Source organism: Brassica napus, chromosome A9, assembly GCF_020379485.1.
Source record: "Brassica napus cultivar Da-Ae chromosome A9, Da-Ae, whole genome shotgun sequence".
NCBI classification, from domain to species: Eukaryota; Viridiplantae; Streptophyta; class Magnoliopsida; order Brassicales; family Brassicaceae; genus Brassica; species Brassica napus.
In genome coordinates this window covers 25288262-25427058 of record NC_063442.1, presented here as the reverse complement: position 1 = coordinate 25427058, position 138797 = coordinate 25288262, and the positions used below count along the sequence as shown (strand labels likewise).

At 31.9% G+C, this 138797-nt stretch overlaps 16 protein-coding genes and 1 pseudogene across 22 annotated transcripts; 10 read left to right on the top strand and 7 right to left on the bottom strand.

The window, feature by feature from the left end:
• Positions 1-27463: 27463 nt before the first annotated feature.
• Positions 27464-31837, bottom strand: LOC106435277 (probable transcription factor KAN2). 2 transcript variants are annotated; one of them, XM_013876154.3, is made up of 6 exons: positions 30820-31837; positions 30649-30725; positions 29248-29293; positions 28992-29103; positions 28670-28730; positions 27464-27805 (listed from the first exon to the last, which is right to left on the bottom strand). In XM_013876154.3, the coding sequence occupies exons 1-6, from the start codon at positions 31472-31474 to the stop codon at positions 27689-27691; spliced, it is 1068 nt and encodes a 355-aa protein (XP_013731608.2). In that variant the 5' UTR covers positions 31475-31837; the 3' UTR covers positions 27464-27688. The 2 variants fall into 2 exon arrangements, with proteins under 2 accessions (XP_013731608.2, XP_013731603.2); XM_013876149.3 differs by having other exon boundaries at positions 28992-29136; positions 30820-31832.
• A 24807-nt stretch (positions 31838-56644) lies between these two features.
• Positions 56645-57876, bottom strand: LOC106364583. The gene is made up of 2 exons (XM_013804124.3): positions 57655-57876; positions 56645-57287 (listed from the first exon to the last, which is right to left on the bottom strand). Exons 1-2 carry the CDS (start codon positions 57783-57785, stop codon positions 56843-56845), a joined length of 576 nt encoding a protein of 191 aa, XP_013659578.2. The 5' UTR covers positions 57786-57876; the 3' UTR covers positions 56645-56842.
• A 130-nt stretch (positions 57877-58006) lies between these two features.
• Positions 58007-59922, top strand: LOC106367136 (syntaxin-22). Of its 2 annotated transcripts, none has more exons than XM_013806845.3 (7): positions 58007-58331; positions 58439-58538; positions 58617-58756; positions 59010-59069; positions 59160-59317; positions 59392-59492; positions 59605-59922. In XM_013806845.3, exons 1-7 carry the CDS (start codon positions 58159-58161, stop codon positions 59668-59670), a joined length of 798 nt encoding a protein of 265 aa, XP_013662299.2. In that variant the 5' UTR covers positions 58007-58158; the 3' UTR covers positions 59671-59922. The 2 variants fall into 2 exon arrangements, with proteins under 2 accessions (XP_013662299.2, XP_013662300.2); XM_013806846.3 differs by having other exon boundaries at positions 58008-58331; positions 58439-58532.
• Positions 59923-60045: 123 nt separating this feature from the next.
• Positions 60046-61468, top strand: LOC106364582 (annotated as a pseudogene).
• Positions 61469-61654: 186 nt separating this feature from the next.
• LOC106363154 (heat stress transcription factor A-1d) lies at positions 61655-65083 on the bottom strand. Its single transcript, XM_048739039.1, has 3 exons — positions 64629-65083; positions 62108-63276; positions 61655-61997 (listed from the first exon to the last, which is right to left on the bottom strand). Exons 1-3 carry the CDS (start codon positions 64917-64919, stop codon positions 61985-61987), a joined length of 1473 nt encoding a protein of 490 aa, XP_048594996.1. The 5' UTR covers positions 64920-65083; the 3' UTR covers positions 61655-61984.
• Positions 65084-67859: 2776 nt separating this feature from the next.
• Positions 67860-68320, top strand: LOC125578153 (secreted RxLR effector protein 78-like). The gene is made up of 2 exons (XM_048740469.1): positions 67860-68158; positions 68212-68320. Exons 1-2 carry the CDS (start codon positions 67860-67862, stop codon positions 68318-68320), a joined length of 408 nt encoding a protein of 135 aa, XP_048596426.1.
• An 8593-nt stretch (positions 68321-76913) lies between these two features.
• LOC125577588 (putative pumilio homolog 20) lies at positions 76914-79774 on the bottom strand. Its single transcript, XM_048739038.1, has one exon. The coding sequence runs from the start codon at positions 77944-77946 to the stop codon at positions 77464-77466; it is 483 nt and encodes a 160-aa protein (XP_048594995.1). The 5' UTR covers positions 77947-79774; the 3' UTR covers positions 76914-77463.
• Positions 79775-83156: 3382 nt separating this feature from the next.
• On the top strand, positions 83157-83501 carry LOC125578152. The gene has a single exon (XM_048740468.1). The coding sequence runs from the start codon at positions 83157-83159 to the stop codon at positions 83499-83501; it is 345 nt and encodes a 114-aa protein (XP_048596425.1).
• Positions 83502-91071: 7570 nt separating this feature from the next.
• LOC106367135 (zinc finger CCCH domain-containing protein 12) lies at positions 91072-93209 on the top strand. Its single transcript, XM_013806844.3, has 2 exons — positions 91072-92277; positions 92650-93209. Exons 1-2 carry the CDS (start codon positions 91491-91493, stop codon positions 92946-92948), a joined length of 1086 nt encoding a protein of 361 aa, XP_013662298.2. The 5' UTR covers positions 91072-91490; the 3' UTR covers positions 92949-93209.
• A 242-nt stretch (positions 93210-93451) lies between these two features.
• Positions 93452-95215, top strand: LOC106363153 (RING-H2 finger protein ATL81-like). Its single transcript, XM_022690914.2, has one exon. The coding sequence runs from the start codon at positions 94175-94177 to the stop codon at positions 95006-95008; it is 834 nt and encodes a 277-aa protein (XP_022546635.2). The 5' UTR covers positions 93452-94174; the 3' UTR covers positions 95009-95215.
• Positions 95216-95291: 76 nt separating this feature from the next.
• On the top strand, positions 95292-98799 carry LOC106364581 (tobamovirus multiplication protein 2B). 3 transcript variants are annotated; one of them, XR_007316001.1, is made up of 6 exons: positions 95292-95524; positions 95794-95859; positions 95941-96005; positions 96158-96251; positions 96378-96473; positions 96759-98799. XR_007316001.1 is itself a non-coding variant. In XM_013804121.3 (5 exons), the coding sequence occupies exons 1-5, from the start codon at positions 95393-95395 to the stop codon at positions 96405-96407; spliced, it is 387 nt and encodes a 128-aa protein (XP_013659575.1). In that variant the 5' UTR covers positions 95292-95392; the 3' UTR covers positions 96408-96689. The 3 variants fall into 3 exon arrangements, 1 of the variants encoding a protein (XP_013659575.1); XR_002653860.2 differs by having other exon boundaries at positions 96709-98799; XM_013804121.3 differs by lacking the exon at positions 96759-98799 and having other exon boundaries at positions 96378-96689.
• An 891-nt stretch (positions 98800-99690) lies between these two features.
• LOC106367132 (ribose-phosphate pyrophosphokinase 2, chloroplastic-like) lies at positions 99691-102194 on the top strand. The gene is made up of 8 exons (XM_048739036.1): positions 99691-100035; positions 100375-100527; positions 100604-100852; positions 100923-101066; positions 101151-101318; positions 101385-101454; positions 101556-101637; positions 101746-102194. Exons 1-8 carry the CDS (start codon positions 99889-99891, stop codon positions 101924-101926), a joined length of 1194 nt encoding a protein of 397 aa, XP_048594993.1. The 5' UTR covers positions 99691-99888; the 3' UTR covers positions 101927-102194.
• A 1233-nt stretch (positions 102195-103427) lies between these two features.
• LOC106367133 (tobamovirus multiplication protein 2A) lies at positions 103428-105698 on the bottom strand. The gene is made up of 7 exons (XM_013806843.3): positions 105503-105698; positions 104912-105242; positions 104740-104839; positions 104556-104636; positions 104347-104451; positions 103911-104120; positions 103428-103819 (listed from the first exon to the last, which is right to left on the bottom strand). Exons 2-7 carry the CDS (start codon positions 105151-105153, stop codon positions 103712-103714), a joined length of 846 nt encoding a protein of 281 aa, XP_013662297.2. The 5' UTR covers positions 105154-105242; positions 105503-105698; the 3' UTR covers positions 103428-103711.
• Positions 105699-109886: 4188 nt separating this feature from the next.
• LOC125578151 lies at positions 109887-112331 on the bottom strand. The gene is made up of 2 exons (XM_048740467.1): positions 112262-112331; positions 109887-110380 (listed from the first exon to the last, which is right to left on the bottom strand). Exons 1-2 carry the CDS (start codon positions 112329-112331, stop codon positions 109887-109889), a joined length of 564 nt encoding a protein of 187 aa, XP_048596424.1.
• A 680-nt stretch (positions 112332-113011) lies between these two features.
• On the top strand, positions 113012-114657 carry LOC106367131 (vacuolar protein sorting-associated protein 55 homolog). 3 transcript variants are annotated; one of them, XM_013806840.3, is made up of 5 exons: positions 113012-113170; positions 113774-113923; positions 114005-114044; positions 114162-114246; positions 114423-114657. In XM_013806840.3, exons 2-5 carry the CDS (start codon positions 113825-113827, stop codon positions 114619-114621), a joined length of 423 nt encoding a protein of 140 aa, XP_013662294.2. In that variant the 5' UTR covers positions 113012-113170; positions 113774-113824; the 3' UTR covers positions 114622-114657. The 3 variants fall into 3 exon arrangements, with proteins under 3 accessions (XP_013662294.2, XP_013662296.2, XP_013662295.2); XM_013806842.3 differs by having other exon boundaries at positions 113036-113170; positions 113801-113923; XM_013806841.3 differs by having other exon boundaries at positions 113036-113170; positions 113781-113923.
• A 236-nt stretch (positions 114658-114893) lies between these two features.
• Positions 114894-117666, top strand: LOC106367129 (pentatricopeptide repeat-containing protein At1g32415, mitochondrial). The gene is made up of 2 exons (XM_013806838.3): positions 114894-117412; positions 117525-117666. The coding sequence occupies exon 1, from the start codon at positions 115136-115138 to the stop codon at positions 117407-117409; it is 2274 nt and encodes a 757-aa protein (XP_013662292.2). The 5' UTR covers positions 114894-115135; the 3' UTR covers positions 117410-117412; positions 117525-117666.
• On the bottom strand, positions 117607-122077 carry LOC106367130 (protein NRT1/ PTR FAMILY 7.3). The gene is made up of 6 exons (XM_013806839.3): positions 121893-122077; positions 121098-121212; positions 119463-119680; positions 118796-119370; positions 118220-118721; positions 117607-118142 (listed from the first exon to the last, which is right to left on the bottom strand). The coding sequence occupies exons 1-6, from the start codon at positions 121920-121922 to the stop codon at positions 117720-117722; spliced, it is 1863 nt and encodes a 620-aa protein (XP_013662293.1). The 5' UTR covers positions 121923-122077; the 3' UTR covers positions 117607-117719.
• Positions 122078-138797: the final 16720 nt, after the last annotated feature.

Genomic DNA, 138797 nt, shown 5'->3' with positions numbered 1-138797 from the left:
TAAACCATTGATCACAAAATTTTCAATGTGGAACTTTAAACATTTTTGTAATTTATAGTTTTTTTAAGAAATTCAAAATATAACATGTAAGAAAAAAATTCTTATTACATGGTTAATGTGATTTTTAATTTTTAAACATAATATAAAATTAAACAAAAATGAGAAAGGAGACAAAAATTATTATCAAATCTTTATTATTCATAATCATTAATTTTCATAAATATGTTAATCCTATTAGGTAATTCCGTAGCTTTTATTTAAGAAAAAAGTGGAGAATATTATTTTTGTACCTAACTAATCAATTTGATAGTTAGCTTAATAAAATGCATAATATATGTTTAGATGGACCAACATATTATTCTAAGAATTCTAAGAATCATCCTATTGATGACATGTGACTACAAAAAATGGTTTAATGTTTTCTAATTAATATATAAGGGATTAATCAATATAGCAGGAGTACAAAGTATTAGTCTAAAAACCCTAGTTTAGCTGCCTGCTTCTATAGTCAAGGTATGTAATAGTTAATTAATTTCTTTTAGGGTTCAGATCCCTTTTATAGGCCATTGTAGTTGAAATCTAAGTTAAATCCTTTCATATTCTGAAATGTAGAAATATTCTGGAATCTAAGTTAGTAGAAGTTGAAATCTAAGTTAAATCCTTTTATAGGCCATTGTAGTTGAAATCTAATTACTCTCGTATGATCCTTTTCAATGATATCTAAGTTAAATCCTTTCATATTCTGAAATCTAAGTTAGTAGAAGTTTTCCATTTTACCCAGAGGCACGAGGAAAATATAACCCAGAAGCCATAACTCGTTCAAGCATGAGGAGAATGTCGACGTTCTCTTATAATTAGGATGGATTGTTTCATGGATTAATTATCCCCGACAGCGTTGCTAAACAAATTTATTTTTTATCAACTAATACATAAACCAGTAAATATCTCACTTTACAAAGAAATTCAATAAAACTTCTATAATGTTACTTTGATTTTGTACATGTTGTGTTCACGTTAACAATGATAAAAAAAACTAATTAGATAAACAAATTTGTATATGAGTTAAAAATTAAAGCTATTCATCTGATGAAGGGAAATTTAGCTGAAAATACATGGAGACATTGGTAATTATATATTCATGTGGGATTCGAAAGTATTTACATAAGTGGTGAGTTGATATCAGCGAAATTATGTATCAGTCCCCGGCACCGGATGACAAAGCTATGACTTGTTTTAAATTGGATTTGATAAATTTAATTTGTCATATATATATATATATATATATATATATATATATATATATATATATATGTCAGAAGAAGATTCAATTATAATATTATGTTGATATTTGTGAAGAAGAGATGTCGATTTAAAATATTTTAACATGTAAAATGACATGGTATTGTTTGCAAAATTAACATGGACATAATGTTAATGGAAATAATTTGGAAAAGATTATATTAACCAATGTTAGAGACAATTTTTTGGATGCACTATACAATTAAATATTATACAAATTCAGTTGGCGTGTGTTCTATGTAATAATGATAATATAAAGGTTAACTATCAAAGTATCGAGAAAATGTGGTTAGTAACTGAAATGTGAAAGTGTGAAATTTTTGATCCATTCAACCAAATTAAGTGAAATCAATGTTGTTCAAAATACTCATATTTGTAGTAGCAAATTAGAATTATAACAAACACATGATACACTAAAACGGTGGTAAAACATAACACATGGAAATTTGAAGGACCAAAGTTTGTACTGGAAACAATGAGCCCAACTATAATCGGATAATACATAGATAACTAGAATGCAAACATCAATAAGCTACAAAAAATGTTTAAGATGTACGTATGATCGTAAAACGATTAACTTTGTTATTGTGTAAACATATGAAAAAACTTCAACCATAAAACTAAGACAAACCATAAATGGTAATATAAAATTACAAGAAATACTAAATATAACTTTAGAGTTATATGGTTAAGGATGACTCATTGTTCATTTTAACTTGATTAAATAGTTTATTTAAATTATATATGGTTATTTTAATGTTTATTCAGATATATGATAAACTATGAAATGAAAACTACTTATTGGTAATACTAAAATATTAATTTTAGGGTAATGTGGTTAGTTTTGATGCAATTATTAGACATTTAAAATTGGTAATCCGGTTTAACTGAATTACATACGGCTACTGAAAAGGTATCAATGATTTTATGGTGTAAACTTACAATAATAGATATGTTATGTTGTGTTAATAGATCATTTAACCGGTTACATCAATGTTTACTAGAATATATGAAAATTCATGTAATGAAAAACTACATATGGGTAATACTAAAGTATTAACCTTTAGTGCAATGTGGTTAGTGTTAAGGCAATTGTTCAGCATTCTAAATTGATTATCCGGTTTAACTGAAAGATATCCATCCGGTTACTGATAAAAATAGCAGTGATTTTATGGTGTGAACTTACAAAAAAAGATATGTTATGTTAATATATTAGTTAACCGGTTATGTAAATGTTTACCCGAATGTATGAAAGTTATGAAATGAAAAAAAATTTCTTTTGAATAATACTAAAATATTAATCTAATGTAGTGTGGTTATAACTGATGCAATTGCTCAGCATTTTTTAATTGGTGTTCCGATTTAATTGTATTATCACCGGATATTATATCATTATTCCAAATTAAATTTATAATAGGCTGCTATATCATTTTTAACTGATAAATCAAACAAGAATAATCAATATTACATCAAAATCCCAAAATGTATATTAAAACATTTTAAAAAATTCGAAAATACCGTTTATTAAGCTATCAGACCTTATATGCACAATTTTCATCATCATTAACCAAGAGTCCATTGAATCTAATTTGCAAAAGCAAAAGCTAATACTTCTATCAACGAACTCGTTCAGCTTGCCCTGTAGAATCTCGTCAATGAAATTTGTAATGCTACTGCAAAATCTAATGTAGTGTGGTTATAACTGATGCAATTGCTCAGCATTTTTTAATTGGTGTTCCGGTTTAATTGTATTATCACCGGATATTATATCACTATTCCAAATTAAATTTATAATAGGCTGCTATATCATTTTTAACTGATAAATCAAACAAGAATAATCAATATTACATCAAAATCCCAAAATGTATAGTAAAACATTTTAAAAAATTCAAAAATACCGTTTATTAAGCTATCAGACCTTGTATGCACAATTTTCATCATCATTAACCAAGAGTCCATTGAATCTAATTTGCAAAAACAAAAGCTAATACTTCTATCAACGAACTCGTTCAGCTTGCTCTGTAGAATCTCGTCAATGAAATTTGTAATGCTACTGCAAACGCTACCGAGGAGAACCACCCCACCAAAAATAAAGTTTTCCCGTTGTCACCGCCACATCAACAATTCACTATAGACAAAATGTGGTTTTCAACAGAGTACTAAGGCCCAAAAAAATTCATAATATAAATGGAAATTTTTAGCAAGCAAACATAACCAATTAAAAGAACTTATTTCATTCTCAAAATCACGATACATTAGAAAGATCAGAAACAAAAAAAACGATCAAATCATAGAGAGAGAGAGAGAGAGAGAGAGAGAGAGAGAGAGAGAGAGAGAGAGAGAGAGAGAGAGAGAGAGAGAGGGAGAGAGAGGGAGAGAGAGAGCTGGAATAGAGAGAGGGATAGAGATAGAGATAGAGAGAGAGAGAGAGAGAGAGAGAGAGAGAGAGAGAGAGAGAGAGAGAGAGAGAGAGAGAGAGAGAGCATCAACTTCTTTAGACCTTCAATTGGCACGACATGATGAAACAACTAAATCTACCAGAGAACACATGCTTTTCGTTGAGGTAGATTAATCTTTCTAGAAGTTCCATTATTGTTCAAATTCAGACATCTGCGGCGAGTGTACTAAACATGAAGAGGCTATTTGTAGAAATCTTAGAGAGAGAGCACCGACTTCTTCAGACCTTCAATTGCCACGGCGTGATAAAGCAGCCAAATCTACCAGAAAACACATGTTTTTCGTTGAGGTAGATGAATCTTTGTAGAAGTTTCACCAACTTCTTCAGACGTTCAATTGGCATGGCAAGATGAAGCTGTCAGATCTACCAGAAAACACATGCTTCTCATTGAGGTAGATGAATCTTTCTAGAAGTTTCGTTATTTCTTTAGATTCAGACATCTGCGGTGAGTGTACTAAACAGTGAGCTACTTGTAGAAATTTTAGAGATTGATGTGATTTAAAATGAGGATTAGACAAAATATAAACTAAGTTTGGATAAGAAGAAGAAAAATTGTTATTAAAGAGAGGATATATAGTGATATTTGAATCTCTTCGATGAAACCAAATCAATTTTGGAGAGAGAAAGTTCCTCTTTCAAAATGAGGTAGCTGACATATTTTTGGAGACAAAATATCTTGAGTAAATATATGTAAAGTCATAATTACATGATGTAATATCAATATGCGTATAATATCTGTATGTTGGAAGAGTAAACATTAAGAATGCATAAATTATATGTAGGACTGTAACTGGATTTAATTAAATTTAACATTAGCTATACCATATTTCTAAATAAGAACTTTTCTGTCCATACATGATGCAATTTTCTTATGAATAATCATGATTGTTACTATTTTTCTTTTAGTTTCTTTTTCTCAATTAACAAATTTTATTGTGAATTATTTTATGTAAATGATAAAATAGAAAATATAATATAATTTGAGATGTTCATTTTCACATGTCAACCCCATATTAATCCATATGTATGTAATTTATAAATACACCTAAAGACTTAAAATAAGTTTATAACAAATTTTCTTGTATAAATGTTGATAGTTTAGTAAATGCATATTATTAATTATACATATACGTATGATGTCTTTTTTAAAACACTTTTTTTATAAGAATCAGCATTTTTGAATAATCAATTTTAATAAGTAAAATATGAAAGTGTTCTTGCAATCAACAACAATAAGTTGTATTTTAAATTTAAGTTAATTTCAAAAAATCATAGTAGATATTAAAAGGAATTATAAAAATTCTAATATAAAATATTTTGACTAAATAATTAGAAAATAAAAATATTTTTGATGATATAATTGAATCTTCTTATATCATATATATATATATATATATATATATATATATATATTCTATTTTTATTTTATAAAAAAATAATATCAAATAAGTACACAAATGTAAAATTATAAATGTCATTTGATCCAATATGACATAATCAAACATTGCATTTTTAATTACTTTTACGTTCTAAATCTCTTATATAAACAAGTAGATTATAGTATAATTATTTTATAAATATGTAATCATCATATCATTGGAGAGTAATTAAATTTATAAGTGCAATATTTTGGTACTGAAGCAAGGCTCGCTCTCGCTCCTCCGGACACAGTTGGGATTCAATCCCCGCCTGCTTAATGTTCGGTCCTGAGTTTGATATGGGCCAAGCCTAGTTCCAAGCATGGGTCTGAAAGTAACATTAGCCGTTTCAAAGCCCTTAGGAATTTTATCAAATGTAATGAATTAATTGGCAATGTCACAGAATTGACAATTCTTGATTTCTTGTGTATGTTTTAGGAAATGTTATTTTTGTGAATCTTTTATATATTAATTGAGAAACATTACAACATTGTTTTGTAGTCACGTGTCAACATGAGAATAAAATTCAGAATTCTATGAGAAATATGTTGTTTCATCTTAACTTATATTATACTATTTATTAAACAAACTATTCAATTGATAAATAGAGTACAAAAGAATATTCTCGCACTTTCCTTAAATAAAAGATACGAAATTCTCTAATATGATTAACATATTTATGAAATTCAATGATTATGAAAAATAAATATTTGATAATAGTTTTTGTATCGTAGCTCTTTTTTGTTTAATTTTATATTATTAAAAGATATTAAAAAACCACATTAATCAAATAATAAAAAAATTTAAATTTCTTATATATTATATTTAAATTTTTTAAAATGACTATAAATTACTAAAAACTTTAAATGTCTCACACTAAAATCTTGTGATCAATTGTTTAACTTTTTTTGGTAATAACAAGTTACAAATGATCATAAATCGTATGAATATGAAGTCTCATTTACTAGATATTCATATTATATATTAATATAGTTTAAAATTAAACTATATAACATAGAAAAATAGTTAAATATGATAATTTCTAAATTTTTACTGAAAAAGTATTGAAACCTTATTATTTTAGTTTTAAAATTTGCATTCAAAAAATCGCACATTAGAAATTTTGGGTTTATCATATGAGTATGAATTCTCAATAATAAATATTTAAATTAAAATTTACTATATATCTATATTCATGTCATTGAAATTTAGTTATATACCATATAAAATAAATAAAATCATTTTTTGATTTATTCACCAAAAAAATATTGTAAATAAACAAGATGTATTGTTTTGATTTATGTCTTTACTCTAATTTAATTATATACATAATACGTAAATGAATACAAATAAATAATAATAGATAAAAATTAATTTTATATATAACATTCATCCCGCGTAATTGTGCGTGTCTTAAGCTAGTGAATGGTAAAAGAGAGAAAGGATGAAAGGGATAAACACTACAAGAAAACACATATATAATGACGACGGTTTTTGTGGTTATTTCGTTGTAAAATAGAGTTTATGACGAAATAACTATGAAAGCCATTTCATCGTTAAACGTTCGTCATAACGTATATTTCCTTGCTGATTCGTCGTAAAGTTACGAGGAAACGTTTTGTCGTAAAGTAGTGTCATAAATTTCATGGTAAAATCCATGTAAACTATTTTCTCGTAAAAGCGACGTAAACATTTTATTCGTAAAGTACACGTAAACTATTTACTCGTAAAGTACACGTTAAACTTTTCCTCGTAAAGTAGACATTGATTTCTACGTTCTTTACACGTAATGTTTACGACGAATCTGCGTGACTTTCGTAGTAAATTTCTCGCTAACAAATTTTCAATTTTCTCGTTAATTGGACGTAATTTAGCTACAAATTTGCTTTGATTCTTTATTTTTTACAAAATTTGTTTCAAAATTATTAAAAATGTAAATAATAAATCAATACAAAAATAATATATAAATATTTAAGTTTCAAATTTCTAATACAATAAAAAGAAAAAAAAACTAAGGGTTGTTGTTCTTCATCTCCTCGAAGTGGTCTTGACTCCTCCTCCATACTTCTTCCTCATCCTCCTATGTGCTGGATAGCTCTGGAAAAGGATTTTGCCTCCGCATCTCCGCCAACGTGGTCTCCAAATGAGGATTTCCAGCCGCCAGAAGGTCCAGAAAACCCTCGACTGAACTCATACGAGCTGTGAACGCATACCGCATCGAGTTCAACTCGGAACGCAGCTGAGTGACTTCATCAGCCCGTCTCTGACCATAAGAAGATGTCACTCTTGGGACATCATTGACGGAACAAGTTCCCAATGCACGTCCCTTTTTCTTAGGGACAACCTTAATTAAAAAAACAAATACCGTTAGGTGTAGATAATGTGACTGGTATTCCATCGGAGGACTGTTGGGTCAGCTGGGTTTGGCGGTCTTGAATCCAAGCAACCACCTCGTTGTAGATTTGCTTGGACCTAGGATTTAAAAATTGCCCAGCCTTGTTCTTGTGGGTCCTCTCATAAATATCTTTGGCCTAAAAACATTTAAAAAAGTTAGAAAATATTTTAAAAAAATTAGTTAAGTAAAATATATACCATATCCAAACGGACACCAGCGTGGGTTTTTGAACCATAGAGTGAAGCATCGGCTCGTAGCCGTGCTCATATTTCTTCTGACGAGAGGCGGAGCAACTGTTGAAGACTTTAATGGATGAGGCCATCCCACACTTCCTTGGTGAGCTCAGCGGGTTTTCCCTGCTCATAACCCTTCACGATCCAATTATCCTTCAAGTTGGATACCGTGTCCAACAATCGACCTCTCACCTTCCCGATAAACCCTTTCTTCACCCTTTCGTTCTCCCCTATAGAACAATGATATTTTTGTTGTAACAGAAAAAAATTAGATTAATAGTTAGTTTAGAAATAATAAAAATTCGTAATAATAAGAAAATAAAGTATATATAATTAATTAATAGTAACTTACAGCGAACATTTTTAACCATGTCTTTCTGACGTGGTCCGGCTTCAATTTTCAGTTCGGGTGAGCGTCGGGGAAGTAACCTTTGATCGCCTCGGTTACATTCCGAGCGACAGAACTGTCAACCACAAACCTGAAAAAACAAATTAAAAGTATTTAAATTATTTATTATTGTTATGTAATAACTGCACAATAAAAATGTAACATGCCAAAAAGTTTCGTCTGGTCGGTCGGGGTCTAAGACTGGTAAACCTTCTCTGCCTGACTGAGCGATAAGGTTCTCAACGGTGTACATGGCATAAGGAGCACTCGACAGCACCAGCAAATTGGGATAAATCTCGGCCGCCATTGGCAGAGGTGCCTCCTCTGGAACATGATCATGATGCGCCAAACCGGTGGTGCAACAAACGGAGGAACCGGTAGTGCACCAAAAGGAGGCAATTGAGAGACTCTCTGAGAAGACTGAGAGTCTAGGACAGTCTCCGGAACCGAAGAACTAGGAGCTGAAGAAGATGATGCGCATGTACGACTACCAGGCTCACCAAACATCTCTCTGTAATGCGCTGTTTTCTTGTTCTTTCTAATCATCTGAAAAACAAAATTTCATTATTAACTATCCGAAAAGAACACATATAAATTAATTTATATTTAAAAATCATCATCCTATAATAATCAACAAATTCCATAAACCTATCTACAAATTCCCTATACTAACCACCTAATCAACACTAATTACCCTAAACTAACCACCTAAGCTAAACTAGAGAGGAAGTAGAGAGGAGAACCTTGCTAGGAAGAGAAGAGGAAGTGACTACGAAATGAGAAGTGACATTGTTCGCTATATAGGGAGTTATATTTCGTCGTAAAATCCTCGTGAAATTACGAGGAAGTAACAAGGCCCGCCCTTTCATTTTTAACTTTCGTCGTAAAAACAACGTAACATTTACGAGGAAATAACAAGACCCGTATTTTTTTAGGAGGAAGTAGCAAGGCCCGTGTTTTCTTTTACGAGGACTTTACGAAGAATATATGTAAATCCCACTCCAAACCCCCAATTGCCTTACACAAAATAAAATTATATAATTTAATTTTTGTTGTAAATTACACGTAAATGAACGAGAAAATAACAAGGTCCGCATTTTCTTATTACGAGTAGTTTACGAGAAAGTGTTTATACATTTCGTCGTAAAGACTCGTTATTTATGAAAAAATAACAAGGCCCATGATTTTATAACAAAATCAAATTATATAATTTAATGTTCATCGTAAAGTACACGTAAATGTACGAGAAAATAACAAGACCCGCGTTTTCTTACAACGAGTAGTTTACTAGGAAGTGTTTTAAAATTTCATCGTAAAGACCTCGTTAATATACGAGGAAATAACAAGGCCCATGTTTTTACGAGGATTTTACGAGGAAGATAAGTAAATCTCTATAACCTGAAACCCCAAACTCAAGTTCCTTAAATTATAATCTCAATCTTTTCTTTCTAAACCTCAAACCCCCCAATTGCCTAACACAAAATCAAATTATATAATTTGATTATTCATGATTAAACAAACTGAACAAACTGAACATCATTCGGATATATCATTGGTATTCTCGTCATCACTAGAAACATCATCATTTTCATTAAACTCGTCTTCAACAACTTTGTATGTGGTATCGTAGGGAAGATCTTCGTACTGACGATTATGCGAATCAATGAGAAGGATGTCATCAGTTTGTTGTTCAGGTTTCTCGACTTCATTGATGTGTTCTTCTTGCAAAGGTTGTTCTTGTCCACTGATTATTCGTCCACGAGGTGTAACTTTGATAACGGCTAACAAATTTATTCCCGATTCTCTCGTCCGAGGGTATGGAAAGAAGCTAACTTGGTCTGCTTGTTAAGCTAATATGAAAGGCTCGAATTTTTTGTACCTTCGTCCACCATTGACATCAACTACACCGAATTTGTTAAACCGAACACCTCTGTTGACGACGGGGTCGAACCAGCCACATTTGAAGAGGACACCTTTCAGCTTCAATAACCCTGGGAATTCCACTTGAATAATCTCCTGCAAGATCCCGTAGAAATATGTTTCGCTTTTGACACATATTCCATAATTACTTGTCGCCTGCTATCTACCATACTCATATGTATGAAAAATAAAGCCGCCTGAAATACATCGGTGATGTGGTGACCTTTACAACTGGACCTTGAACTAATTCGTGAAACCGTGTGGGATAATCTAGATTGTCATAATCAACCTGCAAAAATAAAGAGAACGTTGAAATTAATCATATTAACGGCAAATACATATCATGTATGCCAACTTACAAAGTTGGGTTAATTAATACATGACCCTTCAACCACTTAACAAAGTGTGGATCTTTCCTTTTGTCTACCTCACTTGTGGATATACTTGAGATTGTTTCTTCGACTTGAGTAACAAATATTAATTAATCATTTGAAAATTATGTAATTTATACATACATGTGTTTAGAAGTTTCCATATATGTTAATTACGTTTCAAAACAACACATCAATGGATCCTCGCAATTGAGTAGAATATAGGTGTGTGCACTATGGGCGTCTTCATCACTCGACCACCAAACCTCTTTCAACTTTCCACCGAATCACCCAATCTGGCTAAAGATGTCTCGACACTATCAACTGCATATGTTGGCGCGACACCACCATCATCATATCTTCTTGGAGGTTTTTTCCGGGTATGTACTTTTGGTGCAAAGTAGTACAATGTGAAGTGAGATGTTTCTTCCGTCAAACTTCCAGCAATTATAGACCCTTCAACTTTGGTAAGGTTTTTTTGTTTTTCCTTTCAAATATTTCATAGCCCGCCCATACCGACTGGTACATCCATTTGTAATGTACATGTCCACGAAGCAATGCTTCATATGGGAGGTGAACAGCTAGATGCTCTATGACATCAAAAAATGTCGGAGGAAATATCTTCTCCAAGTTGCACAATAAGATGGGTATGTTCTCAAGAAGTTGTTCTACGACATCCTCTTTAAGAGTGTGTGTGATCTGGTCCATGAAAAATGCTTAATGCCTTGAATATTCCAAAAACAATTAAACACATTAATAGTCATATTATTTATTTATGCATATTATAGAGCAATAAAGAAATTAATGCGTAATATATTACCTGCAAGTGCTTCATGTATTTTTGTTGGAAGTAGCTCTGCAAATGCAAAGAGAAGTAGTCGTTGCATAAAGACATGACAATCATGACTCTTCATCCGAGAGAACTTTTGACCTTTTTCAACACATCTAGAGATATTTGAAACATCCCCATCGGGAACTTCAATTCTCATGCAACCCAGTTGAACAACACCGACTTTGTTCTCATGAAAATTTGAATATCGGTATGGAAACTTGTCCATTGCTTTTTATATGTAACTCACTTCTTGAAAAAATATCAGGTAAGTCCAACCTCGATTTTTTGATGTCTTCTGTCTTCCCTGGGACATTCAATATTGTATTCACAATGTTCTCAAAAAAAAGTCTTCTCTATATACATCACATCTTGATTGTGGCACAAAAGAAGATCCTTCCAATATGACAACTTCCAAAATATATTCTTCTTGTGCCAGTTGTGCTGAACTCCGTAAAACTCATGCATATTACCGGGAACATGGCAATTACCAACACAACGTATTGTTTCTTGAGCTCCGTAACAATCAATTTTCGCTTCAATTTGCTCTCCAGTTAAAAATGGAGGAGGAGTGTCTCTCACAACCCTTTTATGCCTACATAATATCTTGTTTCTTCGGTACAGATGGTTGATGGGAAGAAATCGACGGTGACAATCGAACCAACTTGTCTTCCTACCATTCTTCAATTGAAACATATATGTCATTCCATTACAATATGTACAAGATAATCTCCCATGTTTAATCCATCCAGACAACATCCCACAAGCAGAAAAGTCACTTATGGTCCACAAAAGCTTCGCTCGCATCGTAAAATTTATCTTCGTTGAGAAATCATACGTCCTCACCCCCGTTGACCACAAATCTTTCAACTATTTTATGAGGGGTTGTAGAAAAACATCCAGAGATCTTTTTAGATGTTTTGGACCAGGTATTAATATGGTCAAGAATAGAAACTCCTGTTGCATGCACATCTCCGGTGGCAGGTTGTATGGCGTAAGAAAGAGTCGCCACAATGAATATTGTCTCTCTGACATTCCAAATGGACTAAATCCATTTGTACATAATCTAAAATACACATTTCAGCTATTGCTAGCGAAATCTGGATGTACTTTGTTAAAATGTTTCCAAGCTCTTGCATCTGATGGATGAGTCATCTCACCATCCGTCTGAGTATGCTCGGCATGTCATCTCATCCCTCCAGGAGTCTGCTCAGATTGGTACAATCTCTTCAATATATCTGTAATTGGTGGTACCACATCCTTTTGTACAGTACCCTATTATGTCCTCGTCCTTGCGGTTTGAATCCTGGCTTCTTGCAAAATCGACATTCTTCTAACTTCTCATCATCTCCCCAGTAGATCATGCAATTGTCAATGTAAACGTCTATCATCTCCGAAGGCAATCCAAGACTATAAACCAGTTTATGAATCTCATAATAAGAATCAATAGACACATTGTCTTCCGGCAAATACTCTTTACACAAGTCTGTCCATGCATCCATGCAATTTTCAAGTAGATTGTGATCAGTTTTAATATTCATCATTTTAGCAGCCAAGGACAATTTAGAGTGACATTCTCTACAACCACTGTAAATTAGCTGATTCGCAGCATCTAACATTTCATAAAACTCTTTTGCATCTATGTCAGGTTCTTCAACTTCATCATGAGCTATAAATGCATCAGCTACCATATCATGAACCATATCTTAATCTACCATCTGCTCCTCATGGTGGTAACTATGTTCATTATGAAAATGATCAACCAGTTCATCCTGAAAATTGTTATTACTACTACTAGCTTTATTCCTATAATTATAACATTCTCCATGTTGAAAACCATATATAGTAATGTGGCGTGAAACTTCTATTTATAAAATGATTCCATATATTTTCACGAGTTGCCAGTTTTGAATTGTTGCATTTTCGACAAGGACAGAACATCTTACCGTTTTCCTGGACGAGCAGTGTAGAATCTGTTTGATGCATAAATGTCTCAAGCCCTTCGAGGTATTCTTTCGTCACTCTCTCGTTAGCATCTCTGTGCGTATACATCCACTTCTGCAACTCGAAAATATTCTCATCACCCGATATTTTTTCACGTTTCTAGTTTTATTCTTCTTTTTGGTGTGTTTCAAATGAAACACAAATGACATATTTATAGAAAATTTTCGAAATTGGTAGGTGAAATTTTACTAGAAATTTACGAGAAAATAAAGTTAGTTAGCCGAAACAAAAAACGTGTTTACAACTAAAAAATTGGTGCACTCGAGATATCGAGCTAAATAGACGTAATATATTTTATTGTAAAGTTCTCATTATATTTATATCTATTTTATGACGTAATAGTGTTTCCTCTTAAAAAATTTACGTTATATTGCATCGTTTTTACATGAAAATTTAATGTTATTATTTTACGACGAAGTTACGTTGATTTATTTTTTCCTCATAAGGTAATCGTAAATACGACATAATAGGAAAATTTTTATCGTTAAAGTTATGTTTTCTTGCAGTGAAAGTGATACAGTGACAGGACTATGAAATAGGCATCGATTAGATTACAAAGCAAATGAGGGATGTTTTGTCGTCGATTGGTCCCCTACTCGTGACAGTCATTCATTTTTTTTGACCATATCCCTTTGGGTCCGTCCCACCTGCTTCTCTTGACACGTCACTTCTTCCGTTTGACATTTTCGAAAACCTTCTTTTCTTTTTAGTCCTTTTGATTTTCAGTGTTTATCTTTTGGTATATTAGTTTGTTTATTACTTCTTAACCCCCAAACATATGAACTACATTTCTGTGTGTGTACTATAACCTTGCATTACAAGTTGTAGAATATTTATCATTTTGTTGTTACTTTTTCCCACCATTTATGCTATAAATACTTTGTGTTATGCAGTTATCCTCAATTCGAATATTTTTTTACCTTAATTCGAATCTATGTTAATCGCACATCCCTGTGAACGTTTATAGTGTAAAAACTATGTGCACGGTTGAATTATAGTATTAGTCAATCTATGATCATCATTAACACGTTATTAGAAAGAATAATTTCCTGGAAATTTAATGCAAATAACGATATGCATTTCTTGGAAAATAAATCTAGAATAAAATAAAAATGATATCAAAGTAGACTAAAACTGACTGAAATTTATTGGATTTCCTAGAATCTGAGTCTATATGATCTATACTGTTTTATGCAATTCTTTAATATGTTGACTAAACTATAGTGGAACAAATTAATACAGCATATTGTTATTTCCCATATTTAATAGTATATTCAAGAACGTGTATGTATATGAGTTTTTGTGTTTGTACGTATCTCGTTTGTCTGCTTTATTAACTACGGAAGGGATAGAAATAAGGAGGCGTTGGTTCCCGCGAGAATTTCGCCTTATTATCCGTTATCCTGTAAGAGAACAATTATTTATTTATTTTGATAAAAGAAATTTTTTTTGAAACTAAAAACAAAGAATCTAAGATAAACCTTATTTTGATAAAAGTTGAGAACAATTATTTTTGTTTTTTTAACGTAACAGTTATTGGGTTTTTATATAAAAATAATCACATTAAATAGACAATGTCTCTGTATCAAATATTAGAAAACTGATTGACGTTATTGTATTATTTATGACAAGTTTTTATTTTATTATTCTCAAATCAAGTTAAAGTACCCAACTACTCATACATTCATGCATCCTCTTTCGCATTGACGTTTGAATTAACGTTGATGGGGCCCAAACCACAGCTTTTCCCATGCTAAAGCTCCTCGAGCTACTCGGTTAACACTGCCAATAACACAGCTTCTTCCACCTTTTGTTTTACATTTCTTGGTTAAAAGTTTGATAGTTACTACCTTCTTCTAACCATGTAGATTATACATGTGTCAGAAAATAAACTAATTGTAAATGCATGACATGTTTTAGTACATTTGAAGGCCTAAAACAAAGTTTTCTTCTTATGCAGTCTCATTATCTCTGTGTTTATCGATGGATCTATGGATTTATGAATGTTCAATGCTTATTTTCCAGTAACTAAATTATATATACTCTGTGTTTATCGATGGATCTATGGATTTATGAATGTTCAATGCTTATCTTCCAGTAACTAAATTATATATATATACATTTTGTTTATACATAGATGTTTCATTAATTAATTTTCTCAAAATTTTATCAAGTACTACTAGTTTCTACTCGTACAAGAAACACCACAAAATGTGAACCTCGACAACCATTACAGCCAATCTAAACTATACTAAAAGTAGAATACTAAGCCCTCTTAGCGTGTCCACGTATGCAAATTAATTCCAGCCAATCAAATTGTTTTAAGATGCCATATCAGCTTTGACACACCGTAACCTAAAGTCTTCCTCTTTCGTGGCCTTTCCAATTACTTCATCCAGCTTCGCCGTTCAGAGTTTCTGTTAAAACAAACGCATCCCTTCTCGACTTCCCTCTATCATTCATATAAAGAGGGATGCAGAGTGAAAGCAATCCATTCACATTCTTTGTCAAAAGCAGGCTTCATTCTTTTGCGTCTTTCTTTCTCAGATCCGTCTCAAAGTTTTCCCTGAATCGAGTGTGTAGAAGCAGCCATGGACGGTGGAGCCGAATGATCTCAGCAGCCTCACCTTATCCTAGCTCACAAGCTATTCCTACTCACTCATCCCGATGTTCAAGACATGGAAAAAGTCCAGCTCAAGTCTGACGTCTTGGATTCCATCAAATCCGATGGTAAAGTATCTTCCTTTTTTTCTAATCGATTCCCACAGGGTTTAACAATTTCTCGACATTTTTATTGGGTTTTCTGTTCATGATGTTGGGTTGGTGTTCTTTGTAGGTATGGCTGGAGAATGTTGTTCCGTATTTGCGTATTAGTGTCTGTTGGTTTATACTGATAGAGGGTGTAGCTGTAGCTTTATGAACAACAAGGTCTTGAATTGGATGACAGAGTTAGTTTGCAGTTTTAGAAAACACGGCTTGGGTGGAGTTTGGTCTTTAATTAGATGTTACTATGTAGCTGATGATGTCTTCTTTTTTTTCTTTTGTATTGGAGATAATCATGATCTAATGTTGTGCTTTTTCTAAGGGTGGTATCATACAAAATAGTTTTTGGATAAAGCCTTTTGTGCCTTGGTATCGTGTTAAGAATGTGTCATGTCTTACGTGTATGCTGTGTTGATGTTCTCTTGTGTTGTGCTTTTCTTAAGGCTAATATTATACAAAATAATTTATTTGTAAAACCTTTTGTGCCTTTTTTATGGTGTTACGAATCTCTCATAGATATGCGGTGTTGATGTTCTCTTATTTATTCCTTCCGTTCTCCTTTGTTTATGATTGCAGAGATGGTCTATGCAGGAAGATGGTTTGATCTTCTATGGACGCTTTCATGGAGAAGTTAACCAAGAAAACAGCGGGTTCCGTATTACTGAAGCTGTACAAAGGATCTGTGTCGGTGACAAGGCGTAAGAGTATTTGACCCCTTGGAACAAAACATTGTGAAAATACTAAATGCAGTATTTGACCCCTTGGCAAGGACATAGCCAGTGTAGTGCATGACTTAGTTGCAGCTGGATCATACTGCAGAAACAACCCGTATCCAATAATAACCCGGTGATCATGCCCTTGGGGTCTCGCCTTTGTCCCTTCTTTCTCCGGGAGCTCAGAGGTTCCTATCTCTTATTGTGGTTATCTTTGTTCTATGTGAGAAAGTTCAAACTCTGTCAATGGTATAGCAGGATCATGAATGTGACAGATGGAGAGTCCGCCATATATAGTTCACATCTTCTAAATACATTGTAGCTTCTCTGGAAAAATTGAAGGCTCCCGTACAATTGCAAAGTTTGCCGAGAAGCATAGGCGAATTATGATTTGATAGGCAAAATCCAAGATTACTAGAGATGTCCCTTTCAACGAATCTAAGGCACCAAGGTTGAAGGATTTTGGAAACAAGAAAGGTGAAGGCCATTGCATATAAGTGTTTGCTGAGCTTATGTGCTGGAAGATTCATACAACCAGTTACGTATGCACTCCCCATAGGGTCTAAAAGGACGTCTGAATGTGCAGTTTCAAGTTGAAGAATGTTGCTGGTGGTCTTACAAAATAATGGTATAAATTAGTTTCAACAATTATATTTGACATATGTATAGTCATTGTTTCAAATCAAAGATAATTTAAAATATGTTTCCATTTCTTGACCGAGAACTCAAAACTATATTTGATGAACTATGTAATTGTTTCTCGAATTATAAATTAATAAAGATTTTTCTGATATTGTATTTTCGTCGTATCTGAATAACATAAGATTGATAACCAACGTTGATGTGCGTACTGCTATTAGATTGCAGTATTGAATCATATTTGTGCTCTGGAATATCGAATTATTTAATTAAAGTAGAATATGCTCAAGCGCTAGCTAAAATAGCATTTCCAAAATTTACATGCCAAATACGTATCGAGTTACATTATTTAAATATTTTGAAAATTGACTAATAAGCATTTGAACTATTAAATGAGTTTTTTTCATCTATATAGTAGAACTCTTTCATTCTTTCTTCATGTTTCTTCTCATTTTAATTTTGTTTATTTTTATTATCATTTAGATATTTTATGAGATATTTATTAAGACCATTTTCGATGGTTTACTCATTTTTTCATCAAAACAGAAATATTCTAGAAGCAAATATTAAAACTTTAATATTTTATATAACAGTATCTAATAACAAATCATATTAATTAATTTTGGTTATATTCACTCTTTATTCACTTCATTTTAGATGCATAGTGAAATTTTCATCAACCTAAAGAATTACAAATAAAATAAATTAGTGAATATTATACATGATTAAAAGAAAAATATAAAAATCAATTAGTTTATTTTTTTCTATAAAAAAATTCACTCATTTGTTAACACGTTCTTGAGTCTTAGGTTTTAATGAATTTTTGCATGTTTTGACGGGTTTTAAATAAATGATTTTAAGAAATCCCAAAACGAATTACATATCATCACCGGATTAACTAGTTAGATCACAGATCCGAGTCAGGTTTAAAAACATGAGATATTTATAAAGAATAATTAAAATTATTTTTTACCATTTGAATTAACATGAAAAATTGTTTCAAATTTGTATAAAACTTTTTTTCTCCACATTCAGTTAACTTTTCTGTTACCAAATATCCTTTCTAATTTAATGTTTCGTTACTTCCACGTCATTAGAGATGTCCCTTATGTGTGTAGATATTCCAAAGTTATATATAGTTTTCAAACTGTTTTGGGCCAATATTCAACAAAGATATCATTAATACTATTTATATGTAAGAAAATTTAAGGAAATTAAAATGTTTATTCGATATGATCCGCACATAATGCTCAAAATATGGATGTAGAGAATTTGGTTTTAGATATTTTTACGTGGTAGAACGGAAAACCATACATATTTAGATAGTAAAAAAAATTGTGAGTTTTACTCATTTTAATTTAATTTATTAATTTTATAAAGTTGTTGTAATATATTTATTATAAATGTAAAAGATATTTGTATAAATCCGGGCGTAGCCCGGACAAAAACTCTAGTATGATTTAAAGAAAACTCTACATGTCTTGAAAACGCTTTGTTTTCACTCACGAAAATATACTTTCTTATCCTTAAATGGCTTTTTATTTTTGCGATTACAAGTTATATTTTGTAAACGAGACAATAAAAGGGAGCCAAAAGAGATTTCTATTGAAAGTGAAAAAAAGGAGCGTCAACTTTACTGATCACTTTCTTGTTTTTCAGTATAGCATCTTTGCAACATTTGGCAATATCAGATCTGACGGTTGGCAAAGCACCAGAGATCCAACAGATCACACGTTAAGATAACGACACGTTGACGAGAGCGGGTACGCTGGTCCAAAGTTGAAATGATAATGTAATGATGGATTAATAATATATACTTTTGACATTCTGTGGACTTTGTGCTCTTCTGTTCGTACGACAGTAAATAATATCGGTCAGTGTTTCAGTCTCTGCCTCCAACGCATGGAGAAAGAGAGAGAGAGATATAAGCGAGGAGAAAATATTAAAAAGTATACATGAAATTAATTATATGTTTAATGAATGAACATAAATAGGTCAGTTACCTTTTTTTGAAAAAAAAAAGTCAGTTCAAATTACTTTCATCTTTTTTGGTCGAAAAAGTTACTTTCATTTATCCATTGCTAAAATTATTTCAAAATGTTTAGTATTCTACTTCTATTTCAAAATATGTGTTTTTTAACAAATCATGGAAATCAAGAAATTTACTTTAAATATCATTAAAATATAACTTTAAATTAATTCAACTCATGTAAAACTTTTTGATAAAATTAAAGATACTTAACATGAAAAAATATTTTATATTTTGAAACAGCAAATATTTTATAAAACATACTTCCTCCGTTCCCGAAAGTAAAATGTTTTAGATTTTTTACTTGTTCCACAAAAATAGATTTTCTATATGTTTAAAATACTTTTAACAAAAACATTAAATGGAAATATCTGAATTGATTAAATTTCATTGGTGGAAATTTATTGGAAAATGTATAATCAAGGAAAATAAAAATTTTAATTATAAACATTTATTGAATTCTTAATAAGCATGAACACTTTAGAAAATTTTACTTTTGAGAACAGAAGAAGTATTCTAAACCAAGTGAATGTATGGCTAATAAGAACATCAATTAAATTTGGGGTAGCTCAAGGAAGAAAGAGAGAGTAATAAGACCAAAGATAGATTTTTCTATATGTTTAAAATATTTTTTTATACTTTTAAAAAACATCAAATAGAAATATTTGAATTGATTAAATTTCATTGGTAGAAAGTTATTGGAAAATGTATAATAAATGAAAAGAAAAATTTAAATTATAAACATTTATTAAATTCTTAATAAGCGTGAACACTTTAGAAAATCTTACTTTTGAGAACAGATGGATTATTCTAAACCAAGTGAATGTATGGCTAAGAAGAACATCAATTAAATTTGGGGTAGCTCAAGGAAGAAAGAGAGAGTAATTTGGCCACAGATGTTTAATATTGTTTGGTTGATTTGAATTCAGATTGGTTAACTTCTTAAAATCTGTTTACCACTAGATTACCCTGTTTAGCTAGTTTGGTGTGGATATAATAACGTTTGCAGGATACTACCATGTGATAACATTTATAGTTTAGATGAGGAGTAAGAGTGAGTGGGTATATGTCACAATTATTGGTGAATGATTACTACCTTTTGCATGCCTTTCATATTCTGTTTTGCTTTCGAAACTTGAATTTTATATTATAATAAAAATATATTTTTTCTGAAAAGGGCTTAAATTATAATAAAAATATTATGTACATTAACAAAATCCTTCGTATGTTTCACTCTGCACGTGACGTGATAGTGACAAAAGGCCGTGTTTCAGTTGTCAATTGCGTGTACCCATAGAGTGAAGACCACCGTAAATTTTTCTTCAAGAATTTGGATGATTATATGATATTATTATCATTTAATAAAACTATATGTTAATCCGTACGCACGTGCAGAGTGAGTTTATTTAATAATGCTTGTTAATTAAAAGGTTTTAACATTTTGCAACACAACAGTTTTTATCGATTGTAAAATAACGAATACAAATGTTGGTCTCTTAAATTTATCATCATTGTTGAAGAGTTAATGTATTACAGTGCATTTTAATTATTTTTAAGATTTCACATGTACAAAAGGAAATTAAGTTTTTCGGATGATACAAATCACCAAAACCAAATAGGCAACATCAATTGTATAATGACGAAAGGGGATTAGGTTTTCTGTTATCGATTTGTTTATTGTTGACTCTTCATAAGTGATTTCATTCTTTACCACTATAAAATTGTGTTTTCGTTCTCGTTTCTGTTTCATTGATATGAATTTAATTTCTTTTTTAACTTATTATATGAATTTGGAGAATTACATAAATGTCAATTTAAAAAGATGGATATTTGTAAAAATTAGTGCCACTCCAGATACATATATAAGAATCAAAAATTTGAAAAACATCATCGACAAACTCTTTTAACAGGTTAGTGTTCAAATATAATATATCAAGTTGTTATAGAATATAAGTGCAGACTCGAACTATAAATGTCTTTCTAGTATATATTCACCAGTTCGGTCCTAAAATCATCTAATTCTACAACAACAAAACAAATTACTTACTTTATTAGCCTACACTTTTAAGGTTTAGCTATTTAAGAGTATACAGATAAAAATAAATATAATATTTTGTAATTATAGTATATGTAAACTATATATAAACTAATAATTGTTTGATTTATTAAACGAAAAACCAGAAGACTTATAATAAATAGTACAAATCTCTCATTTTTACAATTATAATAGCTAGATAGAGTATTAGACAGAAATAAATATTAGACGAATGATCAAATCTCTCATTCTTCGAATAAACTAAAAAAGGTGATTAGAGTTTTGTCATGATATTTCATTAAAAGATTTTTATGAATAAAAATCAAGACTAAATTATTTAATCTGATGAAATAATATATATAGTGCTTCCAATATTAAGATTTGAAGAAGTGTGTTTCTCGTATTGTCAGAATCAAATAAGATATTAGAAACTACCTATTTAAAAAATAATTTGTATACATAAAAGTATATACATTAGAGTAAACACATAAATTAAAACCAATACCTTTTGTGTTTTTGATAAATAAATCAAAATAATCATTTTATTTACTTTATATGTTATAAATTAGACTTTAGTGATATTGACATAGATATATAGTATATTTTAATATAAATATTTATTATTGATACTTCCTACTCATATTATTTTTTATCTTTTGTATATTTACTGTAACAAAAATATAAACCGTTATTTACAAAACTTTTAATGTAAGATTTTTCAACACATATTTCAAAATTAATATATTAAGATCTCAATATCTTTTTCACTGCAAGCTTTGAAATCAACATATTTTTATATTTTTATATAGTATGTAATTTATTTCAAATGATGTTAATATATATATATATATATATATATATATATATATAATATGAATATATATTAATGAGACTTCATATTCATACGATTTATTAGGGTTGGCATTTTATTCGATACCCAAACCCGTATCTGAATCCGATCCAAAAATCTGAACCGATCCAAACATAAATATAATTAACCCTATATTTCTAGTTTACCTCTCTCATTTTATTCAAAATAATTATATTAATGATGCACATTGCTCAAAATTAGATAATATACATATAATTGTGGACAAAATCATTTGCTACTCACTTAAATACATATGAACCTCTTGTTTCTTGCATTAACAAAAGTTCATCTAAAATTTCAAAACAACAACTAAATTCGTGTCTTTCTATTTTTAAATTTTTATCTCCAAACCTATTAATAGTTTAATCTTCTAACAATTTGAAAACCATTTAAGTTAAAAGTATATTTTAAATACAAAAAACTTAAAAATGAATAATTTATTTCTTTTTTCTTCAAAATTTAAATATCTGAATTCGACCCAAAATATTTGAACCCAAACATAAAATGCCCAAACCCGACCCGAAGTGTAAAAATACCCGAACGGGTTCTATACCTTTATAGTTTATACTGAAATTCCGATATGAATCCGAACGGGTAACTGGTATCCGAACGCCCACCCTAAGATATATGATCATTTGTATGTTGCTTGAACAAAAAAAAAAGTTAAACCATTGATCACAAAAATTTCAATGTGGGATTTTTACCATTTTTAGTAACTTATAGTCGTTTTTAAAAATTTAAAATATAATATATAAGAAAAAATCTATTTTTTTATTATATTGTTAATGTGATTGTTTAAGTTGTTTTAATAATATAAAATTAAACAAAAAAAGAGAGAGGATACACACATTGTTATCAAATATGTATTATTCATAATCATTAATTGTCATATATGTGTTAATCATTTTAGGTAATTCCGTAGTTTTTATTTAAGGAAAGAAAAATATTTTTTTGTACACTATTAATTAATTTTATAGTTAGTTTAATAAAAACTCATAGTATATGTTTATTTGAACCAACTTATTTTTCTAAGAATTCTAAGAATCATCCTTGTGATGACACGTGGTTACGAAAACATGTTGTAATGCTCCAGGATTAATATATAGGGGATGACTATTTGAAGTTCCATAGAGTGTCCACCTTGTACTTCTTCTAAAAGATGTTATGTGACATTATTACTAAAAATATATATAATATATAATAATTATATAGACAATATAAAGAAACATAAATAATAAGTAAATTTGCAATATAAAAAATAAAAATATTATATTAAACATATATCATAATATTATTATTTGATATAAAAGAAAGAAAATTAGAATAAATAAATATAAAACATAAGAAAAATAAACAAAATTAAAAAATATAATTAAGAAATGAAAAAATAAATTAAATATTTGTCTGAAAATATATAGTAATAAGAAAAAAATATTAATATTAGAATAATATATGCAAAATATTCATAATAGAATAACATTAAAAGTATCATAATATTACAATTTGATATAAAAGCAAAACAGTTAGAATAAGAAAAATATAAAATATAACAAAAAATATATAATAAATAAATATATAACTAGATCTCGACCCGCGCAACCGCGCGGGTTTTTATTTTCATTTATTTTTATATAAACATTTTGTTTTTAATTCTATATTGGTATATATTAATATAATTTTATCGTATATTTTTTTATTGAATTGGTTGTTTCCAGATCACGTTTTTTTTTGCTAGAAAAAGATTGATAATTATTTAGTTCTTATAATGTAGTAGACATATTATTTAGTTCCTATAATCTAGAAAGTGAGTTATTTAGATCTATAATAATGATAATATTAGAAATTAAATTTAACATGATTTTCTAGTGATAAGTCCATTAAGTCCATTTTTTAAAAAATCACACATGAGTGAAAGTTGTGACTTCTCTTTTAATATATAAGATATACGAAATAGAAAATTAAATTAAACATATATCTTAAAATGTATAAGTTTTACATTTTTATTATTTCCAAATATTTTTATAAATAAAATTACAATATAAGAAAAAAGCATACAATATAAGAAATAAACATATTACACTAAACATCTATGATAATATTATCATTTAATATAAAAGCAAAAAAAAAATAGAATACATAAATATACAATATACGAAAAATATATAACAAGTAAATATACAATTAATAAATGAAAAAAAATTAAAATATTTTTGAAAAATGTATAGTAAAATAAATAATAAGTAAATATACAATATAAAAATATAAATATTATATTAAATATTTATCGTAATATTAGAATATTAAATATACAATGTAATAAAAATAAATAATAAGTAAATATACAATATAAGAAATAGAAATATTATATTAATCATCTAACGTAATACTATCATTTGATATAAAAGTAAAAAAAAATAGAATCAGTAAACATACTATATAAGAACAAATAAAGAAAATATACAATATAAGAAATAGAACAATTAAATTAAAAATATATGTACGATGTATATTAAAATAAATAATAAGTAAATATACAGTATAAGAAATAAAAAAAATATTAAATTAAGCATCTATTATAATATTAGAATAAGTTAATATATAAAAATAATAAGTAAATATATAATATATGAAATAGAAAAAATACATTAAACATCTATCAAAAATGTATAATAAAATAAACAAAAAATAAATATGCAATATAAGAAAAATAAATTTTACATTAAACATCTATCATAATATTACAATTTCATATAAAAGAAAAACAATTATAATAAATAAATATACAACATAAGAAAAAATAAACAATAAGTACATATACAATTAAGAAATGAAAAAACTAAAAACAATCTCTCTGAAAAATGTATAGTAAAATAAATAATAAGTAAATATACAATATAAGATATAAAAATATTATATTAAACATCTATCATAATATTAGATAAGTAAATGCACAATATAAGAAAAAATAAATAATAAGTATATATACACTATAAGAAAACTAAAAACTACATTAAACATCTATTTTAAAAATATATAGTAAAATAAATAATAAGTAAATATACAATATAAGAAATAGAAATATTACATTAAATATATATCGTAATTTTATCATTTGATATAAAAGCAAGAAAATTAGAATAAATAAATAATTTTTAGATCACTGTGCCATGAGCTTATATAAGATCAGTTTATTTTTCATTGTAAATCACTCATTCTTAATCAGAGAGAATTTTATTCTTTTGCCTTTACAAAGTAATCCAAAATTCGATTTTCTTAACACTTGTGTTATTCCTAGTGTTTTCTTAACACTTGTGTTATTCCTAGTGTTGTGATCATCAGACTTATCAAAACTCCCTCATCAGACTTATCAAAACTCCCTTTACATAGATTTTCGTTTGTCCTCCTCCTCCTCCCCCCCCCCAGGATATCCATTCCTTCAACAGATCAAGTCGAAAGAGTGTTATACAACAAGTTGGCTTGCTTCCATATTAAACCACTTCACTTCATCTATCATCCACCAGATTTGAAAGAGAGCATTATACAACCAACTTTCCTCTCCCCGTCATCCACCAGTGTAATATCATCCATTATACATCAACGAGACATATAAGGTATACCTTACGTAAGTACAGTAGAAAGATTAATATGTATGCCATAATTCTCTGAAGATAAACAGGCTTTCACAAAGACAGTAAATGAAAATGTGTACGGGTATATTTGTAAAGAGCTCGTTTATAATCTGGCTGCAGTGGTGATTGGTGAAGGTTTACAAAATGCAATATGATTATCCAAGAAAAATATGTATTAAGTGCGAATCTATAGGATTAATTAGTAGAAAATGCGAATCATTAACCTTGACCTAGTTCGTTTGGTATATCGTATATGTCGTCGGTTGTTTGACTTAATCCGGGGGAATATGGGAGTTCGAGCCCAAATGAGGAAGTCTCCATGCTGCAATAATTCTTCATTTGTTTTGTATGTTTTGTATATTCTTTCACTTTTATTGTTTTCAAAATTAATTTGACAACGAGACGATTTAGAGTTTGTTACCACTAAATGTCATGGAGATTATGGCTACACAGGAAATAAATAACAGTCACACTAACAACATGTAAACTACTATATTATGACTATTTAAAAAAGATAACCAGATACGATTTATCTTTCTTAAAAAAAGCTTCGCCATAGATTTGTTTTGTTTATTTCCTATCCAAGTAGCATTTTTAGTATTTAGTTACACAGCGTACAAAATTAGCCAGCTTATGAACGCTATATTTTTGAACCAAACGTCAATCTACCGTCAATTCAAATCCATCAGAATAATAGCTTTGTACAATTAGTCATTTAACTGTCGGATAGTTATCAATATTTATTCTTTAACAGAATTATGTCCGCTCGAGTGTTGACGAGTGAGGAAACATCAAACACCTCCTAAGTGAAAGCAAAGCAAAGAGCAAAATTTCTTTGGTGGGAATCTAACTTATACATAAAAATCATTCTATTTTTCTCTTCTGTCTTTTACTTTTTTCCCTATCATATATTCATTGAACTTTAGTGACACATACTGATATATCTCTATATATATATTTCAAGAAACAAGTCCCGAATTCATACTTAGGACCTAAAAACATACGAGATATTGTTTTCTTTTAAGAGAATAAAGATATATTCTTTGCTTTATTGTACAAGTTAATTATCTTTTAGAAAAGCTTATGGTGACAGACAGTTTCATATGCTTTATACCACCTCTAAGATCTTAAGGGCAATCATAAAGGTAATCATTAATCATATTATTAACCATATTCACACAATCATACATTCATAACCAATTTTTCTTAGCAAAAATAAATTTAGTAGAAAACTATATAAATATTCTTTTAAATCAACTTTACCCACTCTCTTTAACTTGTTTGCTTTCTTTTTCATCCACGTCCTCTTTATCTCTCTTTAATACCTTTTCCACTCTTTTCTTCTTTCTGCTTTTTCTCCTTATGTCTTTCCTCTGCCTGTGTTATTATTATTCTTTCTTAATACTTATTTACATTTTCGTCCCGTTAACATGGATTGTTAAATATAAATAAAATTATAAACGTTCAACAAAAGAAACATAACATTTATTGTGCCTTTAGTATTCGATTCTTTCACTAGCTCTTCTCAGTAGAGAGGGAACAGAAATCGTTTTACAACTTCCGAGAGGATATTGAGATTTAAGCTTAAAACATCACTTATTCAACTGAAATGTATATCGAGACTAGTCATTAGCCAAAACAGAAGATTAATACTAATTAACTACTAGCTAGCTACCACAATAAATTTAGTGAGATCAACCCAAAGTAAATTCAAGATTAGGCTTGAAGGGGCTGGTTCCAGAGATGTTTGATGAGCTCATGTCTTCCGATGACATCCTCTCATAACTTGAAGACTTTCCATCTATTTCATTCTGTTAAGTTAAAACCCGAAACAAAACCAATTAGCTAAAAACAGATAGTGTGATTTATAGTTTGCATAGTATGTATGTTAATATGTATATGATAAGTATATGAATGTAAAGTGATCATGGACATGAACTTACACTTTTGACAAAGAGAGAAAGGTGAAGCTCAAGCAAATATATACTTCCATTAATGTAGTAATTTTTATTCATCCCAACGGTATTATTTATATATTTTATGTTAAGTCTTGATAGATAAAATAAAATGTGTAGAAACCAATGCAACACTAGTGAAAGGGATTTTAAGTGTTTCGGTTTATTGTATTATGCAGACTGCAGTACATAATTATGACATTCGTACGAACATCTAAGCTAAGCCTACTTATTGTCCTAAGTACTAGTGTTTGACATTGACACGAATATTTAAATCTATTCCAATTGTTCAGTGGTAGCTGCCATGGTTTTGCTTTTGCCCATATTAGCTTATAAGACAAACTTGGATAACCGCACCTCAAGGCTTAAGCTTTCACAAGTCACAATATGTGCGTGTCAAAGGTCAAAACAAAAACTCATCGTGGTCAATATCAATGGGGTTAGGTTTTTCTTTATTTTTCCTATAAACGTCTAAATAACGAAAATACCATTTGCTTTTGAAAATTCCTAAAGCAAGCTTTAAAGAAAGTCCTTTTTTGGCACCCCTTTTGAGGGTTCGGGTGACTTAGCAGTGAAAGAAATCGACAATGCATAAATAAAATTTATTTAGTACAATATATACGTATATAAACACACACGATTTCGTGTGTTCATAGTTATATTTGCAGAAAGAGATGAATCGTACGTCGATCAAAAAAAAAAAAAAGAGATGAATCGTACCTCAGAAGGTAGAATAATTTCTGCAACATTATCGATTAGCTTCCCATGCAAACGTGCCTCTCTGCAAAAGCCAACAAAAGCTTAGTAATATGAGAGTATATATACGATTTTGCTTTGAGGAAATAAATAAAATAATCAAAGAAATATTCAAAAAGAGGAAGGAAAGTTAAAGGAAGATAAAGCCCTCTCGTAAAAGGTATTATATATATATATATATACACACATGTATATATGAACAATGGATCAATATATATCAAGATATGAAATAGTTTTTTTAGAAAGATGAATTAATGTATTGTTAGACCACCGTATATGTACGTACCCGGAAGAATTGGTCCATCGACCGTTTGATTTCTCTAACGGATTCGTCAATTCATCGGTATCTCTAGATTTTCTATTCATATCGAACATCCAATCGTCTGAGTTATTATCTCCTGAAGATCCATTTTCATAGACATCAGATTGTCCTAAATTACATTATAGAATTAGGGTTTCAGTCACTATGACATTTTAATTATTGAATTCTCTACGTTGCATAATTACACTACATATAATCTGAATTAATATCACTAACTAACCTGACGACGCTGCTGCTTTGTCGGTTGTCTTCACTGTTCGATACATCTGATATTATACAAAAAAGGTTACAATCAAATTAAAAATTAAAGCGCTTGTACGTAGTATATTGCAATTTAGATAAAGTCAAGAAAGCAAAGTCTTACACCAAAAAAAAAGAAAGCAAAGTCTAAATATGTTTTCTCTGAACCTCCGTATATGATGCATGTATCGAATGATATGGCGATGGAAGAAGACCAAAGAAAGGAGACCAATGTACTGTTGTGTTCGGACAGTTGAATATAGTACAAACCAATATTCAAAATATAAAACACTTATGTATATATACAGACACATTGGAAGATAAAAATAAGAGAGAAAAATATAGAACTATTCAGACACAGAAGCATTCATTGACATTATTAATGAAAGGTTGCGATTTTCATGTACCCATGCATGAATTTATGTGTCTTACCATGGTTAAAACAATGGCCCATTGATATGGAGATGCGGAACCATGGTTAAGGTATAAACATTCCATTTTTTTTTCTCTCTCTCTCTCATTGTGTGTAATAAGACCAAAACTATTCATCATTGAGAAATGATGGTGTTTCTTGTACTCTCCCTTTCTGAGTTTTTATTTTTTTATTAGAACTATTTTCTTTCCTAAGGAAAGATTCATTAATTGGGTAATTATCCCTAATTAGAATGTCCTAAGATTTTGTATGGCTAAGAATATAACTAATTAAAACCAACAAATACTTGATTCGAATAATGATAAGAAACTATAAATTTGAATGTTATATAATAAAGTATAAATTTTAATATATAAGCCAATTAAAGAATGGATGATAAGAAACCAAAGTAGTAGTGTTTTTCTTGAATATCTTAATTTCTACAACCCTCTAGTTCTGTCTCCAACTTTCTATTCTATGCGTGTCAGTAATAGTAATATTGAGTAATTTTGGTTAACTTGTAACAGAACATGTTTATTCTTCCAAGAAGAAAAAAAACAAACTTCAAAAAAAAAGAGAACCAAGTCTTGTCTATCGTCTATAAGGACCATCAGATCCAGCCAAGAAAAAAAAAAACAAGATATTTTTTTACATGTATGGATTGTTTAATTTACATTTTTTGTTTTGTCTAAACTCATCCATTGCATTATTGGTGAGCAAAATTCGGATTTAATTAATATTACGAATAAAGAAGGAAGGATCAGAAGAAAACAAGAGTCGATCTGACTCGAGTGAAACTCTGATTTAAGGAAGTCACCGAGTCAAATGCATCGATACCCGAGAAGCTTATTATTTACCTAATTATAATATATAAAATTATTTTTACTCCCACTAACTCTATACTTATATTTAAATATGTGTTTACATAATACTCATCTAATAATTATTTTCTTAGTGACAGAATTTTACCTGTAAATGGGACTTAACATGAGCCAATGTGAGATCTTTGACATCCATAAGCTCAAGAACAGATTTTGGTGTTGCTCCTAATTAGATTCATGTAATTAATTAAGAAACAATAAAATGATTTAAGAAAAAAAGGTAATTAAAAAATGAGAAAAGAGATAAAAAGGAACATACTTTCATGGCCACCGAGTAATTCAACGGCGTGAACGAAACGGGCATGAAGAGTGGTTGTCCATCGCATCCGAGGAGCTCTCATGCTTCGTTTAGCTGGGAACCTCGGCATGAATCTCGCTCTGTTTAGAGTCTGATGATGATTGTGGTGATTAGGGTAAACTCTACTGGTACCAAAGCTATTGTTGTTGATTCCGGTGGGAGTCGGCGAAGAAGAGGGAATTAGAGACGACGGATCGAAAGGGAAACACGGAGGAGGCCGGTGATGATGATGTGGAGGAGGGTTTTGGTATAGAGGGATTCCTCTTATGGGTCTTAAGTGAGTATTAAGGTCATGAGCAAGAAAACCTTGCAAGTGTTGTTGTTGTTGTGTCGGAAACTGGAAAGAGGTGAAGATTTGTTGATGATGACGATGAGAGTTGTTAGAGAGTGAGAGATCTTCTAGTGGATGATGATGATTATTGGTTGTTTTTGAGCTGGAATTAGATACGAGAGAAGATGTTCTTGAATCAAGAGCTCTTCTCCAAAACCCTAAGTCGAGCTCCTCATGATCTTCTTGATCTGTTGTTGGTCTTCTTCTCTGCCACGTCGATGATGGTTGGCTGTTTGGAGGACTTATTTGTAAGGATAAGTCAGGCTGAGCAGGAAAAAGCTCCATGGAAGAGAGCTTTACTTCTCGTTTTCTTTAAGAGATTCTTCAGTCGGTTTCCAGCCCTAGTTCTTGTTTTCTTGAATCAGGATGCAAAGACAAAAACACTTTTTTTTTATTGTGGGTAGGGTGGAAAAAAAAAAGGGAAATGAGGATGGGATTTCTGGGTTTTGTTGAGAATGTTGTTTATATTGTTTGAGGTTAAGTTATTTTTGCAGAGATTTTTGAGATATAGAGAGAGAATAACAATGACAAGGCAGTATGTAGTGAATGGTTGTTTCTTTTGTGTGAAGTATATGTAAGAAAATGACACTTGAGTGAGTGTGTGAGAGAGAGAGGAGAGAGAATGTGTTTGTGTGGACATGGGGGGCTAGCGGAACTTAGGTTAAGAAAGGAGAAGAGAAGCAAATCGTAAAGAAAATGGACAGAGAAAATAAGGGAAAAAAAAACTGAAAAACAAATAAAATCAAAAGTGGTAAATGGTAAATAAGGCTTTTTTTGTTCTTTTTTTGTATTCTTTTGTTTTCTTTGGAGGAAAAAAGTAAATTCTTTATTTGTGTGTCGATACCATTTTACTGTTCTATTCTTTATTTACATTCCACCTTTTATCTTCGCTTTTCATTCCTCTTTTTATTTTCTTCTTTCCTAAAACCAATAAACTCCAATAATTAAATGAGAATTTTCAAAAATATAATTAACTAGTGCATAGTTTAACGAAACTATGGTTCTTTTATTTGTGCTAATAAAAATATTTAGTAATGGCAGTTAAGTCTATCAAATCAGTTAAGTTATAACAAAACAAAATATTCCTTATTAAAAAAAAAGACCCCTACGCAATTCTAAGAAAATAGAAAATGTTCTAATTCGTTTTGAAATAATGTGATTTTTATATGAAAGACTCCATTGAATGTCTTATCGAAACGTAAACTAACTAAAATATCCATCACGTGAAGAAGAATGTAAAAGAAGAAGAAGAAGAATAGAAAGGTGAAAACTTTGAAATGGTTATCTTTAACATCCCACACGCTCTCTATATGCTCTTCTTTTAACTGAAACCCAAGGTAGATTTCTCCCTTTTATAAACCCTAATTAAATTCATTCCAAAAAGAAGCATATAATTTTTTGAAAATAAAGGTTTAAATCACAAAAGAAAGGGAAGAACAATGAAAAATATGAAAAGAGAGTAACGAAAAGGAAAAAAGAGGAACAAAACAAAGTTTGCTTGTTTTAACTCGTATGACTCTCTTTCACATGATTATCACTTTTCTCTTCTCCCAAGTCCCCATGTTTCTTTCCCTTTCATTTCTAAATTATACATTAATGATTAAAATCTCTTACTACATTGAATAATCGGTTTTATTACTTTGGTGGTGAAATTAATCTAACATCAACCCTGTGCATGACTTCATTTGTGCAACTGCTATTGTTATTATCGTAATATAAACTATAGTGACATATACTAGTGCATGTATATGATTGATGACCGTTCTGAATTCTACGAGTACATCATCTTAATCTTATGTTTTAATTATTCTTTAGATTAATAAAATTAATGATTAATTTTAAAAATCTCATATATATGTATGTAAAAGACATATTCATATATAAAAGATATATGCCACTTTAATTATCACCATTGATTTAAGTTTGAAATAATTTATATATTTTATGAAATAATTTGATTGTTTTAACAATGTGCATCATTATACAGAAAACCCTTTAAAAAGAAAAAAGACCTTATACAGAAACAAGTTATTTTTTTTCTTCAGAAAATTGAATTAAAATCATTGACATGTTAATGTATTTGTAACAATTATCATCAATGTTCACCGTATTTGAATATTAATGGGGGTGACGTAAACTACATGTTATATACTATGTTGCAAATTAAAATCTTATTTGAAACTTAAAAGAGAATTTTCAGAAAAATTGAATTCCAGTATGTCATACAAGGACTGAAAAGACATAGTTTACCTACCGACTTTAGTCAATCAAGTTGGTACTAAAGTTGCAATTTCCAATGTTGAATTTTAACGCGAACAACGGTGTGGTGTTTTTCCGTAAGAACAATCGAATGCTAAAAAGGCCAACGCCAAGACCAAGCCCAACCCTAGGCCTCGTTTAAAATTATAATATTCTCTAGCTTTCAAAATAATGAAATAACGCAATTTTGATCTGCGCAATTTTGATCCAGGCAAACTATACAATGATTCTTCAATTTTACACATACAAATATATGTTTTACATGTTTAGTTATATATAATTTTAATATTTAGTTCCTCGTGAATGATTGATGTTTTCGATTTTGTTATTGTATTTCGAAGACTGACGTTTTAGAGTATAACTAATGCACTTGTCTTTAAAAGTAAAACAATAAATAAGATATAAAATATGATTGGTAAACTTTATTTAACTAATGCACTTGTATTTTAGAGTATACCTAATGCACTTGTATTTATTATTTTAAAATGTGAAATAGTTAAAACATCAAACATTTGTATCAAAGGGAATATCATATGACTAATTGTTTAATATTACATTTTCAAACACAACAATTTTATAGTTTGCATACAATAGTTTAACTTTTTTTTTTCAAATTTGTCAGTGATATATCTCTTATTAAAAAATAACACTAGTTAAAACCTTAATATTTTGTGACATTTAGGGGAATGTCACTCAGTTTAACATTAACCTAAATATGTCACTAAAGATATATATGGATTTTAGGTTTTGGTCACATTTATATATGTATATGTTAATCAAATTATTTTTATGATTTAAATTTTTGACTTAATAACCTATACTAAATGTAATTTATAGAACTTCTGCCTCATTTAAATTATATAGTGCACCGTGTTTATCTTTATCCTATTAACCTGCATTTTCTTTTCACTAGCTCTAATTTATTGAATTTGTTTTGTGTTTTCTATTGTTGATTTATACTTTTATTTTTGGTTGTGATACCCCAATTTTTTTGGATAATTGCAATGAATTTTTTAGTGTTAAAAACAATTCTTGCAATCCTTCATCTATCATACATCACAGTATATAATTAACACTTAAACCTTCCAATACATTTGATAATAAACATATTCACATGAAATATTCTTTTCAATTATTCATTTCTCATTTATGTTAATGACATAAATTGGCACAATACCTATTGCACTTTCAAAATTACACAAGATAAAAATGGCACAAAACAATTACATTAATGAATAATATATGAACTTGGTCTACATAAAAATAAGCATGATTACATTTATAATAATAAAAATAGTCATATACTCCTATTATTATTGAAATATAAAATTAAATCAACCACTATATTTAATAAAACAAACCGATTCCAATTTCAAAATAGCATTGTAGCCGATTACTTATATTGATAGCATATTTTCAATTAAATGGTACAAAATTATAAATTGAAAACTCTTATCAGTTAGAGATAAAAGAATTAACTGAAAAAATCTTATATTAAATTAGTATCGCAATTTAATGCAAAATCAGAGGAAGTACCATTTTAGCATTACTTTTTTTTGTTTAAAAGGGAATTTCATATATAATTTTTTTCTTGCTCTTTCAAACAACCAATAATTTTTTTTATTCAAATAATTATACTTTAAATGAAGGCATAGTATATTTTATTATTTTTTAATTTGCATAAAATATGTAAAATGACTCTCTTTACAAAACGAAATGAGCAAATCTTAGTTATAAATGTATTGTACTTGTGATTAATTATTTGTATAATTTTAAACCAATTAAAACTCAAAAATGCAATTAGTGTTTTTGAAGTTTACAATAAATTATTATTAGTAAATAAAAATGCATTAAAATATAAAAGTTAATACTTTTGAAATAATTTTCTTACTAATATATGCAGCTTTATAAAAGGATGGAATATTAACTTTTCAAATATTAAGAAAAAATCCAATAAGCACATCGATATTTCAAAAAAGGGTAAAAGTTATACTAATAAATAACAAAGTTAAAAAAAAAAAAGTTTTTTTAATATTTTCGTCTTGTTGAAACTACATCTACTAATCAACAAAATATATTTATCAACCAAGACCCAAATTTTGGGTTATTTAATGCTTCAATATTTAATTGACTCTAAAATCTTGCCGACAAAAAAATTGAAGGATACCTACAAATTAATTACGAGAGACTAAAACAATGAACCCATTCAATTTAAACTATGGTTAGGCTTAGCCCTCGAGATCAGCAAGATAGATCAACAGGGAATAAAATGCTCCATAAAGAAAACGACATTTGATCTTAGTTTTCTTGGAGTTAATAGATATATTATGGCACTCCATTTGTTTTATAATAGTGCATTGTTAATAGATATTACTGTACTCCTTGATATCGAACCATTTCATGTTTAGTTGAAACCAATGTTAAATGAACTTCTAATTAAGAAGACAAACCATGTCTAATATTTTCTATAATTTAGTATCTTTAGTATTATTTTTTTTGATAAAATATTTTTTTAGTTTTTACTAATTTATATTAAGAGAATTTTTTTTTTATATTGGATGTTGTTTTGAGTTTCAATGAAAAAATTATTAAAGTTTTATACTATGCTGTTGTAATTTATTTTTATTAATTGAGTTGTAATTAATAGATAGTTAATGCTGTTTTTGGTTATAAAATATACAAATTAAATGTTTTTAATCCGTGTCCAATAATTGAAAGTGTCAAATAACAGAGACGGAAGAAATAATAAAACGATAAATTTAAATATATTGAAAATTATTAATTAAGTTAAATGATGTATTTATGATAAAAATTAATGTATTAAATATATATATGTATATATAACCATTAGACAATTTATCTTTGCAAAACATAAGTAATACTTCTTATTGAAAATTTGGGATGAAATTCATTTACTTTTACACTTACACGGGTTTTATACATTAGATTATATCAAAGACATCATGCTTTTATTTACATCAACCTAAAGTTAACACTTAAATGTGGATAAAAAAACACAGTAATGATTAAATATATTTTCTCCATTTTATAAAGAGTTTCATTTTGATACTTTTTGTTCAATAAAAATGTTATTCGAAAATTTTAAAGTAATTTTTATTTTCTTTCAACTTAAAATTAACTGCAACCAAAATGAATTCTATAGATAATTTTATTTATCTCAAATATTATTTGATTAAATGTATATATAATTAATAAAATATAAATATATTTCAATAATTTTCTTAATCTGTGTAAAACTAAAAACTATTAAAGTGACCTTTTGTTTTTATGAAAGAGAGAGAATACTATGCATTACATAGAAATTTATAGAATGCTCAACTCGTGTACAACATTAAATGTGGCAGAACTTCTCTTAATTTTAAAAGATTATGAACATTAATGGTTGCAGCAACCATTACGGAGCACATAATATTTCTAAATATAATTAATTTTATGGTATGTAATATCTTAATTGTTTGAAAAATCCATATCTATGTAGAGTTAGGTACAGATTTGGCTATTGAATGGTCAATGCAATATGCAAACACCTTCACGACAATTAGAATTTAGAACTACGGTCTAATAAAAAAACACATGCTTCGAGAATATTTTGTTATCTAGATATTTGTTTTCGCTATGTGTATGTATAATTTTGTCTATGAATTAAAAGAAATATAGTTTGATATATGGGAGAATTGGTGAACTAACCAAAAAACCAAAATTAGATTTCTTAAAAAAAGTAGAGAGATAGAAGAGAAAAGAAGAAAGAGAAAATAAGTTTTGATTACTTTCTTAATTTAACTGTTTTGAGCTACATAATGCAATTTCTCTTAATATACCCCTAAGTTCCTAAATATAAGATGTTTACGTAGAAGCACACATATTAAGAAAACTTTTTCTTTCTAAAAAATATCAATAAAATTATAAATTAATGGTATTTAACTAATTATAAAATAGATTATTAAAACATGATTGTATACACAGTTTTTAATAAATAAAAGTTATATATGAAAATAAAAACAACTTATATATTGGAACATCAAAATTTTGTAAAACATCATACATTTAGGAACGAAGGGAGTATATACGTAACATTATTGGATAAAAAAGTTAGGTGGTTGATGTGAATCAAGTTTTATCATATTTGATTTTAAATAAGTTTTAGGTTGAAATTTGTTATGTAATCAATATTGTATTTTCCTTAAATCAAGTTTTTTTAAATTTAATTATAAATTTCTTTTATATTAGGTCGTTGACATTGGTGAGAAACTCTCGAAACATGTTTTAATATATTAAACTATTGATCAATGGTGATAAGTGTGTGATGGATGTTTCAAAAACTCTTTAGAGAATATCGTTTGAGTGAGTTTCATATTCATTTTTAATTAAAAAGAGAGGGAGAGAGTCTCTTATTCTTTTTTTAATTTTTTTTAATATATTTTATTTATAAAGGATTACTAGTAGACTCTGTTTTAACAGAATCATCTATACTATTATTTGCGAAGTAAATTTTTGCAACGGAGCTCTCACGTTAAAAGTTAAAACGGTTAATATCGTATATACTAGACGTGGGCATTCAGGTCTTCGGGTCAGGTTCGGGCCGGTTCCTTTCGGGTCCGGGTCTTTTCGGGTCCGGGTCTTTTCGGGTCCGGGTCTTTTCGGGTCCTAAATATTTAGACCCAATAGGCATTTAGAAATTTTCAGTTCGGGTTCGGGCCGGTTCTTCTCAGATCCGGGTCGGTTCGGGTCTAAAATTAAAATACCCATAAAATACCTGTAATTTTTTGGGTCCATATCGGGTCCGGATCGGGTTCGGATATTTAGGATCTGAAAAGGACATGATATACCCAATTCCATCAACTTTAGTTGAATATTTGTCATATATATCTAAAATTTTACAAAACAACTTAAATGAAACTATGAATAATTAAAATAAATCATTTTAAAACTCTAAATTTTACATTTAAAAATTTTATATTACTTATAAAATGTTAAAAAATAATAACAAATGTTGTTAACAAACGATATTTCAACTAAATCATAAAATAATATATATAAAATAGAACACAAAAACATCATAGATATACATGTTTTAAAGTGGGGTACAAATTGGTTTTTATCGGGTCGGGTCTATTCGGATCAGTTCTTTTCGGGTCCGGGTCTATTTGGGTTGGTTCTTTTTCGGTTTCGGTTCTTTCGGGTAAAATCATTTAGACCCAAAAGGTACTTGTAAATTTTCGGTTCGGTTCCAGATCGAGTATTTTTGGGCCGGTTCCGGTTCAGGTCTTCGGGTCCAGGTTATAATGCCCAGGCCTAATATATACCCTTAATGAATAAATTATTTAAATTAGTCAAAAATTAAAAACAAATTCCAAATCTATCCGATTAAAAAGTGATTAAAATCAATAATAAATCGTTTATACCCTTAATTAGGCCTGGGCATTCGGAGTTGCAATCGGATTTCAGTTTTGTCCAATCGGGTCTCGGTTTTTCGGGTTTATCAAAATCAGCCCCATTCGGATTATATAAAAATTCTGTTCGGGACCGGTTCGAGTTTTATTGGGTTCGGATCGGGGTTAATAAATCTTCATAGAACCGGTACAACCCGGTATACTTTCGGGTTTTGGGTTCCAACCGGTTCTTTGGTTTTAAAGTACTTGATTTATACCTATTTTGTAACCAAAACATAAGTAAAATCGGTTCTTCGGGTTTAAAGTACTTGATTTGTACATATTTTGTAACCAAAACATAAGTAAAATCGATTCAGAAATAAGAAAAAAACATCAAACATGATCATTCAAAGTCAAATGAAAGGTATTCGTTGTTATTGATATAAAGAAAACCAATAAATGAAATCATAAAACGAAAAATTAAGTTCTCATGAAATAAAAAAATTATTCAATGAAAATAAAACCAAAATCTAAAAATTTCAAGCCTCAACCGCCACTTTCAACCATCAACGTTCATGTAGTAGATATTTATTGTAGATGTTTAATAATATCTTACTGTATTTTGGCTACATATCAGGAATTGAGATCATGCTTGGTACAAGTTCTTTTTTGGCATTTTGAATGTTTCGGTTTCTATCATATATCCATTTAATTACGGGTTCGGTTCGGATAATACCCATAACCCAAAATACCATAAAACAAGATCCATTCGGTATTTATGTCAGGTTCGGATCGATTCAGATTCATTTTTATCGGATCGGATTCGGCTCGGATTTTCGGGTTCGGTTTATTTGCCTAGCCCTACCCTTAATAAATCTATTATATAAATTACTCTACAATAAAACAAATTTAAAATATATCTGATTAAATAAGTGATTAAAATTAATAACTATAAGAATTATCTAAATCTATACTATTATTTGCGAAGTAAATTTTTGCAACGGAGCTCTCACGTTAAAATTTAGAGCGGTTAATATCATACATACCCTTAATGAATAAATTATTTAAATTAGTCAAAAATTAAAATTAAATTTCAAATCTATCCGATTAAAAATGATTAAAATTAATAATAAATCGTTTATACCCTTTATAAATCTATTATATAAATTAGTCAACAATTTAAAATATATCTAATTAAGTAAGTGATTAAAATTAATAACAATAAGAATTATCTAAAATAAAAATAATTATAAACGAATTTCTATTAATACTATTATATTTATATATTATATTAGATAATTGACTATAAATAAATATAATAAAATTTTCAAAAATAAAAACATGTTTTAAAACATAAGATAATTCTTAGAAATATTAATTCTTAGATATATTCTGCTGTTATATGAAAATAATAGTTTATTATAAAATTTATAGTTAGATATAAAACGATTTATAATTAAATGCTAATCCAACAACTAAATATATTTTCTAAAATATTTCTAATATGTGAATGTTTTTAAAAGTTAGCACAACAATAAACATATATATATATATATATATATATATATATATATATATATATATATTTTGATAAAAACTAATGAATATATATTAATAATATTTTATTTATATGTTATATTAGATAATTGACTATAAGTAAGTATAGTAAAATTCTCAAAAATAAATATATTTTTAAAACATAAGATAATTCCTAAATATGTTTTGTTTTTATCTGAAAATATTTATTTTTATTATAAAGTATAAAGTCTAGTGTTTGATTTATAATTTTTAAAACATAATTAATATTTTATTATGTTAGTTTTGATTTAATAGTTGTAAGTAGATAAATATTTATAAGAATACTATGTCCGCATGTGCGGGCAGAACACCTAGTGATCAGTAACTTTCAAGGTTTCTCAAGAATATAATAGTAATCTATACTATTATTTATGAAGTGATTTGGCTTATTTATTATATTCTCCCTGATTTTAGTAAATTTGCTTATTTGTCAACTTTTCCATAATTTTAGGATAAATCATTAGTTTGCTTAATATTTTTTTTTGATATCTATATATTTATCATGATATTTAAAATCATGATAAACATGAACCTATTTTACCGATAAATATATATACTAATAGTTTAAAAATATATTTTAATATATAATAAACATGATATTTAGGACATTTAATTAATAAATAGATCTTAATAATATATACCGATAATATCATCATTACTTTTCTCTCATTTTATAATTTTAATGACTAATATTATAACTAATTTCTCTGATTTTTACTGAAAATATTGATCAAATACATATTATTATAAAATTTATATATAAGTATACTAATATATCTGAATTAATCAGTTTCTTTAGTTAATTTGCTTATTTTTCATCTTTTCCATAGTTTTAGGATAAATCATTAGTTTAATTAATATTATTATATCTATATATTTATCATGATATTTTAAATAATTAATAAACATTAAACTATTTTACCAATATATATACTAATATTTTTTAAAAAATATATTTTAATAGATAATTATCATGATGTTTAGGAATTAATAAATAGATATTAATAATATCTATCGATAATATCATCAGTACTTTACTCATATTTTATAATTTTAATGACTAATATTATAGCCAATTTCTCTAATTTTTACTGAAAATATTGATCAATTACAAATTATTATAAAATTTATATATAAGTATACTAATATATCTGAATTAGTTGGTTTCTTTTGTTTATTCAGCTTGATCCCTTAATATACTGATCCATATTCATAGACTGTTGTTTTCTAAAAATAATATCCTCGGTACTTCCAAATCCATAATATTTTCTCTATTTCGGTTTGGTTCGATTTTGAATGGTTTGGTTTTACGATATTGAACATTCCTAAACTATTGTTATTTGTTAATATTTTATATTTGTGATTTTTTTATAATCCTTTTAGTACCACATTATTTCTTTTCAGTCCAATACAATATGTGTTAATTTCACATATAAAGTTTCCTAATTTATTATTACTATAAAAGGAGTTTGATCCAAATTCTACATCACATAAATAAAAATAAGAAACAAAATAATACAATTTAATACACTGATTACCAATATGAATATTGAAATTTTATAATTTATAATAATTTAAAATTTGTATCTAATTTAATTATTACTATTTTATAAAAATAAATTTTAAAATTAAAAATTGTTAGATGTATAGATATATTAATCCGCACAAGGTGTGGGACACCAACTAGTATTTATATATTATATAGCTAATTTTAACTGGAAATAAAAGAAAACAAATAGTACAGTTACCGGATAAAAAATTTCAAGAGTTCCTCAAGAATATAGTAGAAATATTTATATATTATGTAATTAATGTTAAACAGAAAATAAAAGAAAACAAATGGCACTGTTCCATATATACATAGAGTTTCTCAATATATTTTTTTGGCTTTTTCTTCTTTGAGTTACGCTTTTTTATTTTCTCTTTTTTATTTTTTTCCTTTATTTTGTTCATTTTTATTATATTTTAATACTTGAGAACCCTTTGAAAAATCTCCATTGAAAATGCTTTAACATTTCTAAACTTAATTTATATAACCGAAAACCACAAATTAAATTTTACCAGCCATGCAAACCAAAACATGTGAAATAAATCTATTACATTTGATCATTTCTCTAAAAATGGTATTATTTAAAAGTGATATAATCTTTATTTTAGGCATTAATATATGAAATTTACCAACACATTTAGTATCTAAATTAAAATATTAAATTAACATAAATAATAAGGACGGTTCGGCTCGTCGGCGTAGCCCTCTCTCTCTTCCCTGACTTCTCGTTTTTCTTTGATAGCTCTATCTTCCACTTATCCCTTCCGATATGCTTTGTGGCCTCTGAGATCCTTTGTTTTCTCTCCTCTTTGCTCCTGTTCATGAGGGAGTCAGAGTCGAGGAGGTAGGCAGTTGTTTGGAGCTCAGGCCAGGTGTGTTCTTCATGTGGGGAGAAGCTAGTCGGAGTTTTGGGCCATGTTTCGTCCAAAATTGTTTTACCTTTAGATTTCCAACGTCTCACAGTATTTGACGGCGTGTGGCTTCGTACAGGAGGAGGGGGCTCCTCCCTCTCAGATCTATGTTTGTAATGGTGTCTCGACCTCTTTTGGTGTTGCGGCAGTTGGTGCGGAGGCGCGTGTCTTTCCCTTCGCTTGGTGTCTCGTCGAGAAGGTTTCTTTGTATCTATTCTCAGAGGAGTTTTGTGGAGGAGGTCTTCCACTTGGACATGTCAAATACTCTCTGGTTGGTCATCGTGTGTCGACTCATATAGTGTTTTCTGCTATCGGCACGTATGGCCACTGGTAGGCGAGTCGTTTATGGCTTGGTTCTCCAGTCTCCCCACTCCTTCTTCCTCTTTGCTTTCCTCCAGCGTCGGCCCACGTGCTTGTCCTCGTCTTGTTTTATTCGTGAAAAAACATGATTGAGTTTGTCCAGTTCCCATGTCCACAACGACTCGTTTATCTGTTTCATTATGGTTTTGGTATGTGGTTTGCGAGTCTGTTCTTCTGGTTCTCATTGATTGACCATGATATGTCTTTTTTCTCTTCGATTTGGTCATTGGGTTTGGCGGGGCTTTGTTCAAGCATTTTGGCCACAATATCCCAGCACTAGAGCTATGTTCTAGTGGTTGTGTCCATCCGGCTTCTCGGGTATTTGACATGCATGATTAGAGTGCGGCTGTATTTTAACCTTCCTTTGTTTAGTATTGGTTTTCGCTTTGTGATTATCGGATTCCAGCTCTAATTTCTTGAGTTGAAGTTTTTTTCTTTCTTCTTTCAGTATTTTATTTATTTATCTTTGTATACACACGATAAATATAATCTATTTGTTAGAATACTGTTCTTTCGTCCGCTAAACTGGAAGTTTTTGTCCGCTAAACTGGAAGTTTTGTTATGGTTCTCTTTTTCGAAATTAATTATAAATATATTTAAAACTAAAAAAGAAAAAAAAGGACGGTATAGTATTCCTTTTTTTTGTCAACCGTATAGTATTCCTTTAATTTGCAGAAATTCAACAAAGCCGAATATCAATCTATTCATAGACGTTCATATTCAGTTTGTTGGTAATAAAAAAAAACATGTTAAAAAACATGTTTTCTCTCGATGGCAAGATAAAGAAAACTAATAGGGAATCACACATTTGTTCAAAAGGTATAGCTTTAAAACCTAATACCCATCATTTAAATTAGCATCTATTAAATTCCCAGCACACTAATTCGTTTACAATAATTAAATTTTGGTGGATTGTAATAAAAGCATATAGTTTTCACATGGAAAATTCGATGACAGATTTATATAAGTACCACTACGATAACCAACCATTCAGATTGTATTTTAAATCTTTGATATATACTATAATATACATCTTTCATTTTTAATTTCAACTTTTGACTGTTCATATCAAATCAATTTAAATCAAATTATTCTGATCCAGTACTAGTTGTGAATTGACTATTGAAAAACATAGCCCTATTGATTATTTTTATTATTATTTTAACGGATATATAGTTATATTATACACACTACACATTGGATACGTTTCCCGCAAGTTCTCATCGTTTTAATAAAATAAATTTAATGTTCTAACTACATCTACATTATACACCAAGATTTGAGCCATGCACATCTTTGAATTTTTTGTTATCAGTCAATAGGGGTGACAATCATAATTCATAGCTAGTGATAGTAGCTAGTGAAAAATGTATGATTGGTAACAGTTATGAAACTTTTGATTCCTCTTTTAAAAATAAGTTTAAAACAAGTATATTTTAAAGACTTTTAGTCAGTTTAGTAGGTTTCGCTAAATACAGAATTTCATTTGGTCAACTATTTTTTTTTCTTATGAAATCATAATTATAAAATATAAAATCTGGTGTTTCAAAAAAAAATATTTAATCTGATTTTTTTTTCGTTATTGTAAAAGACTGTAAGTTACAACTTTCATATCTACAACCTCATATCTAATGTAACATATTTAGACTGTAAACTTCAACCAATAAGACATGCGTTTTAATATATAGAAAAATAAAATTCTTTCAGGAATTAAAAATGATTGTTAGGCAACGTCTTATTCAAAGTAAAATAGACCATCAGATTTCATTCTTTTGTGTGATCATACCTCACAAAGCAAACATTCTAGTAATGTTCTTAGAATTTTAACCTTTATAGTTCATTCAACAAAAGATTTTGTTCTCGATGGTCGCTCTTTTCAGGTGGAAAATTATCTTCCTTTTATGCTAAAGTATACAAGTTTTGAATTTGGTATCCTCCTAAATATTATAAGTAAATAAGAGTAAATAATCACAACTTTTCTAAACATTATTCTTTGATTTGGTTAATATGTCTACATCATGATACATAAACTTCTTTTTCCTGCATAACTGTTCTAGTACCTTATCTTCCGTTTCACATCACTTTTTTTTTTTGAAAAAGGGCTTTTCACATCACATTTTTCTGAGAATAATTTAAAGCAAATGACTTGGGAGAACAACTTAAAGGAAAACAATTTATGAGATCATTATCCAGACAAAAATAATATGATGCCATCCAAACCATATTTTCTAGAGTTGAAAAAATAAAATTCTATTCCACCATTTTGTATAACTTTTTTTCCTATTTTTTTCCATGTTGAATTTAGCTCTTCCTCCAAAGCAAATCGACCTGAATTAATAATTTTATCTTGGGAACTCCAACATTGAATTGCTTATTGACATTTCAGTTTTGATAAGCCTATGTAGATTCTTGAATTATGATGAACATGAATTTTTCTGAAGGATGAAAAGATATAGAGAACTTTGTCGTTCTACAGTTTTGGAATTTGTATTGGAGTACTATGTTTTCACTTATTTGTGTTCCATATTGAGTAGGTGAGTTATTTTGGAGTTCCGCAACATAGGATCATGTAATATCATTCACGAGAATGGAGACATGCATCCCTTCTTGGCGAAATGATATATAGTGACCAACTTTTCCTATGAATTTTGAACCTATTGCCGCCATGCTTTTGATTACAGACATAACACATTTATAAACTTGAAAATTCACTATATGTTATTTTTTATTATCAATTTAAAAAGTGTATTTATCTCATATATTGTTGTGGTGTTATTTTTTATTATCAATTTAAAAAGTGTATTTATCTCATGAATTATTGTGGATGGTGATAATTATGAGATAAATTTCAATATGGATGCAATGTTCCCTAAAATTCATTGAAAAAGTTGCTTGAAATTATAATGTATGCATAGAGTTGAGGATATGGCGGTAGTTCTTCTCGGCAAATTGTTTTTTGGAGCGAAGTACCAATTCACGAACATCCTTTGTGTAGCAAAGAATTCTGATAGACATATAAACTTCGAAATGGTAGCATTTTAACTTGTTATAACTTTACTCGAGCGTTGCTTTTAGATGAGGGTAATATCTTGTTTTTGTTATATGTGTGGAGACATACTTCTATGGTAAAAGATATCTCCAATCCACTTTTGAGTAGCACTGTGTTTAGTGAAAAGTTAATGGCTTCAAATAGAAAATAACAGTGTGATAAAGACCTTATAAATCACAATGAACTATTCAGAAACATAACTTTCCATTTGGTTTTTAAAGGAAGAATCTCTCAATTTTTTTTATTTGGAAGCAAATCACACTGTTTTTAATCAAAATTAATACTACTAAAATAAGAAAAACTATAACATCTTTAAAGTTACATAAACTAGTGTTATAAAAGGCTTTGCCAATTATTGATTGAGTATAAATAACCAATATATATAGTTGCCAGCATATCTATTTCTCTAAATAAATAAAAATGACTCTCTTGCCCTCCCACAAGAATATAAAATCTATTAGTAATACTAGTGTTATTCCCATGCTACGCATGGGGCAAAATAATTATACTTCAAATTATTAAATAATAAATTTATAATTTTATACTTAATAAATTAAAATATTATTTTAATTAAATACTATATAAATATAGATATGAATGGCATGTGAGGTGGTTGCATTCACCCTAAAAATTTTTGGAAACGGTAAAACAATATATCTTGTATTTTTGAGAAATAGATATATATAGCTAGCGAACATTTTATGTTAAAAATTTAAGATATATACCAACATATATAAATATAGTTTAAAGTACTCTATGTGATTCATTCGTTATTCTTTGTATTTTTCATGTAGATAAATCTTCCATATAAAGCATAAATTTGTATTTTTGATCATAGAACAATGATATAATTATAAGCTATAACAAAACATTATTAAAATTTATACCTACTTTGTTGATAGTTTGAGAGTTATTAGAAACCCAACAGAAAGAAACAATTATAAAAAAGAATATTCATATTCTGATGTTACAAAAAAACACATTTGAGATTTTTCTTTACCTTTTTCTCAAACACGTTCATCATCTTCTAAACTTCAAAAACCCTTATATATTTTTAGTGGCTACTTCTTTTATTCCTTTTTCTATTTCTGTGTTTGTTTCTTATTAATGATTACACTATCTTGTTTCAAATACGTTTTCTCCATCTGTAACAAATAGGGAATAGAGATTTCCTAAAAATATAAGTCATAAGAACATATGTGAAAACTCATATTAAAAAATAAAACCAACTATGAAAAACAATTTATAGAGAAAAGAAGTTTAGAAATACTTTGTTTACCTTCTTTGCTGATAATTTCTTTTATAATCCCGGACACCACCAGAGTATAATTGGTATTTGGGCTCTCATACAACGTATGCTAAGTACGGTGAAGCGACTCTGAAAGAAAATGAACACAAAGGAAATGCAGTAAAAATTTATTGATAATAACTTGACGATGATTTCAAGTTATATAGAAAAGAAAGCAGTTTGGTAATAGACAAGTGGACTAAAACGTGGGATTAAATTCTGAGAAAAAAATAGGATAGACAGTTTGAATTGTAGAAAAATAGGAGATGAAGAAAAAAATGTATCGATTATTTTTTTTGGTTTTTGTAAATTAATTCCATGTGTCAAAATCTTATTGGTAATGTGACTTGTGCTTTAGTATATAAGGGATTAGCAATACATCTACTTTTCCATTCAAATTAAAAAGTTAAGTAATTTTTTTATATTACATTCAATTAGTTTAGCAAAACCAGCTACACCGAGTATAAGCCATCCCATTGTCATACATCTAAACAATACTAATGTATATACACATATTATATCGTTAACAAGATATAACATTTATCAACTAACACATATTCTGTAATTCACATCTTAACTATATTTTTGTTGCTGAAATAATAGACAATACATCATAATCAGACAATCCAATATTAAAAGCACATTAATTCCAATAGAAAAAAACCCTATCCAATTTAACTGATATTTTAAGTAGTGGAAGTTAGTTGAATTGGCTCTAGTCAATTTTCCATCTGGATTGAATTGGTTTTATTACTCGTTCGTCGCATTTTAACATCTGGTCCACTTTTCCGACAACAAAAAATAAGAATTTTGAGGAGTAAAAATGTAAACAATTTTTTTTATGGTATTAGGTACATGACATCTATTTTTTGCTATATGTATGTCATTTTAACCATATAATTTATGTATATCCACATGTATAGTCATATGGTCACCTATAAATAATGTAACAAACAATCTTCTTTTAATCAGTTTCAGTGAAATTTTTGACTTCACTTATTTAATTTGGTCTTTGAACTTATTATAAAAATATCTAGAGATACAGTACAATGGTTCAGATAACTTAATTGATAATAACACCTGGCCTTAGTTTTTTGGCATTTTTCACTTGCAAATGTGACCATGTTGTCAGATACAAATATAGTTAAAAATTAATGGTTATGACAACATATCAACCCATGCTTATGTCATCTTCTTTATATCAATAGCCACACACCCATTGATTCACATTTTGAAAGAACCAGACCAGATACATGTACAAAATTTAAAGATGCCAAAATTTTAAATTGCCTACGATTTATAATATATTATTTAAATTTATATATACCTTTTATGAGGATAAAAAACAGTATATTTAATATTTAAATATCTGATTATTGACTTTCATTTATGCATTTTTAAAAGTTTTAGTTTTTAAAACACTAATTTCTTAATCTCATGTTATAATTTCATCATATTATAAATTATTTCGGCCATCCTATTCATAAGATAGGCCTCCTCCACCAAAGTGCTTTTTTATTTAGATCTAGAATCATTCATCCATTTTCCTAAGTTATTTTTATTTTATTTGATCATTTTGACATAACATCCATGTTTTTGTTTATTTTCTTTTCCATATCAACTTGAATATCAGATAGTTCTTATAAAATAAATTTATGCTTTCACATGTTTGCTGTTTATTCACACTACAAAAAAGAGGTGTTTAACATCATTTATTTTTTTTATTTTTGCATTAGTTATAAATGATGTAAAAAGATTTTACATCATTTGAATAAATGACTCTGAAAGTGATGATGCAAATAATTTGCATCAATTTATTAACAAATGCTGTAAACATATTTAGTATTTACATCAATTATTGTACGTGATTTCATTATGTATCAATTAAAAAAATGATTTTAACAACTACATCAGTTTCTTATATATGATGTTAATATTGAAATCGTTTCAAATAGTTGATTCAAATTATTTATATCATTTATTAAAATTAATTTTAAAATGATTTCGTAATTATTTAATTTATAATTGCTAATTAATAATATTATTATCATTTGTACAGTAAATGATTTTCGTCAATATATAAATTAAAGACAATAATTTTTCATTAACATTTTTTATTTTCCTTTTGAAAATAAAATTTTACAAAGAAAAAATTTACATGACTCAAAAGAAACAAGAAGATAAATTAAAAGGGAGAAAATATTCCTTGAACAAATTTTTCCATGAAAATGATTGAACAAAATATTCCATGAAAATTAAATATGGAGATCCTTCTTGTGCATTGTAGAATTCTCCACTAATCAATATTCCTTAAGATTTCTATTCTTCCTCCATTTTTGTATGAACGTCATCTCCTTATATAATTTTTGAAGTTCCTGATCCTAGCAACGAAGAATATTTAAACCATAAACATAATTTTTTTTAAAAACTTGTAATCTTTGAACCAAGAGAAGAATGAAAAAAATACCTCTCCAAAATTTCAGTCAGATTCACTGATTAGCAAATTCCAGTTTCTTTTGAAGTTCTTCATAAGAAGAAACAAATACAAGAGATTAAGAATCTGAAAGAAAAAAAGAATGAAGATGAGGATTTTGAGAGAAGAGAATATCATTTGTTGAGGTGAATCATTTATATAATAACACATGATCTAAATTCTAAATTAAAGCCCCAATATAAAGCCACAAGTTGAGGTGAATCAGTTATACTACTTCTCGTAATCTTTTTGTTTTCTCTTAAGTTGATGTTATTTTAATTAATTGGTTAACATTTCATTTGGGATTGTAGTAAAGGTTCCATTTTTCTAGGGATTGTAACTGATCATTTAAAGAATTTCACTATATAAAATTATATATATATATATATATATATAACTTATTTTATCGATGAAAATAAATTTTTGGACAACAAGTTAATAAATTTTACTGTATCTGATATTTTAAATGATGCAAATTAAGATAATCTGACATCATTTCTAATAAAGTTACATATATAATTTTTTTGTTAGCATCAATTTTTTATTGATATAAATTATATATCATTTTATTAAATGATGTTAACCAAAATCATAAATGCATCAATTGTGGAATTGATATAAATTTAAATAACAATATAAATTTTGTGAAAATGATGCAAATTCATATAATCTGTATCATTTTATTTGAATTAATTAATTAAAACATCAATTGTTCTAATTGATTCAATTTTTTTATATATTTGCGTCATTTCTAAATAAGTAATTTAAAATGGTATCACTTATTTTTGTGATACAATTTAAGTGATACAATTCACTAGTTTTTTTGTAGTGTCATGACACTTGCTTCCTAAGTAAATAATTCCTCTAAACAATATGTATTAAAGATCAAATTTCCTTCCCATATTTGAGCCTTTTTTCTATGAAAGTCATGTGAAAAAGTAGTATCATGGTAAATATACTATGTCGTAATTGTCTTTATTTTTTTTCTCATCATTTTCATTTTATGTTGTTGGAGATGGATTATATGTCTCAAAAAAACCGATCGAGTAAACATAATTAAATGCTGATTTGGAGAAAAATGCAACAAGTCGAGTATAAATGAAGAAGAATAAAGATCGAGAAGGCACATTTAAAAAACACTCGCATTTCGGCACAAGAACTAGGCTTTTCACCGGTTATCGTTTTTGTCGAGTTCAATCATTTTACAAGTTCTTAGTTTTCTCTCTTTGTAATCACATTTGATCGATCAATAAACATCTTCCAAACAATTCACAATCGAATTCATGCATTGAACTTGTATGTCCCGAATTAAAATTTTCTTTTTGTTCAAACCAACTTTTATAAATACTCCAGTCATGGAGAAGTTGTTCAAGTACAACAAAACCGTCACACTAAATGCATCAAAAGCTAAACGGGAGGCATAAAGACATTGGATAGATGCATACATAACACAAAAGAAATTTAATATGGAAACAATACAAGTTCTAAATGGTGAAATGAAGCAATATGAAACAAAAAAAAACATATGATGAATTATGGTCTGGACAACAAATGAATAAAAGGCAGCAAGAACTTTGGCAACAGAAGTGAACACACACCATCTTGATGAGCCTGAATACTCTGAGGAAATCTTAAACATCAATGGGGTAAGAAGTTGCAAAGTGAATTTTCAGATTAAAAATTCGTCTTTGTAGACATTGAAATATGTGGATTTTCAAAATGGATGATGCTTTTAACAAAATAAATTTGGATGAAAAAAGGAAAATAAAATGAATCTTTCTAGTGACTTTGAGAAATAACAGTTTTTTTTTTAAATGTAAATGACCTACAAAACCTGTTCAAAAACTAATCACTCTCCTCATGTAAAGATAATATAGCAAAATTAAATTAATTTAAATCACATCCATTCATATCGGCAAGAAAAATTTCTGTTGTTCCCTTAGTTTATTATTTTTCGGGTTTTAATTGTCGTCAGCTTAAATAGACTCATCTAAAATTCTGCTAACCAAAAGGGGAGCTCTGTGTCTATATGAACAAAATGAGCCTGTTGAAGATGAGCACCACGTGCATTATTATCCCCCATTGAATTTTGAGTCATGGGAACGCACTTGATTTTGAAGCTTCTAAAACTTTCCTTCAGTACTTGTATTTCTTCAACATAGGTTGCAAAGGCAGACCATTCTTCGGGTTCTGAAACAATCTTCACCAACTGAGAACAATCTGTTGCAAAAGTCACACTGAATTTTCGTATTTTTTTCATGCATTCCATCGCAGAGATGAATGCTTCAATCTCCGTGTCCAAGGGTGATAGACTTTCTCTGGAGCTTCGTGCCTCCAGAGCTTCAAACCCATGATGGTACTATACCATCCATGACCTGAGTACAAGTCCTTATCTTTCCAGGAACCATCTGTGAAATACCATCTTCCTATTCTTGGTTGTGTATTTTGTATGTTCCTCCTCTTGTTGAGGTGTGGTGATGATTTGAGTCCCGATCTATTTGTTCCCGAATTGTGCTTCTAACCACATATTGCTTTTGTTTCTGCCAATTGAAGAGTATCTCGGGGGTCCTTATCAAAGACACTGAAAACCTTATCATTTTCTCCTTCCAAATATACCATAGAATCTATGCAAAATGATGATTATGAGTATATGTAGCAGTCCTCCTAAAAAAATAACCATATTCGTAATATTGATTGTAAAAGGAAATTCCTTGGATTAGTAGGAATTCTTGAAATGGCCCATATTTGAATAGCCGGAGGGAATTCAAAGAAACATGATTAATGGTTTCCTCTTATGCACCACATCATTCACACTGTAGATCGCACTTAATTCCTCTAGATCTAATACTCTTCAACATCGGTAAAGATCTTGAAATGATTTTGCCACAGAAAGTGTGTGAGCAATTGATTTTCCAAGTATATGTCTTTAACTCCTATGTTTCCGGGCAATAATGAGGCACATTTCCGGTCCTATTTAAGTATCATCGTTCTACTACATATCCAGAATTAATTATGTACCTTCTACACTGTGTGAAGCACCATCCATCATTATCAGAAGAGTGAATCCCACATATCGGGATACATACATAACATATATAATATAAATTTATTTTATATTATAAATTTTTGTGAGGAAAATTTTATATTTTGATTAATTATATTATACATATAAAATATATGTAATCAATATTTTTTATTTATATTTTAAATTAATTTTTTTTAAATAAAATAATAATTATATTTTAATATTTAAGAATTAATATATGAAAACATAGGGTAAATTTTTATAATGTATTTAAAAAAAAATAAAAATATATTTATAATTAAATTGAAAAGATAGAAAATATTATTAACTTATAAGAAAATTTGAATTAATTATTAGAAGTTGTTAACATGAAAACCATGCTCTCTCGATCGGTCAATTGTCATGGTGGACTCATTTAACTACTCGAGAACCGTTGTTTGATTAAGTTCAATACATTAAGAAAATACACATTAAAGTAAAAATAAAACAACCTGAAACTCCAAAATATATGATGAAAACACGGTTTCTTGTAAATTTATATGTAAATTCATGAAAACCATCATAGATAAAAGTTTATTTGATTTATTTTGAAGGATCTCAATGTGTTTAGTACGAAATATATATAATATCCAACAATCAAATAAAATAAAAAATAAGTACATAAATAAACTTGTTTTTAGAAAAATACAACAAAATATTGAACGTTCTTACTAATTTATGTAAAAACATGAAAAGTGAAAATTAAAATGAAACTGAGTCATTTTATATACCACTTCATTACTCTCAATATATAAAAAACTATGACATACTAAATTGTTTGGGAAATTAAATAAATTTTTTGAGAAAAAGCCAAAATTATGCGCTAAGTTTTAGTAGATATAATTTTATGACTTTTTCTCTACTTCAGTATATTTCAGCGATAAAAAGCTATAAAATCTTCGTTTTATCGCCATTAAATTGTGCTAGATAGAGACAAGTTGTTTTTTTTTTCTTTTTTTTGGACTAAAATAAGTTTCAGTTTGAGACTAGATCTTTTGAAAAATGAATCTAGTACACACACAAAGAAATTCCAGTTTGTGTTATATCTAAGTTAGACATAAGAAAAGGTGTACATAAAGAAAGGGACAAAGCCTCCAAAAATTTATACGATGAGCAAATCAAAGAGCTTCGAAATATTTTCTGAGTATTCAATCGAAACAAAGATGAAAGCTCACTTATCCAAGCACTCGGGATTAAACCAAGTCCTGGCTAATTCGAGACACTAACTGATAAAGCCGACACTATAAGCAATTGACTTATCGAGTTCCTGGAGTTGTGGCTTAGGTCTGGCTGAAGCTTCTTTCAGAGGCGAAAATGACGGCTCCTTACACGGAAGAGCAACTTCTAAGGTTTTTCAGGATATTCGATACTGATGGGGATGGATTTATCACTGCGGCGGATTTGGTTCATTCCATGTGTAACAGTCCAAAATTTCTTAAGAGAGTCCACTAGGACTGCAGCCCATTAAAGTAAAACCTAGGACAGTCCAATAGAATAAAACCTAGGGTTCCTCGTTCTTTTCTTATAAATAGAGAGACCTCTTATCTATTTTGTCTCATTCATAAACTAAAGCGAAACTCTGTAGAAAAATCCTAGAGGCTGAAACCATAGCATCTTCTCTTCTTTTCTCTTTCCTCTCGCGACTCTCCTCTTTCTATCTCTTCATCGGCCTCTCTCTCCTCGCCGGCGGACGTGTGTGGTGGCCGCCAAGTGGTGGTTGGTCGCTGTTCGTTGTAATTGCTCGATCTCTTTTTCTCTTGTTCCAGTTCTCCAGATCTATCTCCCGATCTAGTTTAAGGTAAGGTGTTCCGAACCCAATATTCTATCATGTCCTTTATACTAATGAATGTTGGAATTAGGGTTTGGTTAGTGTTTTTTGAAGTTAGTTTGATAGATCATAATGGATGCTAAGTTGATAGATGGATGAATCATATTGCATAAGAACCTTCCCACTATATAAAAGACATTAATGGACTGTCTTGCGTTGATGTGAATGAATGATATGGTCTGCTTGCTTGTGTGATGGGTTTTCTTAATGCTTGTGATGGTTGCTTGATGAAGAGCTAGGTTGCTAGAAAGAACTGCACACATAGGTTAATAGTTAAAAGGGTAATTAATAGCATAAGTGTTTGAATGATTCAAATGAAAGATGCTACTATGAACGAGTAAATGAATGTCAAGTGTATTTCATGTAACACCAAGAACGGGTGGTGTTGAATGAATGAGTTAACGAGAATGATAATTAGAATGTGATGTGTTAAGACAACAAGAACGGGTGGCGTGTAGAAAGAGATGATGAGTTAATGTGAGAGACCGCGAAAGGACTGAAGTTAATGGGCGCTGTAGGATTTAGTCATGCCGAGTTTGGCATAAGTGATCATCAAGACCACATGGCAGACAGTGTCGTACGGGGCCCGTTTAGTCATGCCGAGTTGGGGCATAAGTGATCATCAAGACCACATGGCAGACAGTGTCATACAGGGCCAACGGGCTACGAGCGGGTGGCTACATAGGAAGCAGCGGGTCGGTTGTATAACGGACGCATGGCAGACAGACACGAGGTGGACGTCTGTGAGCGAGCCATAGGTCCTTACGTCTAAGTTTCTTGGAGCCGAGTCAGTTGTGTCGGTCGAGTCCATGTGTAGCAATGACTAAGTTCTTGCAATGTTTGTTGTAGCATTTAGGTTGCTATGTTTGTTGTAGCATTTAGGTTGCAATGTTTGATGCCGATATAGTATTGAATGCATGCTTGATAGTAAGTTGCTAGTCAATCCTATTTTCCGTATTGAGTAGTACAAAGTGTCATGAGGAGAGACTGGTCTAGAACCGGTACACTAAGTAACCCAATTACTCATCCTCTCCGTGCGTAGGACTGTAAGGAGAAGTATATGGAAATGGATGGGTTGGTATTTCACAGAAGGCAGTGCATACGTTGACTCCTGGGACTAGTAACGGGACACGTCAGGTTGTTTAGAATGAGTATACGCGTGTCCATAACATCCACTTCGAACCCCGGGTCAGACGTTGGGGAAGCAGGTCATTACACCATGGCTAAGCTTGGCCATGCCTTGACGGTGGCGGAGTTGGCGGGATGATTAATGAGGCTGATAGCGATGGAGACGGCCAGATCCATTGTCAGGTGTTCTCTTAAGACCATTCATTCTGCTGCATTTGATGATTTATGAGGTTGAGATTTATTCACCTGTGGGCACTTCCCTTAGTTATCCTTCAGTTACTTTTAGTGTATGATTAGTTTTCAACAATCAACATGTTCGTGAGTTGGAGGTGGACGTAACAAATATTGTAGCGATGTTTGATTGGCCAAAGCCGACATAATTAAGGGAGTTGGGGTTCATCGCTCGGCCATTGACCAATCTCCAGGCTCTCAGATACTCCAAGATTAGCTCTCTCTGATTTCACTGCGGCTCGTGACCCAGACTTCTGCCTCGAGTGAAGGCACAAATATTGTGCTATTACCAAATGACAAACCAATCGCGCTTCATGAGAAGAGCATTTGGTGATTTGAAGCAATCATGATCAAAAGTATGCTAGAGAGATGCTGGCCAAGTGAGCGTAATTCACGCTTGGAAACTTTACATCATTGGTTAAGACAAGAGGTTGAGACATACTTCCGAAACGATCCACAGAGTCACATTAGTTCACGGAATTAAAAAGTAGAAAGGTGCTCAATTATGTCGGGAAAAAGATGAGGGAGATTTTGATGCTTGATTGTCATCTCTGAAACATCCACTGCAAAATGTCCTTCCTGATTACACCATCGAACCCGCTGCCTCTTACATAGCTCGGAGGAATCAGACTGGCGGCTGCACCGGCACTGTAATGTCTGTACTGAGTAGTAATTCCATTAGGTCTACTAGGTGGCTGGATCATGGTAGAGACGGTCGGGAAAGGCCTGTGTTGGAAGTGATTCAGTGAAGAGAACAAGTGCCTATCGGAATCACGTTTTGGTGGACTCTGGGTCGTGTTTGATTCCGATAGCCTTTTTGCCTTGTCAACGTTGGAGTTTGGTTCAGGTCGAGTACGGATCTGAGCAGCCGGTTTCATCCGGTCGAGCCAACGGAGAATCCAGTTGCCGAGATTCCGACCAACTTCAATGTCTCTATGCTGAATGTTCTTGTGAACGGAAACTGCCACATCGAAAATTTTACGAGTCCTCCTGCAAACACACAAGAGAAAGAGTTTGGAATCAAATGAAAGCTAAGCTTCTGTCATATCTCAGGAAAGAGGATACCACAATGATGTTCAAGAAAGATGGGATCACTCTCTTGAAAACAAAGGCAAAAAAAAGTCAACGAGCACTTTCTTCCATAGTTCCTATAAAGGCTACATACAACATATCACACTGAAAATGCTTCAATTGCTAAATATGAAAGCCGAGAGGAGGACTTATATAATCATTACTTACGAGGCGATTCAACGATTGTTTTTTTGTTTTGTTTTTGCATTCCGTTTTTGAGCAAACGATTGACATGGGACTCTATAAACGTAACATAAAAAAAGAATATAGGAAAGAAAACTCTCACCGATGAAGAAATTGACGGATTTTTGGATGCTTGGGACTAACAATCCGACGTTGGATCTTCAAGGCGAGCCTATAAGTCCGCCTCAGCCCCAAGAAGTAGGCTGTTCCCAGAGTTATCTCCCACAGCACCATCCTTCGTTCCCTTCTAGAGTATATTCTCCTTTTTTTTTTAATCTGATGAATGATCGCCGCTCATCTCCGCCGTGTCTAGTTTATTAGTGACGCAATCCTCGCCGTCCATTTAACTTAATGTGCAAATATGGGCCCGAACGGCCCATTATGATAATGGATATATTAAAAGCCCAGATTACGGCGGGAGTAGACAAGTTCTTCTCGTCTCGTCTTGTTCTTGCTTCTTTCACTCCCCTCACGTGTCTTTTACGACTTGGATAAACAAAACCCAAATTAATTAAAAATCGTTTCTATCCTCTCTTGGAAGCAATTTCGAATTTCGTTTAGCACAAACAAATCCTTCTGTAACCTCGAGAACAACGGTTGCAGAGAGATGAGCTTTCAGGATTTGGAAGCGGGGAGGAAATTGATAAAGGGGAACAAGGAAGGAGGAACACAAGCGGTGGCGTCTGGAATCTTTGAGATCAACACGGCCGTTTCTACCTTCCAGCGCCTTGTTAACACTCTCGGTACTCCTAAGGATACGCTCGACCTCCGTCACAAGCTGTGAGTCTCTTTAGGGGGTTTTCTATGGATAGGCAAAAGCTTGAGACTTTACTCAATTGGTTCTTTGATCATTTTGAAGTTAACTAGGGATTGCTTTGGTTTGTCAGGCACAAGACAAGGTTACATATTGGGCAGTTGGTAAAGGACACTTCGGCCAGACTTAAAGAAGCTAGCGAAACTGATCATCATCGAGATGTTTCTGTAACTGTTGTTTTCTGAGTTTGTAAGATGTTTTTGTCTAATTTTTATCCACTAATGTATAAGATTCGGACCTATTTGCTGCAGCAAAGTAAGAAGATTGCAGATGCTAAGCTTGCAAAGGACTTCGAAGCAGTGCTTAAAGAGTTTCAGAAGGCACAGCGAGTTGCGGCTGACAGGGAAACTTCTTACACTCCTTTCCATCCAAAAAGCGATCTTTCTTCAAGGTATTGAATTGATGAGCCTGTAACATAATAAGCAGAGTTATTATTGTATTGTCAGAAACATCTAGTCTCTACCCTCTTAAATTGATTGATAGCTCCACCTTTTCGTTTGTTGGAAGCAAACTTGTTGTTGATTTTTAGTCTATTTTACCTGTACCCTTCTTGACTGGTAGCTCTTCCCAGGAGTAACATCCCGTGTTCTTACATCCAGCTTGAAGTTATTTCTGATGTTTCTATTTTTTCCTTAATACCACAGGGAAGTAGACATTGGCTATGATAGATCACAAGAGCAGCGTGTCCTCATGGAATCTAGAAGGTGAGTAAGTTAGACGCCTCATATCATATCTCTCTGTAAATAAACTCCTGCGTTCATGCTTTGTGACCTCCCTTCTTTCTTCATCTGTAGGCAAGAAGTTGTGTTGCTTGAAAACGAAATATCCTTCAACGAAGCGGTGATAGAGGAAAGAGAACAGGGAATACAGGAAGTTCAGCAGCAAATCGTAGAAGTAAACGAGATTTTCAAAGATCTTGCGGTGTTGGTTCACGACCAAGGAGCCATGATAGGTAAATCTCTCAACTTCTCAAGCAAAATCAATTCTTTGAATCCTAATCGCTTCTGAAAAATCTGTTTCATGCAGATGATATTGGTAGCCATGTGGAGAATGCACATTCGGCAACAGGGAAGGGAAGGTCTCATCTCGTGAAAGCCTCCAGGACACAACGATCAAACTCGTCTCTGGTAAAATGAAAATTGAGAGAAGGGAATAACAATTGTTTTAGCTTTCATACACTTTACTTTTGTCGGTCTTAATGTTCCTGACTTTCTTCTCTACGTTATCTTTATTATGCAGATGTGCTTACTTATGGTGATATTTGGTATCGTTCTACTCATCGTTGTCATAGTACTCGCAGCTTGAGATCGCCTGAAACACACAGTCATGTGGTTAAACATTCAAGAGAAGTCTGGTTTTTGGACATAGAATTCTTGAGTGTTTGAACTTTGAAGCTATACTCGTGTCTTGTATATTCTCTCGACTTCCTTATCTTTCAATCGCTTGTAAAACGAGTCGGTTTGTGTAGCTATTTCAATGGTGTTTAATTGTTTTTGTCAAATGCGTTTAGGCCACAATACTGTTTATTAACATATATTAAAAAAACCGTAAAAATCACTGCAAGTCTGCAACTAACAAGCATCTTTATTTTATTTTATCAAAACAAAATAGTTACAAGAAATCATATTTAAAGAAACATATTGTTGTTCATGATTGTTTGTTTAGTTTTATATTTTATCTACTCTTGAAAAGAAAAATAAAGTTACTTATAATCATCTTCCCAACTATGAAAAAAAAAGATTCTTACTAGATGCAAGGAGAAAAGAGAAAAATACAAAAGGTAATAAAATCTCAAAACTAGTGACCTATTTTTATCCTGTAAAATTTTAGAAACAAATCCATCACCACAACCTGAAAACCACACATGTTTGAGTTTGTTAAAACTGACTGTGACAAGTGTCATACAACGAGATGATCATCATCGACTCATTTTTTTATGTATTTAACAACAAAAAGCTCCTAATGCAACCTTGGACTTGAAAACCACAAGTGAGAATAACAAAATAGATGTCACTTGTGAGAGAGAGACGTCACCAAGAACCACTCACACTCTCTATTCCACCACCACCACATTACCACGGCATCCCCAGAGACCCATCTCCGTCCTCATTTTCATCATCAAACCCTGACTCATCATCGCCGGTTCAAACCTTGAACGATCTCGAGAAACTCACCGTTTTAGGACAAGGAAGCGACGGGACAGTTTACAAAACCCGTCACCGGAGAACCACAGCTCTCTACGCATTAAAACTCATCCGGCCAGATCTCAGCATAACTACTGTTGAAGCTGACACTCTCAAGAGAATCGAATCAAGCTTCATCGTAAAATGCTACGCCGTTTTTGCTAACTCATCCAATCTTTGTTTCGTGATGGAGCTTATGGAGAAAGGATCTCTCCAGGACATGTTGCTTGCCCAACACGTTTTACCTGACCCGGTGTTATCCACTCTCGCTAACAGAATCCTCCAAGGGTTACGTCATCTTCAAGAAATGAGGATAGTCCATGGAGACATAAAGCCTTCGAATCTACTCATTAACAAAAAAGGAGAGGTCAAGATCGCGGATTTTGGTGCGAGCCGGATTGTAACTAGAGGAGACTATTGTTCGAGCGGGACGTGTGCGTATATGAGTCCTGAACGTGTGGATCCAGATAAATGGGGATTTGAAGAGATTGGTTTTGCAGGGGATGTGTGGTCTTTAGGTGTCGTGGTTCTTGAGTGTTATAAGGTATCCATTGACTAAAGTTGGAGATAAACCGGACTGGGCGGCTCTGGTTTGTGCAATTTGTTGTAATGAGAAAGTGGAGATTCCAGTGAGTGGTTCGTTGGAGTTTAGAGATTTTGTTGGGAGATGTTTGGAGAAGGACTGGACGAAAAGAGGCACAGTGGATGAGCTTCTTTATCATCCTTTTGTGAAAAACAGACAGTAGCTAGTCTAGTCTCTCTCACAAGTTTTGTTCCTTTTCATCTGGAGAGTGATAGGTCTGAATATTATGTTTTCCGGTTTGGTTTTCAAGATTCTTGATTATTACCATTTCAGTTTCTTTTTGAAACTTTTTACTAGTTTTGCTCAAATTCAGTTTTGGATAAGATTTCCTTTAATAATATTTTTTTTTTAATTTAGGAATATAAATATAGTAATTTAAGAATGTTTTTTTTTTTGTCAACTTTTCTTTTCATTGATAGCAACATTACAAGAAGGTGTTTTACATTGTCCAGGAAATTACATAATCTTGTTGGTTAGTCCTGGCCTTTATTTTTAGCAAGTTGATCTACATCACTTGTAAGTCTTCAGTCTAAAAATGTATATTTCTATAAATTTAAAGTTGCAAAGTAGGATTAATAATGACAAACAATAGATCAAACGAAACATAGGATATTCTGTTGACCTCAAGTTCATTTAGCTTTCTTCTAACAAAAAGGCGAAAAAATTCAACAATACATTGAAACTTCGACATAGATCCACCACACCTTGATAGAGTGTGTAAATGAATAGATGTAAGGAAGTTTGATTTAAGAAAGAAGAAATAAAATGATCAGGGCATGAGATGAAGCATATGATGTTCTTAGGGAACATAGTAGTTTGGTGTTACTTCAAAAGACTTCAGAACTTCCAAAAATCAAGGATTTTGCCTGAATGGAACCAACATTATGAAGATATATAAGCAGAGATATAGACATATAGTTGAGTTAACAGACTTTTTTATTGTCTGATTGATAACTACTAAAGTTATATTGGTTACCTTGAAAGATCTATGGTTTCAGGCGAGAGGAGACCCATTTGTTGAGTCAGATTATCCATCTGTTTCTGCTCTGTCTCACCGTCCTTCGTTGTAACATCCACTGGTGTTACTTCCATATCATCTGGAACCGGGCTTGACATGAGAATGTCTTGAAAGAGTGAAGCGTAATCATCAACCGTAGGTTCTAAATCGGGGTCCCTCAGAATGTCGTCAATGTCAAAGGGTAAATCATCATTATTGAACAGATCTGAATCTAGGATAGGACTCAAATCTTCCATGTTTGTTTCCAAGAAATTCTCTGGAGGCACCTCCGCGATATTCTCCTGCAGCATATCAGCAAATTCGGGTAGAGACAGATCATCAGGTGAGGGAATTGCTTCGTCAGGTGTTGGAAACTCAGCTACTGTAACGTTTTCCGGAGTTGCTCCACTTGGTGATGATGACGATTGTATCTCAGAAGCTATTGGCATCTCATGAAGAGATATACCCGTTATGTTGTTCGCTGAAATCTCCATCTCTGTTCCTTCTGTACTAGTAGTAGTAGAAGTACCGTTACCTAGAAGGAAACCATCATCGCCGGCTTTGTAAGGTTCCATCTTCATAAGCTGACTAAACATTGCCTTTGCCTGCTCGTGCATTGGAGGTTGATACTTCACTATCTGTCCATCAGGAGAAGCAGAATCCTTATTATTACTGACAATGCCATCTCGCTTGAATCTCCGCTTCTTACTGGTATCACTGATTCGCCTACTACCCTCGTTTTGCTGGTTCTGCTGCTGCAAGAACTGAGATAGAAAATGAGGGCTTTGTACTGCCTTTGCAAGGAACGACATTAACTGTTGTTGCCGATTCTCCATGCCCTGGAGACGCTGGACCATCGTTTGAAGTTGGTTATCAGTGGATTGTTGCTGCTGTCTTAATCTAACGAGTTCTTGCATAAGGACGTTCTTATCTCGTTTAAGCCTCTCGACCTCTTCTTTGAGACCAAACTTGCCAACTTCAACACATGAGCTTACAGATGAGTTCTGCCCAATCGAGTGCTGAGATTGCTGAGGTCCATGTCCGTGTGCAGGTTTTCGCCGAGTTATTGTTTTAAGCAAGTGCTTCTGACCTCTTAGGAAACCTTCATTCGCAAATTCCCATTTATCTGGGTCAACCTTCCGGAAACCCTGTTCCAAGAAAAGGCGCGCAGAATGGAATGAGAACGGATTCCATCAAAATAAATGAGAAAGAAGTCATCACACGAGTCTAAATCTAATTACTCCAACACAAATCCTAACTGCAAACTATTCACAGATTCAAACAGCCATTGACAGGAAGTAACTTAGTTGGAATCCCATGCTCCAGAGCAATTTCATTCAGAAGTCAAGTAAACGTAGTAGACCAATTGCAGTCAGCTGATCTGGGATGAAGCAATAAACTGCTAAATACATGTTCCTACTTTCAGTCTAACCTACCACCCAAACCAAAGGAGAAACCAAAATATCCAATATGGATCTTTAAAAATTAAGATAGTAAAAGGTCTCTATGGTATACCAGTGTAATCTTTATGTTAAGAGGATATACGGAATAAACTACTAAAGATATATACAGAAAAAAAACAGGCTATTTAAGCGCATTCACCATCTTGCAGCATTATTAGCAACTCTGTTCTAAATATAAAGCAGTATAAGCTTCATTCATCATGATCTTGTATAGAGCAAACCTAGTATAAGCAACAGAAAATTCATCCAGCCTATATGAGCAGATAACTACTTAACCTAAATGCAAATGCACAGAGCAACTCTATGATTCCTGTGACTGACAAGTCGGGTAAAAGATGTAAAGATCATATCAAGGACCTACTTATGATCCTGTTTCCATTCCAGGGACTACTGATCACGTTGGCCTAAAGGTTGTAAAGTAGATGGATACGTAGTAATAACAAAAAGTTTATAACCTTGCACGCAGGTCATGATCAACATGAGACGTGCTCTCTTTTTTTCCGTATTTCTTCTTTCTTCTCGTTTAAAACGCTGAGAAAATTCAGGAAGATTCATTACTATCTTCGAGAGTTAGACTATTTACTAAAGCTAATAACAAGGGGTCAAACAGACATCAAAGGATACATCTTTATCTCACTTTCACATCTCCAAGTTAAAACCTTAAGTGCAAGCTTCATCTACAAATCTACTATTCCATTAACTACACTGCTCAGCTGGTTTCAATTGCAAAAACGACTTGCCCATGCCGTGAATTCATGTCCTAGCAAACAGGACCACTAGTCATCCCAACAAGAGAGCTATTGAGAAACTCTAATTGGTAGAGTTTATGAAATGGTAAGTGCAATCACAGGATCAGTCTTCAATAATCAACGGCAACGAGTGTAAAAGTTAACTATACATTCTCTACTGGCTAAACCGTTGTTCAATACATATGGGGACCACAAACATAACAGAAGCTAGAAAACTCCTCTGCTTAATAAGTTAGGCACCTAAGCAGACATCAAGTGAAATTTGAGGAAGGGAAAGAGGGAAATTACATAGGTGTTAAGCTGCCTGACGAAGCTGGAGAAATTATTGTGCTTGAAGTTCTTGGGAAGAAGATCTTTAGCGAACTGTGGTGGATCCCACACGATGAAACTGTTGTTGTTAGCACTCCACGACACAATCGAATCGGTTGCGGGATCGTCAACCATGTCATAGGTCTTGCTCAGGAACGGAGGAGGCGCGTTTCCAGTTAGGACCGCCACAGGCTGCGGTTGAGGAGAAGGCTGAATCTCCGTCGATTCCATTGTTACAGATCCTCCCTTGGTACTGTTACCGCGATCCATGGATTTGAAGAAAGTTAGGGTTTCTAGCAATTGATAAACCCAAGGAGAGATCTATCAAAGATAGGAGATGAGAGAGCTGAGGGAGACGATGGAGGAAGAGGATATAGAGAGAGGCGACGACGACGGGCGAGTCATCTACTGTTTTGCGATTTTACGGAAATAGACATTCGCTTTTTCTCTCTAAAAAGCGTCGGGATTTCCTACGTGTCATTTTGTTATTGGCTCTTTGAGCTTTGTATTATGGGCTGCGTGGCTCCCCTGACACGGCAACCAATTTTTATAATTATGATTGACTCATTTGTTAAAGTAACTATTGGGCCCAAATCTATCATCCAATTGAGATCATAAGAAGATGGACGGGAAGCATTTCTTTAGGCATAGCATCAATCTCAGATTTGGATCAGTTAGAAGGAATAAAACATCGAGGATCTAAGGAGGACGTCGGTACACATAACATAAGGATGAAGTAGAGCCCGAGGTATTGTAAGCAAGAGAATCGGTCTTCTATGGTTAGAAGCTCAGATTTCAGGGCTCAGCAAAAAGTTCAGGACAAAGACATAGCAAGATTGGAAACACACTTCAGCTACACACACACACACACACACTTTCACATCTTTTGACATTGAAATCTCACTAGAAACACTTCAACCTCATATTTGGTCACTACTACATTACATGATAAATGCTTATTTTAGCATAGAAAACTCGATTTGTTTAAAAGTGTAAATAAAATAAAGTGTTCGAGAAAAAATCTGTACCCAACTTTTGGTTTTGAACGGTGTCTTTTGCTCTGAGGGTGATTTTTGGCGATTAAGGATTTTGGGTTTCGTCTTTGTCTCTGTTTGATTTCCGGCGCCGCTAGGCGATTCCTGTGATCATAATCGACACGCAACAGGTACCGTTCCAAAGAATGGTGATTCATGGGAGTTGAAAATCGAAAATAAGCAGATTTTGAAAAAGTACAAGGTTTCTATGGATACGTCCGAGGATTTTCCGTCTGTTGTGATTCTGAGTGAGGTTATCGATGATTCTACTCCTCTTTGGGAGGATTTCCTGGTCGGGAAGTTTCTATCTACAGCGCCTCATGTGGCTAAAGTTTCATGTCATCATTAATAAGCTTTGGAAGTAGAAGGATGAAGCTGGTATGATCGATGTTTATGAGGTGAATCCGACTACCATGCGTTTTAGGGTTCGTAATCCAACTTTTCGTGCGCGAATCATAAGGCGTGGTCTTTGGAACATTGATGGGGTTCCTCTGGTTGTTTACAAGTGGGATCCAAAAACGGAGGCGGAAAAGCAAGAGGAGTTTGATATTTCGATGTGGGTTTATTTGAAGAGGGTTCCCTTGAGTATGTACTTTTGGAAGGGCAGATTTTTATCTCGAGTGCGGCAGGGTTTCCAGTTCGTTTGCACCCTGAGACCTTGACTTGTACAAATCTTGAAACAGTAAAAGTCTTTGTTAAAGTGGATGTCTCTAAAGACCTTCCTAAGAAGATAATTTCATTAAAGATGGCAAGCTGGTGGAGTTCATTTATCTGTGGCTTTCGCTAAGATGCATAGTGTGTGGAAAATAGGGTCACTCTGAGAAAGTATGTGTGGCTCAGCAGAAATAGGAGGTTTGTGTTGTGGCAGAAAGAGAACGAGAAAGAAAAAGAAAGTGTTTATGACCAAGTTTCTTCTATGGGGGTTCCTGTTGACGAAGAGCCAGTAATGATTGTGTCTGATTCAGTATAAGTTGTGAAGGATGGAGGTTCTATTATAGTCGTGACTAAGGAGGAAAAATTATCGTCGGGTAATAAGCAAGAAGTTTTTGGAATTGAAATTGATTAGGTCTGGCCATCTCCATATAAAAAAGAGCAGAAGTATCTCTGGTACCGTCAGAACCATTGCTTCTGTTGATAAGTTTGCAGTAATAAATAATGATAAGGAAGAAGGAGAACTTATGGAGGAAGAGGATACTCTCTCTGCTGAGATGGATAAGGTTAGTGTGGACTTGAGGGAAACCGACGCTTCATCGATTTTCTAAAAATCTTACAGGTCTCAAACTTATCTTGAGAACGATGGGCAAGGAAAAGTTGGATAACTTACCAAAACGTGCACATCTGGCTTTAGAGGTTCTATGTGAGAAACAAGGTATTACTCTTTCAAATCCTTCAGGCATAATATGAAGGATGAAATTGAAGCATATGGGCACTGGTCTCATGTGGCTGATCTGGAGGAATACTTTTATAAACAAAGATCAAAGTTGCATTGGTTAGATGTTGGAGATAAGAACAATAAAGTTTCTTACAATGCTATGAAGTTGAGGACATCGCAAAACATGATCAAGGAGATACAATGTGTTGGTGGGGAGATAGTTTCTACTCAGAAGGAAATAAAGAAAGAAGCGGTTCAGTTCTACTCGACCTTTCTCAACCATGTTCCTCCTGAATATGTGGAAACTGCGGTCTCAGATCTGAGAGCTCTTCTGAATTTTCGCTGTAAGGAAGCTGATTGCTTGATGCTGGGGCAGGAGGTCACAACGGAGGAGATTAAGAGTGTTATATTTGCTATGCCGTCACAAAAGTCGCCAGGTCCCGATGGGTATCCTAGTGATTTTTTTAAAGCTACATGGGATATTCTGGGTTTTGATTTTACCGTTGCAATTCAGTCTTTCTTTCTGAAAGAGTTTCTTCCAAAAGGTATCAACTCGACTATCCTTTCTCTTATTCCAAAGAAGACAGATGCAAAGATGATTAAAGATTATTGACCTATAGCCTGCTGTAATGTTATCTATAAGACTATCTCCCAGATCCTTGTTAATCGTCTTAATAAGCTGCAAGTATTATATATGTGAATCAGTCGGTGTTTGTTCATGGAAGGATGCTTATGAAATTTTTTTCGTTGGCTACGTAACTGGTTAAGGATTACCATAGTCCAACAATTTCTCCAAGGTGTGCCATGAAAATCGATATCTCAAAGGCGTTCGACTCGGTACAGTGGGACTTTGTACTGAATACTCTACTGGTTCATGGATTTCCACTAAAGTTTGTTCACTGGATACAAATATGCACAACTACTCCTTCATTCTTGGTGCAAGTAAATGGGGAGCTTGCTGGTTATTTACAACGTAAGAGAGGACTGAGACAAGGGTGTTCCTTATATCCTTACCTATTTGTGATCTGCATGAATGCGCTGTCTTCAAGGATGGATAAGGCTGTTATGGATAAGCGTTTTGGCTATCATCCCTTGTGTAGAAGGTTGTCTCTGACACATCTATGCTTTGCTGATAATCTTTTATTGTTTGTGGAAGGCTCCAAAAGATCATAGAAGGTGTTATCTCGGTCTTTGATGGGTTTGCAAGGGAATCCGGTTTGAGTATTAGTCTGGAAAAGTCTACCATCTACATGGCAGGGGTTTAAATCAGAGTGCTAAGGATCTAATTCTTTCATACTTTTCTTTTGAGCCTGGGGCTCTTCCTGTGAGATATCTTGGCTTGCCTCTCCTGACGAAAGGGATGCACAAGAATGACTATCTTCCGATGATTGAAAAAATAAGAACTCGTATTGCAAGCTGAACAACTAGGCTTATCTCTTACGCATGATGCTTACACCTTATTAGATATGTTATCATGAGCATTGTGAACTTCTGGTCTTCGGGTTTCAGACTTCTGAGTCAGTGTTTGAAGGAAATAGAAAGTTTGTGTGTTCTACATTTCTCTGGTCTGGCCCTGAGTTAAAAACTGCTAAAGAAAAATTTGCTTGGTCTGATGTTTGTAAGCCAAAAGCTGAGGGTGGCCTAGGTCTGAGGAGGTCGAAAGAAGTTACTCTTGTGAATAGTTTAAAATTGATATGGCACTTGCTCTCTGGACAGTCGATGTGGAGTAGTTGGATTAGAGAGTATCTGCTGGTGGGAAAAACGTTCTGGGAGGTTGGGGTGAGAGGAAATAAAAGTTCATGGATGTGGAAGAAGCTTATTAAACTCAGAAGCATAGCTCAAATGTTCTATAAGAAAAAGATTAAAAATGGGAAGAGTACTCTTTTTTGGTTTGATTGTTGGTCAGAGGTGGAAGTTTTGTTTGATATGTTTGGTGAGAGAGGTTTCATTGATATTAGTTTGCATGCCACGGTGAACGATGTGATTATTCAACATAGGAGGATGAGACACAGAGTTTAGAGATATATTGGAGTGGAAGACATTATTGATTCCACGAGAGAGTTGATGGCGGAGGACGATGATGTTAATCTATGGAAGAGAGGATCTGACTATCACACAATGTTCTCTACCTACGAGACTTGGGATCTCATTAGGGTGATAATATATACTCCAAGAGAACATTTAAACATATCTCTTAAACCACAATTGAACTGAAACTGTAGAAAAAAGAATATAGAAAGTTGAATTGAACAATTGCACTTTCACAAGTTTTTGGGTTGTGAAAGACTGCTTATGAACAAATGGCGGAGCTAATTAAGATACCTGAGAAGTGAGAACCGAGAAGGAGCAAGTGGACTTGAACAGTGGAGGTGGAGCGGCCCGTCTGCAGATCGGAGAGGAATACCGAAACGTTAGCCATATCTCAGATAATTAGTTTACCGGTTAGCTTAGAGGAATGAGAGGATGATTCTCTAAGAAGGAATCATACCTTTTTTTATAGATGAACTTCCACCGCCTTATAGATCCAGAAATCGCATTGATTATAAATCGTGTGTGAGAGATTAATGGATGGTTTTTTAAGATGATTATTTGTTGATAGTATCATTTCGTGAGATGAGGAAGAAGATGAAAAAGCTATTGGGATACGTCAAAAGCGCGGAAGTCTTAAGCAACCACAAAGCCCAGTAAATATAAAACCCAACCGAAGTGCACAAATCTTTTAATGAAACGCTAGATTTTCCCTCCTAGACACGTGTCGCTATGCCATGAGATGACTTTCCTATGTGGCATCCTAGGTGTATCTCTAAAGAGAGAGCAAACCATTTTTATATAATTAGATGTTTTATGTTGTAAATTCATTTATATTTTAATTATATATCATATTTGCCAACATTACTTTTAAATTTATACTAGGTGTCTTCCTGCACCATGTGCAGTAAAATAATTTAAAATATTTTTTATCAGATAAATATAAATAATATTTTAAAATAAAATTTCATTAATATTGTAAATTTTCTTTTTCGTATCAATATTTTAATATATTTGATTTAATTAAACATAAAAATTATATTTAAGAATATGCATGTATATATTTGAAATTATATTCTTAGATAGATTTTTCTATCTATTTATTTTAATTAAATATATTAAATAAATTCGTAAAAGTTGCATTATTACCAAAAAATAAAATTAAACAATATTTATAAAATTTGTAGATATATAAGAAAATAATGATTTTAAGATTAAATTTTTCTAATTTTCTAAAAATAATTGTATACATTTTTGAGAATTTTAATAAAATTGTATAATTTAAAAATATATAATTAAATTATATTTCGAAATTTATAATGCCATATTTTTTATATATTTATTTTAATGATGATTTATGAGTAATTCCCGTATTCTAAAAAACTTACCAAAAATATAAATTGACATTAAATGTAATATATGAGTTATTACCATATTTTAAAAAGTTTATCAAAAATATAAATTAACATTAAATGCAATTGTCCATGTCATATTAAGCTATAAGACATGTCATCAATTTCAGTAGCCATATCATATTTATTTTGTGAAATTGATTGTAGAAATGACATGTGACAAAATTATTTCACAAATATAGTCTAAATAAATTTGTAAAAGTTGCATAATTACCAAAAAATAAAATTAAACAATATTTATAAAATTTGTAGATATATAAGAAAATAATAATTTTACGATTAAATTTTTCTAATTTTCTAAAAACATTTATACATTTTTGAAAATTTTAGTAATTAAATTGTATAATTTAAAAATATATAATTATATTATATTTTGAAATTTATAATAGCATATTTTTTATATATTTATTTTAATGATGATTTATGAGTTATTCCCGTATTCTAAAAAAAATTCAAAAATATAAATTGACATTAAATGTAATATATGAGTTATTATCATATTTTAAAAAGTTTGCCAAAAATAAAAATTAACATTAAATGCAATTGTCCATGTCATATTAAGCTATAAGACATGTTATCAATTTTAGTAGCCATGTCATATTTATTTTGTGAAATTGATTGTAGAAATGATATGTGGCAAAATCACTTCGCAAATATAGTCTAAATAAATTTGTAAAAGTTGCATAATTACCAAGAAATAAAATTAAACAATATTTATAAAATTTGTAAATATATAAGAAAATAATGATTTTATGATTAAATTTTTCTAATTTTCTAAAAAAATTGTATACATTTTTGAAAATTTTATTAATAAGATTGTATAATTTAAAAATTTATAATTAAATTATTTTCAAAATTTATAATGCCATATTTGAATATATTTATTTTAATGATGGTTTATGAGTTATTCTTGTATTCTAAAATTTTTTTCCAAAAATATAAATTGACATTAAATGTAATATATGAGTTATTACCATATTTTAAAAAAGTTTACCAAAAATATAAATCCTCCTATACCTTAAAACAGAAGTCACTTTTTAAAAGAGAAGTCACTTTAGTGATTTCTGCTGATATAGCATTAATATAGAGCTTCTCAGAAAAATTGTTATAATTCTATTGGTCAATTTTTTTGAATTTTATTTTTCATTTATTTTAATCAATCGCTTATGTAGACAAGCCCAAAACTATTGTCGATTTCGTTAAGCTCATATATAGTTAGGGGATAATAATTATCGATTTAGTTTAGCCTTGGGCAAGATTTAGAACTAAGACAAATATTAAAAACTTTTCTTATTATTCAAACAGTAAACTTGCGCATGTTGATATCATATTAATTACATTTGCTTAGAAAATATTTTAATCTTTCTAATTAGTAGGGGTGGGCGTTCGGGTACCCGTTCAGGTTCGGATCGGGTATTTTGGATTTTCGAGTATTTCGGTATAGAGGTGTACAACCCGTCCGGGTATTTCTGTACTTCAGGTCGGGTTCGGGTATTTTTAGTTCGGATTCGATTATTTCAGATCGGGTTCGAATATTTAGATTTTGAAAAAAAAATTAAAATTTTCATTTCTCATGTTTCTTATATTTAAAAATATAACTTTCACTTAACTAATTTTTTATTTTTAATAGATTGAATGGTTAATAGATTTGGACATAAAAATTTAAAACTTAAAAGGCATTAATTTAGTTATTTTTAAAAAAAATTTGGATGTAACTTTTTGTTAATTTTTTTAATAAAAAACTTGACATGCATTTTCGGATCAGGTTCGGGTGCCACTTCGGATATCGGGTAAAGTGCCCATCCCTACTAATTAGGTTGTTTGTTTTTAATAACTTACCTTTCTAATATGGATTACTTGCGCAAGTTGAAATCATTAAATATGCAAATAACTTGTTGACAAAATTTGTTTTTAATAACTTACCTTTCTAATATGGATTACTTGCGCAAGTTGAAATCATTAAATATGCAAATCACTTATTCACAATATGGATTACTTGCGCAAGTTGAAATCATTAAATATTATCGATTTAGTTTACCCTTGGGCAAGATTTAGAATAAAGACAAATATTAAAAACATTCCTTATTATTTAAACAATAAACTTGAGCATGTTGATATCATATTTATTACATTGCTTACAAAATATTTTAATGTTTCTAATTAGGTTGTTTGTTTTTAATAACTTACCTTTCTAATATGAATTACTTGCGTAAGTTAAAATCATATCATATGCAAATCATTTTTTTGACAATACACATTTAATATCTTTCTTTAAACGATTTCATTATTTATTGTGCAAAATATTATGCGTCATTAATATGAGAAATAAATTGACTGTATATATATAGGAGATACCTAAGGTCTTAAGATACAAACATTCTCTTTTCATTCTTTAAAGTATTATTCACAAATCTCTCCTCTCATACTATTAAGGTATTACGACGATGCTGCTTGTGTGCTAAGAAAAATGTGTTTAGACGCAAAGGCTCTTCATCTTTCATCGACTCTGCCACCCACTTTGCCTTGGAAGTTCAATAAACATGTACAGCCTAATAAAGGACTAACCCGCCAAGGCAATGAGAACTCAGAAGAGCTACCTTGTGTCATTGCTGTTATTCGACAGTATGTTTTATTAGCATATAAATCACCTTTACCTCCTCTATACTTTTATCTGTTAAAATTTTGTTATTACATGACAGATCGAACTCCAAAACAGAAGGTGAAACTAAATGTTACAGAGGAGAAACTGTTAAACCTGATGCTGAAGTACAATGGTGGAAAGCCAAGAGCTGAGGTGCGAGAGGCTCCAGCTTTTCTGTCATCCATCTTTTATCAGAGCCTTGATTCATTTTATTTTTTTTCTTTTTGTAGACAAAACTAAAAAGTGCAATACAGTTGCAAGACCTATTAGATGCAACAAGAATGTTAGTTCCCCGTACAAGGTAGAACCATGAACTCAACTCTTTGTGTCTTGTCTACAAAAAGCATGTCTGATCTATCTTTTCCATGTGTTGAATACTGGTAACGACAATATGGTCTTCCTTTTTTTATATGTAGACCAGGTCGTGAGAGTGATAGTGATCCAAAAAACCTTGAACATGCTGAGAAGCTTCACCAAGTTAAAGCAGTTATTGAAGAGGTTATTTAGTACTTTCTCTTTTTTTTGTTGAATATAGTCCGGAGAAAGTATTACATAGTATCATTTAGTAATACTATCTTATATCATTTTTTTTGTTGAATATACTATCTTATAAGAAAGCTAGCATTATGAATTTTTTAATTAATTCATAAGGTCATTTTCAAAGCAGTCAAAAAACCTAGAAAATTAATAATCGAACCAGCTACCTTTTTTTTATTAGACCGGATATTAGTTCCACCAATAATCGTGGTCAACTTACCAACATGGTGCATATATGTCAAATTGACAAATCTACGTTTAAGTAACCCAACCTGTAAGGGATTTAGATTTTTTTTGTGAATCTCGTGGACTGATCTATCGCAGATTGGGGTTCATAGGTGAAGTTTCAAGAAATTGTTATAATTTGATTGGTCGATTGTTTTTAATTTTTATTTATTTAATTTAGAACTAAAAATTTAAGATAAGTCTAAAATCATTTAACATCACTTGCCTTATAATCTAACGAATATTACAAATAACAATTTATGGAAACTAATTCTCGAAATTATAGAAAGATTAATAATGTTATATTTATTACTTTTACTATTTATAAACTATAAAATACAATGAACGAAATTTTATATAAGATAATTATAATAGTTTTATACTCTACTTGATGAATTGTGTTCGAATATAATTATATAATAACTATTTTAAATATTACAAAATCCAAAAGTGTTTATTAATATTATTTTTAAATTATTTATCGTTGTTTAAAGAATAAATTTATCATAATTTTAAAATAATTTATAAAATGCTTACAAAATGCAAGGCAAAGTTGCACTTTCAAGAGTTAAGTCGAGATTTGGATTAAAAATCCTAATAACTGGTAAAGAAGGGAAGCCGCAGACAAAAATATTGAATGTTGTCTACAAACAAGTTTTTCAGAATATTTCGTAGTCACGGTACGTAATTTTAATCTACTTTTTTTTTCAAATACAAATTTTAAAATAAATAAACTGTTGCAATTATTTATTTTTTGTATTTGCTAGATGGGTTGTGATGAGTTAGGAGACCGATGACGGTATGTCAATTTAATATTATTTCATGTTCAATAAAATTTAGAAATATATAAATCTATCAAATAATGTTAACCCGTCAAATTGCTTACAAAATTTATTTAATTTTTTGCAAGTTTCTAATTGAATTTGCTTTCTTTATCGAGAAATGTACTTCATAATTTATATTATTTATGGATAATATTTTGATTTTTATTATATTTTCTTTTAATATGTCTACATAAATGTTTGTTTATTATTTATGGAAAAATAATATTATTCACCTAAAATAAAGAATTACGAAACATATACAATATAATTCTAATTAATGATAATATAAAATCTGTTACTTCTAAAACTATACACCATTTATTCTATTTTTTGAATGAAAGTATCTTCGTAAACACACAAAATATTTTGTGACGTTGCAATTATACATACACATAATATCTGTCTCTTCATACTGACGTTACTGTGTTCCCTCTCGTGAGGTATGGACCGAGAGAGAACACAGGGTGCGGGCCGGTCATGTTCTTATATCCGCACAAGATGCGGGCCGGTCACCTAGTTAAAATTAAATGCAATTGTTCATGTCATATTAAGCTATAAGACATGTCATTAATTTCAGTAGTCATGCCATATTTATTTTGTGAAATTGATTGTAGAAAGGACATGTGGCAAAATCACTTCGCAAATATAGTCTAGAGGATACACTAATAATAACTAAATTATTAAACCAGGTTTGACCTGGTCGAACTATATTGAACCGTGATCCAAAATTGTCTGATTCAGTTTCCGATCTAGTTTTAAAAACACTAACTAGATTTTGACCTAAGCGCGGATTTTTTCAGGCGAAAACCAAAGTTTACATAGATTATTATTTTGTATTTATATAGATTTTTTAATTTTAAAATTATTATGATTTATATGTTATCATGAGTTACACAAATGTAGGTCACAGTATTTTAAAGATTTGATAAAATATGTTACTTTGCGGAATAAGGAATATTATGCGAGTATATTGTAATTAGAATATATTTTTTTAGTTTCTAGGAGATAATGCTAATCCAATTAAAGTAGGTTAGCTAAAATTCTGTAAGTATAAGGAAAATAATAACTAATTGTGATATTAAATAAAACTTGTAGACGAAGCAATATAAATATTTCCAGATTTTGTTATTAAATATATTGTAACTACAATAAATATTTCCGGATTTTGTTATTAAATATTTTATCTTCAATATATTGTTAACAAAAAGATTTACACAATACATTTAAATAAACTTTTGTAGATAGTTGGTAACACTTTAGGCAATAGTTTAAAATTTGAATTTTTGTCAATTTTTTAGTTATACCAACGTTATAAGACTGTTTGAATCATATCAAGTATGCGCTAAAATGGTTTGATTTGGTATATATAACTTGTATATTAGATTTTGAGATGAATTAGATGGTACAAATAAGGTGGTATAGATAGTTTGTATATTAGATTTTGAGATGAATAAAGTGGTTTAATCAGGTCAATGTTATAGTGTTCTAACTCAATAATACTATCATGGTTGTAATATGAATGAGATCGATATATTGAAGATGTATTTTTTATTTTCGTGTACTATAAGTTATACCAACTACGGCATTTTCATATATACATCTTTTCTTCTTCTTTTTTTCACATGGCAGTATTTTGCATTATGAAACATTAATATATATAAGACATTGTTTATAAAACACGTATAAGGTCCGTTTGTTATATAGGTCTGTTTGAAAAACACGTATAATTTGAAACATTAATATATAGGTCCGTTTATAAAACACGTATAATTTTATATATATAGACTAAAACATATGCAACCTTATAGAGTAATATATGGTAATATAGATAGTAGGTGAAATAATAGGTAGACCAATATACTATTAGTTAAATGAAAAAGTGTGGTAACTTTATATAAGTAGATTTTTTAAGACTACTTTCTTTTTAATAGAATACATAACAAATTCTCAGGTCTCTTAGTTTACCGTTATATTATTAACATATTCCAGATTTGGAAGTTAAAAGAAAAAGATATTTAAGAATATCTCATTTGTTTGGATTCAAGTTTGCTTTCTCTTCTTCTCCTCTGTATCGTGCCTTACTCGAGCTTCGAACCCGTCAAGCGTTTCACATTATTGTGCCTTCGCTGACCAGACAAGCTACAAGAGGAAGACAGTCATAGTCCGAATATAACTTATTTAAATAACATCAATACTTTTGACCCGTTCAAATCATCTATGGTTTCATTATAGCTGGTCACTAGAATAGTAAACGAGGGCAATCTCATGAAAACAACGAGTCTAAACGAGTGTTAAATTTATTTTTAATCAGTTTTGAAATTAGTATTCAAATTAGTTTCATTCATGGTTGTTCACTAAAACGATTTAATTTGCAAATTTCTATTTTTTCCTAAGAAATACACAAATTTCCAAAGTTTCAGTCTCTTTCTCATAAGAAGATGATAATAAAGGCGAGATTGCTATAAAAGTCATGACTGATAGTTTTATCTCAATTGAGGCGAATAAATAGTTATACAGATACAAAATTAGTTGAAAGCTTGGTTTGGTAGACAATAGATTTTATCAAAGCCGAATGACGAGTGTCACCAGTTGTCCACAATTGTGGCAATGTTTTGTTGAATCAAACCATCATTAGTAAAACACCTCACTACAAGAATTAACTAAGCAACGGTAAAAATCGACAACTCTCAGCATTATATTGTAGTACTACTAGAACCGGCATTAGCTAGTTTGAGACAAAGCTAGCAAGTAGACTCTAAGATTGCTGCAATGGTGCTTCCACGAGAGTAACGCAAGAGATGGTGAAAAGGCATGAGCTTATGCACCAAACCCCAAAACAGATAAGCCGTAATCATCTCCTCCTGCGTGACTCTCAGTGCCTTGACCACCACGAACTTCCCGTACTCACTCCTTGCCAGCCTCATCAACCTGTCTACTTTGCATTCCAAAAGCTCTGCCACCACCAAAATCATCGACTCCTCCGTCTCCAAAAGCTTCTCCACAATATAGCTTCCATACTTCTTGAACGAGAGCTCAACGCAATGGCCACCGAGATTAACCGCAGTGTTATACGTGCAATGCAAGTCACACAGTTTAAGCACGTGTTGGACCACAAAGCTCCCGTAAGGATCTTTGCTTAGGTGAAGAGTGTTGTGCGTGACAACCTCTATAGCAGCCGTGTTGGTCACACATAAGTTGAAGCGCGTGGATGATTGTGTGCTCATACATTGCCTTTTTCTTCTCCTCGTCGAAAACACGTAGCCCCCGTTAACGCCAGGTAGGATGCATGCTTAGGTCTGGACGTTCGGATACCCGTTTGGGTTCGGATCGGGTGCTTCGGATTTTCGGGTTTTTGGATAGAGAGGTATAGAATCTGTTCGGGTTATTTTATACTTCGGATCGGGTTCGGGTTTTAAAGGTTCGGGTTCGGGTTATTTCGGGTATAACCGAACTGTGTAACAAATAAATTTTTTTTTTACGTATCTTTGATTTGATTTTGAGAGACAATAAACAATATTGTTGAAAGTTAGAAGATAGAACAACTTAATATATGATTTATGATTTTTTTCTGATTTGTTATTACGTTGAGGAACATAAGTCTGTATTCTTTTTCTTCGTGTAATTTTTATTTGTATTATCTTGAATAGAAAATGGTAAAGAATCCATCTATTTATAAATCAAAAGCAGAAAGACATCAAAATCAAACAGAAATCAAACATGAATAATCATAAACGTTTGAGCTCATGCCTGTGTAAAAAGCATAAAGAAAACAAATCGTAAATCCTACTTGTAATCAAACATAAATCAAAATCGCAAAGTATAATGATTCATACATGTAATCGATCATAAAATGAGTATAAGTATGTACTGAACATATACGTTGAAGAAGGAGAAGACGGAAAGATGAATGAAAATGGAAGATGTAAGTTTAAGGTTAGTAATATATAATATATATTCGGGTACTTTGGGTAATTGGTTCGGGTATCGGATATAGCCAATCGGGTACGGGTACCCGGACCGGTTGAATCATAAACCCGTTCGGGTTTTTTTTTAACTTCGGTTCGGTTTTCAGTTCGGATTTTTTGGGTCGGTTCGGGTTTGGGTTTTGGTTAATATGCCCACACCTATGCATGCTTATCGGTCATGATGTGGAGGAAGCAACTTAAGATAGCGGCGCAGAGCAAGCCATCCCATCATCAAATTTTCCGAGGAGTTTCTGTAGGCGGTTGGAGCCGTTCTTGATTCTTGCGATCTTCATGAAGTAGGCGGAGTCTGACGTCAGCAACAACTCCATCCTATGAAGCGCTCTCATGTCTAAGGGCATCTTCAACCCAAAACACTATTATAGTGTCAAGATTACACTATTTTAGTGTGATTTTAACACCAAAATTTCTTTTATCGCAAAACACTATTTTAGCGTGATTTTCATACTAAACATCTCCAACCCAACACTAAAAGTTTCACCATTTTAGGCTACACTAAAATAGTGTTTTGGAATTGGGTTGGAAATGGTCTAAGGTTGAGATCATCTCTCTAAACGGAGCTTGTTGCTTAATCGAACATGGACTGCAAACGCGTCTCTAGTTCTTGATGAGGAGTCAAGAATCCACCGGATAATGAGTTGATTAGATGTTGATCGTTTTTTGGAGGTGGAACTATGACGGGGATGCAACGTGAAGGAGGAATCCGGTGATAGTAATCCTCTTCGATGGGCTCTGTTGTGGAGGCAAAACGGATATGTTGTAAAGAATTGAGCATTGTGGACACTGAGAATGGATCAGCGTTTGCCATTGTCTATGTGTTGGTTGGATTCTACACAATGAAATTGGTCGGGAAATATATAACAAAGCGTTGTTGTTTGTGCGATTGTAGAGAATGGGATTATGGGAGACTGTTGAGAATCTGTGGAGGTAATCTTCGTATTTATAGGTTACACAATTCAGATATGTATTTACTCTTAGGACATCTCCAACAATGACACCAAATTTGGTGTTGAAATCACACCAAATTTGGTGTTTTGGTGTCATAATTGTTTTGTCAACTCCAACAATAACACTAAATTTTACACCAAAAGTAATATTATATATTATTTGATGTTTTAAGTGTAGTTTAAAATGTAGTTTAAATAGATGTCATATTAAATGGTATGAATATTTTAAATAGACGTCGTATTAAATGCAATTCACACTATGAGAGAAATATTATGAAGGCAGAACGCATGTCACATGCAATTACTGTGAAAAGATGTATTACTTGAGTTTGCATTAAAATGTAACTAATAGCTCAAATTTTCATATGAGGTCTTGCTCAAAATCTCTTGGAAATACGCCGAGAAGTAGTTTTAGAAAGTTGGATATGGTAATGTTCCGTTAAATAATTGCAATGGCTTTAAAGTATTTTATGTTGAAGTCTTGTTGTGTGATAGATAATGTCTTTAGAACATCGTCATTTGGTTGTATGTTGTGTTATAGCTAATGTCACCGACATTTTTATCTTGTTTTGTTATTTTGTATATTTACAAAACAAATGGACGAGATAAATAAATTATTATGAATATAAGTATGCAAATTGTTGTGAATATTGTAAATATGAAATATAAAAACTATTGTTTTTATTTTGAATATAAAATATGCAAATGCAAATTAACTCCAAAATAAGAGTTATGAAATTAACTAGAAAGTTATAACTAAACTATAAATACTACTAAACGTCCATGGACCTGTCCATTTGAACAGAGTTTCTATTGATCTCGGATATTTGGGACCTTTATCTATATTGAATCGACTAATTTTAGCCCCAAAAAATAATGGTCTGTGTGGACAGCTCTAGTGAACGCTGGACAGACCAATTAGCACCTCATAAATATGTGTGACGACGACGTCTTCCTGGAAGTATATTTTCTGTTTTACATATCTAGAATTTTCTTGTTCCAATAATATTTGTTAGTTATTGAAACAATAAGATATAAAGACACTTTTAAATTTTCTAATTACAAAAAGAGACACTTTGCAATTTTAACACATTTTATATGTGTTCTTTTTTCTTCTATGGAAAGTGAAGAATATCGGGTTTCACAACAGCGTTTCACTATCGCCAGCTCAAGTTTTCACTCACCTTGATCGGATCATCATAGACACTGCTTTCGTTTACCGGAACCGCAAAGTCTCATATATTATTATCTTATCAAACTTTTATTTGATTTTTATCTTTTTTTGGTCATAGAAATTTGCTCTAAGTCAAACTATTTTGTAAAACAACTTTTTACTTTTGGTAATATATTCAAATTTTATTAAATACTATCTACGTATTGTTAAAAAAAATTGACAAAGAAAAAAAATATTAATCTTGGCATGAGATATTACAAGAGCATAATTATCGCTGTATCTTAAGCTGGTTCTTAAGTTAATTTTGTAATTAAAAAATAAATAATAACACTTAACGTAAGCACCGGATCTTAATTAAGAAGAGTAAGAAACGGGTCTTGAGGGACACGTGTTAGACAAAGAGCGTTTTGGTATGTCCTTCTCTCTCGACGCGGTGCGACGAATCAATCACCCCTCCATAGCTCTCTCTCGTTTGATCGCCTCCACGAAATTCACTCCACCTCTCGACGACTGATCTCCTCAACGATTCTCTCTCTCCGTTGGTGTGATCTCCTCGACGAATCTCTCTCAGTGGCTTCGACGAAGTTTCATGGCTTGTCTCTCTCGGTGGCTCTCATCGCAGAGGACAAACGGTGACATCTCGACGAAGTCTCGGTGGCAGCGATCGACGATTGTAGATCGACTCTGCCTCTCTCTCTCGGTGGCTTTCTCTCTCTCGGTCCCTCAAAAGCTAAGTGATGTTATTTTTATCTGTTAGATTAGTTTGTTGTGTTGCATGTTGTGTTGTGTTGTAGTGGTTTTTTGTCTCTAACAAAAGAATAATCGTTCTTGATTATTTTTGTTGTGTTGCATGTTGGATTGTGTTGGTTTGTGTCTCAAGTCTTGAATAATCGTTGTTGATTCTTTTTGTTCGGGTCACAAGTAATCTCAAAGTCGATTTATTTGTTCTGTTGGATAATGTTGTTTGAAAAGTCTTGTGATAAATCGTTTGATTAGTTTGATTGAGTGTTGTGATTAATCCTTTTATCTGTTAGATTAGTTTGTTGTGTTGCGTTGTGGTGGTTTATGTCTCTAACAAATGATTAATTGTTCTTGTTGGACGATTTTAGTCAAGTTCGATTTGTTTGTTGTGTTACATGTTGTCTTGTGTTGGTTTGTGTCTCAAAGAAGTGATCAAATATTCTTGTTGGGTCACAAGTAATCTCAAAGGCAATTTGTTTGTTCTGTAGGATAATGTCATTTGTTAAGTCTTATGATAAATCATTTGATTAGTTTGATTGATCATCTCTGTTTCTGTGTTTGATTGATCATATATGTTAGATTAGTTTGTTTTGATTTGTTTCTATGTTTCTGTGTTAAGAGCGATGGAGCAAGAGCGTGGAGCAAGAGAGAGGAGCAACTGCGCAAGAGCGTGAAGCAAGAGAGCAGAGCAAGGTTCCTCAACGAAGAGGAGTACAATTGCATTAAAGGTACAACTTGTCTCTCTTTCATTTCGATTCTTCTGTATTAAGGTTGAGGTTTGTTATTAATGGGTAATAAATATGGTTAGATAGAAATCAATGTTTAGTGTGATGAATAAGTTAGATAAATGTCGAATCTTTTTGGTTGGTTGTGTTGAATGCTTGAGCGTGTTGAATGCTTGAGCTTTTGTGTTTATTGTTGTTCTGTTTATGTCTTGAGTGGTAGAGCTTGTCTATAAAACACAAATGCTCTTCTCTGTCTCTCTTCTATAAACACATTGATCATCTATGTCTCTCTGTCTCTCTTCTTTAATCCTCTCTTCTATGTCCCTCTTTTTAATCCATATTCCGCTTTGGATTCGAATCAATTTAGCCACACGCCTAAGTTTGTTGAACTACTTAATAGTCAACAAGAAACTTTCTTTTGTTTTCCTGAAGATAGTGTCCAACTATCTCATCCCAAATCCCTGTTTTTGAGAATCAAGGGACTGAAGCTTCAAACTATGTTGAAGATACTCCAGCAGAGCGTAGAGAAAGGAGGATATGGACGCCAGTTGATGATGTTGTGCTCATTAGCTCTTGGCTAAACTCAAGTTAAGATCCGCTTGTAGGCAATGAGCAACGGTCTGGCACCTTCTAGAAAAAGATTTATGCTGCAAGTCCTAAGGTAGCAGGGTGTGAGCAGAGGGAGGTGATTAACTGTAAGCAGCGCTAGCAAAAGATAAACGACCAAGTCAACAAGTTTTGTGGGTCTTATGAAGCTGCAACTAGAGAGAAAAGCAGTGGGCAAAATGAGAGTGATATCCTCAAAAGAGCTCATGAGATCTTCTTCAACAACCACAAAAAAAATTCACCCTTGAACATGCTTGGATGGAGCTACGAAACAACCAGAAATGGTGTGAGCTTTCATACTCAGCTAAGAGGAGGAAGTGTGAGGATGGTTCACAATCTTCAACCTCTCACGCAAATGAAACAAAGAGTGAGCATGATCGTCCCCCGGGTGTCAAGGCAGCAAAGAGTAAGAAAACGAAGGTAGAGGGGAAGGCACTGATAGAGTTTCAGAGTATGTGGAATATTAAAAAGCAGGATATGGCCACGAAAGAAAGGTTGTCGAAGATGAGTCTTCTTGACAGTCTGATTTCCAAAAAAGAACCCTTAGCTGAGTATGAAGAAGCTCTAAAGAAGAAACTAATCAATGATTTGATGTCTAATTAGTACACGTTTGAATTTATGTCTCTGTTATTCTAATGTTTCTTGTTGATTGTTGTTGAAGTTTATGTCTCTGTTGTTTTAATGTTTGAATTATATCTTTGTTGTTACTTGTTGTTGAAGTTTTTGTGTTTGTTATTCTTATTATGTTTAATATAAAAGCTTGTTTCTTCTAGCTTGTCTCTTATGTTTCGTGTTCTTCTGTTGGTTTAACATTAGTAAATGATCATGACAAATATTATGTGTACTCCATGTTCGAGAACTCGCTAGGCGCTGTGCGTACGCTCGAGTAACGCCTAGCGATTTATGAAATAATCGGAGATTAATCGGGAATTAATCGGGGACTAATTTTATGTGTTTTTATTATACATATAATTAATGTGTAATGTTTGCAAGAATTGACCATAGTCTAGTGGTTCGGAAGATTTTATTTCGCTTAGAGCACGCGGGTTCGAGTTGGTTAGGAGGAGTTTTGTTATGATTTTTAACATTTCTCTTTAATAAACGGTAATTTACGAAACTACCCCCGTCTTCTTCCTTTTACCTGTCGAGAACAAACCCTAATTTTGATGTTCTCAGCTTTTTTTTTTCACGATTCTTACTCGTTTTCACTGTTATTTCTTATGTTTATGCCAATTATGATAGATTTGCAGAGAAATCTATGATTTTGAGCTTCCAATTTAGAAAAAAATCGAACTTTTGCGAAGGATCCGAGTTTTTGGGCGAATTGGGGCAAAACGCCACGGTGGCTCTCCGATTTACGTTTATTCGCCGAGTAATCGGTCCCAGGCGGCGCGTTTTAGAACAAGGTGTGTACTTGTGCTTTCAGGTCTTGATAAAAATTCTTGTTATGGATGATAAATAATTTTGTTTCTCACGACTTTTTGCCTCTCCTAACTTTCAGGTTAAAAATTGAGTGAAAGAGTGGAGTTTGTGTCACGTCAGGCTATGAAGCTTGTGATATGCAGTCTGGTAAGGTAATGAAGCTTCTGTCACGGACTCTATGTAAATATTATGTCACGGACTCTATGTAATTGGTGGGTACTTGTTGTTGATGATATAAAGACTGTCTGGTCTCATGTTCTTGTCATTATTTTGCAGGTCAAATAAGAGTTGGAAAGTGTAGCATTAGGAGTGGAAGACTCACAGACAAGCTCAGTGTCTTTAATATTTCTCTTTAATAAACGGTAATTTACGAAACTACCCCCGTCTTCTTCCTTTTACCTGTCGAGAACAAACCCTAATTTTGATGTTCTCAGCTTTTTTTTTTCACGATTCTTACTCGTTTTCACCGTTATTTCTTATGTTTATGCCAATTATGATAGATTTGCAGAGAAATCTATGATTTTGAGCTTCCAATTTAGAAAAAAATCGAACTTTTGCGAAGGATCCGAGTTTTTGGGCGAATTGGGGCAAAACGCCACGGTGGCTCTCCGATTTACGTTTATTCGCCGAGTAATCGGTCCCAGGCGGCGCGTTTTAGAACAAGGTGTGTACTTGTGCTTTCAGGTCTTGATAAAAATTCTTGTTATGGATGATAAATAATTTTGTTTCTCACGACTTTTTGCCTCTCCTAACTTTCAGGTTAAAAATTGAGTGAAAGAGTGGAGTTTGTGTCACGTCAGGCTATGAAGCTTGTGATATGCAGTCTGGTAAGGTAATGAAGCTTCTGTCACGGACTCTATGTAAATATTATGTCACGGACTCTATGTAATTGGTGGGTACTTGTTGTTGATGATATAAAGACTGTCTGGTCTCATGTTCTTGTCATTATTTTGCAGGTCAAATAAGAGTTGGAAAGTGTAGCATTAGGAGTGGAAGACTCACAGACAAGCTCAGTGTCTTGTTGTGAAGCATTGTCATGTAGTGTCATTTATTATAGCCAGTATGCAGTGTCATGTACTCTTTGTCCTGGAAGAGTTAAGCATTGTCGAAAGAGTGAAGTTTTTGTTGTATGCAGTGTCATGTAGTCTTTTCGTGTAGTCTTTATTTTGTAAGGAGAGGTCACAGACTACCCAAAAATGTATGCATCAGAGAAGGTCACGGACTATATTCATCAATTTGTCTTCTCACGGATTATATAAAGATTGTATAACATAAACATGAGCATTGTATTATTGTCTAAATAAAGATTGTATATCACCTTCTCAAAGTCTATATAAAGATTGTATATCACCTTCTCATGTTCTATCTTCTTCTCTCCTTCTCAAAGTATTCTTATCATTATCACTTTCTTCTATCTTCATTTCTCCTTCTCAAAATATAAACATAAACAAGTGTCTCTCTTTCTCAAAATAGAAAAAAAAAAATTCTCGTGTAAACAGGTCTCATCTAATGGCTTCTTCTTTTCAAAACACTTTAGAGGAATTATTTGATGATGCATTTGATGAGCTCTTTGATCTACATTTTGATCAAGCCGTTGAGAATTTTACCATTCATGGTGATCAAGAAGAACGAAGGAAAAAAAGAAAAAAAACAAGCTTATCGAAAGAAATCATGAAGAAGGCAATGTACGTTTATGGAATGATTATTTCAGTGAAACTCTAACATATCCTGATAATCTATTCCAACGACGTTTTAGAATGAACAAGCCATTATTCATGAAAAGTATTGATCGACTCTCCAATGAAATAAAATTCTTTCAACAAAAATAAGATGGTCTCGGAAGGCTTGGTCTCTCTACACTTCAAAAATGTACAGCAGCTATACATGTCTTGGCATATGGTACTACGGCTGATGCGGTTGACGAATACCTTCGGCTCGGTTCAACTACTACTCGGTCATGTTTGGAAAATTTTGTCGAAGGAATAATAAATTTTTTCGGCGATGAATTCCTAAGAAGACCAACACTGGCTGATCTTCAAAGTCTACTTGATATTGGAGAGCATCGTGGATTTCCCAGGATGATAGGAAGCATCGACTGTATGCATTGGGAGTGGAATAATTGTCCCACCGCTTGGAAATGTCAATATTCACATGGTTCGGGAAAATCCACAATCGTTTTAGAGGCGGTTGCTTCGTATGATCTATGAATATAGCATGCGTTTTTTGGACCTCCACGTACCTTAAATGATATTAATGTTCTTGATCGCTCACCTTTTTCGATGACATAATAAAAGGTCAAGCTCCGCAAGTCACTTTCTCTGTCAATGAAAGAGAATATCATTTGGCTAACTATCTCACCGATGGTATTTATCTGAAATTGGCAACTTTTATCCAATATATTCCACTACCACAAGGACCGAAAGCGGTTTTATTTTCTCAACATCAAGAAGCTGTCCGAAAAGATGTCAAGCGTGCTTTTGGAGTTTTGCAAGCTCGCTTTGCCATTGTTAAAAATCCAGCATTTTTTGGGATAAAGTCAAAATTAGAAAGATTATGAGAACATGTATCATATTCCATAATATGATAATAGAAGACGAACGAGATGGATACACTCAATATGATGTTTCAGAGTTCCAACAAGCAGACAACAGGAGTTCACATGTTGATCTCATGTATTCTACATATACCCCTACAAATATCACCAATATGATAGGTGTTCGAACTAGAATTTGTGATAGACAAATGCATCAACAACTGAAAGCTGATCTGGTTGAACATATATAAATTCGGACGTGATGAAGATAACAACTAAGCTCAGATGCTTCTTTCAAATATATCTCATTTATTTTACTAATCCTTGTTTTAATGTTTTTTAAAAAATCTACGTTTAAAATGTTTTCTTGTAATATGTTTTATTTAATAAATAAATTTTATCTTTAATAAAATTTATCTTTAATAATATTTTTTTTAAGAACCCAAATTAAAAATCTATCATTGGAGCAGTTAAAACGAAGAGTTTTTTTAACAAAAGTTCTTAAGCTAAATCTATTATTTTAAAATGAATTAAGAACCCATTAGGGGTTCTATGGTTAATCTTGCTTGTCTTTTGAATTGGTTAGTCTTATGCATATTTTTCCCAATATATAAAACAATTAAGCTGAATTAGTAGAAACTTTCTCATTTTGGATAAGCGGACTTTGATATATGCAACTACTAGATTTTAACCCGCACGTCCGTGCAGATAATTTTTTATTTTATAAATGTATTTGATATTATTACAAATATTTAAGATATATTATTTTCATTTTAGTGTTATATATTGTGTAACTATATAATATTATTGTTTATAGTTTTTAATCAGCATTATTTTAACTAACTTGAAAATTTATTAATAAGTAATAAAAATTAATAACAAAGTAAAATATATAATGAATTGTTTAATATATTTTATTTTGTTATTAATTTTTATTACTTACTAATAAATTTTTAAGTTAGGTAAAATAAAATAACAATCTGAAATAATCAAATAGAGAACGTCCTTCAAAATATATTTTTCCTGTAATCTATATATTTTCCATATAATACATTTTAAATTTATTTATATTATAGGAAAGACATATGTTTAAGATTTTTTATATTTACATGTTTTGTTTTTAAAAATATACTTTTAACATTTATGATTTTAGTATTTTACGAAATTTATATATAAAACACTGTTTTATTTCAATAATATAACTCTATTATTTTAGAAACATTTATACATAGTAGCATTTATCATATTATATTAGCAAAGTTTATTGATATATGATACTTTTTTTTAAATTATATTTCAAAATATTAAATTGCTTTAATTTTTAGAACATATATAATTTGTTTTTCGTGGTGTATTTCAAAAAGCTATTCTTTCTTATCTATGATTTTATCTTTTAAATTTTTTAAAATATTATCATTTTGAGTTTTAATATTTATTTTCAATATTTAATATTTTTTCAAAAAAAAAATTGGAAAATTATACAACTTTTTGAGTTTGTTAGATTACATGAATTTTGAATTTTTTTTGTTACTACATTAATATATTATTTTATAAACATATTTGAATTTTAGGTAATATTTTCTAAATTTATCTCAACATATTTTGTTATAATTAAAAAAAAAATTATAATTAAAATTTGATTTTTCATTAATACTTTAAATGAATTACTAAAATTTCAAAGTTTTCTAATAACATGTTTTTTAAATAGTATATATTCTTTTTTAACGCTGATTTATTATGATCTTACAATTATGATATAAGAAAGATTACATAAACGATTCGACAAACGACAATACTACATGTCTTATGAACTAAAGGTTATTATACTATTATATTTTTGTATATAAACATTTTTAAACTATATATTGCTGAGAGTTTCAAAAAAGAAGAAGATAATATATAGTTGTAAATATAAAAGTTTAACATGTGTTAATAAATTTATTTTTATAAATGATTATATAGTTTACAAATTTTAACCTATTTTAATGATGAGTGATAATCTATTTAAATGAACAATTTAAAGAATAAAATTTGTTAATTGACCTATTTAATATAATTTTTCCATATTTAATTCATATGGTACTTCTATTTTATATAATGCAGAATGTAATTATAAGATTTATTAAAAAAATGTATATAATTTTTATTTTCTTATTTCTTTAATAAAATTTTAGTTAACATTAATTTATGATAATATTTATATTACTAATCTAGAAATTAATTGATGTGTTACTTTATAAAAAAATAAGATTTTTAAGTAAGATTTTGTTAGATTCTTTCTCGACATATTTTGTTATAATTTAAAAAACATTATAATTGGTTTATTATTAATGTAAATAATCAAATGTCATATTAATTGTGGGAACCGAAATTCGCACTGTTGATTTCCGTTTAAATAAGGAAACTAGGAAAACCCTAACTTCCCAGAGGACCCGGATATCTGCTAATTACCACACGTCAAGCAATCAGAACACGAGAATAACAACGATAAAGTATAATAAATCGAAAAGAGAGCAAAGAAGATCTTATTCCGAATTTGCGTATGAGCGTTTACAACAAGGTATAAGCATGGGCTCGAGAGCTGTCGGCGAGATTCCTAGTTCTAGTAACCCTAAGACGGCTAAACCTAATTGAGTCGCAGCTCGAAATAACAAAAACGGAAAATTGCCTAAATTGCTCTAAGTGCTAAGTTTGCTCTCAAAAAGTTCTCTCCCATGCTCCTCGCCTAGGACTCCTTATATACTAGCTCCAAGGTCGGTTTACGCTTTTACTCTTCTGCCCTTAAGCCGTCATAGCATAAAAATGGAGATATTCCATTTTTCCCGATCTTCACAATTATCTTCAAAACTTCCGTATTTATCCGCGGAAACTTGACATTTATCCTTCCTTGTGGGCCAAGCGTAAACCATGCTGTGGTTTATGGGCTTTTGGTTAGGAAAATCGTAGGATGGACTGAGCTTGCTACGGTCTTCGGGAGATAGCATTCGAAGATTTGACGAGAATGCATGGATTGGTATCGTATCGATGTTCGGAAAGGTTCAATCGCTACACAGCGACCGAACTTTGGCTTGAGCCCGGTCGCTTCGTAGCGACCGAGCAGGACGAGCGCTCGGTCGCTACGTAGCGACCGAGCCTTGGCTTGAGCTCGGTCGCTACATAGCGACCGAGCGGGACGATCGCTCGGTTGCTACGTAGCGACCGAGCGGGATGGACGTTCGGTCGCTGCGTAACGACCTGTTTCGAGCTTTCGTTGGACATCTCGATTCTTTCTTCCGTAAAGCTTTTTCGTAAGGAAGAATCTATTTCGAAAAGTACTCTTCGGAGAAATTCTTATTTTCTTCCTCGGACGTTTTGAATGTTAAATTTGTCGTAACTGTTTTTGACCCCAACATTAGTTAATTCTTTAAATGATCCTACTATGACTTGTTAATAATAGATAAAAATATGACCCTAAATTAATAGATTAGACGGTCAAACGAATATAATCTATATATGGTTCACAATATTATGTTCATAATGCTTATGAAAGTAAGTGTTCAAAACTTGCAGATGTAATGTATGTTTAGATTTCGGGTTGTCTGGTTAGTACTTGGTATTATGAAGAAGGACAATATGTGAATGAATTTGAATTTTTCTTTATGCAGTTATTGATATGAACTAAAGCGAACACAGAAGAAATTGTTGGGATTCAAGTAATGAAATGAAGTAAAGTAAACATGTTTGTCTAAGCAAAATCTGTACGTAAGATATAATAAGAGTTGTGTATTGTAGTATTCTTATAATAATAGATAACCGGTTCAGTGTTAATTTAATCGACAGTCAAAATATTAGTTTGGTTCTATTACCCGATAGTGGTGTGATTTAAATATTACATTGGTTAATTTATTAAACAGCGTATAACTAATATTACATGTAACTCTCTAGTAAGGGTCCAAAAATTAAAAAAACAACTTCATACGGTAGATTTATAATAGGACTCTATTTTAATAGAGTAGATTAGTGAATAAGCTATTGGTAAAGAGAATTTTTTTTTTTTTTTGACATCTATTGGTAAAGAGAATATATAGGGGATTAGTAAATTTTATTCAACTTGTCATTGCATTACATTCAATAGCTTAATTAGTTTTTTTTTGTCAACCGTCGTTTATATCCATTAGTAGAATTTTATTCGTCTTGACACGTCTTTAAATTAATTTTCACTAGACATAAATTTAGTAGCTTATTTAGTTGCTCAGCTTGGGTTAAATTATTGTCCGAATAAAGACCTTATCCAATGTCCCACAAACAACGTCTGATACGTTTTCGTCTCTCAGCGAACATGATTTCTCGAAATATCTTCTTCTAAATCTCATAAAATCTCGACCAGGATTGTTTTTAGTTACTAATCTATCCTATATACTTGTTCTTCTTCAATCACATGTGTTCTCTCTCTCTGTTCACATTATTTTTCAAGTTTATCGTGCTTTTCAATTTAATATCTTTCTTTCTTGGGCTCCTCCAAATTTGTCGGACTTTGATGTTTTCGAGATTCCCCATTTCTGGAAATCAAGAAATTTCTCGGCTTGCTTATTCCGTGATTTCTCTGCTGGAAATTCAGAAATTGATTTGATAAAATTAGGGTTCTTGGATTACAAAGGATGAGTCACAGGCGTGATTCCAGCGGAGATGTAGTTCACGTGATACCCACAAACAACCCTCCGCCGGAGAATTGGTTCCCGAATCTCGGCGATACCTCCGTCTGGGCCACGGAAGATGACTACAACCGCGTCTGGGCGGTGAATCCCGACGGCGACAATGGTCCTCCGAACAAGAAGACGCGAGGCTCTCCGTCGTCTGCCTCCGCAGCGAGCAACCGTACCAAAGCGATCGGGAAAATGTTCTTCAAGACCAAGCTCTGCTGCAAGTTCCGCGCAGGGACTTGTCCGTACGTCACTAACTGCAACTTCGCCCACACCGTGGAGGAGCTCCGTCGTCCACCGCCGAATTGGCAGGAGATAGTGGCGGCTCACGAGGAGGAGAGATCAGGTTCTGGAACTCCTGCGACGGTTGAGCCGAGGGAGGAGTATCAGATCCCGTCTTTGGTGTCGTCGACGGATGAGAGTGGGGGGAGGTCTTTTAAAGGAAGACACTGCAAGAAGTTTTACACTGAGGAAGGATGTCCTTATGGTGAAACCTGTACGTTTCTGCATGATGAGGCTTCCAGGAATAGGGAAAGCGTTGCTATTAGTTTAGGCCCTGGCGGTTACGGTGGCGGTGGTTCTGGTGGTGGTAATAGCAACGTAGTAGTTCTTGGAGGTGGTGGAAGTGGAAGTGGAGTCGATATTTTGAAGCCTTCAAATTGGAAGACAAGGATTTGCAATAAATGGGAGATTACTGGGTATTGTCCCTTTGGTGCTAAGTGCCATTTTGCTCATGGAGCTGCAGGTAAAAGTTACCGCCCTTTCCTCGATTTTGCTTGATGAACGGATAGGAGGCTAACGAATAAATAGGAAAGCTAGAAAAGATACTATAAACAAATTAAAAATAGCTTAAAGCATACGAGTTATATTTGTGTGTGACTTGTATCAGTTGAAGACTCTTGAACAGCATCATTTATTGGTTCTGACAGTGCATTGAAACAGGGCTGAGTTATAAGTTGCTTCAAAGTTGAAATCTTGAAACTTTTGATGTGCTACTAATACTTGTTTACGTTTCTTATAAAAGAGACGTTAATAGTATAATAATTTCTAATAGGAGTCTTTAGAGAGTTCAGAAGTCGTGTAGCTTTTAAAAAAAATTAGTGGTTATGATTCGCAGAGTTGCATAGATTTGGTGGAGGGCTCGTGGAAGGAGAAGGCAAAGACGGAGGAGTATCGTCCAATCCAGATATAAAGCAAACCGGACCAAACCCGAAAGGACATTCAGACACAACGACCCCACTTTTATCTCCGGGAGTCGTTCCTCATAATGCAGACGCTGGTTATCACAGTGGAGTGGCATTGCAACGAGCGTCTAGTGCGGTTACGCAGAAGCCTGGGATCAGAACTCATCAGAAATGGAAAGGACCAGCGAAAATCAGTCGGATATATGGCGATTGGATTGACGATATTGAATGAAAGTTATCTCCTTTTTTTCTCCTCCAGATCGGCTAGATAACTGGTACGAATATTACAGTCTCTTTTTTTCTTTTAATTGAAAGTTGGGGTTTTAGCTTTCCGACTTTAAACTTTGGTGATAATGGTACAGTTTGTTTGTAGAGTTTGTGTAATCTTCGTAATGCTTGTATCTCCCTTTGTTGTTGTTGTTGTTGTTGTTGTTGTTGTTGTAGCTTATGACTTTTAAAAAGTTGAAATGTCATCCTTGTATGTTTTGTATCCCTTCCGTTTTTGTCAATCCTGTTGAATCTGAGTTTGGTAACAAATCGATGATTGGTTATTTCAAAGATGCTTTATAATCAAGAGAAGTTACAATGATGTTTGCATAATATTGAGTGAGAAATGACAAAGGTTACTCGGCAAAAATAAAAAAATTGACAAGTTCACTCGGCGAAAGTAAAGTTTAAACAGTGGAAATTCTAACTTGTGTCGTCAAATCTCATAGTGTGTGTTTGTTTCTTTCCCATTCTTAATGCATCGTCTCCTATCTTTATATCCAAATCTTCTTTACTGTTTTGACGTAATAACATGGACCGAACTTAACCAGCCGAGCTTTTGAACCGAACTCTCAGACCAAATTCTTGTATTCAGCAGACCCTGCTGAGAGATGCAATTCCTCTCCAACACATCCGACTATGTATTATTATTACTTCTGCTAGTAAAAGAGGCCATGTTTTTTTAAAGACCTATTTAGAATGGATATTTCATATAATTTAAAATATTCTACGAAACTGTACAAAAATGTATACGTTTTTTTGATAGATTCAATAATTTACAAAGTTTAAAATTTTCTGATGAATAACAGTCCTCTTGAGCAAACAAAATACTCAAATAAACCAATTTACAGTTTTAAACTTTTACAAACATATAAGTAAAGAAAGACAAAAACAGAAAATTTAACCAATCAGAATTTCGAATGATGAGTTTGTATTTAGCCAAATTTCTTTGAATTTCTATTCAAGTTATAAATTAAATTGTTTTAATTAATTGGCCATAAATAAAACCTACATTTTCTCACCAAAGACTCGCTCAAAATTTCTCACGCACCTTGCCTTTCTCCTCGTTTCTCTCTTCCCCACTGATATTACCCTTTCCACACGCAACCTCGGTACAAACCCTTTTTCTTCTTCCTCAAGAAATATTTGAAACAAGTCACAGTATTTTCTTTTCACTCCAGGGTCTTCAAAATGTCTACTATATCCACGACCGAAACAAATGAATTCAAACCAGTCCACACCCTCGTTTCCACGCCGGTCACCATAGTTTTGACCGGTGGTCTTCTCTTCATCATTCTCACCGGTTTCTTCTCATTCTTCTACTGTGGATCGTTTCTCCAAAAACTCTTAACCAGTTGGAACCTCCATCGAAACCGTAACCGTCCCAGCAACCTAATACAACCTTCCACGCCACCTGAAAACACCGGACTCAACTCCAAGATCATCCAATCTTTCCCTGAGTTTCCTTACTCGGTGAAAGATCGTGGGATGGACCAATGTTCCATTTGTTTATTAGAATTTATGGATGATGATACCATGAGGCTCATTTCAACTTGTAACCATGTTTTTCACACAATCTGCATTGATCTTTGGTTTGAATCACACAAGACCTGCCCGGTATGCCGACGTGAACTTGATGTAGACCGGACCTCGCAGGAAAAGCCACCCAATGTTCCTGAAATCGACCTGGTTAGATCTGAGAGCCATGAGGAACCTTTGTCCCGCGACACATTGACAATCATCGTCCACGAGGAGCATCCTACCATTGGTAGTTTAGATCAAACAGACGAAATTGAAAGCTATGAAAGACGAATGAAGGAGTCGAATTTGCGGTTCTGGAGGTCACATTCTACTGGACATTCTATTGTTGTCAAGACCGAAAACGACCAAGAAACAGAAGAACAAGAAAAAGAAGAGTTTAAGATACATATTGAGATCTCAGGAGAATGTCAATTTGAAGATCACAAGAGGACATTGCCAAACAGGAATATGTATTGCGTTAGGGGAACTTACTCAGTTGGATAAAGCTCAAGAATCTGAACTGGGCTAGGCTAATATATTATCATCATCATCTATAGGATCCAACTTTATTAGTTGGTTTAAACGTCCAAATTTTGTAATTTCTTTATACCATAGGTTATACAATTAGAAGATGTTGAAGATTGCAGTAATGTCTGTACTCAAATTCTCATTCTTCCATGTGTACTGAATACAAACAAGATATGTTTTTGATAAAAAAAAACTGTCATTGTTGCGGTTGGGAGGTGTCAATTTGACTAAAAATATATATATCAGGACAAAATATAAGATTAATCTAAATTAGAGGAGAGGAGAGGGCAATAACAGTTTATTTTATTTACAAGTATATTTTCCGTTTCGTTAAAAAAATTACGAACGGCGAAAACAGATATGGCGACGGCATCGGAGAGCGCAAGAGGAGGTGACAAAACGGCGAAGGCAGTCGTTGCCGATCAGATATCGCAGGCTGTTAATTCTACTGCTAACCTTCTCCATCTGATGCGTCAATCGTCTTCTGCTCAGGTAGATCGTGCGATTGCGATTGGATCGAACATTTGAGCCTTGTGAAATTGTAATAGCTATCTTTGGCCTTTTGAGTATTACTGGATTGTTTTTTGGGTTTAGATTGATTATATTATATATCTCTATAAGACAGATTATGTTAACAGTGTCGTTGATGTTCATAGCAGAAGATGACTTGTATGTTTTTGGAAACTAGCTAGGTTCACGCTAATTTGCTACTGTGTAGATGAAGCTATGTAACAACAAGTTTGAGATTTGCTATGTTGCAGGCCCAGTTGGCAAAGCTCCCAAAGAATCTTTTGGCCAAAGCTTCTTTAACTAAGGCCACTGGACAAGTATGTATGTTCATGTAAAAGACCATATATATAGTTGTTACTGGTTTCTTATGTATTATCTTTTTTTCTCTTCTCTTCAAGTCGTTGGCGCAGCTTCCTCAAGTGATTTCATCTCTGGATGCCCATATAGAAAGCGGCTTGAACAGGTTTGATCCCTTTTTAGATGCTACAGTTATTACCTAATTTTTTGAAATAGTATAATCCAGTTATTGAGGAGTGTAATACGATATTGCTCCCTTTAATATTCTCATGCTTTGTAGCTCTTGTGTTCTAATCCAAGTTTCATTTCTTAACACAGTGGGGTTCACTTAAACACAGTAACCCAGTTACTTGAAAACATGGAAAGCACGCAGCTTCGTGCTCTTCGACAATCTAACTTATCCCCTGTGGTGGTATAAACTCAATCTCTTAGTTTTGCAATAATTAATTTCTTCATTCTGTTACTTTTTCTTTTATTAGCAAAGCGACTGAGATTATCATATATATAAATTCGTATTGTTTTTCCTTTTCCTCATTAGGACAACAATCAATCTCCAGAGCAGAGTTGAACATTTCAGACAAATGTTTCCTCAGTAGTAGTACATATGTTCATCTCCAATAAATTTCTTCATAAGGTACAGTTAGTTTCTCTATCCAATATTTCTATCCTTCTGGTCCCAAATTTTTGCTTTGGTGACTGCAAATTTATCCCAACTTGATGGCCTTAACGTGTTGAGACAAGCTTTTGCGCAAATATCTATGTTGTTTCGTAGTGTTTAAGAACAAGTCTTTTGTAAGTTGAAACCTTTTTTGATTTAGAAGTAGAATCACGTCTTCACCTTTTTGATTAAGTGACTTATTCTTTCAAAGATGTGCACTTTTCCGTGTTGTCGATGGCCAATATTGATGATGTGAACCAGTCTACTTGTATAGCGGGCCAAAAGGAACCCACAAACGAATAGTCTTCTGTTTAATCCCAAGTGGCATGAAAACTGCTCAGAAACAAGTGGGCATTAAAGAATCAGACAAGCAATGAGATTATTTAGAATTTGTGTTTGGACTCTTCTCGCTAGTCGACACGTCCTCCTGTTCAGCCTGCTTTGCACACTCAACTACAGGTTATATTATATCCGAATTGCCGTCAATTGAAAGAGAGACTTACATATAAAGACACATTATGAATTTTCTTTTCTCTTAAAGACACATTGTTTGTTTGGCACACTTTGTGTGGACAGGTGTTTTTTCAGGACATAAATGCCCTTGGTTTTGTGTAAGTAGAAAAATGTTCTTTTCAAGAAACCAACAGCAAAGCTAACTAAATTTTCGTGTGGTTGCAATAAATGCAACATTTATTATTAAAAAGGTTGGTATATAGATTTATGTGAATTGTGTTAATTTGGCCATCGGTTCCGTTTCGAAAAAAAAGATTTAATGGTGGTTGTGAAGTTCTGGGTTTGAAGTTTTGTTAATTTAGTTTAAGAGTTTTAACATTTATCTGATAGATCTTTCTTCTGGTTTCTAAACAAAAAGTATATGAGGAAAATATATTTGTACACTACAGAAAGAAACATCAACGTTTGCAAAATGCAGAAACTATCATCTTATATGAATCTCGTTATTTACCAGAGTATAAAAAACACATATAGGATCTTTACTGTTATCCATATCTCATCTGACCATTTCGCACTTGACCCCAAGTCTCATGACCACAACGACCACATCCACATAACTGTCGTCCACACCAATCACACCCACACATCCTTTGTCCACATTACGAGAGCTCGATGTAATGTTGTCCTCTCCACACCAAAACTCGGACCTGCTCACCATCGTTGTCCCTACCTCTCGTCCAGCTTCTTCCTCCCTCTCCCAAAACATATAAATCTTGTAAATAACCAGAGCATGGAAGATACATGTGGAATCTTCACTGTTATCCATATCTCATTTGACCACCTCTTATCTAGCCACTTCGCACTTGATTCCAAGTCTCATGTCCACAATGACCACATCCATACAGCTGCCGTCCACACCGATCACATCCACACATCCTCTGTCTGCATCACGAGAGCTCGATGTCGTCGTCCTCTCCACATTGGAGATCGGACCTGCTCACCATCGTTGTCCCTACCTCTCGTCCAGCTTCTTCCTCCCTCTCCCAAGACATATGAATCTCGTAAATAACCAGAGCATAGAAGACACATGTGGAATCTTCACTGTTATCCATATCTCATCTGACCACCTCTTATCTGACCACTTCGCACTTGATTCCAAGTCTCATGTCCACAATGACCACATCCATACAACTTTCGTCCACATCCACACATCCTCTGTCTGCATCACGAGAGCTCGATGTCGTCGTCCTCTCCACATTGAAGGTCGGACCTGCTCACCATCGTCTTCCCTACTTCTCCTCCAGCTTCTTCCTCCCTCTCCCAAGACACTCGCCACTGAAACTGCGGCGTCAACGACGTAAATCCTTGTCGTGTCCTTTTTCGATTCTTCTCAGAATCTCGCTTCTCGTACGCGCCACTGAAGCGATGACAGAGGTGGTGCAGAGCTTCATCAGTGTCCATCTCCATCACAGAGATCCGTCATCATCCATATCCATGGCAAAGTTGATATCTTTTATCACGAAAGAACACGGCGGTGAACACGACTCTCTCAGAAAGTGACAGAGAAGACAACGGTGCTTTGGTTCAATTGTACTTATCCAAGATGATAGATGAATATGAAAGATTGTTTTTAGGATTAGGTTAAGAGAAAGGGGATCTGGAGATTTTGAGTTATCGATGCAAAATATATAAAAAATTAATGTTTTTATAATTCATTATTTATTCAAACACGTTGATATCTAGTTCAAGGACAAATTGGACAAAGTGACTTGGGAAAGTGTCTTCCAAACCCAAAGTGTCTAAATTGGTAATTGGAAACACAAAATATGTCCTTGAAGGTAAACTTTTCCAATTGAAATATATAGCTAAACAAAATACGAGGAACTTCTTCAAAATGATCTTTTAGAATCTTTACCATTTGTCGCTGGAAAAAAAGAAGAAGAAGCTTTACCATTTTAATCAAATGAAAAATATTGTTGTGCTTGTAGCATGTTGAGAAAAATAATTAAAAATTAGTAAAATCTCCAAGTTTTAGATATAATAGAATCTTTTGATCGGATCAAATTTATAACGTGTATGAAATTTTATTATATTAAATTTACCACTATTTTGTATATACAATGGATATCTAGATACTAATACACATATATGTGAAGATGTCAACGTTTAATAGCATTTATAAATTAAACCAAAACAAAATTTTCCAAATTATCAGACAAATTGTTAAATCAAAATACATAACTCAGTTAGATTACTCTTGAAAGTATTTAGAAAAATAAATAGTAAACTCTCCAAGTTGTTGGGTAATAAATGAATCTCATGATCGGATGAAATTTATAACGTGTATGAAATTTTATTATATTAAATTTAGTAACACTAATGTATATATTTACAGTAGATATATATACTAAATACAGATATATATATATGAAGATGTCAATGTTTAATAACTTTATAATAAAGTCAAACTATCAGAAAAGTTATTAGATCAAAATACATAACTCAATTGGGTTATTCTAGAAAGTATTAATATACAGTGTTTATCTCCCCACAAATTTATAAAGTAAACTAGTAAAGAAAGAAATACAACTCAATGGGGGGGACATTCCTGAAAAGAAGTAGTCTTTTGACTCGTTTAAAGCTACTTACATGACACGTAAGCAGAGAGGCTTCCAGCGAAACGACACAGTTTCAATAAGAATATTTTATTTGAGTTTGTAATATCGAGAAAAGTTAGAAAAAGCCTTTCGCCGCACCGCCTGATGTTAACAAAAAGGAGAGAAGAATTAACATTCGAATTCGGATTCTTCTTCGTCTCTCTCTCTCGCTCCAATCCTGAAACGCTAACCCTAATTACCTTTCGAATCTGATACACTCAGAGATTCCCTTCTCCGCCTATATATAAATTTCAGGTGCTGTAGACGTATCATTATTACTCATGGCGTCGATGGCACTGACTTCTCCTCCCGGCGTTAAGATTCCTTCTTACATGGCCGCCGCCTCGTCTTCGTCTCTCTTCTCCCGCTCCTCGATTTCATTCAGGACCGTTGAATCTCGCTCCCGTATCTGCGTTTCCGGTTCCGCGGTGAGCATTCTTTTTTTTTTTTGGTTTTCTCACGTCAATAGATGAATTTGATTTATATACATTACCTTATAAGTATTGAATCCTTGATTATTTGATATTTAAAATTGAAAAAAAAAGCTTATCGATTTTATAATTCTGATTTGAATTCGCTTTCGTCAGAACAAGTTTAAAACTATAAACTAATAAGCATCTGTAACTTTGTTGACTGACATAAGATAAGAGCATGACTTAGACTCTTTGTTGTTTGGTATATTGTCCCATGAAATTAGTTGGGCAGGCTGCCTTTTTTTTTTTGTTACAGTTTCATTACCTTTTTGTTTGTTTTTTTGTTATTGATAGAAATGCAATTTGAACGGGAACGCTCGTATGCCAATAATCAATGAGACGACACTTCCAAAGTACTTTGATTCTTCCCGGTTGGAGAAATCGGCCAGTAGAGCCAATACCAAGCTCAAGTTGTTCTCTGGCACTGCCAATCCAGCGCTTTCTCAGGTTTGTTCTCTCTCAACAAACTTTGATCACTCTTTTTAAATCAATTTGCTAAACTCTCTGGAAACTTTTGTTGAAGGAAATCGCTTGGTATATGGGCTTGGAGCTTGGGAAGATTAGCATTAAGAGGTTTGCTGATGGAGAGGTGTACGTTCAGCTGAAAGAAAGCGTTAGAGGCTGTGATGTCTTCTTGGTGCAGCCTACTTGCACTCCAACTAATGAGAATCTCATGGAGCTTTTGATCATGGTGGATGCCTGCAGAAGAGCGTCCGCTAAGAAAGTCACAGCTGTGATTCCTTATTTTGGATACGCCAGAGCTGATAGAAAGGTAAAAGGTCTCTTTTGTGAATAGATCAGGTTTCAAGTGAATTTAATCTTATTGTAAGCTACTGTTGTAGACACAAGGGCGTGAATCCATTGCTGCCAAACTGGTGGCGAACCTTATAACAGAAGCTGGTGCGGATCGGGTTCTTGCATGTGATCTTCATTCAGGACAGTCCATGGGTTATTTTGACATACCCGTGGATCATGTCTATTGCCAGGTAAACTTAAACGTCAACGTTCTTGATATATTTTCGTCTCCTTTTTAATGATCTTTAACTCAAATTCTGGGATTATTGTTTCAGCCTGTGATACTTGATTACCTTGCTAGCAAGTCGATTTCCTCAAAGGATTTGGTTGTGGTTTCTCCTGATGTTGGTGGAGTAGCAAGGGCACGTGCTTTTGCTAAGAAGTTATCTGATGCTCCACTCGCTATTGTTGATAAAAGGCGCCACGGCCACAATGTTGCTGAGGTATAATTCCAAAATTCTCCCTTTTTCTCTTTTCTAATTACTCAGTTTCTTAATTCCGTCACGCAGGTGATGAACCTCATTGGTGATGTTAAAGGGAAAGTTGCTGTGATGGTGGATGATATGATTGATACCGCTGGTTAGTGTAAATTTACGACTCTACACTCCATTTACTAAGAATCATTAAATACAGTTCTCATACTGAAGCTACTTTACTAAGAATCATTTATTTATTTGCAGGAACCATTGTGAAAGGAGCAGCTCTTCTGCATGAGGAGGGTGCTCGTGAGGTTTACGCTTGCTGCACGCACGCTGTTTTCAGGTGAACTCATTAGCTCGGTTTAACCATTTCTTTTCTTCTGTATTTATTTTACATGTGAAAACATCTGATATATGAGAGTTGCTTTTCTTGAATGAATGAATGTGACAGTCCGCCTGCGATAGAGCGGTTATCGAGCGGTTTGCTGCAAGAAGTGATAGTGACGAATACTTTACCGGTAGCGGAGAAGAATTACTTCCCGCAGCTAACGATTTTATCGGTGGCTAATCTTCTGGGTGAGACCATTTGGCGTGTCCATGATGATAGCTCCGTTAGCAGCATTTTTCTTTGATGTTTTGTTTTTCTTAATCGGTTTAAGGTTCGGTTTAGGATTGGTTTACGTTCTTTCTTTCTTCTATTCACAGTTTTTATATCCCTTAACTATGTTTTTTGGTCAATTTTGCTTCTATTTCTCGCTCATACTTTGTCACTTGTCTGAGTTCTACTTTTTCATCTTATTTTTTAGTTTAGACTTTAGAGGTATCAATAATATTAAATTTTAATATTTACATTTTGCAATGTTATCATAATGATATATGATAATTTATAATTTCTGGTGATTTCATTACTGTTTTTTTTTTTGCTAAGAATGTTAATTTTTCATTGAATGAAATAGAGTCGACCTCAAAATAGTTAACCATCTTCGTTTTTGACTTGAATGTTTGACGAACACTAGTAATTTATAGTGTACTAGGTAATAACATGCGTTTTACCAGAAGATATTAGACTTGTTTAATTTGGATATGGATCCGGTATTAGGTTGAATTATTTGTGTTTTCAATTTACTAATAAAATGTAACTATCATTTTAAATCACTATTTAGAAAAAATGGTTTTTACATCTATTTGATGGATTTTTAAGTCGCTGTGATTGCTACCGATTATACCGAATTGGTGGAATAGGTGGTAGTGACCGTCTCCAAAAGATAAGTTATTTTCTTTATCTGATCTCGAATTGTTTTTGGTGTAGTTGCAGATAGTAGTATAGATAATGGTGTGCGTATTAATTATTACTGTTTTTGCAGTAAACAAAGAGAAATCTACAATTAACTGTGGAATTAGCTCCAAAGATGGATAATGGATTTGAGAACATATTGACAATGGTTGTCTGTTATGATCTAAACTCGGAACTAGCTACCGATTATACCGATTATCTGGAGCTCGACAATCACCAGATCGTCGCCATTAAAGAGCCCAGCTCAATCAACCCAGTTCAATAACAGAAAATGCATAAGAAACGTCTATCGACTCTCTTATTTATAGTCATTGAAATCTCTAATTTCAAAGACTCTAAATGAAATGGAGTATCCAATGAGCTGGTGCCAGGTCCCACTCTTTCATCTCTTCACATCTTTCTTCTCAGGTTACCAACTACTGATTATCCTATCATTGTCCTGCTACTACCAGAGCTCCTGTTAAGGTTTAATTCAAGATACAAATACAGTGAAACAACATTTTTAATCTTAATGTGCTTGTGTGTTTTAAAGAACCACAAGGGTGTTCTTATTCTTGGCATTCAGAAAATTAATTATCCTGTAGGTAAGTTTCTTAAATGCCACTTCACCGATGAAAATTTAGTAAAACAAAGGTCAAAATTGTGTTTCAGTTTGTTGATTGATAGCTTCATTCGTTCTGAATCCGTTTTTTGTAGTTGAAGTTATGGGAGAAAATAGCTTACAGATAACAAAGTCTATATACATCTTACAGACTCCTCCATGAGAATTCTCATGAAGTTTTTCTCATGAATGAGAGAGAACGTGGAACAATTAACTTAAAAAAAAGAAGATGGCATGATAAAGCAGATGAATTTTATATATAATAAGAATGATAGGACCGAATCAGATAACCAAGATGAACATTCATGATGATTAAGTACTTACAAAAAGACTACACAGACACAATAAAAGGAGTTTCAACAAAATGTGACTAGGTTGATTTGAGATACCTCCAGTGCTAGAGTAATCATCATCAACAACCCGAAACACACCTCTAATTTCACTGACACTCTTGATTGTTATACGCAAGCAGAAATAAAAATAGGAAAGGAGAACTGACTGAACTTTTTTAAAGACATGGACTCACATGATGGTGCATCGTCCTTTTTCTTCATTTGGTTGCGTCGGCATTTGCTGGAACCGGTGTGACTCTGAGGGATTGTATGTGAACTCAGACGTGTCGAGTCCATACTGTTTCAATAAAAAAAAAACCATCAGTGAGTCTCTCAGTATATAGTTAACTTCTTGTCTCCGAAGCTTTGAGGCGATTAAATCATGTTACCTTCTCCCTCATACGTGCACTCCAAGGGTCACTGCGGCTCGGGCGTTGGTCCAAAGTAGGAGCAACAGGGACACCCGTAACAGGGGCGGGTTGACGGTTGATGAATGGCTGCCTGATTTGCCTAGGAGGAGCAATAAACTCATCATCACTGTCATACTCATCTGGTGTGTTAGCTGCCCTAACCATAAGGGCGAGCAAGAAAAGCAAAGCCTGCGGGTAAACAAGACCGCATTAAGAAGTTTTAGAGGTGATGATAGGTTTCTATTGCAGTATACTGCTTCGATATTTTGAGTAATATTATAATGTAAAAAGACCATACAATAGTTTACAAGCACTTTCCCAGGGATTTTTTAAAAATTCAAGAGAGTTTGCAGACAAGTTTAGTTTATCAATGTTTTAACACAGAAAAAGTTGTGAAAGTTTGGTTGCTCTTTACCTCGAAAACAACGGCTCCTAGAGCTACCCATCTGACAATGTTCCAGTTTTCTTTCAGGAAATGATAGATGGTATCGAAGTTTCCCGTCTTGTCAGAAGGAATTTGCTAGAGAAGAGTTATACAAAAATGGTTAAGCTAAGTATGTGCGTACAGAATCCTGTCTTCAGATAAACACAACATGAAAGAAAACACACAAAAAGAGAACTCACATCTCTCCAGCTGTTGTCGAAGAAAATAAAAGCAGCAGCTCCAAGCTCAGCCAAGATCAACAAGATGAGAAGCAGGGAGTACTATTCTCAATTAAAGAAATTAAAATATCAAGTACTAAATAATGATAGATGATAGATTCTCACAGATATATGTGGATAAGAAAAGCAAAGAGAGGAAGGATACACAAGATAAACAGCAGATGCTCCTTGAACAAGTACCAACACATCCACAGCATGAAGTAACAAACAGAACCACGCCGATACCAATGAACAAGTAGATGAACCTGAATAGGAAACAATGAAGTGAAAGGAAAAAAAAGACCCAAAAGATCAACTAGTCGAAGACATATACAGACCAAGCTTTGGGAAGATTGTCAAAGACATTGGAAGAGAGGGCGACAGCCATAAGCATGGGCCTCCCAAAAGAGACGTAACTTTGGTCGTTGACATTTGTAGGAATGAAAGAAACAGAGTGATCAGTTGCTCTCTTGAACTCAACAAACAAGTAGATACCATAACCAATGATGCTAAGTCCAGCAACAGCAAGAATAAAGTTGAGTAACTTTAGCAAACACTCCAAACAACCTCTACAAGCCATCCCTTTTTTTTAATTCACTCACAGCTTAAACTGCTATTATGGGTTTAGTCCGCTTTTAACCCTTAATTAAATCAATCCGAAGAATAATCCTGAAAAACAACAACAAAAGGCAATGTAATGAAAATGAAGTTTTAGTCGAGATCAAAAGAAAAAGTCAATGGTTCATCATTCAAAACTTATATCGTGCCCAAAGCCCTCGCAAAGAGATGAAATTGAGAGGTAGGTATGCCAATACAATAATTTTTTTTGACAATTCTAACATTCAATCGCAAAGCTAAAACGATTCCGCGAATCGGAATTACGAGATCGGAAGTGGAGATTCTGAGAGGAGTCGATGAAGGAAACTTACGGAGAAGGTTTGAGATGATGATGATGATGAATGAGTCTTCGATCTTTGCGACAGGAAGAAGAAGAAGAAGAAGGAGAAAATCGTGAGGAATGGAATTTTTTAATTTTTTTTTTGAATACTTTTGTTTGGATTTACGCTGTAATGTCTGTCATTGGCTTTTACTAGTTTGCTGGCATTTTTCTTTTACAAAATTGGACTATTGAAAATAATATAATTTAGTTTTATGTGGAACGGAATGGAAGGCAGACTGACTTCGATACAATATAAAATCTTAATTCTATTTGAGCCAAAAAAAAAAAATCTTAATTCTACTGCTATTTCTAATTTACTAAATACTAGGTGGACCGTCCGCACACATATACAGGCATTAACACTAATATTAAATTGATATTATCTTTACAATTATATAATACTTATGTTACATATATAGTTAATATGAAAGATTTGATGTTACATACTGATATTTATATTATGTTCATATGAATAAATAATACATTAGAACGTTTAGAAAACGATCACATTTAACACTAATCTTAAAACATCAGAAAAATATAATTGAGAAAAAACAAATATTTCACGCATAAACCCAATAAAAAATCAGCCATGAAATATAAAAGAGAGATTTGAATTACCTAAGATTTATTACCATTGGTTTTATTGTAACAACAAAGATGATTTACGGTTTTCTTCTCTAAACCTTGAATCAGAAAAGATGTAATTCTAACAAAAATATTTAAAGATATAAGCAATCCCCAAAAGATAACAAATTATATAATTGATAGGACAACGTCAATGAGTTTCAAAGTTTTTAAAAAGCTTTGAGATTAACTTTGGCTCTCAGACTTACCGAAGAGGATCACACACAATAAATAAATTGCACTTGATTAGCATACATATCTTATATTATATTCTTGATAACTGATTTAACTTTATAAAAAAAGAATTATCTTTTTCGAAAGGGATGATCAGTTCCCGGATAAACAGAGTCGTCTCTTTTGTTAGTTGAATCACTACTGATGCAAAAATATAGATAGAGATACAACTTGAGAGGAATAGAACAAAAATAAACGGAGAAGAAGAATCCTCCATAAAATTACAAGTAATGGTGTTCCCGTCTATGAGTTACTTATTGATTATCATACACCTGCGCAAGATCACAAAAGTGGAATTTAAATTTTAACGATCAAAAACATATGAAAACTTAAAAGATAGATGTGTGAAACTAATGGGGGTGGCGTGATATTTATATAGCAAATTAGTTTAAGTTTCTAAATGACCTAGTTTTCAAGAGAAGCTATGAGATATAATATCATCTAATAAATTTTAATTCAGCTATGAGATAGAATATCTTCTAATAAAATTTTAAAGATATTCTGGTTATAATATATACATAATTTTGATAACTCAAATCTTGCTATATATATTTAAATATTAAATGCATGATATTAGGAAAGAAGATATCTCGTCAGTTGATTGCAACTGGTTTTTGAGAAATCAAACCCCACTATAAAGATTTAAATAATAGATATAAGGAAAGAATAATGAATTTTAACGTTAAAACCCCCAAACAAAGTTTGTTTTGGGTAAAAATCCCCAAACTAAGTATTTAACGAAAAACCTCATAAACTAAATTTATTTAATGAATTAAACCCTGATAGGTCATAATTACTATTACTACCAGTAAATCTTTAGTTTAGGTGTTTCTACACTAAGTAAACATAGTTGAAGAATTTTACCATTAAAATGAAAAAAAATCAAAATATTGTAATAGGAGGATAAATTTTCAAAATACATTTTATAAACTAATGTATAAGCTTCTATAAATGACTTAGAACCTCTTATAATAATTTAAAACGTCTGAATTTTATAAATGTATTTATAATCGTATAAATGATTTATAAAGCATGCATTGAATTATTAGACATTAATAGTTATTATGATACTTTATATACAAATATAATTCTTTCTATACGAATATAAAATCATTATATCAATTCAACTAAATACTTTTGTTAATTATTTTATGTAATTTATAAATATATAAAAAATTGATCGCATTATTACTCTTTCATAGTTTCAACAATTAGTTATCATAAATAATTATTTCTAATATTATGTAGATTATTTGGAAAGTGGTAATTGAATTATACTTTCTTTTTGGATATAATTATAATAAATAAAATTAAAAATCATCGGTCAATCAAATTATAACAATTTGAAGAGTTCATTTATGATCAACACGTAATAAAAAATCACTTATGTGACTTCTCAATCAATATATGATTTATATTTTTATAAATAATTTATAACATTATATAAATAATCTTAAAATTCTGATAAATTTATTCCGTAAACAACGATAAATAATTTAAAAATCATATTAATAAACATGTTTAGATTTTGTAATATTTAAAATAGTTATTATATAATTATATTCGAATACAATTCATGTAGAGTATAAAACTATTATAATTATCTTATATAAAAATTCGTTCATTATATTTTATAGTTTATAAATATTAAAAGTAATAAATATAACATTATTAATACTTCTATAATTTCGAGATTTAGTTGTCATAAATTGTTATTTGTAATATTCTTTAGATTATATGGCAAGTGATGTTAAATATTTTTAGACTTACCTTAAATTTTTAGATCTAATTTAAATAAAGTAAAAATTAAAATCAATCGACCAATCAAATTATAACATTTTTTTTGAAACTTTACCTATGAGCGACACGTCACCAGACCTCACTAAAGTGACTTCTCTTTTAATATATATATATGGGGATTATTTGTTGATGTTTCTAATTTACTAACACTACGCACAATGGTCCGGTCCAATGTATTCATCATCCTCTTTTTATCTTTTTTCTTAATTCACATCTTCTTTTTCCACATAATCATTTAATTTTTAATTTAAAAAATTTATGTGTTCAAATTAAATGAACCAAGTCTCTATTTATAGAGCATAAAAATAATGAATCATGATGTAAACAATTTTTTTGAGAAAAAAATATTAATTACATAATATTTTATTTGGAACCATTCCATATCGTGTGGGTGCAGTGTTTTTGGGCATTATATACATGTAATGTGGTAATCTTTCACTCTTAAACAAGCTTTTGGGTGCGAGTTAGACTGATCACTAATATGGTACCAGAGCTCATAGTAAAAACCCATCATATGATTTTCCACATAAGCAGTTTCTACATATGTAGCTTGTACAAGTGGTCCATATTGTTGTGGTATTTCCGAGATGCTGCTTAGGCTGTTTCCAATTGGACTGTTTCCCATCCACATCTCGAGAGGGACTATTAACATTCCACATCGTGTTGGTATAGTGTATTTGGCAATATATATATGTGATGTGGCAATCCTCTAGTCTTGAGTTACCTTTTGGGAGTAAGTTAGACCATCACTAGAGTGAAAATGTATTATTAAACTCAACAACCAATTACAATATAAGAATTATCTTTATGTTTAAAAGAAATAGACCCTTCACTTTCTTTTCTAGTGTGAAACATAAATTAAATTTGATTTGTCCATACTTTGTATATAGATCACACATTTATGTTTTCGATTAGTTAAATCTATTCAACTAAAATTAATCCACATACTCATTTTTCTTTTTTCAACACTACTATTATAAGCATTTAACAATTGAATAAATGTTTTAACTAGTCCATTGCACATGGTCTAACAAACAAATTATCTTTGGAGTATATAAATCAAAACAAAACTTTGTGGGTATATAATGTTTATACTCTTTCTATGTAAACTTCACATCTAAACTATTAAAACATTAACACAGTAACCATGAATTTTTCTTATTATTTACCATCAGATCCATTGAGCTTATACACTGTCATTTATAACATTATTAATAAATAATTACAATCTGACATACTTTTCTATTCTCCATTTACTATCTAAAACACTTTGCACATGTGATGTACTCTTTGCAATGTCAATTACCAAATGACCTTGTAAAACACTTTGCACATGTGATGTACTCTATATTTTCCTCTCTTTATAGAGAAAGAAATAGCATTCCTCTATTTTTTACTCTATAATTGGAGATTGCTATTATAGAGAAATACATTGGAGTATATCTCACCTCTATTATAGAGTTCCTCTATTTTAGAGGTGAAAATAGCAAAATACATTGGAGATGGTCTTACACCTCTCTCTATCTCCTATATATCTTCCCCTGCACTCCTCTCTCCCATCTCTCATCTTCTCTTCTCTTAGATTTTTTATTGAACTCGTTACACCTCTCTCTCTCATATTTTTTCATCAAGCAGAACAAATGCATATTAAACTCGTTAAACTAATTTACCGAATTATCATATTTGATTGAATGCAATGCTTCATCCAAACTCTAATGCTGCTTCCCCATCGCCACCATGACTCCAAGAACCACAACAAATCCGAAAGTCGACGATATTAGCACATTTCGAAACACTCTGCTCCTCTCGCTTAGTACCAATACTTCACGCTTAAGTGCCTCACATTCTTCGCGACTCACCTTCAACTCTTCCAATGCAGGACTCTCCAATTGTCTTTCTCTTTCATGAGTCAGTGCTCTCATAGACTCCTTCATCTGCTTAATCTCCTCCTTCTGCCCACGCATTATATCTCTCGCCTCCAACAATGCTAGATATTGCCAACCATGTGGTCTCTCAACATCATACCACTGGAAAAAGTTGCAAGATTCATACCCGTGATCAACCTTTCGTCCTTCACAACCGTAGAATCTTCGTCCTGGGTTGTCATCTGTCCAAGCTTGTACAACCCGTGTTAGCTTCTTGCACTTACACAAAATCCCCTTCTCATTTTGTGTACCATCGTTGAAGAGCTTGCACTGTGAGCCATCTATACAACAAAAGAATGCTCTCACACCCGACCATAACTCAAAAATCTCAGATCAATTAAACAAAACCGTACCTGTTCTTGTCTCCTTCGAATTTCCTTTATTTCTCTCCTTCGTTATCTCTTTCGTTATGCTTTTTAAGACAAAGAACCCTAATTCTAATTATCTCCTCCAAATCGATTTGGGATTTTTATTATCACCTCAAGACGACGTCGATTTCCTGTATCAAAAACGACAGCGTTTTAGTTAAAACGGAGGGTTTAAATTTCGAAAACGGAGTCAACTGTGCTGTTAACGGGGTGAACTATTCCGTTATAGAAATTGACGTCGCGAAAAAAGTACCAAGATGGAGGTTTAATATGCTAGTTTTGCCAACTTGAGTGTTTAAAGTGCTTGTGGAATACTCTCAGAGTTTAAAGTGTAAGTGGTTGCCACTTTGAAGGTTTTTTATGTGATTTTCCCTATGTCTTTATGAAAATATTACAGAATTTAATATAAATATATATATAAAGAACATATCATTTTACATATATATATAAAAAATCATCTTAAATTTAATACTATATTAAAACAAATTACAAATAAAACCAAAAAAATCATATTTAAAAGAATTTTGTGGTTTATGAATGAACAAGTGAAATTATGTGTAGTATTTGTAGGTTTGAATAATTAATGTCAAACCCATGTCAGTTTTTTTATAATACCCAAAACATGGCCAAATTATATTAGTTTCAATTTACTTTGAGTTTAAAGCAAAAAACAAAAATCAAAAACAAAAAACCCATGAAAGTTCGATTTAAAACCCTATGACAAATATTCAAGTAATTCAGACGTGTTGAAAATTTTTATTTTTAAAATTTTTAAAAGAGTACTCGTTCAGGTTTTTGTAAATTTTGGTCTAGTTTCAGTTTCATATTTTCTGTTATGTTCTAGTTAGATAATTTAGTATATTTATATATTTTATAGCATACTAAAATAATATGTAAAATAATTTTTACAGAAAATTATGTTAAATTATGAATATTTCAAGTAAATATATATAGGTGTTTTAAAAAATATTATAGAACATTTTAGTTTATGAATAAAGAAATGAAATTGTGTGTATATTATTTGTAGGAAAAAGAAAAAAATCACCCGTTGGGCCTTTGTTTTTGACATCCTTCTTTTTTGTTGTGTTTGCATGACAATTTTTGTAAATGTAAAGTGTTATTCAAACATATAGAACTAGTGTCTATTTATTCTGCATATTAAAGATGAATGGACAAAAAGTGCAGACTAAACTGCTATCTATTTCTTCTATGTTTCTTCTGTATTTTTACTGCATCACATTCTTACCCTTGATGGTGAAAGCAGTTCATGCGGTGCAAATCAAACAGATTATGCAGATCATACTCCGAATGTTACACATATAAAACAAAACACAAATCAAAAATAAAATGCAGATCAAGCAGATCAAATGCAGATCAAAATAGTTTAGCTAGTTTATTGAATTAGCTTATTTAATCAAATGTTAAACAAAAAATTATTAAGTTAAATATTAAAAAATACAAATTATTATATATAAAAAATAATAATTATTATTTTAATAAGTAACAAGAAATTTTAAACATTAAAATAAAATTACAACATACAATGAAATTGAAAAAATCAACATGTAACATTTTTATTTGCAATCATTTATCTAACGTTTGCCATAAGATTTCCTAGTCTCATGCACTACAAGAGAACATTATGTTCTCCGACTACAACTTCCAAAAACATGGATTTTCAGAACAAACTTTTCACGGCATCTCCTCAGAAATTTCGAATCAAACTATTTTTTCACCATGTTATCGGAAGTTTGATCGGATCAAAAGTAAAAATTTCTGACAAAACAGATTTACTTGTCATCTTTTCAGAAATCTCATCGGAGTATTTTCGGAACTTATCGACGACTTCATCTTCACCATTCATCATATTTCTTGCCTCTTTTTCATTTGCTTAGCATCAAAAGCTGGTCGCACACAATTGGTGAGGATACGTTCATATGGAATACATCTCTCGTTGCATCTCTTTTTCATTATCGTATGCATTACATGCATGTTTTTAACATGAGCAAAAACCAATGTATAAAATTTGAAGTAATGCATCAACCGATGTTTGTTGGGACACAAAACTATAAAGAATGAAAAAAAAACAATATAAAACAAATCCAACCAAAATAATAAGATTAAAACAAATATTTGATCTTTTGTATTTTACTCTTAAAAATAGTTACAAATCCAATCAAATCCAGTTTCAAATTAAATCCATACACAAATCTTTATTATTAAATAACACATGATTCTAAAATTTATTTTAAAATTATAAAACTAATAACTATAGATTTGAATGTGAATTTTAAAATAATAAAACCAATAACACTACATTTAGTTTGGATTTATAAATCTATTAAAATGCAGAAACCAATAACACCCACTGACAAATTGAGATAATAAGTAAAATGGGTTGTCACTAAATAAATATCTTCAAACCGTTTTGGGTTTGGGCTTTACCCGAGAAGTCCAATTGATTGAGTAAAATCGCTACGACACGTGGATACCGTTTAATCGTGGGTTTATCACGATCACAAATGCACTCAATTACAGCCGATACAAGCTCCGATATTACAAAAGTCGAATTGTTTCTTTTTTTTTTCCTCTTAAAGGAAAAATTAGCAGGCAATGTCTGTCTGAGAATTCTGATAATTGAAGAGAAAACAGCCGGGTTCGTGAAAAATATTCGATCGTCTGGCGTAAATCTAACCTTGTTCGGTATGATTTTCTGCTCTAAATTCTTCTAATTTTTGTTTGACTTTAGCTTCTTTTTTGTCATAAACTTGAGATTCGTTTCGAAACACTGTCATGATCGAAATTGATTGTATTAGAGTAGGGTACAGTAATATCCGATTAGTTTTCTCTAGAATTTATTGGCTAGAATCGAGCATGGTAAGTGTTTGGTAATGCTTTTGTAGAAATCAAGTTTCTTTGAGTTTTCTGGAGATTAAAATTTATTTACTTTTGTTAGTTAGTGATTAGGGAAGTAACACAATCAGATCCTTGCCTAGGAGCGGTTTTGAAGAGCAGAGAAGGTGCTGGTGGAATGAATTGATAAAAAACTTTCCAATTGAGTTTTATGTTGAATTTGATAGGTGAAATAAAAAAAGATTGATGATAAGTTTGATACCTCTTGCCACTGAAAGAAACCACAAAACGATACTTTCGTGGAGCTCTTTTGTTGTGTTTCTTTTTGTTAAAACGAAAATTGACTCCATGAATAGGAAAAATTTAAAAAAAGAGCTTATGTTGTCATTAGAAACTGAGAACGTTCTCACTCTTTCTCTCTCTGACTATTTTTCCCTTTAAATTTTCTCTTAGCATTCAGCTTTTCTTGTGGAAGGATAGAAAAGGTTGAGAAGATACTTGTGAATGGCAGACATACCTAGACACCTGCGTGCTTGTTTGGATATGGGGAAAATAGCTTTCTTAGCTATCCTTGTTTCTGGAGGAATCGTCTTGCAAATTCTGGTATCTCATTAACTTAGTTACAACTTTACTTCAAATCATATTCGTGTTTAAACCCCCTTTTTTTCCTTATTTTGGTTCCAGGCTTGTGCTCTGTATAATAACTGGTGGCCAATGCTAAGTGGTGAGTTGTTTCCTTTTCCCTCCAAATATTATTTTTCGGTGAATATAACTTGCAACTGTTAGTTAGACTGATAACTGCATTGTATATCGTGGTGATGGATCGAACTTTGCTTTGCAGTGATAATGTATGTGCTTCTCCCAATGCCTTTGCTCTTCTTCGCTGGATCGGACAGTACATCTCTCTTCAATGAATCAGACAATAGGTACCTAGTTTTTATAAACATAGACGGTTTGTTACAGTGTTCATCTCAAGTAAATTCCTTTTGTTACATGCAAACCTGAGCACCAAACTCGAACCCGAGGCTTTGTTAATTGCATTTGAGAACATATAGAGATATTCAAACCTAGCTTAACTTACATATTATATTTTGTTATTCAGCTGGATCAATGCAGCCAAGTTCATGACTGGTGCATCAGCAGTTGGAAGCATCGCCATACCTTCGATTCTAAAACATGCTGGACTCATCGGTTGGGGAGCATTAGCCTTTGATCTCTCTTCCTACGTTGTCTTCATTGTTGCTATTCTGAGTTACATTTGCATAGGAGATGACAGTGACAACTACTACAGCTACATATAAAAGTGACATACAAAGTCATCATCATTATTTTCTCAAGCTCTCTGCTCTTTTACCACCTTACCGACGGTTCAAAAGGAGAATCTCTTGTTGAGAGGGATCACTCAGTTGTATGATTGAATGAAGAGTAAATTAGCTCAATATCCAAAAAGAAGTGAGATACCATAGAGTTGTGGGAAAATGGTGATGATGGGGGGAAAAAAATTGGGGGGAAATAGGGTATAGAGTGCAAATAGGGTATATGTTGAGTGTAGGGAATACAAATTCTCTTGAATGAATGACTGAATGGCTGTTGTAAGTTGAAAACTTTATATGTTTTTTTTTTGACGTCATATGTTTTTGTGTTGGTTTTGGTGTATAGAATGAAAATATTTCATTTTTTTCCTTATTTATACATACATTATTCAAAAGGGTGTTAAAAAAAATACATTATTTAAAATTTGTCTCAATGGAATATACAGAAGCTTAGTTTAGGACCATTTTGTCTAAAACAAGATATAAAAGCGAAACTGTTTGAATGCGAGCTCTCTGTGTCAAGAAAGTTTACTCCTTTCTCTCGGAACTATCTTTAGCTTCTTCAATTCACTGTCGTCGATACCTTGGCAATGCGATATCGAATCACGGAAACCATCATCGAGGTTTCTCTAATGAAGAAGCTCTCATCCTTCGGCGCTTGTCCGAAGGAGGTCTCGTACATGCACGCCACCTGCTCGACAAAATTTCTCAGAGAGGAAGCATCAGCCGTGTCAGGTACTGGACTTCGCTTCTCACCAAGTTCGCGAAGGCTGGATACTTGCACGAAGCAAGGGTTCTGTTCGAAGTCATGCCGGAGAGGAACATCGTCACTTGCAACGCGATGCTGACGAGTTATGTCAAACGCAGGAAGCTCAACGAGGCTTGGACTCTGTTCCGGGAGATGCCCAAGGACGTTGTTTCGTGGACTGTGATGCTCACTGCGCTTTGTGATGAAGGAAGGATCGATGATGCAGTCGAGTTGTTCGATGAAATGCCTGAGAGAAACGTGGTTTCTTGGAACACATTGGTCTCTGGTCTGATCAAGAATGGGGATGTGGAGAAGGCGAAACAGGTGTTCGATGCTATGCCTAGCAGAGATATTGTGTCGTGGAACGCTATGATTAAAGGGTATATCGAGAACGATGGATGGGAAGAAGCGAAGCTCTTGTTTGAGAGTATGGGTGATAGAAATGTGGTTACTTGGACGAGCATGGTGTCTGGTTATTGCCGATACGGAGATGTTCATGAAGCTTACAGATTGTTCTGTGAGATGCCTGAGAGGAATGTCGTTTCTTGGACTGCTATGATCGGTGGGCTTGTTTGGAATGAGTTCTATAGAGAAGCATTGCTGCTTTTTCTTGATATGAAGAAGGATCTTGATGCGGTACCACCGAACGATGAGACTCTTATCTCTCTTGCTTATGCGTGTGGTGGTCTTGGTGTTGGATTTCACCGTCTTGGTCAGCAACTGCACGCACAAGTTATATCAAACGGTTGGGAAAGTGAGGATCAAGATGGAAGGTTGGCGAAAAGTCTTGTTCATATGTACGCATCATCTTGTTTGATCGGTTCAGCTCAATCTCTGCTCAATGAAAGCTTTGATTTACAGTCTTGTAACATTGTGATCAATGGTTATTTAAGAATAGGGGATTTGGAGCGAGCTCAGACTCTGTTCGAGCAAGTCGAGCGCTTACATGACAAAGTATCTTGGACATCGATGATCAACGGGTATCTGGATGCTGGCGATGTATCGAGAGCCTTTGATCTTTTTCATGAACTTCACGATAAGGACGGGGTTACATGGACGGTTATGGTCTCAGGTCTTGTCCGAAACGAGCTTTTTGCAGAAGCTGCGTCTCTGTTGTCGGATATGATGAGACATGCTCTGAAACCGTTGAACTCGACTTACTCTGTTCTTCTTAGTTCCGCGGGTGCCACTTCGAATCTTGATCAAGGGAAGCATTTACACTGCGTGATCGCAAAGACAACGGCTTGCTACGATCCTGATCTCATTCTTCAGAACTCTCTTGTCTCGATGTACGCAAAATGTGGAGCCATAGACGATGCTTATGAGATATTCTCAAAGATGGTCCGGAAAGATACAGTTTCATGGAACTCCATGATCATGGGGCTATCGCATCATGGCTTAGCGGATAAAGCTTTAAGCCTTTTCAAAGAGATGGTTGATTCAGAGATGAAGCCGAACTCTGTAACGTTGCTCGCAGTTCTCTCAGCTTGTAGCCACTCTGGACTCATCACAAGAGGTTTAGAATTATTCAAAGCTATGAAGGAAACCTATTCGATCCAGCCGGGGATCGAGCATTACATTTCGATGATAGACCTATTAGGCAGAGCCGGGAAACTCAGAGAAGCAGAGGAGTTCATCTCAACTCTGCCTTTCACTCCAGACCATACTGTCTACGGCGCATTGCTAGGGTTATGCGGGCTCAACTGGAGAGACAGAGATGCGGAAGGCGTAGCGAAACGGGCTGCGATGAGGTTGCTGGAGCTGGACCCGGTTAATGCGCCGGGACACGTGGCCCTGTGCAACGTGTATGCTGGTTTAGGGAAGCATGAGATGGAGAAGGAGATGAGGAAAGAGATGGGTTATAAAGGTGTGAAAAAGACGCCAGGATGTAGTTGGATTATGGTTAATGGAAAATCAAATGTGTTTCTCTCTGGTGATAAATCTGCTCAGATGAGTTTGCCAATCTTTTGTAGTAATGGAATGCTTGAAGACGAACAAGAGAAAGTGTTGACTCTCTGCCATTGCTGAGATGTGAATCACATATGTTTCTCTACTTGTAGTATTTAACTAACTATTTGCTTATAGCAGTTTTCTCATTGAAGAGTTGAGTTTTAATGGAATATAATGGTTTCTTACCTTTTAGGAGAAGGAGAAATATTACAGAGACTGGCTCTTTATCAAGGTGAAACTCTTACAGGTACATTGAAACCATGTTGCTTCTCATCTATTGATAATTGATTTAGTTTTTTATTTATCAATCAGTTTGCATGTTACATCACCGTAAAACCAAACCAAACCAAGCCAAAAAAAAAATTTGAAAAACCGAACACACATTTTGTTAGACTTTGGAATCCTTGGGTCGCTCCTCGTAGTCGTCACTGTCGGTGTCACTTACATCATCATCACTCAACATGTCTTGCATCTCATCTTTCGCTTCTAGTTTTATACATTTGTACCACCTTGCACATGCAATGTACACCACCAGGTCAATGCTGGTCAAGGCAGCCAGGAGGAAATAGAATCTGTCCAAGTGACCTTTGTTGAGGTTCCTTGGAATCCAACCAGGCATGTGATCCACTGTAGAGATCTTCACCACCATCGTCACCAGCAAGCTACTCACAAAGTTCCCCATCGACATTGACATCATACATAGAGCACTCCCAAAGCTCTTCAGTCCATCAGGTGTCTGCGCGTTGAAGAACTCAAGCTGACCCACGTACATGAACACTTCTGATGCTCCAATGAGCGAGTATTGTGGAACCTGTAATGAGGACAAAGATTGTTAAGACTCAGAGCTTCCTATTGATTTTAGGACAGAACTGGGTTGTGTTCCTGTACCTGCCAGAAGATGCTTAATGAGCTTGAGCCATCACAGTGAGTGCAACTCTTGTCTGCATACTTAAGCCTAAAGCATTCCACAACTCCAGCTGCAACCATAGCTAAGATAGCAATCACAAGTCCAATGCCCATCCTGTGAAGCTCTGTGATTCCCTTTGTTCCATCCTTCTTCTTGAATCTGGTGGCCAGTGGCTCTAGAACTCTGCGGTATATGAATATGAACAAAGCGACGCTGAGGATGTCGAAGCTGGACATACTTGCGGGAGGGATTTTGAAATCAGAGACAGTGGTCTTCATCGCTGCGCCTTGCTCCACAAAGAGAGATGCCATCTGGGTGAAGACGACCGAGTAGATTATAGTGCAGAGCCAAATCGGCATCAGTCTGAGTATACATTTCACTTCCTCAACTTGTGTCACAGGACAAAGCCTCCATGGGTTCACTCCCCCTTGTTTCTTGTCATCAAGATCTCTTGCTGTGATGTAAGCTGCTCTGTCCAAGAACCTACAAGTTGGAACATAAACATGTTAAGAACAACACTTCATGTCATTCAAGTACTACAACTTTTAGCGACTTACTTGAACTCATCAGTATGCATTATCCTCCTTCCTGTGTTGTTTACTGAATCATTTTTCTCTTGTCTGTCTTCGTCGTACATCTCCTCTCTCCCTCTTGACGGCGCCTCCACCGATGATTTCTTCGTTGCAGCGACCAAAACTTGGCAAAACCTCGAAAGAGGGTTCCCCGTTGGCTTGAAATGTCGGTATCTCGGTGTTCCAACAAGGAAAAGAATCAAAGCCAAGACGGCAGAGCCAGTGGAGGCCCAGAACCCGAGTGCCCACATCCCCTCATCCTCAAAATATCCCAAGATGGTGTTGGAGAAGAGCGAACCTAGGTTCAAAGCGAGGTAGAAGTAGCTGAAGAAGGCTATCTTTGAGTACCCTTCTTTAGGATGCTCCTCATCGAACTGATCAGCTCCAAACGTTGCTATGTTCGGTTGGTAACCGCCGTTCCCCAAAGCGATCAAGTAGATAGAAAGGTAGAACATTGTGATCTCCATTGTTGAATGTGTACTGCAAGGCGTGACTTCGTTCCCGCAACCTCTTGGTTTGATCAAGAATATGTATGACGATAGCGATAGCGATGAAAGTCCCTGTTTTTTTCATATTCAAAAAGGGTTAATAATCAGGCTTTTACTCTTTTATTATCAAGATATTTGCGTTCGTTATTTGAAAATTAACTTACGATGACAAAAATGACTTGGAAGATGGCACACGTCTTGTAACGACCCCAGTATGAATCGCTGAGAAACGCTCCGACCAATGAGAAGATGTAAACAGTTCCTGTCCATTTGCTAACGTTGTTCGCTGCGTCTGCGTTGTTCTGCTGCAACACCCGCGTTAGGAACAGCACCAAGTTCACTCCAACTCCAAAGAATGCCAGTGTGGCCAACCCCTGGTTCACTGTTAAACCGGTTCAATTAACAAAATTGATTTAGTAAGTTAACCAAAATTACTTGTTTGGAATAATGTTAACCCCACGCGCGTTATTGATATGAAAGGAACCGGAATTAATGAATGAATGGAAATGATTGTGAATAATTGAGAAACTATGTTACGTGTGTCGTCAAGATGATGTTAACATTTATTTGGTTGGATAGTATCTCATGACTACTCTACAATAATTGTACCTTCTAACGAAATTTATATTTTTATTTGATAATGAAATTATATGAATAATTAAGATTTAGCAAATCAGTTGAATTACACATGCTAATAACAAATCAGTACCCAATAATCTTATGATATATTTTTTAATTAAAACTATTAGGTGGAGTCCACTAACTTAATCAAACCAGAAAAACAAGACCAACTTTCACACATCTTAAAATGATTTTTTCTTTGTTTGTTTTTATAGAAATGTGCTTTGGATTTTCTTTTTGTACAGAGAAATCTTGAGTTGGTGCCCAAAACTATTTTTAAATATAAATTAATAATATCATCATAAGATCAAAATTGAAAAATGTTATGAGACAAAGGTTCTTTCTCCAAATAAAATGCGGAGAAAGGCACGTGGGAAAAGCTGGCGAGATGGGTAATTACGTGTAAGGCAACGTAATTCCACTAACACATGCTTTCCTTGCACTTATATTAATGTGTATATATATATATATATATTTTTTTTTCATATATTATTAGTTTCATTTCTGTGATTGGTTATAAGTATTAAACCATCTTTTAAGAACTCCAGTTATCTATCGCCATATATAGAATCACTTACAACTCTGTAAGTTTTCAATTTCAGTTATTCTGAATAAACAACTTCCATAATATTTACTGTTTTACATCAATTTTCTTTTTCAGAAATGATTCCACGTTTAAAAAATTTAAGCTAGATAGGTATATAAGTAATAAATAAAGATATATATGCATATGTCATGTGATAGGGTTTTAACCACAGCATGCAGGCTACGTTCGAACAAATGGATATGTATTGGCACGTTCACGTAAAATTCGAAGTTAATTTTAATGATTTTTGTTGTTGGTTCTACCGTCACTTTCCTAGTTACTGATAACTTATTGCCTCAGATATAAGTATGCATATCAATCAATCTACAAACTTTAGATATACATCATATCGTAATCTATTACACAAACACATATATGTAAACATGTTTCTGTATACAAATTATGTATTAAGACATAATAGTAAGATGAGTCTAAAAAAAGACGAAGACATGATGAAAATATTTATGGACCCTAATAAATATACCTAGGTGAGGACCATTCCTTTGTATGTGGTATCTTTAAGAAAAGGACGTGAAGAACAGAAAAATTTAGAATCAAATGTTTTAGTTTCGATTTGAGAAGAGAGACATACCAAGAATGATGATGCCAGCAACCCATTGGCCCGAGTTGGAACGAATAGAGGGACGACCATAGTAATCCACAGTTCCATCTCTCGTTTCTTCTCCTTCTCCTTTCTTCTTCATCATCTGCATTTTCATTTATATACACACACACACATCAAGATTTCTATATATTTTTCAACTCTTTGCTAGTGTTTACTATCTACCACCTTTTGTCCTCTTGATATGGAGAAGATTTTCGATCAATAGTTATTGTATTTCCACTAAATTAAAAACGTTTTTGTTTTAATTTCATTTTGAATTTATGATTTGACGTGATTATTATAGAAGCACAATTCTGCATTGCCACGTATTCTTGTTTCGTATACACACAATTTTCAAGATTCTTTGAATTTATTCTAGACTTTAAGTTGCAGCACAAAAAAAGAGAACTGTTACACAAGAATATTAGCTATAACAAAGGCAATATTGTTAAACTTAATTAAATGGATTAAAACAAAAACTGAAGAAAAGCATGAGGGAGTTGAGCTGAGTGTACTTTGAAATAAAGATGTGATTTTCAATTGCACTAAGCATGCCCTTTTGATCATGCTCTTCTTGAGCTACCAAAGATCTTTTAAAAGTTATACTGTATTAATAAGTTCTAAGTAGTTTTGAAGAAAAAAAATCCTTTTGTAGTCACATATGTAAATCAAGAAACAACAACCTTAATCGCATTAAAAGAATCTTGTAAGGAAGAAAAGTAAACGCCCATTAATATAAGCAAAAGAGCTAACTAAAGAGATAAGCTTAAAAGAGTTACTTACGTCTTTGTTATAAATCTCTAGGCAAGACATTTTTGATGATATTTATGCGACTTATGTAAGAGAATAATAACGAAATATATTTTAGTTCTGGTGTGTGGTTTAAGTGATATGAGAGAATTATAGGAAATGACGAGAGAAGGATGAAGACGAAGAAAGCAAGTTCGAGCTTGGATGTTTTAGAGAAGAATGAGATTGAGAATAAATAGAAGTTTGGAAGATGATTTGAACGGTCCTGATTTACGTGGGACAGTCACATGCCCAATACATATTTTAAATTTATATTGCCCTATAAATTAATGAGTGTAAATTAATATACTCATAAGTCATAAACACGATGAAAAGGCTAAAAAGCATAGTTTCATTATTTGAAAAAAATATTTGCATTTTCTCCCCGATTGTTTTATTTTGTGGCTGAAAGGATCATCTTGTGCTTTTGAAGCTTTAAACCGAGTTTGAGATAGAGGTCAGAGCCCAGGCTAAATAAAAATATTATAACATAAACCTTAAAAGTCTTTTTCAACTAGACAGTTAAACTTTTTTTTAATAGAGATAAATATAATATTTTGTCAATAATGTATTTAGTTAATAATTTAGAACGGACAACACCATAAGATTTGCTATTAGTAAAAAAACTGAGGCACGGCATTAGATTAAAGAAGTACGTATGGTTTGGAAATTTTGAAGGTTTAGTTAAAGGTACGAACTTTTTTTTTGACAAAGAGCATTTAAAGGTATGATTTTTATGAAGTTATATCATATTGTATATATGTTGAGTTTTCCTTTGTGGTAATATCTAATTAAAGATAATTAGCATGGTGTCTATATATAATAGAAAAAAACCCCGTTAATTCGAAATAGATAACTGAAATAAAAAAACATTATAGCATAGTAGACTGTTTTTTTTTCGCAACTTAGCATAGTAGACTGTTTATAATAAGTTTGTATAATAATTAAGTACGTCATAGTATGTTATATCTAAATGTATTGTGATATATATATAATCATAATATTAATTTGCAACACCTCCATCCCTAAGAATCTGTAAAGAGTTTTCAGATAAATAATAATAATAGTTTAGAATAAGTTAGATAGATAATTAAAACTGATGAAGAAGAAATAATTACACTACTTATTAAGAGACAATAGTATTTCATGAGTTTATAAATAAATGAAAACCACTCTTCATTTTCCTTCTTTTTTGTTAATTATAAAATGCTCATATTAGATACCTCTAATGGAGGTACAGAGATTTAAGTATCTAACATTATGTTCAGTGATTTTCTGGAATCTTCATGCATTTCTACCGACAAATAATTTATTCTACATAACCTAATTAAACACAATCATGCCTACAATTCTATATTTTCTCTTTGTTTGATCCATGTCTCTAGTGAACTTTGTTTTGTTAATGTTTACTTTAAATCTATGACATGGACATTACATACCTTTTTCTTTCTAAGATTTCAATTTTCCGGCTTTAATTATCCATTTTCACTCGTGTGGACCAAAAACGAAAGATCAAAATCATTATAATCAACGTCGAATTGAACACTGACAAACGAACATCGACTTGAATAAGATGGCACTGGTACATCTGCATTTATACGTGTAAATTTTGCAGCCACGTTATTTTAATTTATATAATTATTATCGTTTTGGTTCTTAAAATCACTAGTTGACACATACTTTTCATTTACTTTCACCAAATTATTTTAGCCACATCGTGTAATCAATATAACTAATCGATGTGTAGTAGTAATAATCAAGCAGCCATATGGTGCAACCTAGTTGACCTACTTATTGATACATATTTACTAATTAACCGGTGTTTAGATTAATTAATCAGTAGATGATTTGCTAGCAGCCAAAATTTTAGAATTGGAGGTTCTTTTTGGCTATAGATCAGTTTATTGAGAAGTCCTTTAGTTAGTATATCGCTTTTGAAACAAATTGCACGGATCTTTTGAAAATGACAAAATCACGTACAAGCTAGTTGGCGTTTGCCTCCTGGTGAAAGAGTGATTTTGACTGTTTATTTTTACGTTCATTATTGATCTTCTGCAAGCTCCGCTGTAGGGCCGACTCGTTGGCCGGCAGTGCAAAGTCTAGCGATCATCTGTTCGCTCTTAGGTTCTACACTATAAAATTGGCTCGAATGTTCGTACATTAGAAAGGTAGAAAAGAAAAGGGCGGTTTAGGTTGGGGACCAATGATCGAAAAGATCCAAGATTTGGTTCTTTGAGGTTCAAGTTTTCTTTTTCTTTTGGACTCATTTTGATTAGCCTCCCCTGTTTCCATATACCTATTGATAGGCCTGGGCGTTCGGGTCGGGTTCGCACCAGTTTCTTTCGGATCCGGATCTTCTGAGTCCTAAATATTTAGACCCAATAGATATTTAGAAATTTTTGGTTCGGATTCGGGTAGGTTCTTCTCGGGTCCGAGTCGGTTCGGGTCTATAATTAAAATACCCATAAAGTACCTGTAATTTTTCGGGTCTATATCGGGTCCGGGTCAGATCCGGGTTGGATTCGGTTATTTAGGATGTGAAAAGGACATGTCATACCCAATTTCATTAAATTTAGTTGATATTTGTCATATATATCTAAAATTTTACAAAATAATTTAAATGAAACTATTAATAACTAAATTAAAATAATTTTAAACTCTAAATTTTACATTTTAAAACTTCATATTACTTAAAAAATGTTAGAAAATAATAATAAATATTGTTAACAAAAGATATTTTAACTAAATCATAAAATAATATATATAAAATAGAACACAAAACATCATAATTTTATATATACATGTTTTTAAGTCGGGTACAAATCGGTTATTATCGGGTCGGGTCTATTCGGGTCGGTTCTTTTCGTGTTTGGGTCTATTCGGGTCGGTTCCGGTTCTTTCGGGTAAAAAAATTTAGACCCAAAAAATACTCGTAACTTTTTGGTCTGGTTCCGAGTCGGGTATTTTTGGATCGGTTCCGGTTCGGGTTTTTGGGTCCAGGTTAAAATGTCCAGGTCTAACTATTGATGTCCTCCATTGCACTAAATCTTCATATTTTTTTAATAATTAATTATCATTAAAAATTTAACCTAAAATGAGAATCAGAAACAGTCACAGAAGTTTAGTTACTCGGAGAAACATTAATGGCTACGTTACAAAGATTTGGCTGAAGTTACGGAGAAGAAGAAGAAGCAGATGTTGGAAAGAAGACTAGGGAAACCAAAAATTTCCAACTTGAAGAACACATGCAGCCAACAAATCAGATTTTACCGCGACTTCTTGGAAACAGGCTTGTCTGAGATCAGCCCATAGATCTGTCCACAGTTAATCTTTGGAAGAGTCTCACGGCCACAAACACCGGATTCCAAAAGAAGATCCGACTTTCAAAATGTTACCGCCGCAAACTACATTAGAACCTCTACAAATTAATACTCTATAAATTTTTTTTCCATGAAATTTTTAATTTATTGATCATAGTGAAAATGATTTACAACCTATTTTTGAGCCTACTATAGAAATTTACAAGGCTGTGAGAGTATAAAAAGATGTTTTATTCTCCTATGAAGTGGCTGTAACTTCAAACCCTGCATCAGTCCCACATACTTGTGGCCTGCCGTATACCGAAGAGACGTTATCCTATTGCGCACTGCTTTGTCTACAATGCGCATGACTTGACTCGCCGTATGGAAGCCAGTTTGATGCCTTCGCCCATTCCGTTCTTTCCAGATGTGGTAAATGGAAGTCTGAAACGCCATTCTGAGTAGAATCTTGTCAAGAATCTGCAGGTTGTTTGCAGTCATAAATTGCAGAGTGATCAACCAGTCAGGATCTGTCATGTTGCCACTCAGTCTGTTTACCAAACTATCCAAGACAGTGAATGAATACGGGCAAGCAAAGAAGATATGGTCGCGAGTCTCGTCAGGCTCTCAACAGAGAACACAAGCCTGTTGAATACCCCACACTCTCATACGATCCCCCGTTGACAATCGGTTCCGAACAGTCAGCCAAACAATGAAGGAAAATACTCTATAAATTAATAATCTCTATAAATTAATAATTTTTCTAGTCCTAATTTGGGTCGGTTCAAAATTAGAGAATTTTATGTATAGATATGGTCCCACTAAAATTATGATTTAATAATTTATATGTATACATATTTTATATAAGTAAGAACATATTATTATATTGTTTGTTCTATATTCACAATAGAATTATCTTTATATTGACTTAACACTTAATATATTTTTGATGAGATTTAGTAATATTATATCTTAAACCATATTTGAATTTTATGCAATATATTATATACACCAAATAATTAATATAAATGTCAAATTTCAAAAATGAATAATTAATATCTATACACTAAAATCAAACATATATTTTTTTATTGTAGAATAATATATCTTAAAATAAGGAAATTTTAGTAAATTAATATTTTTATCAATTAATAAAATTTCAAAGTCCCAACATTATTAATTTATAGAGGTTTTACTGTACTTTGAAGTCTTGTTGTCACATAACGCCCACAGAAACCGCACACATCTCAAGACTCAATCCGGTCAAGAGAAAATTCGTCCTGGAGAGATTACATATCCAGGAGAACCGTTATCTTTCGTGACATGATTCCCTCACAACAACCAGTACAAACCACCACAAGCCCAAATGACTATAACTTTCAGAATCTCAAACCGCCTCTCCATCGACTTCTAACAGAGAGCACCAGCAGTCGATTTCGATGAGCCACTAGGACCACACAGCTCTTCTAGAGGTCCTGAATGGACCTACCCGAATCTCGGAGAAGAGAGATATGCTTCTAAAAAACAGTCGGACCTTGTCTATTCCATCAGAGATGAGCCGAGACGAGAGAAGGAGGGGAGACTTTGACATGGCCCAACAATAGACACCAGAGACCGGAGAAACCTACATCCGTAAAGAGAAAGTGAAAAAGTCTATAAAGAAAACAAAAAACTTGGAGATCCACACTAAGCCTTTGTATCAATACTATTAAAACATGAACATGCTCCATTGATATTAGTTGAGTCCATTTTTTAAAAAATAACTGATTTTTATATAATTGCTTCTAGTTATATTAAAACACTAACTATGTTGTAATTTATAACTTCCTCTAGCAGAAGCAGTTATCAGGGAGTTAAATATTTTAATCAGTTAAGATAAATATTTTACAAAAATATGATTAAAAAATACAAATATGATATCAAAATCACAAAAGTTAAATTAAATTTCTAACAAAATATATAAAACAAAAAATGTACCCGCCCGCAGGTCAGAATCTAGTAATCTCTTATATCTTAGATGGTATGATCTCTTAATTCTCTTCCATGATTTTATATATTTTTAAATGTTAGATGTGATTATTTTCATTAGAGAAAATGGTAGAAAAATGTTATGTGAATATTCAAATCGAAGAAAATTATCTTACCTTACATTAGCTAGTATTCCTAAAAAAATGGTTGATGTTCATCTATAGTATTCGAACAAATATTATGGAGTATTTTATAAACGAAGATACAACTAAACAAAAATAATTGCTGACTGTAAACTTAGAAAGATCGCTACAACGGTGTCTATGAAAATGTAACAAACTAACAGAAACTAATTTCCATTTTCGCTGATATAGTGATATATGGTGAATTGGTGATGACAACGATTATGCCAAAACACATGCATACGTTAGTAACATATACACAATTTTTACATGTCCATGTTCTTGGTTATATGCAATAGTTAGACAAAGACCTTTGATTTCAAGATAAAAAAAAGTTTTAGTTTTAAAAAGAAAAGAAATGGAAAATGTCACGTCACTGTGAAAGTTCATCTTACCTATCATAGAAAAATAAAACGGAGTTCTTCAAAAGCAATCATTTTCTCCATTACAATTATGGAATCAAATGAACATTGTTTAGGAAGACAAAGTTATACATGCCCATTTTCCCCCAAATTTAGCTTCTACTACCAATATTTGTTAGTTTGAAATACAAAGTTGAAAATATTTGCAAAACTCGACAGGAACATAACAATAACTACTAATATATATTATAATGTAAAAAGCAGTTGAAATTATTTAGAATTTTATTTTCTGCCATCATTATTAAGACTATTTTCGTATTTAATCTATTATTGAACGCTATTTTCAACATTTCTACACTAAAGCGACTGAAATTATATAGTAGGGTAATATACATAATTATAATTATTTTCGTTTGACTTTGGAATAGTTCTAGTCTAGATATCCAATAATAGAATGATAGCTTAAACGGAAATATATATATATATATATATATATATATATATATATATAATTAATAAATTTGAAAAATTAGTTACTGCTAATGGAGTAATTTTGGCTAAAATGTAGATTTATTCTGAGATATTTAGAACACAGTTTTAAACTTAACTAGATCTTTGACCCGCGTAACTGTGCGGATATTTTTTCAATTTATATACATAGATATTTATTTTAGATCATTGGTGGCATATATTTTTAACGGTAATCATATATATAAATATTTATATAATTATTTCAAATACAATAATTTCACAATTTATATGGTATAACTAATTAATTGTTTAAAATTGTCACATGCATTTGTCGCTTCTTATTATATATTTATCTTATTGTGTTTGCATTTAGTTACTGAAAAATTAATATATGCATGAAACAACATATCTTAAAAATTTTGTGTTTAATTTATACTAAATTCTAACTCACTGTCCTTCAAAGCTCGATTTTCGTTTAGCAATATTTTTTACGTCTATTCATTTTAGATGATATATTATTGTACATGCAAAATTTTAAGATATGTAATTTTTTTTTATACATTTATTATATAGTTTGTGAATATTAAGCCGTTATGCATCATATTATATTTTTAACATAAATATTTATATTTATGAAAATAAATTTAAAAATTTATCAATTTAATATAATTTATCATATTAGTTCAATATAATAGTTTATTTTAACATGATTTATTATTATCATAAAATATATATAAATATAATATAATTTTTATTTTTCATTTTATAAACGATAACTGGATATATATCAATGCATAATAATAATTCTATTTAAAATTAAACTATATCATTATTAAAGTAGTTACAAAGATTTTAAATTATTAGCTTTAGTGAATATATGGAACTTACCAACATAATTTTTTTGTTTTATTTCTAAATTTGAAATTTATATATTGAAGTTAAATTAAATTGGACCTACATAATAGAGAAAGATTTTGAGATATTGTTAAGAACAACAAAAAATATTTTTAAAAGAGAAACTATAATATATTTACAAACTAATTTTGTTGTAAATATTTTTATTTGAAACAGAAAGGATATTTTTTTTCTAACAAAATCTTTTAAAGATCTTTATAAAATGTATTTTGAAAATTAATCAATTTAAATTGTTATCATCATTAGAATTTAATTAAAATATTTATATTATTTAATTTTCGTTCATCAATCAATAATAAATTTAATTTCAAATTCTAATTATATTTTATGATAGTTAAAATTTAAGTTAATTAAATTTGAAAAATAAAACTTATCCTGATTCTGAAAAAGTTTTCTTAGAATTTTCTCAAATAACATTTATTTGTATTTTAAGTAAAAGATAAAGATATTAAAATATATGATTATTAATTTATGTAAAATTTAATAAATTTTCTAGAAGAGGGTCCAACTAAAAAAAATCACACATAAACAAAATTATGACTTCTGTTTTAATATATAAGACTAGATCTCGACCCGCGCGGGTTTTTGTTTTCATTTATTTTTATATAAACATTTTGTTTTCAATTCTAAATTGGTATATATTATAATATATATGTGTATATCAATTTATAAAACACAATAAGTTTACGGTATATTTTTTCATTGAATAGATTGTTTCAAACTTTCCATGTATTTGTATCTTCTTCTATATATATATTTTCGGATTATTATTTCATTATTAAAATTGTAACTATATATATATATAAATTAGTAAAATATTGTTTTACTGTCATATTCAAAAATATTGTAACATTTCAAAAAATTTAAAAAGTTTTTTAAAAATTAAAATTTTCGCTTCATAGATTTATATTATCGAGTAAATAATTAAACATTTAGTTTTTATTTAATTTTTAAAATAAACTATATGGTTTAAAAAAAATCATTGGTTTAAGATAGTAAAGATTAATCATTGTTAGATAATATGATTTTTGTTATTTAAAAAAATCTTTACAATTTTAAAAGTTAACATCAACAAATATTTAAATAATTAACATATGAAAATATAATATTACAACATTTAATTATATCTATTTAATTTATACTATCTATTGTTTAAATCTAATTATTAATAGCCCAATAAAAAATTTTGGTAGGCCCAAAATTTAAATAATAAGATTAAAGATTAAATGTAACATGATTTTCTAAAAATAGGTCTATTTTAAAAAGAATCACACATGAATCAATGTTGTGACTTCTGTTTTAATATATAAGATGGTATCAAAAGAACTATCGAAGCTGATCTCTAACCTCGATCAATCTATATTATTAAAGTTAAAGTACACATTGAGATTGTTTGGCAATATGGATAGTAGTTAAAAAAATAGTACTGTTTGGAAACATCTATATTATTAAAGTTGAAGTACAAATTGAGATTGTTTGGCAATATGGATAGTAGTTAAAAAATAGTATTGTTTGGAAACATGGATAATAATAAGTTAGGAAAAAAACTAATAGGCTTATGCTACTAAAAATTGGAAGTCCATTACATTATATTAAGAAGTAATGGGTCTATGTTATTTGATATATCTATATTATTAAAGTTGAAGTACACATTGAGATTGTTTGGCAATATGGATAGTAGTTAAAAAAAATAGTACTATTTGGAAAAATGGATAATAGTAAGTTAGGAAAAAAAATAATAGGCTTATGCTACTAAAAATTGAAAGTCCATTACATTATATTAAAAAGTAATGGGTCTATGTTATTTGATATATAATATATTCAAATCAAAATAATAATTTAAAATTGATTTATATCAAAAATTCATTCAAATATATATATATATATATATATATATATACATATATATATTTAAAATTTGATTTTTACTAACATATTTTCTAATAACTATTATAAAAATGTTTTCAATATATATAAGAAAAATATAATACAAAGCCCAATTTCAAACACCAACTTAAATTATGGTTTTTATATTTTACACTAAATCTTAAAATATAATATATGTGATTATTTATATGATTGTACGTATAAAATATTATTAATTATAAGAAAACTTATTTGATGGTACGTATAAAATACGATTAATTATATGATAACACATATTTTGTAACCTATGATGACACATATAGGATATATATATATATATATATATATATATATATATAGTGATTAGGGGGTGGGCGTTCAGATTCATTTCGGGTCTTTTTGGGATTTCGTGTTCAGTTCAGATCTTTGAAGATTTGGTTCGGATTTGGATAACCCATTTAAATAGGTTTGGTTTAAATATTTGGATAGAGAATTAATAATTATTTAAGTATTTTTGGAGTTTTGAGTATATCTTAACTATTTAAGATATGTATGTTTGATTATTTGTATATATTTTCAAGCATTTAAGTGAATTTAAAAGTTTACATCATATATATAAGTATTTAAGCGAACTTAGAAGTTTACATCATATTTTCAAGCATTTAAGCGAACTTAAAATTGTACATCATATATTTAAGTATTTACGTTTGATTATTTGTATATATTTACATCATATATATTCTGGATGTTTATATATATATATATTAAATATAAAAATAATTAATATATATAAGTATATAAATCTATTTTGGATACCCAAAATACTTTGGTTCGGATCGGATTAGATTTCAATTCTTCAAATACCAAAATTTTGAATAATTTAGATATTTAATCAATTCCGGTTCAAATTTAGTACTACTTATTCGGATTGTGATCGGTTCAGTTCTTCGAATTCGAGTTTTTTGACCAACCCTAAATAGTGACATAAAAATCAAATAGCATCATAGTTTTTTTTTTAAATACAATATCAGCAATGCAGTTCATCCAACGATAAACCAATTCAATTATTTATAGAGTTATGACACAATCAAATGCCCGTGCGGGTCAAAATCTAGTTTATTTTAAAAATGTTCCTAGTAATTTATAGGTAAAATGTAGACTCACGGTTCAAGGGAAGTTTTAATTAAACTACAAATTTTTTGGGCTTAAATTTTTCTTATACTACAATTGTTAGAAAGCTTTTGGAAGTAAGTTAGAACTGATTTCTAGCTTCGACCTAATTTTATAAATAAACACAATTAATAGATAAACATTCTTACAATTACATACATGAATACTTCATCAAACCACCAAAGTTCGCTACTATCAAATTAAATACCATAAATCATCCAAAATCAGATAAGATATTATGTACGTTTTGAAAAATAATGACCATCTTCATCCATAAAAGAGTTTTAGACCGTTAATTCACTTTTATTAAATGGGTCTTCATTTTCTTGTGTAACTGAGGGATTATGTACCAAAAATCCAAATTAATCTATGGGACTTGTGAAAATATTGTAATTTCAAAATTTCAAAGTGATTAACGAGCAAAATATCAATTTTTTTTGATAAGTGGACGGACGTAATATGAGCAATTGCTTTTGACATGATTACACTTGATTTAGTCTGATTTTGAGTATAACTCAAATATATATCACTAATGTTACATAAACCCTTTCCATGATTTTATTGAATATATACTTGTTTTGTGTTAGTGTAAAATTTGGATAAAAATGCTAAAAATGGATCCTACCAAACATATATATGCTAGTTTGGAACACCTTCAAAAGCTAAAGATGTTGTTGATTAACTAATAATTAACTTGATAATAGTTTCGGGGCATGGCATTTTTTTGGGGGAGGGTGATTCTTTTTAGTATATATTTTATTTAATTTCCCCTAAACAGGTAAGATCTGGATCTGATTTACACGGTTGTCTGCGGGGCAAAAAGTTCGCCAGAAATATGTAAGAGAAACGTGAAGATCTCGTAATTGCAAGGTTTCAACAAAATTTAACGATACAATTAGGTATATTCAGCCTGCTAAATAATCGAGTAATTAGGCAAAGAAGAAAATTAAACTTTCACACACTTTTCAAATGGCATATGAACAGTAAAGAGATTAGGGCAAGGGTTGAAAAGCAATTGCTCATATTACGTCCGTCCACTTATCAAAAAATTTCGCTTACGTAAACGAAATCACCTTTTAAAACAAAACTAACATCCATTAAAAAGATCTGCTTTTGCTAACAATAAATAATAAATAATAAATAAAACAGTAGAGAATCAAGAACAAATCACTTATCAGGCTTTAGTAATGTCCCCCAATCGCACAATAGGGAAATTACTTAATAATTTTTTTTAAACTTAATAATAATATACAAAAGTTCGAAGGACCTCGACTCGAGCTGGATCCCTCTTCACTTGTCTGTATATATTTATTGGTTTCTTTTGTTTTATTTTATTAAGATATCAACATCCATACCAAATTAATTTGAAATCAACTATATTTTACAAGAAAGACTTAAAAATTAATAAATCGTGGTGATATTCGGTCATAAACGATCTATTTATCTTTATGATGATGAAATAAAAAACAACAATTAATATTCTATAATACTTTTTGTAGCGTAAGAACTAAATTTATGATTCGAACAAATGATTAAAACTTGTTTTCATAGTTTAATATAATTTTACTCTAAAACAGAGAATAGATTTTCTATAACAATCTTAATTTGTTACTTCATAAAAAAGAGATGCATGGTGAGAGTTTGAGTTTTGAACAAATGTCTTTATGTTGATATCTTGATATTTCTCCTCGTGTTTTTTTCCTCCTTTTTATAAGCCTAATGTATGTCTCTTATCCTAATTTGTTTTGCTAGACTTTTAATTGTATAATTTTTTTTATGTACTAGTTTTATCTTAAGTTTTCTCTCTAGTTTGAATGTGTTCACGGCCAAATCTCATATGTCCGGATGGAACATTTCTTGTCGAGCCAGGATTTTAGTGCATAATTGAACTTGATCTTTTGATTATATTATGTTCAACACCAGCACCTTGGATAAGACAATAACCTGAATCAGCCCCTTTCTTAGCTCCACTCTAACTGTATTTGATTGGTCCAAGTTATATTTATTCACAGCTCATAAGATATATAGCTAGATAAATTTCATTTTTCCATCTTGCGTAATGTTATTATAAAATATTTAGACGGTGGATTTTATTTTAATGCCTAAGTACGGCTCAGTTTTCGTAATAAACTAGGTGACTAAATGTTTCATTATGTTTTTATAATATAAGATTATTTTGCTTTTTTGTTTCTTCTGTTATGAGTGTTAAATTAACCCACACAATGAGTATATACAGTTTATGAGTACGGCAACGACGGTGCGACGTTGGTTAAAGAACAAAGATCAATACATATGATCATCTGTATAAATTTGATTAGTTCAAACAGTACAATATGTGAAATATGTGATTAGATTGCATGTAGGCTGTAGCACTATGTTTATACATATAAAACATGCTAACAAATACATTGAATTTTAGTGAAAAAATGTTGTACAAATAATTATTTGAAAAACTAGTCAAGTAGTTTTGGACCTTTCTAGTGTATATACATAAGCAATCAAAAACACTACAAAAAGGTAAGAAGTCATACAGATTACAAGAAAATGATAAATTTTCTTTCAGTATTAAAATGATAAATGGCACGAGAATGTATCCGTGTGTACCTTGAAACATATTTACTGAGTCAAACTGTCAATATATGGTCTCGTTGTAACAACGACGTTGTTGAATATCTATTGCGTTAGAAGTTCTGATTTCAAAGCATAATGGTAGTGTAAACATAGAAACCCTACCGACTAAGAAATGACGACACAGTCCCGTCCACTATATGTACTTGCTCCAGCAACCACAAAGGCAGAAGGCCCCTCAAACTGTTCATGTGTGATAAGTTACATCGGCTTCAGTTTATCACTATATAAGTATAGATTTATATAGATGGGACTAATGGACTGGTTGACAAAAAATGATGGGACAATATGGACTAAAATTTACGAATTGGACTAGATTAGGCTAAGTAGAGGTCTGGTCTAATCTGATTATAACTAAAACTCCAAATCCATATGAGAATTTGTGGGTTTCTTTTCTGTATAAAATTTAATGACGTTGTAATTTTTGCTGTACCTTTGTAGCAGAGAGGAAAATTAGCACGTCGTTAGAGGACACAACGTAAAAACAGCTAATGAGATATATTGTTTGAACTTCTATAGATTTGGGTTTGGCTAAAATGGTCTAGAGTCTTAGAGATATTAATTATACAGACCATTAGATATCTAGGTAAATTTGTTAATTCAGTTTTGAAGATTTTATATAACTTTCTTAGCTAACTCATCTACATGGTCGGTTCTAGCTAACTAATGTATATAAATTTCAAAACTTCTGAATTAGATAGAAGAAAAATTAGTGAGATTCATAGTAAAATGTGTATATAGCTCAATATGTTAAGTTCGGGCATGCTCATCTAGTGCATCCCAATATCTTAATTTTATATGAAAGTTGCCAGATTATAAACTTAGACGACCACTAATATTATAATTAAAATTTAATCAATATCTTGAAAACTTAATTGATTTTGAAAAGATCTTAAAATTATTGGTTTGTGTATATTAAATATATTCATGCATCCTGGAGTGTTATATCTTAACTATATCATTAAATGTGTGACTAATTATCCACTAAGTTCATAAGCAAAAGAGCCTAGAGGTGACTCAAACGGATCAATTATTGTTAAAGAAACAAACAGTAATTTATCTTTTAGAATTATGATTACGTTTTACTATTTCAGACATTGATACATCATTACATCATACCTTATCGACTATATTGGAATATTTTTTCAAATATAAAGCAAATCATGACCTAATTCTTCCATACTACATTTGCTTTTGTGTTAATTACTAAAAGTCTCTCTACACTTGGCTCTTTTTATTTTCCACGCCACTAGTTTTACTTTCTACATTAAAATTTAAAATTTCATCATTAGATAAGTTTTAAACTTATGCATCACCCTATCATATTATACCCGGAAGTTAATTTATACAGTAGAAATATATATTTAATTTACTAAACTTGTGCCTTGCAGGAATTTGGGCAACTCTGCACCACTTATAAGATTGTATTATCTTATCAATCCATATACGTGTACATGTAGAGTGACATGTCTCGTTTTGGTCGATAGCTATTGGTGAGCTGTATGTAATCTGATCTATAAATTGTAGTAGTACTAGATTTTAGTGGTCTGTATAATCGCAACTACATATGCTTCTTTAGTGACCACTGGATTACGCTTGGATTGTTTGTGATTAACGAAAGGTCATTTTACTTTCAAATGATTGAATTAGTGGTTAACCAAGCAAGAAACCTGTGATTTAAGTCAATTCCAAATATGGCACGGTAAACAATCATTTTCCAGCCAATTAATAGGGCAACAACTCCAAATGCGGCACTCTAGTTAGGGAGAAAGAAATGTTCTGAAATATAGTGCTCCCAGTCCTGCTTAACTTTGTCGATTTGACAAACAAATGAGGAATCAAATTTATCAATGGACGATGATCAATACGAGGGTGGTTTGGCCTCCAATAAAGCCCAGGCTAGGTGGTTTGGCTACTTGGTTTGGCCTCCAATAAAGCCCAGGCTATATATACTATATGTTATACACTTATGTTCTAGCTCAAACATAAATCATAAAACACTTTTTTAACGTTACGGTTTGTGATATATGTTAGTTTATGTTGAAGTTTTATGAAAGCCCAGGCTATACTATATGTTATACGCTTATCTTTTCAGTTATATATCCAAAAAAAATTCAGAGTTAAACATGATTAAGTTAGAGTTGTGGAGTGATAAATGACCTATTAGGACGTGATATATAATATTGTGCAAATGAAACCAAAACATGAAGAAAAGTCATATGTTGATAGTAAGATCAATAAAAAAGTATTTCGAGCTTTCTAAAATGAATGCACACGCCTTTTACACATGATATTCCCCACAAACAAAGAGTAAGAGTGGGAAGCGCATTAGCCGTGGACGGCCATGACATTAAAATTATATAAGAACTGAACCTAAACAAGTGTGTAGGCTCACACTAACATGAGCAACGATCTTGCGACACAGTGAGGATGTTATGTTTTATGTGAGAGGGGATGCTTGTAACATCTTGGTTTGTGATATTTGGTAGTTATGTTAAAGGCTTTATAAAAATTGGTTTGAATACTTATGTCAACAATGTACAATTATCTTTTTTGATTACACATCTAGAAATTTTATTAAGTGTGCTTAAGTTGGAGTAATATAATGATACATGATTTATTGAAAAGTGATTAGTGATTGATGCAATCCAGGATGAACCCCCTAGAGGAATCTAGTGATGAGCCTGAATGGATGTAATTGTCAAGTGATTATGAAGAATATGATATGGACCAGAACTAAACTAAAGATGTGTCTCTCTCAGCTCAAAGTGAAGATAACCAGAAGAAGGATCCATTTGCAATCTCTGTTGGACCTATTATAAGATCCAAGTCAAAGAAGCATATTCAGAAGATGGTGTGCATTATTCAAAACATAGATTTTAAGGATCAGCTACTGGGCTGAGCAAACACTAGCTCAACCGCCTACAATCACTTTTAGGCCTCTTAGAAGTATCAAATCAATTCACAACTTTTCTACCTACGGTTTCAAAGTGGGCACTTTAGAAAGCTACCTTGAACACTTCGGAGCTATAGGGATTTTGGCAGCTTCAAAGTGGGTACTCTGAAAACCCACCACCTAAACCACTCTTTTCTTTTCCCTAAGTACTCATGCACAACTTTTTATGTTTCCTAGGTGCTCATGCACGAATTTGACTCGTCTTTCCTTTTAAACTTTGTTTTGTTTCAAATCTGAACTTAATCATCAATTTTATCAAAAAAAACTCTTTTTTTTTGTGATTCATTTTTTTGTGAACAACTTGGTTGTGAGGTGTGTGAACCCAAAAAAATCAACAAGCTCTCAGTCTGACTGGTGTGTCAAATTCAGAGTGAGAGAGAGTGAAGATTCTGAGGTCTTTTCCGCAACCCGACCTCAGTGTTTCAATCTATCAAATCCCTTCAACCCAACCATCCACAAACCCTAATTTGACCATCAAACCAATATCCATCAAAAACCCCATCTTTCAATCTGTCACCGAGTAGATCCAACCAAAATCAGAGTGGAAATTTTTGGGAAAAAGTCAAGTGGTATCAGAGGAAACACTCTTTAGATCTACAAGTTCATAAACATCCAAAGCCTTACACTCTACAGTGGCTTAGTGAAGATGGAGATTTGAAGGTTCAGAAACAAGTTAAGGTTCCAATCACCATTGACAGATATGCAGATGAGATACTTTGTGATGTACTTCCTATGGATGCTGGACATTTTCTTTTGGGGAGGCCTTGGCAGTATGATTACAAAGTGATGCATGATGGTTTCACAAATCGCCACTCATTTGAGCACCAAGGCAAGAAGATCACCTTAGTCCCACTATCATCTCATGAAGTTCACCTTGATCAGGTACAACTGAAAAACAAAAGAGGGGCTGACAAGGAACAAAATATAAGAAACTCAAATTTTTTTGTCAAGAATGTTGAGGTTAAGAGAAACATGTATGCTCAACAGGATATGATCTTGTTTGTTTACAAGAGAACACTAACCTCATCTTCTGACAGTGCACATGCTATTTCGAGTGAGTTTGATTTTATTTTGCAGGAGAA

Bases quoted from the DNA above. Each gene is read 5' to 3' on its own strand.
- LOC106435277 (XM_013876149.3), bottom strand. From the start codon at position 31,474: ATGGAGCTTTTTCCTGCTCAGCCTGACTTATCCTTACAAATAAGTCCT. The intron at 30,726-30,819 runs GTATGTTCCTTT...GAATCTAATTAG, and splicing joins ATTACTCGGTGGCCATGAAA to GAGCAACACCAAAATCTGTT. The intron at 29,137-29,247 runs GTTAGTTAGTGA...AATGTAATTTAG, and splicing joins CAAAGCAGCAGCGTCGTCAG to GACAATCTGATGTCTATGAA.
- LOC106364583 (XM_013804124.3), bottom strand. From the start codon at position 57,785: ATGGTGCTGTGGGAGATAACTCTGGGAACAGCCTACTTCTTGGGGCTG. The intron at 57,288-57,654 runs GTGAGAGTTTTC...GTGTGTTTGCAG, and splicing joins ATCCGTCAATTTCTTCATCG to GAGGACTCGTAAAATTTTCG.
- LOC106367136 (XM_013806845.3), top strand. From the start codon at position 58,159: ATGAGCTTTCAGGATTTGGAAGCGGGGAGGAAATTGATAAAGGGGAAC. The intron at 58,332-58,438 runs GTGAGTCTCTTT...TTGGTTTGTCAG, and splicing joins CTCGACCTCCGTCACAAGCT to GCACAAGACAAGGTTACATA. The intron at 58,539-58,616 runs GTTGTTTTCTGA...TATTTGCTGCAG, and splicing joins ATCGAGATGTTTCTGTAACT to CAAAGTAAGAAGATTGCAGA.
- LOC106363154 (XM_048739039.1), bottom strand. From the start codon at position 64,919: ATGGATCGCGGTAACAGTACCAAGGGAGGATCTGTAACAATGGAATCG. The intron at 63,277-64,628 runs GTAATTTCCCTC...TTCTTGGAACAG, and splicing joins TCAGGCAGCTTAACACCTAT to GGTTTCCGGAAGGTTGACCC.
- LOC125578153 (XM_048740469.1), top strand. From the start codon at position 67,860: ATGAAAATCGATATCTCAAAGGCGTTCGACTCGGTACAGTGGGACTTT. The intron at 68,159-68,211 runs GTTGTCTCTGAC...TGTTTGTGGAAG, and splicing joins TATCATCCCTTGTGTAGAAG to GCTCCAAAAGATCATAGAAG.
- LOC125577588 (XM_048739038.1), bottom strand. From the start codon at position 77,946: ATGAGCACACAATCATCCACGCGCTTCAACTTATGTGTGACCAACACG.
- LOC125578152 (XM_048740468.1), top strand. From the start codon at position 83,157: ATGGAGCTACGAAACAACCAGAAATGGTGTGAGCTTTCATACTCAGCT.
- LOC106367135 (XM_013806844.3), top strand. From the start codon at position 91,491: ATGAGTCACAGGCGTGATTCCAGCGGAGATGTAGTTCACGTGATACCC. The intron at 92,278-92,649 runs GTAAAAGTTACC...TATGATTCGCAG, and splicing joins TTTTGCTCATGGAGCTGCAG to AGTTGCATAGATTTGGTGGA.
- LOC106363153 (XM_022690914.2), top strand. From the start codon at position 94,175: ATGTCTACTATATCCACGACCGAAACAAATGAATTCAAACCAGTCCAC.
- LOC106364581 (XM_013804121.3), top strand. From the start codon at position 95,393: ATGGCGACGGCATCGGAGAGCGCAAGAGGAGGTGACAAAACGGCGAAG. The intron at 95,525-95,793 runs GTAGATCGTGCG...GCTATGTTGCAG, and splicing joins GTCAATCGTCTTCTGCTCAG to GCCCAGTTGGCAAAGCTCCC. The intron at 96,252-96,377 runs GTATAAACTCAA...TTTCCTCATTAG, and splicing joins CTAACTTATCCCCTGTGGTG to GACAACAATCAATCTCCAGA.
- LOC106367132 (XM_048739036.1), top strand. From the start codon at position 99,889: ATGGCGTCGATGGCACTGACTTCTCCTCCCGGCGTTAAGATTCCTTCT. The intron at 100,036-100,374 runs GTGAGCATTCTT...TGTTATTGATAG, and splicing joins TCTGCGTTTCCGGTTCCGCG to AAATGCAATTTGAACGGGAA. The intron at 101,067-101,150 runs GTAAACTTAAAC...TTATTGTTTCAG, and splicing joins TGGATCATGTCTATTGCCAG to CCTGTGATACTTGATTACCT.
- LOC106367133 (XM_013806843.3), bottom strand. From the start codon at position 105,153: ATGGCTTGTAGAGGTTGTTTGGAGTGTTTGCTAAAGTTACTCAACTTT. The intron at 104,637-104,739 runs GTATCCTTCCTC...AATTGAGAATAG, and splicing joins GCATCTGCTGTTTATCTTGT to TACTCCCTGCTTCTCATCTT. The intron at 104,452-104,555 runs GTGAGTTCTCTT...ACTCTTCTCTAG, and splicing joins TCGACAACAGCTGGAGAGAT to CAAATTCCTTCTGACAAGAC.
- LOC125578151 (XM_048740467.1), bottom strand. From the start codon at position 112,331: ATGAATGGTGAAGATGAAGTCGTCGATAAGTTCCGAAAATACTCCGAT. The intron at 110,381-112,261 runs GTAAATCTGTTT...TTTGTTGTATAG, and splicing joins GATTTCTGAAAAGATGACAA to ATGGCTCACAGTGCAAGCTC.
- LOC106367131 (XM_013806840.3), top strand. From the start codon at position 113,825: ATGGCAGACATACCTAGACACCTGCGTGCTTGTTTGGATATGGGGAAA. The intron at 113,924-114,004 runs GTATCTCATTAA...TTTTGGTTCCAG, and splicing joins GAATCGTCTTGCAAATTCTG to GCTTGTGCTCTGTATAATAA. The intron at 114,247-114,422 runs GTACCTAGTTTT...TTTGTTATTCAG, and splicing joins TTCAATGAATCAGACAATAG to CTGGATCAATGCAGCCAAGT.
- LOC106367129 (XM_013806838.3), top strand. From the start codon at position 115,136: ATGCGAGCTCTCTGTGTCAAGAAAGTTTACTCCTTTCTCTCGGAACTA.
- LOC106367130 (XM_013806839.3), bottom strand. From the start codon at position 121,922: ATGTCTTGCCTAGAGATTTATAACAAAGAC. The intron at 119,681-121,097 runs GTATGTCTCTCT...CCGGTTTAACAG, and splicing joins TGCTGGCATCATCATTCTTG to TGAACCAGGGGTTGGCCACA. The intron at 119,371-119,462 runs GTAAGTTAATTT...TGAAAAAAACAG, and splicing joins TCCAAGTCATTTTTGTCATC to GGACTTTCATCGCTATCGCT.